This window comes from Copadichromis virginalis, linkage group LG4, assembly GCF_057382275.1.
Source record: "Copadichromis virginalis isolate Kocher_CV1m ecotype Utaka linkage group LG4, C_Virginalis_male_GT1.1, whole genome shotgun sequence".
Lineage (NCBI taxonomy): Eukaryota > Metazoa > Chordata > Actinopteri > Cichliformes > Cichlidae > Copadichromis > Copadichromis virginalis.
Genome location: NC_140621.1, coordinates 12439041 through 12580517, shown reverse-complemented (window position 1 = coordinate 12580517; position 141477 = coordinate 12439041). Strand labels below are relative to the sequence as shown.

General features: G+C 40.7%; 9 protein-coding genes, 1 long non-coding RNA gene and 2 other non-coding genes across 22 annotated transcripts; 7 read left to right on the top strand and 5 right to left on the bottom strand.

Annotated features, from left to right (window-relative positions):
* The first annotated feature begins 7772 nt into the window (after positions 1 to 7772).
* LOC146710958 (uncharacterized) lies at positions 7773 to 10280 on the top strand. Its single transcript, XR_014920271.1, has 4 exons — positions 7773 to 7984; positions 9453 to 9572; positions 9729 to 9992; positions 10102 to 10280. It is a non-coding gene; the product is annotated as an uncharacterized LOC146710958 (long non-coding RNA).
* Positions 10281 to 30148: 19868 nt separating this feature from the next.
* On the bottom strand, positions 30149 to 30231 carry trnal-cag (transfer RNA leucine (anticodon CAG)). Its single transcript has one exon. It is a non-coding gene; the product is annotated as a tRNA-Leu (tRNA).
* Positions 30232 to 35846: 5615 nt separating this feature from the next.
* znhit1 (zinc finger, HIT-type containing 1) lies at positions 35847 to 42996 on the bottom strand. Its single transcript, XM_085453644.1, has 7 exons — positions 42931 to 42996; positions 42527 to 42589; positions 39568 to 39665; positions 38960 to 39035; positions 38349 to 38428; positions 38093 to 38262; positions 35847 to 36263 (listed from the first exon to the last, which is right to left on the bottom strand). Exons 2-7 carry the CDS (start codon positions 42549 to 42551, stop codon positions 36242 to 36244), a joined length of 471 nt encoding a protein of 156 aa, XP_085309770.1. The 5' UTR covers positions 42552 to 42589; positions 42931 to 42996; the 3' UTR covers positions 35847 to 36241.
* Positions 42997 to 48199: 5203 nt separating this feature from the next.
* Positions 48200 to 53271, top strand: tob2 (transducer of ERBB2, 2). Its single transcript, XM_085453643.1, has 2 exons — positions 48200 to 48444; positions 50774 to 53271. Exon 2 carries the CDS (start codon positions 50976 to 50978, stop codon positions 52185 to 52187), a length of 1212 nt encoding a protein of 403 aa, XP_085309769.1. The 5' UTR covers positions 48200 to 48444; positions 50774 to 50975; the 3' UTR covers positions 52188 to 53271.
* A 3374-nt stretch (positions 53272 to 56645) lies between these two features.
* Positions 56646 to 67853, bottom strand: LOC146710954 (thyrotroph embryonic factor-like). Of its 2 annotated transcripts, none has more exons than XM_085453640.1 (4): positions 67639 to 67853; positions 62414 to 62983; positions 61332 to 61534; positions 56646 to 60982 (listed from the first exon to the last, which is right to left on the bottom strand). In XM_085453640.1, exons 1-4 carry the CDS (start codon positions 67820 to 67822, stop codon positions 60767 to 60769), a joined length of 1173 nt encoding a protein of 390 aa, XP_085309766.1. In that variant the 5' UTR covers positions 67823 to 67853; the 3' UTR covers positions 56646 to 60766. The 2 variants fall into 2 exon arrangements, with proteins under 2 accessions (XP_085309766.1, XP_085309767.1); XM_085453641.1 differs by lacking the exon at positions 67639 to 67853 and adding an exon at positions 63984 to 64458.
* Positions 67854 to 70158: 2305 nt separating this feature from the next.
* Positions 70159 to 95212, bottom strand: LOC146710953 (zinc finger CCCH domain-containing protein 7B-like). Of its 5 annotated transcripts, none has more exons than XM_085453633.1 (22): positions 95014 to 95099; positions 90087 to 90154; positions 89930 to 89966; positions 87139 to 87336; positions 85578 to 85736; positions 83272 to 83352; positions 83101 to 83143; positions 82826 to 82998; positions 80884 to 81487; positions 80295 to 80356; positions 80110 to 80203; positions 79772 to 79933; positions 78537 to 78751; positions 77764 to 77864; positions 77440 to 77621; positions 76903 to 76988; positions 76406 to 76566; positions 75380 to 75485; positions 73908 to 74016; positions 73619 to 73755; positions 73328 to 73497; positions 70159 to 72588 (listed from the first exon to the last, which is right to left on the bottom strand). In XM_085453633.1, the coding sequence occupies exons 1-22, from the start codon at positions 95035 to 95037 to the stop codon at positions 72408 to 72410; spliced, it is 3153 nt and encodes a 1050-aa protein (XP_085309759.1). In that variant the 5' UTR covers positions 95038 to 95099; the 3' UTR covers positions 70159 to 72407. The 5 variants fall into 5 exon arrangements, with proteins under 5 accessions (XP_085309759.1, XP_085309760.1, XP_085309757.1 ...); XM_085453634.1 differs by lacking the exon at positions 95014 to 95099 and adding an exon at positions 90412 to 90477; XM_085453631.1 differs by lacking the exon at positions 89930 to 89966 and having other exon boundaries at positions 95014 to 95212.
* Positions 95069 to 106041, top strand: LOC146710952 (ran GTPase-activating protein 1-like). 4 transcript variants are annotated; one of them, XM_085453636.1, is made up of 16 exons: positions 95069 to 95132; positions 95932 to 96051; positions 96150 to 96277; positions 98216 to 98275; positions 98365 to 98544; positions 98677 to 98811; positions 99027 to 99185; positions 99574 to 99687; positions 100135 to 100234; positions 100364 to 100448; positions 101405 to 101552; positions 103505 to 103621; positions 103721 to 103826; positions 104751 to 104839; positions 104927 to 105048; positions 105407 to 106041. In XM_085453636.1, exons 2-16 carry the CDS (start codon positions 95940 to 95942, stop codon positions 105486 to 105488), a joined length of 1737 nt encoding a protein of 578 aa, XP_085309762.1. In that variant the 5' UTR covers positions 95069 to 95132; positions 95932 to 95939; the 3' UTR covers positions 105489 to 106041. The 4 variants fall into 4 exon arrangements, with proteins under 4 accessions (XP_085309762.1, XP_085309765.1, XP_085309764.1 ...); XM_085453639.1 differs by having other exon boundaries at positions 104927 to 105091; positions 105407 to 105469; XM_085453638.1 differs by lacking the exon at positions 95069 to 95132 and adding an exon at positions 95377 to 95436.
* Positions 106042 to 107433: 1392 nt separating this feature from the next.
* Positions 107434 to 113790, top strand: chadla (chondroadherin-like a). Its single transcript, XM_085453628.1, has 11 exons — positions 107434 to 107521; positions 109216 to 109374; positions 109937 to 110131; positions 110209 to 110364; positions 110464 to 110609; positions 110837 to 111075; positions 111283 to 111545; positions 112191 to 112527; positions 112622 to 112974; positions 113195 to 113361; positions 113444 to 113790. The coding sequence occupies exons 2-11, from the start codon at positions 109216 to 109218 to the stop codon at positions 113733 to 113735; spliced, it is 2307 nt and encodes a 768-aa protein (XP_085309754.1). The 5' UTR covers positions 107434 to 107521; the 3' UTR covers positions 113736 to 113790.
* A 1099-nt stretch (positions 113791 to 114889) lies between these two features.
* Positions 114890 to 114961, top strand: trnaq-cug (transfer RNA glutamine (anticodon CUG)). Its single transcript has one exon. It is a non-coding gene; the product is annotated as a tRNA-Gln (tRNA).
* A 174-nt stretch (positions 114962 to 115135) lies between these two features.
* On the top strand, positions 115136 to 117923 carry rbx1 (ring-box 1, E3 ubiquitin protein ligase). Its single transcript, XM_085453629.1, has 5 exons — positions 115136 to 115248; positions 116076 to 116154; positions 116290 to 116360; positions 117499 to 117584; positions 117762 to 117923. Exons 1-5 carry the CDS (start codon positions 115174 to 115176, stop codon positions 117772 to 117774), a joined length of 324 nt encoding a protein of 107 aa, XP_085309755.1. The 5' UTR covers positions 115136 to 115173; the 3' UTR covers positions 117775 to 117923.
* Positions 117924 to 118275: 352 nt separating this feature from the next.
* st13 (ST13 Hsp70 interacting protein) lies at positions 118276 to 128544 on the bottom strand. Of its 3 annotated transcripts, none has more exons than XM_085453625.1 (13): positions 128383 to 128544; positions 127846 to 127985; positions 125273 to 125321; positions 125083 to 125179; positions 123685 to 123758; positions 123473 to 123539; positions 123265 to 123349; positions 123048 to 123158; positions 121878 to 121980; positions 121594 to 121710; positions 121457 to 121496; positions 121131 to 121237; positions 118276 to 119089 (listed from the first exon to the last, which is right to left on the bottom strand). In XM_085453625.1, exons 2-13 carry the CDS (start codon positions 127953 to 127955, stop codon positions 118955 to 118957), a joined length of 1095 nt encoding a protein of 364 aa, XP_085309751.1. In that variant the 5' UTR covers positions 127956 to 127985; positions 128383 to 128544; the 3' UTR covers positions 118276 to 118954. The 3 variants fall into 3 exon arrangements, with proteins under 3 accessions (XP_085309751.1, XP_085309752.1, XP_085309753.1); XM_085453626.1 differs by lacking the exon at positions 128383 to 128544 and adding an exon at positions 128193 to 128301; XM_085453627.1 differs by lacking the exon at positions 128383 to 128544 and adding an exon at positions 128103 to 128181.
* Positions 128545 to 129728: 1184 nt separating this feature from the next.
* xpnpep3 (X-prolyl aminopeptidase 3, mitochondrial) lies at positions 129729 to 138966 on the top strand. Its single transcript, XM_085453624.1, has 12 exons — positions 129729 to 129871; positions 129955 to 130068; positions 133300 to 133422; positions 133508 to 133695; positions 133836 to 134055; positions 135464 to 135648; positions 135748 to 135810; positions 136153 to 136266; positions 136386 to 136471; positions 137162 to 137345; positions 137910 to 138030; positions 138111 to 138966. Exons 2-12 carry the CDS (start codon positions 130002 to 130004, stop codon positions 138275 to 138277), a joined length of 1518 nt encoding a protein of 505 aa, XP_085309750.1. The 5' UTR covers positions 129729 to 129871; positions 129955 to 130001; the 3' UTR covers positions 138278 to 138966.
* Positions 138967 to 141477: the final 2511 nt, after the last annotated feature.

Here is a 141477-nt window from a genome sequence, read left to right as displayed (position 1 = left end):
GCTGATGTAAGAACTCACAGTCTACTCTTCCACGTGGGCTGCCGTCTTGGAAGAATGGCGTGCAGGGCTCTGGCTGCTCGCTCCATAACAGGCCACATTTTTTACTGTAACTGCTCCTGAAGGTTTTTCATGTTCGAAGTAGAATAAAGGGCCATGCTCCAGCTGATGTTCAGTCAGTATTTTAATCTTCTTTTCACCAGCAAACACTGTGAAAAACTATGGTGAAATGATCAATGAAAAACACGGATATTACATCAGCAGAACAAAAATTACAACTCAAATAAAACATACACACAAAGTAAATGCACCAACATACAGTGTGCGCCTTTCTACTGAACATTCATGAGCAATTGTAGTCCATATCTTCTATATTTCCACCTTTTACACAAGCCAGCATTCTCTTTCTGGCTCGAGCCTTCAGTCTCTGGTGTAATGTGCGCTTAATTGAGCATCACCCCAAAGCATGCGCACCACAAAGCGCCACACTCAGGCCCACCAGTAGGTGGCGACAACACAACATGAATCCAGATTAAACACCAAATTTTGAACATTGCAATCACAAAATAACTACATTTCAATGCGACGGCTACAGTGGAATTGACATTTAAAAGAAAATGTTCATTATTTCAGTCTCACATCAATTTCTATCTCCTTTACAGCCACCGTATGAAGACATACCTGGAGAAAAGTGGCCTTGAAGGTCAGTCAGTGACTTCTTTTACAGAGACTGCCTCTCTGGCTGATCAGTTCAAAGATGACTTGGTCCCAGATACAGGCTCAAATATTGAGAACAACCTGAGCAAGGTGAGCTCAAACACTTCATGAAGTAGCATGACAAGAAGATTAGGAATCAGAAGACTACTCAGTTTTGTTTGTATGTATCGTAAAGAAAGAACTGTTAAAATAACTGTATCAAAGATCTCATAGTCAAGCACACTCAGGGTGTGGCTGTTCAACACATTTATAGGTTTGTAGTTGATGATGCACATGTGCAGTTATAATAGATCTATGACGGCAAATAAAAACACTATCTTTAAAAAGCCCTACTTGTGCCTGACCTTCCTTTATTTTGCCTCTGTGATATAAAAGCTGAAGCCCCACATAAACAGACCGTACATACCCAACCTGGCCCATCCTGTGTCTGAGATCGGAGCCATAGCTACTGTACAAAATTCTTTACACAATAACACATCACCAAGATCATTCATGTGATATTCCCCAAACACCTGTGGAAAAAAGATTCTCCATACAGGGAGTGCAGAATTATTAGGCAAATGAGTATTTTGTCCACATCATCCTCTTCATGCATGTTGTCTTACTCCAAGCTGTATAGGCTCGAAAGCCTACTACCAATTAAGCATATTAGGTGATGTGCATCTCTGTAATGAGAAGGGGTGTGGTCTAATGACATCAACACCCTATATCAGGTGTGCATAATTATTAGGCAACGTCCTTTCCTTTGGCAAAATGGGTCAAAAGAAGGACATGACAGGCTCAGAAAAGTCAAAAATAGTGAGATATCTTGCAGAGGGATGCAGCAGTCTCAAAATTACAAAGCTTTGAAGTGTGATCATCGAACAATCAAGCGTTTCATTCAAAATAGTCAACAGGGTCGCAAGAAGCGTGTGGAAAAACCAAGCCGCAAAATAACTGCCCATGAACTGAGAAAAGTCAAGCGTGCAGCTGCCAAGATGCCACTTGACACCAGTTTGGCCATATTTCAGAGCTGCAACATCACTGGAGTGCCCAAAAGCACAAGGTGTGCAATACTCAGAGACATGGCCAAGGTAAGAAAGGCTGAAAGTCGACCACCACTGAACAAGACACACAAGCTGAAACGTCAAGACTGGGCCAAGAAATATCTTGAGACTGATTTTTCTAAGGTTTTATGGACTGATGAAATGAGAGTGAGTCTTGATGGGCCAGATGGATGGGCCCGTGGCTGGATTGGTAAAGGGCAGAGAGCTCCAGTCCGACTCAGACGCCAGCAAGGTGGAGGTGGAGTACTGGTTTGGGCTGGTATCATCAAAGATGAGCTTGTGGGGCCTTTTCAGGTTGAGGATGGAGTCAAGCTCAACTCCCAGTCCTACTGCCAGTTTCTGGAAGACACCTTCTTCAAGCAGTGGTACAGGAAGAAGTCTGCATCCTTCAAGAAAAACATGATTTTCATGCAGGACAATGCTCCATCACACGCGTCCAAGTACTCCACAGCGTGGCTGACAAGAAAGGGTATAAAAGAAGAAAAACTAATGACATGGCCTCCTTGTTCACCTGATCTGAACCCATTGAGAACCTGTGGTCCATCATCAAATGCGAGATTTACAAGGAGGGAAAACAGTACACCTCTCTGAACAGTGTCTGGGAGGCTGTGGTTGCTGCTGCACGCAATGTTGATGGTGAACAGATCAAAACACTGACAGAATCCATGGATGGCAGGCTTTTGAGTGTCCTTGCAAAGAAAGGTGGCTATACTGGTCGCTGATTTGTTTTTGTATGTCAGAAATGTATATAAGGTCTTTACAAGCTAACAGATAACATAAGCTAACGGATAACAGACGTCTCTGAAAACATCGGAGCACTTTTGCAAATATGTGATAACTTGATAAAGCTTATGTTGCGGCTACTCCAACCAATGGCCGCGGCAGGCTAAACATGAGGACCCTGATGACGCGCAACAATAAACGCATACCATACACTTCTGTATCATTTGCTTCTTTATTTCCACATGCAACCGTCCAATATCGGCACATAGGATTAACTACTAAACAAACGCACAGATTGCACAAACAAATAACTGCAACTTATCAATAACTGCACTAACTATTATGTCAAATTACAACCTGGTCTATGGCATCAATTAGTACTCAAATATACAAACACCATTAGGGCTGCCACGATTAGTCGACTAGTCACGATTATGTCGACTATTAAAATCGTCGACGACTAATTTAATAGTCGACGCATCGTTTGAAGCTTTGTAAGATCACAAAGGACGCAGGAATGAGTAGTAGGATTTAAGGGTGTAATAACGGACTGAAACAGAAGATGGCAGCACTGCATGTACAAGGATGCCAGCTGCCGTTAAACCCCGAAGAAGAAGAAGCTGTGTCCCAGAATTCATAGCGCAGCCCAGCGCAGTTGTCAACAATGGCGGCAGCTAGTTAGTTTTAACTTTACTCTTATTATTCTTTCTGGGTCACAAAATAAACGTTTAACATATTTTCAGGCGAGAATGTAGCTGTGTAAACCTCAAATATCTGCTCAGTTTATCAAGACACCACATATTTTCAAAAGCTCTCCAACGTTTTCGGAGACGTCTGTTACCCACTAGCTCGTTAGCTAGGCGGGGGCAAGGCTAACTAGAGCCGTGAGAACACCGGACTCCCGGCAAATCGTTTTCAAACCCACCACTGTCTTTCGCTACTCAGGTTAAACATGATATATAAGTCACTTAGATAACTTAAAATGTTATTGTTTGGCTTTCTTTAGTATTTTATTTGTTCCTGAGTAAATCGGTTTGGCTAAGATTAAAGTTATAGTTTTTGCACAGCTAAATAAACTTCAAGCAGACAGCTGATCATCAGAAGTTTGAGACGCTGGATAATATACTCCGGTGTCCTGTTATATTTTAGAAAGCAAGGAGTTTATTAAACTTCACCGAAACAATCTGCAAATTTCATTAAAAATTAATAAACTACCATCTTGTCTTTATTTTTAGTTAGCACAAACACTTCAAGCTGTAAGCTAATGATAGTTATATAAGACCAGATGCTGCTGGTGCAATAAGCTGTATGCTGTACGTCCAATGGATGATGATCTGATTAGTCGACTAATCGCAAAAATAATCGGTGACTAGTCGACTATCAAAATAATCGTTTGTGGCAGCCCTAAACACCATCAAGTTACAGTCAAATATATCAAATCATTCAAGTTGCGCTCAAGTTGCGATCACGTTGTGTTCAATTTGCATTTATATTGCGATAATATTACAAACATGTTGCGGTCAACAGAAAGTTTTGCCTCGTGCTCACCCTACCTTCTGCTCATCACATCAGGTGCTGTGAACTAGTGAGTGCAACCACATTTATCTTATACCACACCCATGAGACACGCCCCACACCCATGCACCAATACAGTGAGTCCATTTAAACCAACCCACTTAGTCAGACGGAAACAACTCATATGGCTCCTACATACCGGCCCCTAATTATTTTAGAGCAATAATTACATCATACTTACCATGGTAGGAGACATATTGATAAACATGATCTATCCTTTATCAAAACATTCAAAGATACAAATTCAAAATAAACAAATACACATTAATACAAATAGACATTTGGAAAAAGTCAATCTTCATGACTCTTCTGCTTCCTGTAGAAGACACACTTTAGTGATCGGCCTGTCCAAATAACCAGTCTTTGTTTTAACACGAACCCGACGTACAAGTCCTTTACTGTCAGAAATTGCTTCCACAATCCTTCCAGTCACCCAAGAGTTACGAGGCGCAGAATCATCGACAACAATAACCACATCCCCAGGAATGAAGTTCCGTCCGATTCTCTGCCACTTCTGACGCTCTTGAAACTGGGGCAGGTACTCCTTAACCCAGCGCTTCCAGAAGAGGTCAGACATGTACTGAACTTGCCTCCATCGACGTCGTCCATACACGTCCCCCTTCTGAAAAACTCCTGGTGGTATCAATGGCTTGGTCTTAAGCAGCAACAGATGGTTAGGAGTCAAGGCCTCCAAATCATTAGGATCAGTAGAGGCTTTAGTTATTGGTCTACTGTTCACAATAGCCTCTGCCTCACAAAGAACTGTACAAAGGCCTTCTTCGTCCAAATCCTGCACTTTCAAGATGGAATTTAACACCTTCCTGACAGACCTTATGAGACGTTCCCAAACACCGCCATGATGGGAACCAGCAGGAGGATTAAAAATCCACTTTATGCCCTTTTGCAGCAGCATCTCATGAATCTGTGCCTGATTCCATCCTTCCACTGCCTCTCTCAACTCGCGTTCACCACCCACAAAGTTTGTACCATTATCCGATCGTATCTCCAATACCTGACCTCACCTTGATATAAATCGACGAAGCGCATTGATAAAAGAGTCTGTGCTCAAAGATGACAACACCTCTAAATGCACAGCTCTCACTGCCAGGCATGTAAAGATAATTCCATATCTCTTTACTTCACACCTTCCACGCTTAACTTGAAAGGGTCCGAAACAATCCACTCCAACCCGAGAAAATGGAGGTTCATCGGGTGAGATGCGATCTTGTGGAAGGTCTGCCATCATCTGACATCCTGATGCCGCATGAAGTCTGCGACACACTATGCATTTAGCCAAAATCCTCCTTATGGCAATGCTTGCACCTGGAACCCAATACCTTTGCCGCAATTCGGACAGCATGTGGTTACGTCCACCATGCCCTATTTTCTGATGTACATGTTGAAGTATTAGGTCAGAAATATGCAGATCCCTGGCTATAATTGCGGGATGCCTTGCATCTTCAGGCATAGCTGCTCTACTAAGCCTACCTCCCACTCTCAACACACCATTCTCAAGCTTAGGATTAAGCCGATAGAGCTCACTACTCACTACATATCAAACTGTAGCACGTCCTAGTGTTACAGTACTTGATGACGCTGCTATAATAATGCAGTAATAACAGAATGTGGCTAAACATTTACACTTCCTTTCAAAGATTTAAGTTCATTCTAGTTAATTCTCTGAATCGAGCACATCCTAATACAGTAGACAGCTCCAAAACAAAAGGGAGTACATTTTTGAGTCAGTCAGCCAGTTTTGAAAGAACAGTAAATCGAAATTGTAACTATGTAACAAGAAGTAGACAAATAGCCTTCTAACTAGTGGTGGTTTCTGCACATTTTTTGTATGCAACTCAATTAAAACTAAATAAATTATAAATATTGAATTATTCCGTTAATTTTAGCAGTAATAAGACTTACAGTAAAAGTAAACACCAATATATGTGATTTAAGTATAATAAAACTATTATAAGGTCACAAAAAAATAAATGAATAAATAAAATGATGTATAAATGGGTCAAATCTGTCACTGGATCACTGTACAGTGATATGCAAAGTTCTGGCAACATCAAATATCCTGTTTACCTATGTTCTATATTTATTTATTTATTTATTTATTTATTTATTTATTTATTAGGAGGTTTTTTTGTTTTTCTGGAGTTTTTTTTGTTTGTTTTTTTTGTTTGTTTTGTTTTGTTTTAAAGATATCATGGCTCCTTAGATCTGTCTGGTCAATGTCTAATACCTGCTGCTAATTTTAAGTAAACAGGTCACCATCTTTATACTACACATTTCACTAATTTCTAAAAGTTAAACAATCTTTTAAATTTTTCTAATGCAAGGGTTTCATTAAGTTACCCCTGTTTGATGTTATGATGACCAGTGTTGGTCAAGTTACTTGAAAAAAAATAATTAGTAACTAATTACTGATTACTTCTCCAAAAAAACATAATCCCGTTACTTTACTGACTGCTTATCTTCAAAAGTAGTTAGTTACTCAGTTACTTTTTTAAAACATGATACACAACCTGAATAGGCAATAAAGCAATAGACCTTTCAGCCCAATTCTACTTTTTCTGCATAATCCATCATACAAAATGTAATCAAATAAAAAAGTCAAAACTATGTCACAAATGTCAGCAGTGCAATGATTTGATTTGTGGCCTCTCAGCAACTAAAATAAAATAATATTTAAAAAATCCCTGTTTCAGACCCCCTGATGAGCTGGGGTTTGTGTTCTCATTTTCTTTCCTCCCACAATCTGAAATAAACTCAGATGTATAAACCAAAAAAATAAACCAAAAAAAAGTTCTTTTAGTGATGCAACAACAAAGCAGATACTGTATGCCATAAACAGTATAGAGTGAGAATGCATGTCAATGTTATTTAAAAAACACTATAAAAGGGTATGAATGTGTGTGTGAATGGGTGAATGAGGCATGTTTCATAAAGTGCTCTGAGTGTGCAAGTGGAGCAGAAAAGTGCTGTATAAAAAACAGACAATTTACATTTATGTATTATTATGTATTATATAATTGTCCCTTTTTGTTTTATTTAAAATCTTCTTTCAGATGTAACTGTTTTCTGTTTTGAAGACCGCAACAAAACGAATGTCAAAAACTGACCACAGGGCGATATATCAAACTAAAACATCTTAAATCCATTTCTGAGGCTGGGACAGACTCATGAGCATGAGCCAACAAAAATGTCACCACAGACTAAGGCACTGCAAACTAATAGAGCATAACAGAGATTTTTATACAGACACCTTTTGGAAAGAAGTTATTACTGCAACAGATCTCTCTAGCGATTGACTTTGGAGCTGTACATAGCTGGTTCCACGGTAAAAGGATGACACCTATTGGTGAAAGTGGGTAGTGCAGCGGGTTCAGTACAGTGAGTAGAAAGAGAGAATTTGCTACTCTCCGGGCCATTTATAAAATAAGCACAATTTATGAAATCCAGTAGTTTTCAAATACAATGAGCTGCTGTGATATGCTGTGGCAAATAAAACCACTTTTGCTCTGTTTTGACGTATTTTCGTATGATCATTACGCACCACTTTGATGGAGTAATTATGTGGATGCCTAAATATTAAAAAAGCCGCCATAAGTGAGGTTGAACTGAGGGAAAAACTCACTAAAAACAATTGTTACAGTGATTTTTAACAGTAGGTACAAAAATGCGTGATTTAACATGACAGGTTGCGTGGTTGCTATGCGTCTCCAGGTTCTATTTGCATTGCATCTTTTGGTATAGTTCAGACAGATTTCACTCGGCGTGTTGTGCAAAGCTACAAGGGATTTCTGCAAATTTCTGCAAAAGTAAGACAACTTTCTGCTCAAGACTTCTTGCAGCCTTACAAGTGTCCAACTCCCATGTCACGGAGGAAAGCGACCCAGCAACCATCATCCATCATGGAAAATGTGAGATTTTATGACCATTTTCAATAAGTTTTGAATATTTACTCGACGGCCAGAAAGAGTTCACTTTGCAACAGGGCAACATGAAAATATAGACGACATAAATGTGGATAAAAAGCATTAAAACTTAGGCCTGTGCATGTGGGAGTTATACTTGCATGTTAGACTGTTGCACTGTAGCTGTAAACGGGTAAACTGTGCATAAAGTCATTTAAACTAGTATGTTACCTATAATAACGTTTTCTTTTGCGTGTATTAAATGATCTTGTGGCAGACATGTCACCAAAGTTTGCAGCTGGGATAAAAATTTTCAGTTTTTGCTAATAAGTAGAGTATCTTACATCTCGAATTAACTCAAGTGCATAATGATCACCAGGCCTGTTTCTAGCTTTTTTTGGGGGGGTGGGCTGTGCATGTTCCTGATTGGGGGCCTTTATTTTGTATTTAAAACTAAAATCAGGGAATAAAACAAGTAAACACTGAGACTTTATTCACTGTAGAAAAGCTAATCCCCAAAATGTTTATTTACAAATATGCAAGCCATGTTCTGCAGCATCATCTGAATTCTCAAATGTACACACTGTCACATGTTTACAGGAGCCACATGTAACTGTGATCATCTTTAAAATCCTCAAAGCTTCTGCTTTTGGGCTTTTTAAACTAAAGTTTTAATCTCCTTCTTCATTGTGGCTTATGCTACAATTATTCACCTGACAAGACAGTCACCTCTGGGTAGAGGTCCCTCATTACACCACAGCCTAATGATGATCTTGAACTCATTACCCCCCACACACAAGGCAGGGCTCTCCTATTATTGCAGCTTGCTTTTCTTACATGTCATTTTAAACCATATAAGTGCCACACGTGACCAAGCTTGGCCAGTTACAAAGGTATTTTGTGCATCTGCATTGTTCAAAAACGGCAATAAGCAGCAATGATTATAACAGAAATTAGAGTTTAATACAACATGGACTTTGGTGTTTGTTTAGCTTATGCAAATTATTATTTGACATGTCATTTGGGGGTATGCAGCAGTGAAGCTCTAACACGACGAGCCCATAAGTTGACACGTCTTTTATTACACTGACCTTGATGCATTGTCCTGGTTTTAGTTCTTATTTGGATTTATCTGAATTAGTTAGTATTGTTTCAATTCTTCTATTCTATTGTTTCTATTGTTATTATTGTATTACACTGTAGTTTTTAATTTTATTGTTATTGTTAAGCACTTTGTGCAGCATCGGCTGTTGGAAATGTGCTATATAAATAAATCTGACCTTGACCTTGACCTTATGATTTTATGTGAACATGTTGGATATTTTTTGTCGTTACAATCACTGTGGACAAGTTATTCAACCATGCAAGTGGTTTAAGTAGTTTATGGACATATGAAAGGGTTTGTTATTTTTTAAATGTTTCATGAGCTACTAACTGATGTCTGCATTACTGTCATTTTTGTGTATACCTGCAGCTTACTGTGCCCGATCACCTCAAAGACCATAATTATTGTAAGAGAAACATTGCATGCCAGGCCCGTGATGCAAAGAAACCCAGAGCCAGCAGGAAACAACCGTGCTGCAGCAAGGACCAGGTTGGATGTGTAAAATTTCAGGAACAGAATCATTTGAGGGTTTTGGAGTTTGGACTTCATTGTGGTTCATCAAATTTAGATTTTTGTCTTGTTTGAAAAAAATGAGGTCGCTATTAACTACTGACATTCCCTTGTGTGCTTCTGACCTTTCCCCAGGTTGTTAATTCAACCCAGAGGCCCCGGCACCGTGACAGAACAGTCAGTCAGCCCCGGAAAAGGAAGCGAAGCCCAGCATCCAGTGCCTCCCTCTGCAATCTCACATGATGACCTGCCAGTGGCAAAAAAATTGCCCCCCAGACCCGAGCCATGCAGTACCGACCACCAGCCAACCAGCTCCAGTGACAGCCCTTTAAAAATCCACAACCTCTCAGTGGAAGATTATCAGCGAGTCTACCATGAGGTGGTAGATAGCATGCTGACGTACGTTTGTCTCCAAATGTCCTGTCACTTTTTTAAATCGCCAGCTCTAAAATGGTTACAGTATGGTTTTTGACCACATGCATCATTTTGATTGAATTTCTTCTTGCAGGTCCAAGAATGGCCGCAAACATACCTACAGTTTAGAGCTGGGGAGAAGCACTAAAAAAAAGCTGTGGGAGAGACTGAATCGTCCTATGGTGGAGACATCAACCAACGAAGACGGACTTGAAAAAATTGACATTGCGTATGGGCAAAAAGTCAAAATCCCACAATATGATTTTCTGTAAATAGTTCACATGTGACTTTGATGATTAAAATGTAATTTCTGCACAAGTTTGTGTTTCTGTGTATTATAGATATATTCCACTGTGTGTTTGGACAACTGTTTAAGGTCACTGAGAAAATTCATAAAACCTTCATAGGACTTTTATTTTGAAAAATCACTACTTATATTATTATTTATCTGACTCAAAAGGGCTCATTTGAAGTCCTTCTTGACCATGATATATATTCAGGCTTTAATTCACTCGCGCCTTTGTCTTTTTAAAAGACAACACATTACTTAACTTCCTTGAATAAAGTGCAGAATGCTAGAGATTTATGTCATTCTGTTTGCATACTAAATATTCAATAATCATTCATGTTCTCTAATGACCGGTGCCCAGTGTTGTGCCAAAAAGTGATCGTTTGCCAAAGTGATTTCTGGTATTTGCCAAAAAATAATTGACGGTAACAGATGTAAATGACTTGCTGTCATATAATCTGTCAAACGTTTCTCTCATGAATGAGATCAATTCATTTTGATCCAAAAAGAAACTTCCTTTCATCAGATGTGACTTTTATTCAGCTTTCATTTATTCAGGTAAAAAGTGTCGCGGACATTAAAAATGTCGTTTGAGTTTTGAAATTTACATTTATGTATGTGGAATTTCCCTAATAAGATGGAGCGGCCGAAGAGTGAACTGTCAAAAGTACTGAATATGACGTCACTTATTTATGTGCGAATGTGTAATAATTAAAGTCAGTCATATATCCACAAACACAACAAGCTGAAAGTCAGTGATATATATATATATATATATATATATATATATATATATATATATATATATATATATATATATATATATATATATATCATAATAATCTGACAATACTATAATATTGGCCATATTATATTTACATTGCCACAGTGAGATGACTTTAGTCTCATGAACAACATTAACTAATTGTTATTTACCAACTAATCTTAAATGACTGTTCAGCACAGGAATGAAGCCCAACAATCATGTTTTACAGTCCCGTGGTCTCAGCCTCAGATACTCAACTAAAGTGATGTCATGACAAAAATGAATGACCAACAAAACATTTTTCTCCTTCATTTCTGTCAAACAAAGCTGTATGTAACGTGTCTCGCGGTTAGTATCATGGTTGCTAGGCAACCTGAACAGCGCGACGAAGCGTATACCGTCCCATTTCACAAGCCTCTCACTTCCGCACTTCTCGTACTTATAGTACGCACCGTACGTAGTACGCGTAGTGCGCGTACTTCAAGCGTGCAGTCTCTTAATTGGGACACAGCCACTGACTAGAGAAAAATCAACCGAGCGTGACTGAAGGTTACCGAAGAGAAAACAGATGATGGTTCCAATGCCGGAGAGATTGTCGAACGGAAAAGCCATAGAAGTTCCGTAGTGTGAAGGTATTTCGGCTATTTCAAGTCTGACAGAAACAGAGTAGCGCGCACTGTAAATTGTGCCGAAAGCAAGTCTGGAAATACAATAAAGCGGTGCATGCTCAATCTCTGACTGGAAGCCCTAATTCGTCATTCGCCTTTTGTCAGACTAAAGTAACTGTTAAAACTGTTTGAAAAGCTCAGCTATACAACAAGGAGAGATTGAGAATTTCCTTTTAGTTCTCAGTTTATTTGATATTGACAAAAGTTAGTCAATTTTGTCTGATCTTCTGTAAAACAAACTAAGATTTATTTTTAGAATTAATATTTTGTTTCTAAGTGGAATTGACAATTTAGTAGTCTGTTTCGTTTGTTCTATTTTGAAACTTAAACGCTTTAGCGGCTGCTTTTGTGTAGTTTGCAATATTTGCCTTTATTTATCTGAAAAAGTCTCATGTTCCTTAAGTACATCTACCCTGTTGAACTTATTATGGGAAATAAATATTTAAATCAAAACAAGCTGATTATTTCACATTTTACTTGTGAGCAACGGCACATTTAAATCTTACAAATATAGTTATTTGGCTTATATCGTGATAGATATCGTTATCGCCTGAAATGAAAAAAAAACATATCGTGATATGAAAAAATCTTATATCGCCCAGCTCTATGATAAATATAAATATATTATATAAAGACGGTGATGTTGATATCTTGGGGGAAAAAAAAAAAAGGTTAACCGTTTAAAAGGCAAAAGTCAAAAAGAAAAAGAAACATATGCCAGCCAGTTCAACCAAAGACTCCATTCAATGATTGATGAAGTTGAAAAGCTTAAAACAGAACTTGAATACTACAACAAAAACAACATACAATCAATAAGAAACGGATCACGCTTCTATGGACCAACGATGCAGCCAAATTGTTGACTTACTATTGAAACGCCACAAAGAGGAGAAAAATCAGATGCAGCAGTTTTATGATGAAAATACAAAAAAAACTCGAAAACAAAGCTTATGCTGCAGAAACAAAGTTAAAAACAGTCATAGGAATTTATGATAATTATATAGAAAAGCTAGAGAATGAAATAAAAATTGGTAAAAGTGTTACCATGAATGCAGTTAAAAAACGCGAGGAGGAACATTAATCCTCGCAGCATTAGATTGAGGGCCTATTGACATATAATATATAGCTAAAGGACCAAAATAAATTTAAGGATAAAACTGTGAAAGAGTTAACAGATGAGAAATATCAAATGTGCAAAGTAATAGAAGATCAAAAGGCCCAGTATATGTGTTGTGTGACGGCTGTGTGCGGACAGGGATAGGACCCAAGATGCAGACTCCAGAGACAAACTTAAACCAAAACAGCTTTAATGCTGAACGCAAACATAACATAACTGGGAAAAACTCAAAATAAACTAACACCGGTGGACTGGCAAAACACACAGCAAAATAAACGGTAGATCGCAACATGGACACAGAGAAACACAGGGCTTAAATACAGAGGGAGCAATCAGGGAATGAGTAAGAGGAGGGAAAAACAGCTGGGGCAAATCAGGCCTAACGAGACCAGGGGAAGCAAAACCAGACACATTAACATCAGACATGGACTTCCAAAGTAAAACAGGAAACATAACACAGACTCACAGGCAAGCACTAAAACAAAGGGAACAGAGACGTGGGACCAGGGCAGACACCGACACTGACTGGACGTGGAAATACAGCAGACAGGGAAGACAGCAACAAAGGAACAGACAGAAAACCAAAACACTAAAACTCTAACCAAACCCCACCCAGAGGACCTTAACTTAAGAAAAACCCGTAAAGCAAAGCTAGAATATAAAGAGATAACAAAATCAAATAACCAAAAACACAAAACACTGGGTCACCGACCCAGGAACCCTAACAATATGGAGATCAAACGCAAATGTCAGAGAAACATTAGGGCTCTGGCATTTGAAAGGAAAATAAAGGCTATGGTCGAAGATTAACTTGTTTCTTTGAAAAAGAAAAATGCAATAATAATAATAATAATAATGGATTGGATTTATATAGCGCTTTTCAAGGCACCCAAAGCGCTTTACAATGCCACTATTCATTCACTCTCACATTCACACACTGGTGGAGGCAGCTACGGTTGTAGCCACAGCTGCCCTGGGACAGACTGACAGAAGCGAGGCTGCCATATCGCGCAATGACCTAATAAAGGCCCTATGCACAGAAAAGGAAAAACACAGAAAGACAGCAGTGGACAGGCATAAGGTAAAAACGGCACACAATCAGGCACTGGCTGAAAAGGTGGGTCTCGAAGAGAAACTGTGCTCCACAATAAAGCAAAGAGAAAAATTTATACACAACGCTAATTGGCTGGAGAAGAAAGAGCACTACTTCCAAGAAGAACTGTACAGTGCATTTTGTCCTTTGGAAAGGCATTTCCAAATGCAGTTCACTTCCGGGAAAAGAAAAGGTGAAATTTACAGATATGTTCCTCAACTTGAAAAAGAAATGCGTAGACGGTGTGGAAGGCATCCCCTTTGTTGGAATAACAAAGGAGTTTCTTGAAAAACAGCTGAACTGTCTATGTACCAGATGCAAATATCTAGAGACAGCTTTACTAGATAAAAAAACAGGAGCTTGAATAGTTTCAAAAGAAGTACAATGGTATGGTAGGGTAAAGTCTTTCACTTTATTCAAACAAAGACAGGAGCTCATTGGACCAGTGAACCAAATTATTGAAAAGGCTGGCAATGAAGTATAAGAGATAGGTCATCTAAAATCTAGAGTGAAAGACATTCAACTCAAGCTTAAATTAGAAAAACAGAAAAGACATAATTTCCTTTACATTGCTTCACCCATCAAACGGTCACGGGAGCGAATATATCGCCTATTATCCTTTTTTGGACTGACGAATGTCGGCTGGAAATTTTTTACATATTGCCAAACATAAATATGGATAGAAAAAAAGTCCCTACCCCTAAGGGCTGCACCTTCCGAAAAAGTTTTGTCCTCTAATACAGCGGTCCCCAACCTTTTTTGCGCCACGGACCGGTTATGCCCGACAATATTTTCACGGACCGGCCTTTAAGGTGTCGCAGATAAATACAACAAAATAAAACTAGTACCGGTACCGAAAAAAAGAAGATTTATTCATAACACATGTGAAAAGACCAAGGAAAGCCGAGTAAACGATAAAAACGATAACAAAATAACACTGAAAACCGATAAAAACCCTGAAAACTATACATTTCACACCTGAGCCTAAACTCTCGCGGCCCGGTACCAAACGACTCACGGACCGCTACCGGTCCGAGGCCCGGGGGTTGGGGACCGCTGCTCTAATAGCTGCTCACTTTTCAATTTCAAACAATCAACAGAAAATGTCACTGAGCAATTTTTAAATGAATTTTAAAGTTGTGGGGTTAATTTTCTAAGTAACATGAGCTGAGAAGCAGCAGCAATGCTAGGCTAATGCTAGGCTAACAAGCTGGCTAGCTAGCAAGTTCAAAACCTGGTTTTAAACTGAAAGAAGGTACAAAAACAGTTTACTTCCAAGCCAGAGTATCACGCAAAAAATCACAGAAATTATCTCTTGAGCTCAAGCTGCTCCATCTGAACCCAGTAGTGATGGGTCGTTCGCGAACGAAATGGCTCTTAGAGCCGACTCTTTGACATTAAGACGCGAGCCGGTTAGCCGGTTCCTTATCGCGAGCCGTCACGTGGTTTTTTTTCTTTCTTTCTTTCTCTCAGCCTCTCGCACTTTTTTTTCCCGCTTCACTCTGCACGCGAGCCTTGTGCTTTACGCTGGGTAGAGGGGGGAGGGGCGGTAGTTACACTCAGTAGCACAGGAACAGAGCCAGAGGGAGAGAGAGAGAAAGAGAGCCAGGGACAACAACGTCACATTAGAAAGGTATCCGATTGTTCAGTCTGACGTCACTAGCCGTGTCTGGGTCTAAACTCCGCTGCAGGTCCATATATCAAACGAACACTATGGCATTACTGAGAGTTGAAAAACTCTTTCGTCTTTAATAAAATGATCAGCGTTCTGCTCTACCAGGTGTAACAATTGAGTTTAACATCCAGGCATCCATGAAAACGGAATTTATGACATTTAACAGAGTTAGAAGTTAGCAGGGAGTTAGCTCGCTAGCTTCTATCTAAATACAATATAGCATGTCCTGACTGCGGGGTTTTGGAAACAAATTAAAACGTACAGCTCTGCTATCACTTCCAGCATAAATGAAGACAGAAAACTAAACAGCAGTGACGTTTGTAGGGTTACTGAACTTGGGCTAGCTGGTATATAATGATGTGCTACGTGACCGCTACCGACACAGCTATGTTAGCATAATATAAACAAGCTAACTTTTTTTCCACTCGATAAAAGTTAACGTGAGTGTTCTCGGTGGTCAGGAACAAATATAATCGCATGGCAGGATGCTGTAAAAGGACCAAACTTCAGCCAGGAGAACAACTGAGATAATCCATCCACAATACGAGGTTAGTCATTCATATACTGCTGCATGGGCTGGGCTGTAGTTACATCCTAAGGTTTTAAAAACTGAGCTTAAATAAATGATTAGTGGTAATAAAAGCCAAGGGAGGTCAACAGGGATCACTGACTGTTTTAGGAGCTTTTTGAGATCAAATAGAAGAAAATACATAACATTAAACATGTTAACAACACAAAAGCCATATTAAACACAGACTACTTTAGACCCGGAAGTAGGATTCGTCGCGTCATCACTGAACAACCGGATAGTAATCATCCATAACGATTTTCGGTAGGATTCAGAAAGTTTATTCATGCGGGCCCATATGACAGAGAATATGCATGTTCTTTTTGTTTTCATATTATAATTTATATTTAATTGTGTTGTGGTTTGTGTTTGTGGTTTTTGTGTTGGTTTCACTTTAAATTTGTAAACGAAAAAAGCTTAAAATTTATAGTTAAAAGTTGAAATGTGAATAGTTGATTTTTGTATTATATGATTTATTTATTACATTTTATGTGGCGTGAATAAATAAAAGTATATTTACCGTGGCCCCTAGAGACAAAGCACATACAAATTTCAAATCACGTACGAACTCTGAAGCATGTACAAACTCCAAAACACGTACAAACTCCAAAACACGTACAAACTCCGAAGCACGTAAAAACTCAGAAGCACGTAAAAACTCAACACGTACAAAAGACAACAGAAGTGCTCCAGGATGCTGGGCGCAGTGTTGAGCTTTTGTTATCTTGTGGCTATACAAGCCAGCAAGTACCAACGACCGGATTTGGTGTGTGGTAGTAACAGGTAAATGAACTTTTTTTTTAATTATTTGAATATATATGAGTGCCTGTGTATAAATACACAAACAATACACACATGTATGGAGTGCCAGGACTGCCATAATGAATTAATTAAATACACCATTAAATAATTAATTAAATGTGGCAATAATTAATTAAAATTGGAATTAATTAATTAAATAAATAGTTATGACACATGTAATTAATTAATTATTGACACATTTAATTAATTATTTATGTATTTCACATTTTAATTAATTATTGACACATTTAATTAATTAATTATTGACACATTTAATTAATTATTTATGTATTTCACATTTTAATTTATTATTGACACATTTAATTAATTATTTAATGATATATTTATTTATTTCATTTTGGCAGTCCTGGCGCCTGGCTCTCATCATGAAATAATTTTATCTGTCAGCCTCACCCATCAAACTCAGGGGGCGGGGTTAACGCTGATCGAGTCAAAACCATTACTTTGGCCTGGTGGCCATTGTTTCTAGCACACAACAACCGGCATGTGGAAGCTAACAGAACTGAACTTTGAAAAACCCTGTTTGTGTGTCACCAAATACCGTTTTAATATTTTTTTAGCCAAGAATGTAGTGGTTTAATCTTCATGTGTCTGGTCGGTTTGTCAAGATACAGCCTCTTTGCAAAAGTGCTTCGATGATTTCGGAGATGTCTGCGCAGTCTCACGGCAAAGCGTGGGATAGACCCGCTCGCCTCGTAAGCAATCCCACCGACAAAGCGCAGGCCCCGGTACACAGCTGTAGTAACCCCCGCTGACTTCTTTTACTGAGGTTATATTTATCGGTGTTTTATTTCCTGATGTTCTTATGTGTCCTACGTGTTTCAGTCGCCAATTCTGAATTATAACTAACATTAAAAACATGTTTAAGGAGGAGAGAGAGCAAATAAATCTGTTTAACATCTGATCTTTGGGTTTTTGATCAGTAATCAGTAGAGGTGGGGGAAAAAATCGATACTGCGTAGTATCACGATATTTTGTTTGCTAATAATGTATCGATACAGGGACAGCAGATATCGATATTTTGTTCCAAAAACTTCCAGTCCACCAGATGGTGCGGTTGAGCTTTTTCTCTAGTGAGGTCAGCAGAGGTTAGGTCAGCACATGGGAAAATAGATCAAACAAAGATGGAGGAAGAAAAAGAGATCAGGAAAGCGCCATCTGCGTTTAAATCAAATGTCTGGACGTACTTTGGATTTTTTAACAAGGATGGAACAAATGAGATGGATATGACACACGGGATTTGCAAGGTGTGTCGTATGAAAATAAAGTACTCTGGGAATACTACGAACATGAGGGCCCATCTTACACGGCACCATCCAAAAATAGCATTAACCGCGGACGGGAAAGCTAGCTCTGAATCAGCTCCAATGAAAAATCAACCAACGCTGGACACTCTTAGCTTAGCAAAGCTATCTCCCAATTCAGAGCGAGCTAAGAAAATAACACAATCTATCACGTACTTCATCTGCAAAGACCTGCGTCCTTACAACATTGTGGAAAACGAGGGCTTTTCTTACATGATCAAGATGCTGGAACCCAGGTATGTGATACCATCACGACGTTTTTTTCGCGGACACAGCTGTACCCAATCTCTACATAGATGTGAAGCATGAAGGTTGAGGAAAGTTTGAGCACAGCAGAAAGGGTTGCATTAACTTGCGACGCATGGACCTCGCAGGCTGTGGATTCATATGTGACTATAACAGCTCATTATCTCACAGCGGACTGGCAACTGCTGTCTTACGTTCTCCAAACTCGAACATTACATGAAAGTCACACCGGAGCGAACATTGCAAATCTCCTGCAAAATGCAGCACAGGAATGGGGGATTGCCGACAAAAATCTGGTGGTTGTCACCGACAGTGCTTCTAATATGACAATTGCCACTCAGCTAGCGGGATACCTGCATGTGAAGTGTTTCGCCCATACGCTCAATCTGGCATCACAACGAGCCTTAAACCTGCCTGCAGTAGCCAGGGTCTTGGGAAGAGTGCGGCACATAACTGGGTTTTTCAATAGAAGCACAGTGGCAAACCACGCTCTGGAGCAAAAACAGAAAATGTTACAGCTCCCGACTCACAAGCTCAAGACCGATGTCTGCACGAGATGGAACAGTGCTTATGACATGCTCCAGCGTTTCCTTGAACAACAACCTGCGATTTGTGCAGCGCTGCTGTCTCCCGAAGTCAGAAAGAGTAGCACAGATATCTTTACTCTAAACGAGACGGATATTGGGAACACTGAAGAAATTGTCCGGGCCTTGAAGTCAATGCAAGTCGCGACTACTGTGATGTCTGAGGAAAAGAATCCTACTCTGTCTCTCGTAGCACCGCTGCTAGCACAGCTGTTGCACGACACCCAAGACAACATTGGTGACACAGCGCTGGTCAGAAACATCAAGCAAAGTATCAGTCAAGATCTTAAGAAGAGATATGCCAGCACAGTCGAGAGGAACACCCTCTACACAGCATCAGCTATAAACGCATAAAAGAGATAACGTTGGTGTTTCTGTCATGTAGTAACTGCTGGCTTTAACTGTACAAAGGTTGTTCAACACTATGAAACACATACAGACTTCATGATGTTCGGCTAATATTTTTATTGTGAATATTAATCATGCTGACCTCGCTCTGTACACCACGCAGCGAGGTCAGCATATCCACGATATCCACGATATCCTCAGCTCCATGAGTTAACACAAAGTTTCCCAGCTGACTATCTAACTTCCAACTATTCCAGAGACGTGAAAATATACAGCATAAAGAAAAGTGTAAGAGACTCAGCAGCAGTTTAGAATAACAGTTATACATTTAATAAATCACCAAATGAATCCAAGAAACGAGCAAACCTGTTCCGACAATTTGAGTTTGTATTCCCTCAGCTGCAGACTCGCTGCTGTTTAAATGTTTGAAAAGGAAGATTAGATATAAACAAACGTCAAACATAGACTCAGTCTGCCTTCACATTTGATATGAGGCCAGCACGTATAGTGGCTGTGTCCTGTTTTAAGATCATACATGTAAAATTGAAGTCTGCATGATGTGTTTCATAGTTTGTAACAAGCCTTTGACAGGTAAACATAACATGACCGAAAAAGCAAAAAAAAAAAAAAAAAGAGAGAGAGAGAGTGTTGACATAAGAAGAGAAAATGCTCTCAATTATGGAGACAGGCAAATGGTTCATTTATGTTTGATGTGTGTTTATTCCTCCCTAAATATCGTCGGTGAAGTTCGCCATGCACGTCAGAATTTCCTGCGCATTTTTATACCTCTGCCAACAGAGAGAGAAAAAAAAATCACATTCTAACAGACAGCTGGTGCTTAGAATACAGTTGAATAACTATTAAAAAACAGATGATATTTAGATGATAGTTCAGTCTAACACATGTGCCAGTGAACCGTTAAACGTCTGTGAAACTATGCAGTTATGAAACGTAACTTTAACCTCAGCCAAACCGATTTGCTCAGTTGTAAATAAAACAGCGAAGTAAACGTGACCCGACAGACAGAACCTGAGTGAATGAAGTCCAGCGTTTAACCACTGAGAGCTAAAACTCAGCTGAGGTTTCAAAGCTGTGTGCCGGTGATTGGACATCAGTCGCTGATGAAGCTGGTTCGCCTATAAAGTGCTCTGTAAGGAAACAAGCTCCAGCAGCTCTGCGCTCGGGGAAAACACTATATTTACTTATCTTGTGCAGAAAAATGCGCTGACATTGCTTTATATCGAGCACCGGCTGCCCAGTTAAACTGTGACTATCACCAGGTAACGTAGGCGTGTTTCTTGAATTAGCAGCAGGTGTTAAACAGCTGACAGATGAGGAGGAGGATGCATGCAGGTAAACTGAGGATCTGTTGAGCTGATCGCTGGTTTCGTGAGAAAAATGTCAGCTCGTTCTTTATGTTACAGAAGCACAGAGACACAAAACCAGGCGGAAAGAGACGATCGTTCGGTGAAAATGAGAATCTGCGAATGCAACATGTGGAACACGGAGAGTGGAATATGTAAACAAACCGGTTAACGTAACCCCCTGGGTGCACTCTGCATGCTAATTGTTAGCAGAGCTAGTGAAATCTCTGAAAACATCTGAGCACTTTTGCAAATATGTTCTATGTTGACAACCTGACCAGACATACGTCGCGACATTCGCGGCTAAAACACTGTTAAAAGTGTAGTTGGTGACAGAAAAACAGGGTATTTTAAAACTACACCACCACCATTGCTGCCTGTGATTTGATCTGCATTCTGGGATACCTGGCTGCCCCAAGTCTACACAAGCAATCGATTATCTAGGATCGACCTGTTTTGACTTACTTTGCACGGCAACCAATCAAATGTTAGAGAAGCTGCATGGGCAGCGTTAACCCCGCCCCCTGAGTTTGATGGGTGAGGCTGACAGATAAAATTATTTCATGATGAGAGCCAGGCGCCAGGACTGCCAAAATGAAATAAATAAATATATCATTAAATAATCAATTAAATGTGTCAATAATTAATTAAAATGTGAAATACATAAATAATTAATTAAATGTGTCAATAATTAATTAATTACATGTGTCATAACTATTTATTTAATTAATTAATTCCAATTTTAATTAATTATTGACACATTTAATTAATTATTTAATGGTGTATTTAATTAATTCATTATGGCAGTCCTGGCACTCCATACACATGCTTTCAATTGTGTAATTTAAGTGATCTAGTAGCTCTGCTTTGGAAGTTCAGTTCATGCTAGAAATGTGTGTTGGAGTTTGTACGTGTTTTGTCTCTAGGGGCCACCGCATATATTTATATATAAACATATATAAATAAAACTTTTTTTAACATTAGTAATTCCTTTTGTGCATAATTTTATATTATTGTTAATAATTAATTAATTAAAGCAACAAAACAACCTGAAGAGCCGGTTCGGAGCCGAACCGAAAGAGCCGGATCTCTAAAAAGAGCCGGAAATCCCATCACTAGAACCCAGGTTTGCTCAAACTAATCCAATAAAAAAATGTGGGTGCCATGAACATGCAGACTAATCTGTGCAAAGCGAGGAGGATAGCAGTGACATGGCATTTTCAAACCATATCTTTTAAAAGCCTGCACTGAGAAGCAAAATTTCTAGCTTACTTAGTTTTTCCAATTCAAGACAACTCAAATAAACTGGGTTGATCAGCTTTTTGAATAAAAACTACTGGTAACTTATTTAAACAAACTGAAAAAAATTGAGTTTAGTATATCCTTACATTTTTTAATTAAACACAATGTTAGATTTTACAGTGTACATGATAATGGAGTGCTGGTGGAATAAAAGAAGAAAATCTTTATGTTTCTTGGGGATTAAATTCCAAAATGTGAACAAATGCCTAAAAACGTTCCAGAAGCTCATCGTCCAAACTGCAGTGTAATTATAAAACAGAAAACCTCTATTAATTAACAGAAAATGCCCTATTTAATTATTTTGTGTGGACATATTCTCAACAAAAACATTTTTATATTTCATAACACTTTACAGATATTTTTTTAAACTTTATTAATCCAGAAGGAAACTTGTGTGGTCAGCATTTACTTTATAAAACTAAATACTAAATACAAAATGTATTGATAAATAATCATTACATTGAAATTTTCTTCAGGAAATGCATTGTCTAGTTCTATAAAATCGTGGGTTTTTTTTAGGTTTAAGGCTGGCAGTTTGCTAGCACACACAACACTGAATAATAATTAAATACGTGTTTTTAAATAACACAAAATTCAAGTCCTTCTTCATGTTTCAGAAAAAATAATAATAATTTATTTAGATTAAATAAAATTATTTTTTTTTTCTAGCTTCTTTTCTCCACTATAACTGTGTTTACAAGATGTTCCAGTGTTTATGTGGCTTAAACAACAAATACAAAAGTAAATAGGCCTTGGCTTGGTCAGAAGAATGCAGCCAAAAGGACACAGCTAGGGCATATAGTCAGCATCACACAATGACACGCAGCACACAAAAGAGCTGGAAGATATACAGAAGACACCACTAGACTTATTTATACACCTACAATTTCTGCAGTTTGTCCCTTTGCAACAAAATACAAAAGTAAACAAAAAGCTATTTATTTATTTTCACTTGCTAGATATGGGACTGACTTGAATGAGGAAAAGAAAAGGGAGAAAGGAAGAGGGGGGTGAAACAGTGGAGAAGAGGGACGGGGATAAAGGGCAAAAAAAACCTCCTCGCGTTCTTTCACTGCATTGGCGGTCACACCTGTACTAATTTTTACTCTTCTCTCAAGCTTTTCTATTTGGTTATCATACATTTCTATGACCTTTTCTAACTTTGTTTTTTCAGCATTAGCTTTGTCTTCGAGTTTTTTAGTATTTTCGTCGTAAAATTGCTGCATCTTATTTTTTTTCCCTCTTTGTGGCGTTTCAATAACAATTCAACAACTTGGCTGTTGTGAAATTCCTGACGTGCAACCTTTTCTTTTTCTGTTTCCAGCGGTCCTTGCAGGACTTCGACTTCTTCCTCATGTTTTTCTTTAAGTTCAGCCAGAGTTTTCTCCGTCTCTTTTAGCTTTGAATGTTTTAACTTAAATGCATTAACAACTTGTGTAATAATTCTAACAAAAGGTTTCTACTTTTATCTGTTTGTAACCCTGGGCTACACAACATCCATAAACAACATGTATCCATTCAATATCAATCCAACCAACAAACCTGCATTAACCCAACCATCCATAAAGCCAGCAACCATCCCGCCAACATGCATCAACCCAAAACTCCAACCAGACAGCATGCATCATAGTAAGACTAGGTGGACTGCTGTGGATTCATTTGGATCTTACTCTGCACAGCTGCAGAACACTGTTGATGTAGCTCTCGTCCTTTTCCACCTTATTCCTGAAAAGGCTTGTTTGTTCCTTGTCAGCAGGGTCGATGTCAGCCGGCGATTTAGATCATGACAATTTCCGTTTGATCTCCATATTCTGGGCCTTTTGGTCGTCTATTACTTTGCCCATTTGATCTTTCTCATCTGTTAATTCTTTCACAGTTTTATCCTTAAATTTATTTTGATCCTTTAGCTATGTATTATATGTCAATAGGCCCTCAATCCAATACTGCAAGGATTGATGTTGTTCCTCGCGTTGATTTTTTATTTTTTTTTTGCCTGTCCCGTTTGGTTCTTTTGCCGTCAGAATTATTGTCTAAAGGCGAGAAAAGATGCCCAACAGATTTACTTTACCAAATTGACCATCCCAGCCTTGCCGTAATGGTCTATTTGATTCATATTTTATTGTTTATTTTATTTATTTATTTTTTATTTTCACTTGCTAGATACGGGACGGACTTAAATGAGGAAAAGAAAAGGGAGAAAGGAAGAGGGGGGTGAAAGACGGGGGTGAAACATGATGCACAACTAATCAACGTCATTGACAGGCTATGACAGCGTCCTTATGTGCCAACACCGGTATTTTAGCTAGCAAAGCGGCATAGCTCACTAACTATTCACTTTAGCTAAAGTTATTAAGTTAGCTAAAGAGTTGGGATGCTGTGTAAGACATAAATAAAACTAAAATGGTTTGGGCACCGTTTTGCATGTTTCCCTACTGTAGGGGTCTCTGCAAGCATACAGAGGGGGTACTCTGAGAGGGTACAAGATGACAACTTTGGAATTCTACTAGAAACAGTCGATCATATTTGTTTGTCAAAGCTGAATTCAGGGCAAACTACGCTAAATTAGCGTTTTTAGCTAACAGCTACAATAAGCATAAAAGTTACTGTACGGCTATCATTTGTTAACATGACGCTTGTTCTTATACATGTAATACATTTATTACCAACCTGAGAGTTTATCCGCTGGTCATTCGACATGACGAATGACTTCTGAAGTCTTAATTCAGCTCAAGACGCTGTAGATTCCCGTCGGTAACACTTTCGGTCCGCTAGTAAAACGTAGTTCTATTAATCTGCGCTTGAACCGGAACCGGATGTAAGTTCCAAAAAACTGAATTTTGGAACTGAAATTGAATTGTAGAACTGAAACTGAATGGTGAGAAATGAAACTGAAATTATTCGAGAGCTGAATTTTTAAAGGATAAAATGCAGTTTCAAAGCAAATCAATTCATTTTCAAAATATAAAATTCAATTTCAATTTAGTGATGATCATTTTCAAACCATAAATTCAATTTCAAATTAGACTAATTCAAATTCAGTTTTCAAAAGCATTTATTCAAGTTACAATTCAGATTCAATCTGAGCAATTCAAATTCAAATTGAACTTATTCAAATTCAGTTTCTGATGGCACAGATTTCTGCCCATAAATGTCGACTAATCAAAAAATGATATGGCAACATGGCATTTAGTTGTTTAGGAAGTTAGTTAATGAGTCAGTTAAAAAGAGGGGAAAAAACAAAACAAATTTTCGGTCTTTTTATGTTCTCATTTGTGCATTTTCTCTGCTTTACTGCATATAGCTCCATACAAACAATAAAAATGTGTGATAGTCTCAATAAATTGTCCTCCGTCCTGCATTTTTTATTTTTTTTTTAAACGCTTATTATTTCCACTTTGATCTTAAACGTAACAAATATGTGATTTAACCCTCCTCTGTTAGTGAACGGGACTTGAAAATGGCAGGGCTTGTGGTGTCTTACATAAACTCAAGCTTTCTGGCTTTAGATGATAAATTGGTACTCCATGCTCTTGTCTAATTATGATCACTTCTTGATCCAAAAAAATCAACATGGTGGTGTCCATCACCAATGGCATGTCCAGCGGGGTGGCCTGTGCCCCCCCAGGCCACCCCAAAGGTAAAACAATAAAATGCAATCAAATATCAAATGTACGATTTTCACGGTGAAGCTCAGATATCTGAGTGTAAGTGAATGCAGCATCGGCTTCTGCACTATGTGCATGACGTTAGCAAAGGTAGGAGAGCCAAGCACGAAAGATGGCACCGCATGAGGCAATTTTTCGGTGAAAGAAAATGAGGACAGAATAAATGTCCCGGTAAGTAATATTAAGTTTGTTGAGTTTAGTAAACTTCGGTGAAATTAGAATACCAAGGAAAAAATAACACTTAAAGAATTATTGCAGCCTTTGAATATTTCAGACAGTATGCTACTGAGGGCAGCTAACATAAGAGTTATGAGTTATAAGATATAATCTAAGTCGTAACATTGCTGTATGGAGCTGCAGATTTGGTTGCAGGTTAACATACCTGAACTGGCCATCGGGCATACCGGGCATATGCCCGGTGACTTATTTTTTATTTTTTTTTTGTAAGGGCATGAACAATGAGAGGTGGTGGATTGGCCAGATGCAGGTCGATGTGTAAAAATAACTCAGTTGTTTGGTGGTGGCTATGGCGGGGCTTCCACAGAGGCCAGCAGGTGGATGAGGGAAGGGGAGGCAGGAGAGCCCCGAGGCAGGAGAGCCCCGAGGCAGCCGCCGGTCCGAGTGTCAGGTGAACTGAACTTCAGGTAAGAAGTTATGACCTGCAGTCTATCTGGGTCAGATATAAACCAAATTTAGGTGCAGTTTATTTTCGTTGTGCTGACTTTTTACAGTCAGTTACAATAACTCGTACTGCTACTAGCTAGCATGACGGAGTTTATATACAGTTGGGTGGGTGCTATGATGTTACTGATAGTGAACTTTATTTTATTCATAAGGTTAGTTAGTATAGTTGCCAACGGCTCCTTAAAAAAATGGAATGGTCCTTCATTGATAGAAAATATTACACGTTTTGTATTGAGCTGAGAAGAGACGCAGTTTCTCCCGTACTTTCGCTATAATGAAAAAAAGACACAAAGCTGGAGTTATTCTGTTATTACGCTGCACAGCTGCCTCCTCTCATTCTCCCCCCTCCCTCTCCTGTTGCTACTTCAATCATGAAACTGATCAATGATCAGCTGATCAGCTTTTCTCTCTTGTTTGTTTATCGCCCACTTTGTGCCAGAAACAGGAAACCAGCAGATGTCGCGCTAAACAACAGCAGCACGTTTAAGCTTGATCAGCTGTTGTTAGAATTTATTGAATATTAATTTCTAGTATCAGCTGATGTTTGCTGGAGCCACAGCTGTAAAAGCTGCTGGTCATGATATCAGTTTGGATATGTGGTGAGAGGGAAACATGAAGATGAAACCAGGAGATGTCCTTACTGAATCATCAGAGTTGAACAGGTGATGGAGAAACAGGTTTACCTTTTAGGTGACATGAATGAGTTGAAGGGAAGTTATGAACTGTTTCTGAGAGACAAATAACACCAGGATCCTTTTCTAAGCAGCTGACAGCTGGTAACTGTGCAGGAACGGGTCTAGGAAAGTGTTGCCAGGGGGCCAGGTAGGGCATTAACAGGGAAAGGGGGGCAGAAAGAAATACTTTTCTTTCTTATTCTCATTTAAAATATCTAGCTTTTATTAAATAATTATCTAAATCTTACAATCAAAGTTTTTATCTGACGTAAAATGTATAGAAATCATACATATACCAAAAAGACTGTACATCACTGTCACAACAGCGTTTGTTTTCATTCAAAGTCTTTATGGCTTTAATACCTGGTGGGCCGGTCTCTAGTCAAAATGCCAGATTTTCTGTCCCGGTCCAGCCCTGCAGGTTAATACTTGCAGTGTCACCATGCCAGCTGACTGTATTTCATCATCAGCCAGTGTTGTTCTTTATCAATATTACCAAAGTTTACCATAAGGCAGCATAGAAAGTATTTACTTGCTTTCAGGTTTTATTCAAATGTTAGTCTTTTCAGTTGTTTCCCCACTTTTTTCCTGTTTCAAAATCAAACACCAGTTTGTGAGAAGATTATCTTCTTTTTTTAACAGGCACATAAAGTTTTGCATTGGAACTGGCTAATTTGTCAATTGTTTGTTACAAATGTTCATATTTTAATATTCAAAAAATTTTTGCCCAAAACATATGTGCACTATATGTCAGTAAAAATACTATGCAAATATTGCTGTCCTTGAATGCTGAGTAAACACTGACAAAGCACTGATTGTATCTCTTGTACTTTATCAACGCAGTATCTAAAAACTTTGCACCGTAGTGGTTAAAATCTCATTCTAATAAGAGTTAAAAGCACGTTCGGTTATTAGGTTTACAGGGTTATTGAAATATGGTTAACGGTTGGTAGAATTTTTTTTAAACATTATCTGCCAATTACATCTGCCACCCTTCTCCAAATCTGTGCCCCTACCTGGCCCCCCCAACAAAAATTTCCTAGACACGCCACTGTCCATCACACTACACACAACACAGAGTGCAATAACCAGGGGGTGAGGTCACGGTGGCTGTGTCCAATTTGATATCACATGTCAGCGTGTTTGCTTCAGTTCATCAAGCTCCTGAAGCCAAAGCCGGCCAGCCTGAGGCGAAAGAAGAAACAACACCCCCAGCCGATGCACCAGTCAAGGAAGAGCCACCCGCTGCCACTGCGGCTGCTGTCTCGGCACCCTTGGAGCCTGAGCCCACGCCATCCTCATTTCCTGATGACACTTAGCTGAAGAACCACAAGCCTCATCTGGGACCCAAGCCTCGCACCCACAACAGGGTCCTCAACCCTCCCGGAGGAAAGTCTAGTGTGGTATTCTACTGGTCAGCTGAGCATGCCACCTCTCCCAGTTTGTGTCCATAAAGCTCCCCTACACTGCTCTTTTGATGGTCATGTGATCTGTACACCTAAATGCAGCCCAGTTATTGTTGTTGTTCACACCTGACGCCTGGGCTCATAAGTTGTCCTCAACATCTTGCATTTCCATCCCCCGTTTCTGACTCCCTGCCGTCTGTCTTCTCCTTGAAATTCTTCTATAATGAAACCTGCAATCACCAATGAGTCAGCTGAATGGTTGGCTATAGAATAGAAGAATAGAATAATCCTTTAATTGTCCCACAAGGGGAAATTTGGTTGTAACAGCAGCCAGAAAGACACATATACAACAAACAGGACACAGAACAGAAACACACAATTTTTCTTACATATTTACATCAAGGACAATGGTTACTATAAACAGAGTACTAGAGTACTGTACAGTTATTAAATTAACTACAGATAAGAGGTAAACCAGGTTGTAGTGCGAATCGGTTGATTAAATTATTGCAGTTACAGCGTAGATGTAAACATCTATGATTGTTGGGAGCAGATTGTACAGTCTGACAGCTGCAGGGAGGAAGGACCTGCGGAAACGCTCCTTCATGCATGTAGGATGCAGCAGTCAGTCACTGAAGGAGCTCTTTAACTGTAACACTGTTCAGTCTCAACTTTGCAGTTACTGTTTTCATCATTTATGTTACAAGCATTTGTTTGGAGGCACAGTCGTCTGCTTTTTGTGTGTGTGAGAACATTTCTGCATCTCAAGAACGGTTTAGTTTGGACTACTTGCACAATTTTCCGCTTTAAACTGACCTGCAATTTGGTTTGAGTAAAAACTTCACAGCCAACATTTGCTCAAATTTCTGGGAGCTTTCTCGGGTGAACACAGCCTCTCGTCAGTTTAATATATGAAGTGTCAGATCTTTTTGCATGTCCACTTAATTTCAGAATTTAAGAAACAATCCATGTGACTGAGGCCTGGTATCAGCTTGGCATCCTTTCATCTCTCTAGCCTTTTAGTTAATTATGCCTTACTAAAAACGTGTACAACAGAGAGCACAATCTGTGATTAGGTATTGAAACAGCTGTTTACTCCCCAGATGTTTGTGTCCTCAAAGAAATTCCATTTTGATTTATGTGAATGTATTGTGCAGGTACTTTCTCTGCTTCGCCCTCATTGCTTGCTTTGTCTGAGAACATAATCTGCCTTCTTTTAGCTTGGGGTAGGCCTCAGTTGATGTTTTAAATTAAAACGCTTGAAGACAAAGTGAACTCTGGACAAGCGTGCGGCCTACCTGAAGCCCAGGTGGGCTTGTTGATAATCACATTTTCACACTCATCTCGGGGCACATCCCTGGTGTTCTGGTGCCAGCCTGTCTCCTGGGTTTTTCGGTGTGTGTTGTTTTCCCCACATACAAAAATGGAGCGCTTCTGCCTGGAGGGAGTTTTTTATTTTTGCTTTGCACCACACAGAATCTTAGATTAGATAGAACTTCTGCTCTGTAGCACAGCTCTGCAGAGGAACTTGGGTGGGTTCCTCCGGGAAAATCGGTAAAGGCATGATGTCAGAAGTGGGATTCTAACCTACGCCTCCAGGGGTGACTGCGACCTGAACGCAGCGCCTTAGACCGCTCGGCCATCTTGACAACTGTATCATGTGACATCCATGTAGAAGTTTTAAACATTTCTATTTTAGGCAACGGTACAGACAACAGCACATAAAACACTGTGTCTGTGTGTGTGTGTGTGTGTGTGTGTGTGTGTGTGTGTGTGTGTAAAAACTGAGATGTTCAGAGGTCTTGCTTTATGGTATTGAGCAGCCCACACAAAACAGGGTTTTTATGTTTTAATGTAGGTGCTGATGTAAACCACAATGTTCAGCAAACATCTATCAGGTTATTGGACTTGTTAAAAAAACATGAGGAGCAAAAACTCCATGACTGCTCTTCTTCTCCTATGTGGGATATATTAAAAATGGACAAGCCGTTTGACCATATGATCACTTAATTAAGCTGCTGGATTTGCTAAAAGTTTAAATATTTATACTGCTTTGGTTAATGGGTTTTGCACATTACTCTTAACTTATTGAGTGACTATTAGTGAGGGTCATGATAATCAATTCAATTGAGTAATGGGCTAACTAAGTATTTCCAGACTAAGAGAAAAAGTTCGCGAACATATCCGTAGGTTTAGGTTTAGGTGTAGGCATTTCTGAGAAAACTGAAGAGCAGAAGTGACATTCTTACTTCAATTTGTCAAAGTTCATGTGAGTTTCAGTCTGTTCAGCCTGTTTTTGTGTAGCACCAAGCAGTAGACCTAAACCTGGATGTGCTTCTGAGTTCTGCCTCTAATGAAAACGGATGAGCGTAAAATGCAGCCATTGTTTGTAGTTTGCTGCCACCTACTGAGTGAAAAAAGAACTGAAGTTGTAAAAAGCAAACAGACGTTAATGCAAATGCTCTAGATTGACTTATCATCAGCTAGTGTTGAACATGTCTATAAAAACAGAAGGTTTTGCAGGTCTAAAGCTTTAAGATGTTTGTTAACACAACTCAAAGAAGAAAAACATCAGCCATTGTTCACCCCATGGTTGGTAGCTACACAAGCCAACTGTCAATCAGGGTGGTGGAGGAGTGATGATTTGGGTTTGTTTTACATCCACAGGACCTCTGCTCCTTTCAGTCATTGGGTTCACCATGAATTTCTCTTTATACCAAAGTGTTCTAGAGTCAATGCAATGACCCAGACAAAGTTCAGACTTCAACCTGATGGAAAGCCTTTAGTGCAGCCTTAAGAGAGCTGTGCATAAACAAATACTCCCAAACTTCAATAAACTGAGGCAACATTGTAAAGAAGAGTCGGTCGAAATTCCTCCTCCACAGTGATGCGAGACAGCAATAAAATCAAACAGAAAACCATTGCTTCAAGTTATTGCTGCTAAAGGTGCTGAAAGTTTCTCTGTGCTGCTGTTTTTCAGGAGTCACTTGGGAAACATCTTCAGGACCAAACATCTTGACTTTCAGCCCTTATTGGCCATGCTATCTATGACAGAGATGCAAAATCTATAATTTCCCTTTTAACAGGAAGAAACCTGTGGCAGAAGCAGGATAAGGGAGAGGTAGCTTAAAAATAAACAACAACAACAACAGAAAGTTCTGTGAAATTATCAACAGAAAGGATGTTTGAACAAAAAAGTTCCAAACTGCTTTTAAAATAATTCACAGACTCCACTAAATGTTAGTGGTGTGTCGTACTGCAAATTTTGATATCCATCCAACACCAAGTATATACATTTACTACTGGTACTACCAATACTGATACATTCACATTACAAATGCAGTAAAAATCAATGTGTCATGATTTAGGAGATGCATCATTATCAGTCTGCAAAACTCTGAACATATTTTAATGACGGCTGATGTTTACTCTCCACTTGAGTTAACGCAGCAAAACACACTTTTCACCTTTTTGTGTATTTTTAAACTAAGTTGGATTTTTTGTTTCTTTTTTGACACATGGAATGTAAATGTGCATTTCTTTAATGCATGAAGCCTCAGGGTTTGTGTTTGTGTGAACAGTGCGATTTATAGTCGCCGGCACCAACATCGTGCCAAATGCATTTGCCTTCTGCCTGTTAGATTTTAACTCACAAAAATGTACTTGTGGGAAACTGGCACAAGTACAGGGGAGAAATTAGAGCACTGTGTGTGCTGCCCACATTGAGGGGAAGAACCACAAGCAACATAACTTGCCAGTTTTGGAAATATTGTTTTTAATTTATTGCACCGATGTCAGGCAGCACGGTGGTTAGCACTGTTGCCGCACAGAAAGAAGGTCCTGAGTTCAATTCCACCATCAGGCCAGGCTCTTTCTGTGTGGAGCTTGCATGGGGGGATAGGTTATTGAAAAATTTAAATTGCCCATGATTGTGAGTGCATGGTTGTCAGTCTCTATGTGTCAGACTGGCAACCTGTCTAGGGTGTACCCCGCCTCTCGCCCTATCCTGTTTTGAGAATATGAGGCATAGTTTCAAGAAATGTGTTTAAGCAATCGCGAAAAACTGTAAAACACTAAAATCTCATTTGTGTTATGATGAAAGTCTCTAATCAAACAGAATTCAAATATCAGAAACATTTCATATGTGGAGTTAAAAATTAATCATTGTTTCAACAATATATTTGTTTTCATAAACAGACAAGAAGACAACAACAATCTGCTCCTCCCATTCAACACATGTCAGTCCATATCCCAGCAAACTAAATCATCTCCATTTACACACATCAAATAGAAACATGAACCACTTGTAATGATTAGAAACTTGATGAATTTCAAATCTGGTTTGGGGAGTCATTCAGTGAGAAACAGTGAAATGATTTTCAATGTGAAAAGGTGGAGAGCAGGAACAGTGAGAACTAAAAAAGAAACAAAGGGCTTTGGAACCAAGAGGCAGCAGGAGGACAGCTGCAGTTTAACAGCTTCAACTCACTGACAGGAAACAACATGAGAAATATAATCATCCTCAACTCATCTGCTCCACTGACACCTTCAACGGCAACACCTTCACATCATCCCCAGTTTGAATAAATGGAAACATCCTGTGAGCGAAAGTGAGTGAAGGTGTGTATGTGTGTGTTAGTATTGGGCCCAGAGAACGACAGCTTTCCTCTGTTCCAGTCCAGATTCACTCTGATCCTCTGGAGCTTCTTCTGAACCGAGAGAGCAGTGAATCCAGCTGATGGTGAGCGTGTTGAGTATTTACCTAAACAGACCACTACTCCCCAAAATCCAGACTCTGTTTCCCTTCCTCTTGATAGACTCTTCTACCACACCAAGCATCCAGCTTGTACTGTCTCCAACCTCGACATCCCAGCTGTGAGTCCCTGAGTTAAAGCCCTCAGAGCTCATGACAGAATAGAACCAATCAAACCTCTCTGGATTATCAGGAAGCCGCTGCCTCGCTCCTTCTCTCACTGTTCAGATCTTCAGACAGGATAAGGTCTGGATGAGCAGTGTTTGGGTCCAGAATGAGAGGAGTGTAGGAGACCATGTCCTTCATGTTGTTCCAGATGTTGAAGGTCAGGTTGCCCAGGTGTTTGGCTCAGTCTATCAGAGCTCCTGAGGGCAGCTGTGGATCATCCAGCAGGGGGCAGCGCTGGACTTTTTCCACTGCAGCCTTGTAGTTGTGCAGGAATGAGCCACCTTCAGCTCTCAGCTCCTCTTCTGTGGCTCTGTGTCTGAACGAGCTGCTATCGCTCTGCCCAGAACCTCCATCATCTCCTTCATCATCCCACTCTTCTGCTCCTCTTCCTCCCTCAGTGCGGCCAGCCTGCTAGAAACTGGTGAAGCTTCTTAAACTGCTCCTTAATCTGCTTCTCTGTGTGCCGGGCCTGGACCTTAATGTGTTCTGCTGTTTGATCAAACTTCACTTGAACTTCTACACAAACCTTTAACTTCTTCTTTAAGGCCTCCAGAGTTTCCTTAAATTCCTTCTTGTGTTGTTGTGCAGCTTCATCGATGGGTCTGAATCTGTGCTTGGTGTGTTTTTCTGAGTCTCTGCAGACGAGACACGCTGGCTGCTGATGGTCGAGACAGAACAGTTTGAGTTTCTCAGACTGCAGACAGCAGAGAGCCTCTGAAGCTCTCTGATCTTTCTCCTGTAAGAACAACTCACACAGGTTTTCTTAAAGCCAGGTTTAAAGGTGGTTCATACACTGATATTTCCTTACAAACTGGACAGTCGTGTTGTTCTCTCTCTCCACCATCTCTTTAGACAGTCTTTACAGAAGCTGTGGCTACATGACAGAAGAACAGGATCTCTGAAGACCTCCTGACAGGCCGGACAGCAGAGATCCTCCTCTGATCTGGAAGCCATTGAGTCTGTAGTGAAGCTGAAAACAGCAGACAGGAAGTACAGTCAGTCCTGGCTCCCCTCCCTCCTCTGCTACCTTCACTGAGTCGTGTTTTTGCTCAAACTCACATTCAGTGTGTGGAGCCTCAGCAGCTTGAAGCAGCAGTGTTGGAGTTTTCCACTTTTCTCTCCTGTAGCTGACTCACAGGAAGAAGCTAGTTTGTTCTGAACTCAGTCTGATCGTCTGTGCGTCTGTCTTTAATAAAGAAGTGGAACAGCCTCATTCCTCGTTCTTCTCAGAAGTGTGACATGAGGGGGTGGAGCTTCATTCAACTTCCACTTATTTCACTCAGGTGCGCCCACATCCTCATTTTAGTTTTGACAGTATTTTTGTGATTTGGGGAAAGCCTCGGAGAGGACTGGCGGCGGCTCCTGGGCCTGGCAGATCCCCATTTATTTATTTATTTCCGAGAGGTGAAGAAGTGAAAAGACTGAAGGGGGGACAGGAAAACCACAACGAACAGCTTGTAGAGCTGAGGGATCATATACATAGATAAGAACTGAAAAGGGCATGTTTGGAGGCGTGCGCCTGCTCCTGAAATTAAGATATTTTATCCCAAAAATGTGTGAGTGTGACAGCAGAGTGCAGGTGTTTATTGCAGGTCAAAAGACCTTTTTTGAAGCTCAGAAAATAAAGTGTTGCAGGTGTTTGGCAGCTTTTGTTTCAGACTTATATAAAAGTGAAATGGATTGTAAACGTGTGTTTTTTGGCTCCTCTCACTGAACAACCAGCAGTTACTGCAGGGGTGGGCAACTCCAGGCCTCAAGGACCGGTGTCCTGCAGGTTCTAGACATCACCCTGGGTAAACACACCTGAATCATATGACTAGTTCACTACCAGGCCTCTGGAGAACTTCAGGACATGTTGAAGAGGTAATTTAGCCATTTGAATCAGCTGTGTTGGATCAAGGATCTAAAACCTGCAGGACACCGGTCCTTGAGGCCTCGAGTTGCCCACCCCTGAGTTACTGTAACTCTTCCATCAGGCCAACGCCAGCATCAAATTCTGTCTGACACAAACAACAGCTTAGAATCTAAGCTTTGACTTAAAGTCAAAGATTAAATTATATCTAAGCCTTAGATGGAATTTAATCTTTGACTTTAAGTCTGCCTCTTTATTCTCTGAAGCAAAGTTTAATCAATTTGAGTTTGTAAGAAATGTTGTTTAAAATTTTCTGCTGGAATTTTTTTCAGGCAGATGTTTGATGGTCAGGTGGGAGGCGTTTAATGAAATAATGTGGAATGACCTGTACTTAGAAAAATCTCTAGTGATGTGAGCGGCTCATAGAGACAGAAACATGACTGCAGATGGATGCTGTAGATCGAGTAGGAGTCCTGGATTAGGAGACTGTGTGAAATCAGATCTGATTTATTGAAATATGAAGAAAACATTAAAGTTACACAGATATTTACAATTAATCTGATTCTGCCCACTCAGATGATGATGATGATGTTGCAACAAACGCGTGCATGTATCTTCATTTGCACCAGAGCTAAGTTATGACAGGTAAACAAAGAACTGACAGAGTAAAGAAAAATATACAGAAATACTGAAGCAGCCAAATCTCCCGAGTGAATCTGCAATGCTGCGACATCACAAGAAGCCTCCTGTCCACCTGCACATGTCAGTCTCTGTCCAGCTGCTCTCACAGCAGCCAGCAGAGGCACAAAGGGTTCAGACTCTCTTTATGATGCAGTTTCATGCATCCCATATGCAACCCTCACCTCCATCACCAGGGCAGTGGCAGTTAGAGCGTCCACTTTAAACACCTGCAGAGACACACAGGAGAAAAAAGATGTTGTTAAGCATGAACTCTGGTCAGGAGATTTTCCAGTTTCTTCAGATGGTGACATCACAGCGCGTCAAAGAGTGTTTAAAGTCTGTTTCAATGAGCCTGATCCTGCAGATAATCTCCGTATCTTAGAGATGGGTGTCCTCATTCTGCTTTTAGTGGTTCCAGTTCTTACAGCAACCCTCCAAAACTGAACCAAGACCATCAAAATCAAATCCATCCAGTCACAAGAGGCGGCCCTTTTTTGGAGAAGTAACTCGCTGACATGAGGTAAACTTCTGACCTGGTACATCGTCATGGTAACTGATGCTGAGCATCTATCTAACCTGAGCAACCAGGGCCCTGTGCTTCGTACGTCGCTTACTACATCCAAGATCAAATGAAACATCCAAGACCAAACCATCGCGCTAACCGTGAGCTCGCTAATCCGGTTCCCCGAACACACCTGTTGTTGACGATTAGTACAGCTGGACGCAGTAATGTGACATCACTGGGTGTCGTAAAAGGGGCTACGCATCGATAGTAGAAACATTGATCGGCAACCCGCTGATTGGTCGGCGAAAATGTCGAAGGTATTTTCCGGCAGCAGAGCAAGAACTCTTGATTGAGGGATTTCAGGAGTTTCAGAGTTTAATTAAAACGCAAGGGAACACTGCAAAGGCTGCAAAAGCAAGGAGAGAGGGGCTGGCAGAAAGTTGCTGACAAATCAAACTCGTAAGTAATTCAATAATAACAATAATAATGGAGTGGGTTTATATAGCGCTTTTCAAGGCACCCAAAGCGCATGACAATACCACTATTCAGTCACTTTGTTATTTATTTATAGATTTATTATATTACACTATATTATCCAATATTATATTACATTATATTATATTGTTATATTATATCCCCTTTCACATTAGAGCCACAACAGGACCCACTAGAACATGGGAACAAGTAAAAGTGGAATATAAGAATATTCTACAGAATGGTAATATTTATCACTTATATTGCTTTTCGTCTCTTGGAAAGAGACCCTGAAATACTCTGTTTGTTTGTTCATAACAGCAACCAAGAAAAGGGCAGAGCAAAAAAAAAGACAGGTGGTGGTCCTGCACCCCCTCGTCAACAAGTTGGTTAAGTGAATAATACCCTCACGGGAATATCGATATCTCTCAATGAGCACACTGTCGCGCTGAGCTAAAGGATCCTGTCTGTCCCGCAATATACGCTGAATTCTGAGGACTCTCCTTATCAATCTTGCACCTTCCTCAATGGGTGGCTCGCGTAAACGGACAGGACATGGCTGTGACAGACTTCCCAAATCCACCTTCGCTTTTATAGCCGTGGTCTCTCATCTTGATTACACGAAGTGATTTGCAATTACTACTCTGAAATATGAATTACATCTGTAATAATCACATACATGTAATAGAATGTTAATAGTACATTTCCCTTTTTTAGGAAATGACCTGTATGTATCTGTGTGAAATCAATGAAAGGATCAAATGCTGCATTATCTTTAGTTACATTGATAATATTTATTTATGGTGAAACAGGTGTGGAATATCGCTGTTGCTTTCGTATAAATGAAGCGGACATACCTGCGTGGCCGCGATCTAATCCTGTTTACATAAAGTAAACCTGCTCCCGAGCAGGTTTACGCTTACGGCTCTGTTGCTATGACAGCAAGTCCCGGATGAGCTTCGGGGAACCGAACGATCCAAGATCACGCGAAATCGTCAACAATCTAATCCAGCTAACTTACTTAGCGAGGTACGAAGAACAGGCCCCAGATCTCCAAAAAACATGTGGTGTGTTTACCTCGTCTCTCTGTGTGTGCACAGACACTTGGTGCTGCAGTAGCGCCCCCCGCAGGTGGTGCAGGTGTAGTGCGACGGGAACCCACAGACGCAGCAGAAGTGGCGTGCAGGTAGCGAGGAGGGCGGGGCCGCCGCTGACAGGTAGTTAGGCTCTGGCTTCTCTGAGAGATTCTATCAATCAAAGGAGAGGAGACAGTGGGTCAGCTAACGACCACCTTTCAGCCAATCAGAGAGAGGAGAGAGGGCGTCTGACTCACCTCCTCCTCCAGCAGCGTGGTGAAGTTCTTCCTGAAACGCTGCTTGAAGTGGTCGCCCCTCGTCTTTCTCTTCTTCTTCTCTGGACGCACAGACAGAGAAGAAGGAGGACAGAGAATGTTTAGAGGATTTTTTGGAAGATTTTTTAATCACAAACACGTTTCCTAATATGGACTTTTCAGTTTTTAAATTGGTCGGTGTGGTGACAATGGAAAAATATTTGCAGGTTTTTAAACAGGATTTGATCTGGTTGTAATTTTCCACTTCTAATCACTACTGTTGGGCCAGCTGTGGCTCAGGAGGGAGAGTGGCTCATCAGAAGGTTAGTGGTTTAGACCTCAGCTTCTCCAGTTTGGATACCAAAGTATCATCAGGAAGGATGATGAACCTCGAATTGTCCAATATGCCTTAATTTGTGAATACAAGAAATCTCAGAGCTGTGTGAACCATGTGAAAAGTGCTTTGAATACTTAATTAGAGTAGAAAAGTATTTTATAAGTACCAGCCTATATACAGCTACTCAAGTTTCAAGGAATAAAGATTTCAGCTGCTACCGTGTAAAAAGTGTCAAAAGTGTAGGGTTCATGTGCACATTGGACGGTGAAAAACTCACCTGGTTCTTCAGACTCACTGAATGCAGGTAGGCGGGCAGTAGGACCTGGGGGAGGAAGGGAGGACAGAGGGTCGTCCTGGAAACACAAAACAAGATGTCATTACTAAGCAATAATACAGACTGTTTATTAACAGCCCGTCAGACATACATGAGCCAATCAGCATCACTAACAGGTGGACATGTTTAAAATCATTGTATTTCATTATAGCAACACCATGTTTACCTATGTTCATTCACCACTTCTAGTTTCTCTAAGGCCACATCGAGCAGCTGGAGATGGTGAAAGAGGGTTAGAGGGTTGTGACCTCTGACCCTGACAGAAGCAGAACATCAGTGATCAAGCAGCTCATGCGCCTTACAGGTTACTATAATGTGTGACATACACAGAGAGAGCTCTGAGCTTTCTTCTGATTAGTCCCCCGAACTGCACAATTCAATGTTAGAGGATTTCTAAAGAAGTCCTGCTTAAAATCTCCACCTGTGCTTGTTTCTATGTGAATGCGAGGTGGATGAAGTGATCCCCGTGTACAGAGTGGAGCTCTGTGTGGATGTTAGAGGGAAGTGAGAGCAGAAAAGCTGTCAGTCAACTTTAAATTACAGACACGGACCTGGAAGTTGTCTTTTTCCAGAGCCTCCAGCTGACGGGTCAGCCTCCTCTGTCTGGTGGCTTCATCCAAAACTCTGCGCTGACCAGCCTCCACCCGAGCTGTTGGATCCAAACACACAGTTTCCATCAGTTGGTATCAGTGATAAAAGACCCATCGACTCAGCTCATTTCTATAAAGTTCTGTGTAGTTTTTCCAGCATGTAAACCAAAGGGAAATCATCAGGACTGCTAATTGTGATACAGCACACAGTCACCTCACAGAGGTTCATTCTGAGCAGGAAAAAACAGCTGAAAGCTCAAAGGCTCAGCAGTTTAAGGGATTTCAAACCTGCCACAGTAGCAGCTTAAGGGTCTGCAAACGTTTTAAACACAGAGTGTGACCATGCTGAAAAGCTCCAGTGATGGTGATGTTTTCCCTGTCGGCTTCACCTTCTCTTCACGTTCAGTGGGACTCCTGGGAGGAAGCTTTGATGCACTTACAGCAACATAATGTTCAGAATCTCTCTCCAGGGCTCTCAAAATTTCAAAATCCCTGGTAGCCCTTCAGGCAGGGACTCTTCAGTTTTTGGTAGCCCAAAATAAATGTAAGTAGTTCGAATAAAAAAGAGAGCAATTTTTTGATTGATGTTTTGTTTCCTTTATAATATTATACATTAAAGTATAATATTGTAAAGGAAACAAAACATTAATCAAAAAATTGTTGAAAAACAAATTACAACATTGTATAAAAATTACAATCATCAACTCAAATACTTGGTTCTAATTGAACAGAAATTTCTATGAACTTGTAAGAACTGTGTAGGACATGAATCCGTCTGTGTCAGATCCTGAATTTAAAATTTCCACTGATGTCACGGGTAAGAGACAAGTGGAACCAAGATCTAGGCCATTTGCTTTTTGAAGTTTGCAAAGACTGCTAAATTTTGCCAGTGGTAGTTCACTCTTTGCAACATAGTACGCTGTTCTAAACAGATTTTTCAGGTTTATTTTTAGTATGTTATTTGCAATTGGTGTTTGTTCTGGGAAAGATATTGCAGACTGAGCAATAATGCATTTCTTGCATTTCTCATGGGTTCTAATGGGGGCCTTTCTTAAAATGACTGGTCCCAGTAACAAAGGCGCTTATCGACTCAGAAATCGAGAGAAAACCAACAACACACCCGGCAGAACATTATGTTATTTACACGGGTGCACATAAATGGTCCGCATGTGCGCATTCGCTGTCAAAATAAAAGACGCGCACCAGATAAGAAGTTGCAACGCGCGTTTGCGTCCATATAAAAAGCACTGTTTTTGTCCGCTAGAGTGGGATTTTCACGGCACATTCTGCACCACATCTCTGTGCGTTCATCATTTGTTTGAAGCCAGCTCACCTCCTGCAACCACTTTTCCGAGAATACGCGCTTCTTTTGTGGTTCGGACTCCTTCTGACATTTGTTTGGAGGTGGAGGAACACCAAAGTAATTGCTTAAAGGAGCTTCTTCGACATCTTTAAGAGTTTTAAACAAATGTCTGTCCTCCAGAAAATCTTATGTATGCAAACACGCGTTGCAACTTCATATCTTGTGTTTGTTTTTTTTTTGTTTTTTTTTGACAGCGAATGCGCACCTGCGGACCACTTATGTGCAGCCCCGGTTATATAGCTCGTCATATTGCAGCCACAGAAATTCTTTTGTCCATGAAACCATATAGCTGCACTTTCTTTTTGCCTTATAGTCTGATTTGTACGGTGGCTGGTGGTAAGCTTTTCTTTGGCTGTCACTTCTTCACCCTGACCCTGTCTTATTTGGCTCAGCAGAACTAAAATATATATCCTGCTGCTTTTACACACACACACACACACACACACACACAGGTCAGCGATTCTCTGCGATCAACCTCTCACATGTTTAAGCTTGCTGCGGGAGACTTCACTTGTCATGTTTGCATAGTAAGCTAACGATTAATAAGACGATGTCAGAGGAATTGGTGCACAGATTATCATCACTCACCAATCAGTGCTGTCGCTCTCTATACACAGTTCGCGCGATTGCAAAGTGAAAGCAAAAAAACAAGCGCAAACTCAAACGCGATTTCAATATGTCACATATTGACAGTGGCTCACCGATGCCAATGACATAATTACCCAGCTACATTTCCGAAAGAATGCAAAAGCATTGACATATATTTTCCCTTCCTACAATAGCCCGACGGGCAGGGCAGAGATAGATTTTGGTAGCCCGACTGGAAAAATCGCTAGCCCCGGGACGTCGGGCTAGCGATTTTGCAAGCCCTGCTCTCTGCTCCACTCCGTGTGTGAGGAGATGCACTCACAGTGAGACTGAGAGCAGGGAAAGGAGAAACTATCAGCAGAAAAGCCTGCTATCAATTTAGGACTGGAAAAAGCTGGCTGGTGTGTCCCTGAATTACCCTTTACTAGTAGTTTTAGTGTTTCCTTCCAATCAAACCATACCGCACTGTGAAAACGTTAAATTTATCTCATTCTGTTCTCGTATTATTGTCTGGAAGCTCATCAAACAAAATCTGAACCAGTTAAGTACTTAACTTAAATTCGGCTCACAGCTGGAGCCCAAAAAACATCTTTTACTTCAGTGAAACACCCAAAATCCTTCAGGTGGTCCTGGTTAAATAAACCGTAAAGTAACATCACCTACGGTCGATCCTCTCCTATAAGTTGGGGTTGTTTTTTTTTTTAAATAACTGGACTATTCCTTTTTAACATGTATATGTTAGAATAAAACCCTGAAGCTCTATAAAAACAGTAATAATAACATTAACAGTAAACAACACGAACCGCTCAGCAAACCGGAGTTGAGTTTAAAACCAACGTTTCCCCTGTGAGCTCCAAGTTAAAGAAGATAGAACAACAGAGGGGCTCTCTGTTAAAGTGTTTTTACACCGTCTGACTGCATGACAGTGTTTTATATTCAAAAAAAGAGTTCAAACAGACCAACACTCACCGGAACCTTTCTTCTCCAGCACCATCTTTGTTCACGTCCTCTGTACGGCGGCCGTGTAAGTCCCTGTCAGAGCAAACGAAGCGCGTTTGTCATCTTGACCGCTGATAGGACAATTAAAGGGTGACAACTTTTGATGATTTTGATGGCTGATCTTCATTCTACTTCATTCTAATTCTACTTTTTTCTGAAGTGAGTGTTTTATGTTTGTTATTTTAAATAAAGTTTGAGCGTTTTCTTCAGTCTGTTGTACCAAAATATGCTAAGAATTGCGCTGGGAGACACTCAACAGAAGTGGAGGATCTACCGTTTTTGTGAGGAAAGAAAAGACGAGAGGTAAGTGTGTAAGCCTAACTATTAGCCTAAAAATCTGTCATCAGTTTTATATGAATCATGATAAAACACACCTAGCATGTTTTGGGTTCCTGCAACTGGTCCGTCAGGTTATTGTCTCCCCAGAAACACTTCCCTTGTGCCTTTGGAAATCTGTTTTTTCCTATTTCTGTTTTGTTTTTTCCTATTTCCGTTGTGTTTTGTGTTCTTTTGCAGTGTTTTTCTTATTGCGGATGTTTTCTTAAGTTGCAGTCTGTTTGGCCTCTCAGGGCCACCATAGTAGAATTGCCACCTGGAGATGATATATTGTACTCAGTTATAGTGGTTTCATTGGACAATGATGTGGTGAATGATGGAGCTGCCAGGCTGGAGGGAAAGAGAAGAGTCAGATGTAATGAAAGAGGTCATGCTGAAGTCACTGCGCAGCCATTATGTAAAGTTCTGTGAATTAGTAAAACTCACATTTAATTTCATAAAAACATCACAAACCTTGAATTGCCTGATTGTACATCATCATCACTGTGGAAGCTTCAAGAGGTTTCACAATAATTTAAGTGAGAAAAACAGAGTCCAGAAAAGTATGTGCAGCAAACAAAAACAGTCTCTGATAAGTTTAAATGTATTTTAGCTTATTGTTATAACTTATTTATCTTGTGTTTTATATTTGGGAGGGGCATCTAAAGTAAAGGTAAGATATTTTACCTGGGAAACCTGTTTTGATCTTTTAAATGTAACTTATTCGCTTCTAATGAGGACCGAGCCCTGGAGGAAAAGACACAGACACTGTTTTCTTAATGCTGAGAGTCCAGCTAAGCTTTGCTCTGTAAATGATGCAGCAGTTAAGAGATATCAGTAGTTTTACCTGAGACTTACATCACTTATGTCTGCATGCATTGAAAACCTGATCTGATTCATATAGAAACTAAAGAGAAGTAAGCCTCGTCCCTCCGTTGCACAGGCACTCCCGACGTTCTCGGGCCTGGAGCATAATTTCCTGTGACAACCTCCCCAACATGTGCAGCTTTGCTCTCAGGTCTGGAACGTAAAAGACGATTTTTTTCTGGTCATTAAACGTCACTTTATACGTCACACGGCTCAAAACGGTTTATCCTTTCTCCCTCGTACTGAGGGGACTGAGGAGACTCGTCCAGCCTGACTGCCCTGACATCCAGGTGTCTTCCCTGCTTGCCCTGATATGAAGAAACCCGAGAAGCCTTGCAGGTCAAATCTTATTAATCATATCTATTATGGCCACTCCTCTCTAAATCGTGGTAGTTGTTGATCTGAGATGGTTAGAGCTAAAGGCTAGAGCAACCTATTAGAGCTGTTTGGGCTAATATAGATTTATACCCAGCTTTATATGTTTATTGTTTTACAAGGGTTTAAAAGGGAATGTCCACAGTTTGGATTTGATTACAACTGCTTGGCAGGAGCCAAGCAAAATAAAATAAATAAAAAGAATAATAAAGAATAATCAAATCACCTCAATTCAACTTATTTAATTAACCCACTGAGGTAATTCTGACTTTGTTCTTGTCTTTGGGGGGGAGAGGCTGGTGGTGAGAAGATGTGTTCCACCTCAGTGCTCTGTGTTCATGGAATTAATCAGGAAAGCAGGATTCCTTGATTGATCCCACTTCTCTCAAAGCTATAATCAGCTGAGAAAACCTTGGAAGTCTTGAGAATCTTCTTGAGAATAATGGAAGTCGAAATCCTTCTCAGAATTATAATCCAACACAGTAATTATGATGATAATGATGATGATGGTGAACAGAAATAAAACCAAATCAAAGTCCAATCTGTAATTCCAATCTCTCCTTCATGCCTATGGTGGAATTTCCAAAGGCGAGAAGTAAAAAATTCAGAGATCAGTGTCTAGTGTCCTGTGTGTGCTCTCATTAACACACACACACACACACACACACACACACACACACACACACACACACACCCCTGATCAAAAACATAACCTAACTGTAACCCTGACACTAAAACCACATTTTGAGTCTCAAACATGTCTTCAAACTCACGGGGACCAGAATTTTGTCCCCATAAAAAACTGTTGGTCCACATCAGTATAGTAACATTCCCACTTTTGGTTCCCAGAAAGATATCTAAACATGGTACACGCACACTCACACACTCATGAAAGTCAGACTCTGTACAGGCTCTCAGTGACTCCTGTTATTAGAATCACTGTTATTCTACTTTGTGAGACAGTTAAATAAAGGTGTTTATTTTTCTGTGATAGATTCATGTTTAATTTAGTTCATTTATTTGTTGGAAAGAGTTAAAATGTATTAGACAAGATAATAAAAAGGGCAGCACTGATTGAAAACCTGTCTAAAATATGTGATTACAAAATAAGTGTTTGTTAAAAGTTATAAGGTGCAAAGTGCTGTGAAGTTTGGTTGAGGTAGAATTTGTGATGGTCACATGACCAGAGCTTAGCTAAGAGCACAACCATTGCATTGTGGGTCAGCACTAGCATGGATACAGAGGTGCAGATGTATTGCATTTTTTTTCTGCAGGGGCGATCGTGGCTCAAAAGTTGGCTGTTCGTCTTGTCATCAGAAGGTTGCCGATTCGAGCCCCGGACAGTCTCGGTCGTTGTGTCTTTGGGCAAGACACTTCACCTGTTGCCTACTGGTGGTGGTCAGAGGGCCCGGTGGCGCCAGTGTCCGGCAGCCTCTGTCAGTGCGCCCCAGGGCAGCTGTGGCTATAATGTAGCTTGCCATCACGTGTGTGTGAATGAATGTAGTGTAAAGCTCTTTGGGGTCCTTGGGGACTAAGTAAAGCGCTATACAAATACAGGCCATTTACCATTTTATCATTCCTGTTCTGCTAGTTCAAGACTGTTTATGGACCCTAATATGAGATTTTCACTGCTATGCAATTGATACCCACTTTTATTGGTTAAACTGCAGGGATGTCTTAGATACACAATGAACTCTAAATCTATTTATCTCTGTTGTGAACTTCACATGAAGTTTGTGTTAACAGAATCAAACTGATGCAGATCTCCTTTGAAAATACACACTCACTAGACAAAATAAAAACAGACTGCTCAAAGTAAAAGCAGAGCTCCCCCCCATGTGCTCTTTTAACAGCTGGTAGTACAAAACACAGTGACAACGATACCCTCACTACAAAAGCACAAGATATAAAAAATGGGGAAAAATTGCATTCTGGGGGTTGTTACAGTGAAATAAAAACAAAAAACAAAACACAGACATCTGAAAATGTTGAATTTTAGTAAAAACACTGCTTTGTAGCTTGATACTGTCATTACAGACAAAGTGAATATTCAAAGCCTTTGGGCGTTCATTTGAAATGCAGTAAGTGTCCTTATCAGCTGGAAGTATTAAAGCCATAAGATGACTTTTGAGAGCAGCTAAAAAACATTAAACAACAGCAATGTTGAGCCTGTTCCAAAATTTAAATGTACATGCGTTGAAGGTGGGAGATTTGTTGAATTATTAAACACATTTTTCTTCAATCAGAGGCTTAAATATCAGCCTAGGGTGGCTCTATTTACCATTGTTGAGTCAGTTATCTTTTTGTGCTACTTTTTTTGAAGGATTGTGAAAGTGGGGATACATGCTCCTGGCTGAGCATTTCTGCTTACATCTTAGAATCTCAGTTTTAAATGAAAGAGTGAATGTGAAGTTCTAAATGAAAGAGTGTGTGAGGGTGTTAGTTGTGTTGTCCGAAAACAAGCTTATCTACAATGTGTCAGTAAAGAGTGACTTGCACTTCTGGTCCGTTGAGCAATGGTTTAAAAAATTTTACTGCAAACTATAAAAGGAACCTGGATTTAAATAGAACATAGTAGTGTCGGATGTAAGTGAAGGCAATACAAGTATAAGGTGTCTATGGAATACATCTTCAAGGTTCACACTGACCAAGTGGAGAGCTACAGGCATTTCTCTCAGTCAGCTGATTGTGTTTAGGGAAAAAAAGTAGCTAAGTACACTGTTATTGCTCCACGTTGTTAGTGAGGTAACTCTGGATGTTGGTGGGTTTTGTTAAGGTTGGTGTAAACAAAAGCAGAAAAACAGTAAAAGATGCAGACAGTAAAAATCTGGTTTATTTCATGATTACAATGAAACATTTTCACAGTTGTTTCATTGTAATCATTTTTAAGTAGCATACACGATAAATGGATACTACAACATAACACACGGCAGTGAGAAGAAAAACTCACCATCTTACCAGTTTTTATATTCTTATAAACTTAAAATAAACTAGTGATATTAGAGTTTAGTGTTTTAAGTCATCTGTTAAAAAACATGAGTTGACAGTTTTTTCTACCAGCATCATTACTCAAGTTAAACGTACTGCTGATGCTTATACCATTGCGAAATTTGCTAAATAAATATGCTTAAGAGTCTTGTGTTGTTTGACATCCAGCTAAAAGTTTTAAAATAAATAAATAAATGAATGAATAAAATATATATATATATATATATATACACACACACACACACACACACACACACACACACACACACACACACAGTGGGGAACTAAAATGCTCAATAGCATTATTTTACATTTAAATTCAATACATTTAAATGTAAAATAATTTTAAAGAAATGTTTGAACTAATAATATTGATTTGTTTATTTGTTTTTTGTTTGTTTGTTCATTTTTAATTTTTGCTCTTTTCAGCTTTGTTTTCGGTTTATGGGTTTTTTTTGTCATTTATATGAAAAAATATTACATATACATAACTGTATAATTGTTTAAATGAAATTTAAAAGAAAAAGAGAAAAACAACAAACGCGCAATATTTTTACTGCTATCTTAACCACGTAATTCTGCAACATGAACACCATTTCCCACAAGCCCTTGATGAAAGTCTGGTCGCTTTAGCGGCTGTAGTCCAATAAGGTGAGGGTCCTCCCCTATCTCCGCCAATTAGGACTCTGTTGCTGTCACTGCTTATATTTTTAGTAAATTGTTCAGCACCATATGAAACTACAAATATCCCTCCACCATAGAAACTAGATCGCGCTGGGTCATTTATAATGTTCTAATAGCTGGAAAAGCGCACTCCCCGACTATACAGTGGGGTGTTTGGCTTTTTGGCTATTCGAGAAAACTGATTAATCAACACCATGCTATTTGAGCAGAAATTAAGGAGTCACTTTTATTTTTATCAGCTTAAATTTGGATAAACTAAACCTATGAAATACAGATAATAATATAGTGGCGACAGGAGCACATTATGCTTCGACAGGAGCGTCAGAACCGCTATGTTGAAAAGATAATAATGGGAAGAAAGTAGTCCCTGTCGTCACGGGGGTGTGGGCGAGTCACACTGTATAAATACGCTGGGTTGTCAAACAGCAAAGTTTACTGGACCCTCCATGCAAACTGTCAGCTGAAGACAAAGTGGGGAAACCTTGGAGAGGCTTTCAATTATTTGGGCAGCTGTGGGGGAGAAAAAAAAAATATATTTATGATGGTGAAAAAAATGTAAACTATTTCGCATCTGAACCAGTGAGTCGACACATGAAATCGGAGTCCTCGTAAGGGAATTTAAAAAAAACAAAGACAAGCTAGTACATCAGTGAAGCTAGGTGAGTAATTAACCGTCAGCCGGTGCGCGGGATTGGTTGCTTTTATGTTCAATAAAAAAGGACTGGATGTTACAGTCCCTGATAATGCAAGGACTGTAAAAAATGTAAACAAATATATAAAATTTGTTGACAGCGGGATGTTGCTGTTATTGTTCTTCTAGAAGCTTTAGCTGTCCGTTAGAGAAGGTGCACAGGGTTGAGCCCCTGGAAAGACACAGCTTTTGTTTTGCCCGAGCCCGTTATAGATTAGCTAAAGCGAGCCTCCCGGAGTGTGTTCAGCTCACGTTTATTTTCCTTCTGCTGTGCTTGCGGGGGTGTTTATGCCGAGAGAGAGAGAGGGGGGGCTGCCGCCTTCGTTCCTCAGATACTTGGTCGATAGGCTGCTCATCACTTAATTAGCTTTATAATTTAATTTACAGCGACAATTTGCCAGGGAAGGCTTCTCCACTTGCACATCAGCTAAACCAATGTCTTCTCTGGTCCACTGCCTTTTGACTCGCAAATGTCACTAAGCTTTCTCCAGGTAGACCTTAATGCGTTCTTGCAAACATTGAAGACATTTGTCCATGTTTGTCTCTTTTTTAAGGAGGCACATGTGCACAAAATTCCAAACGTAAGGAAAATTAAAGTAGCAGACAGTTTAATTTCTGTTGGTAAGTGAGGGACACGAGTACAAATTCCTGCAACATTCATATCCTTATTCTAGGCAATCATGCAGGCCTCCCTCTGCTGCCCTTATACACGGTTTTTTGTTTTTGTTATTTTCATAGCAAATTGTGTAGCTGTGCCGCTTGTCTGGTATATAGTGGATGTTTAGCAGTACTGTGTCAGCGCTGTACTAATGCCTGCATGTAAACAAAAAATACCACCCCAGATTCTGCTGATGACCTGATGAGAAGGAAAACAAGACTAGAATCAAGTCTGCCAGTGAAAATGCAAATGTTTCAGTTATGCAAGGTGGTGGGGCTTGTGTCTGTGGAAAGATTGGAGTCTTGTTTGTATTCCTCAGATTTCACTCTGAAAGCCACACATCTGTGGACAACAGCTGAGCTGTTTCTCTAATGTCATTGTTTGACATTGGATCTTGTGTATCTTGCTGCTTGCTTCCCTTTTTTTTTTTTTTTTTTTTTAAATGAGAGGTGGGAAATGCAGTAGGTGGCTTAGAGGTTTGTGCACTCAAGGTTTTTGGAGACACTGATGATGGCTGTTTCAGGTAAAAGACCGGTGCAGTCCTTTCTTTGTCAGTGTAACTCGTTATTAAGGTGAGGAATTTGCACCTCAGATGATGCAAAAACAGGGCCCCTACTTATAGCCTCATCCTAACAGCCCCCATCTTATCCTTCAATGTCACCCTTTTTTATGCAAGGGGAAAAATGCAAGACCTGTGGTTTTGTGTCACCCCTGCAGCCCTGCGTGCAGGCTGTGCAGCTTTATCTGTAGCAACATTAGAATTACCTTTAATCTGAGGCATTTTTCTAATCTTAGCTTCCGAATCCCCATCTGGCAGGGAAGTGAATGTGAGTGAATTGTTTGTGTGCATGTAGGAAGGAGGAGGGGAGGAGAGGTGAAGGGAGGGAGATGGGGTGGTGTTGAACACATTCAGTGCATTCTGGGAAACTGTGTTCTGTGGAGTCGGCTAACTGTCCTTCCATTTTACACATCTTCTCCGGTACATCCTTTTGTATTATGATATGCATATAATGTTGCTCTCAGTGGGAATGTGCATGGTGACGAGTGGACTCTTGTACGATTGTGTATTAAAGCAAGAAGCACTTCATGCAATTGCATTCAGATTATGCAGGATTTACGAAGTGCACAGCATCTGTTACATCCACCCTGAGGCTGATAAACAGGAAATATAAAAGGGTAAATTTTAGGATTGCAGGATGCAGGAGTTATACTTCATATCACTACTGTAATTAAAAAAAATAAAAAATACCAGTAGGCATTTGAATAGATATCCCGATGCTTGCACTGGTTGGCAGGTGCATGTATTATGCATTTTTCAGTGTTGTTGGAAGCTTATGACTCCATTAGGATTTTGGCTTTTTTTTTTTTCTTTTTTTTGTATCGAAAGTAGTGGCAGGAATTTCTTCTCTTGTGATGCATTATGTGTGGGTAATTGTCTTGTATGTAAGACTTGAGTTTTTTTTTTTTTTTTTTTTAAAGCTCACTATAAAATAATACTCTGATTACAATCCCCCTGTAGCCCCGTCTTTCTGTATTCCAAAAATACCACATTAACTGTCTGTTGTGAGAGATCAGCTGAAAAAACAAATTCCTCATTTTCACACAAAGTTATATTGCTCTTCTCTTCTTGTCTTCATAGTTGAGGACCTGCCAACACAAAACAGCCTGTAACCTGCAGCCTCTGCCTTCAAGGTGCCTTTACCATGGTGACACTAAAAGAATCAAACACTGCACAATAAGCCAGAGGGGGACAAAAAGATTTGTTGCCACTGCATTGCCTCACTTTCATCTCATCCCCTTTGAACACTTTGTTCCCACACTGGCACTAACCCGGTGCAGACATGCATCTGGAAGTGAAGGTCGCGCTCAACTTCATCGTGTCCTACCTGTACAACAAGCTGCCTCGTCGACGAGCCGACCTGTTTGGCGAGGAGCTGGAGAAGATACTAGTTTCTCGTTTTGAGGGTCACTGGTACCCCGAGGCCCCACTGAGGGGCTCTGCTTTCCGCTGCATTCACCTGGGTGCACCGAGGGACCCTGTGGTGGAGTTGGCTGCCAAAAGAAGTGGGCTGGACACGGAGGAGGTGCGGGCAAATGTTCCTGCAGAGTTGAGCGTGTGGATTGACCCTTATGAGGTGTCCTACCAGATTGGAGAGAAGGGTGCGGTGAAAGTGCTCTATCTGGAGTCCCCCCCTGGCCTCGGTTGTGACAGCGAGCCGGCCGAAGGGGTCATCAGAGAGGCTAAATTAGATGCAGAGATGGAGGATGCCAAGAGCTTGGGCTTTAATCCAGATGCTCAAGTGTTTGTACCAGTTGGAAGTCAGGCATCTCCTTCCTTAATGCCATCCCTCTCCAGTTCTCCCACACCCCTATCTGCCCAGTCCTGCCCTGGAATCTTCAGCTACCCCAGCTCCAGCACACCCACCGATCCCAGCATCCATTCCTCCAACACATCTACTCCTTCTCCTCCGAGCGGCGGTCTGCCCTACCTCTCCACTCAGCAGCCACCTGCTGCTCTTCCTGCTGCCCGTCCACAGCCAATCACCTTCACCACTGCCAGCTTCGCCGCCACCAAATTCGGCTCCACCAAAATGAAGAAGTGCAGTGGGGCCGGGTCAGGGTCTGCAGGCTCTGGTGTCATCGTACCACCATCTCAGAGGATACTCTCCCGCTCTCCTACCACCATCTCAGCACCAGAGCTGCTTAAGCACAAGCCCCTCTCTCTCTCCTTGCACTCCCTCGGGGGTCCCATCCACAGCCAGCTCTCCCCCAACGCCAAAGAGTTTGTCTACCCTGGATCTCCAGGCCCTCTTTACTTTGATGCAGACACCCAGCCCATGCAGCCTCTTACCAGCCCTTTCCAGCCCTCGCACACTATCAACACCCACCCACCATTTGATCCGTTCTCCAGCCCTCCTGCCCAGAGCGTGGGCATCATTGGCAGCAGTGGAGGGATCTCTTACATGGAGAAGCCACCATTTGTTGAGGGTTTAGGAAGCTACAACCTGCAATATCCCAGCCAGTCTTTCCAGCCTGTCGTGCTGGCCAACTAAGCCTTCATTTGTAATAAGAATTGTTGCAGGAGCAGTTGGGTGTACGGCAAAGACCCTCCTGATATTTTCAGTTTTTCTAACAAATTGTTCTAATACTAATGTGTGTTAAGAATTAGTTTTACTACAAAGATTTACAATGTCCACTAAATATTTAGTGTGATTTGTTTGGTATCTCTATAACCCGCCCCAAACCCCACCCTGCTCCTACTTCCTGTGTCCATTGCTGTTACCCGTTATTTGTATTTGTGTTGGCTTGGAATGGGTGCTTCTGTTTTTTTTTGGTTTTTTTTGTTGTTGTTTTTTTTTTTTTGTTGTTTTTTTTGTCCACCTTTTTGCCGTCTCCAATTTCATGTTTATGATTTTGCAATGAATGCTAACGTGAGTGTTTTTTTTTCCTTTTTTCTTCTTGTTTTTTGGGACTTGTAGTCTAGTGGACTCTAGTATAGCTCCATTTTGCACTGCACTGTCATGCTGTGAAAAAGGACTTTGCCAAGTCCTGCAGGGAACGACGGCTGTGGAAAACTCAGCACTTTGCTCTGCAATCTGCTCTGCCCTACTTGCCACAAATACGGGGTGGGGTTGGTGGAGGGGCTCTGCTCTCTGTGCATGTAGTTCGCTTCTGTTTGGTCGTGGTTCAGAGTGATTGAGAGACTCGTTGCTTGCACAGTGAAGCCCTGTTACCTTTGAAACAACCTGACGCACGGGCATATTTCAAGTCTTGTTGGTGGACGCATGTTGAAAGCAGGTTATCATCAGCTGGAATGGGCACGTGACCGGGGTTTCAATGAAGCAAGGGCAGCTAAGGGGAGAATCGAGGCGCTAAGAGTAATGTAGTTGAATGTATTGTACCTGTCAAGGGAAATTGCAGCTGTGAAGGTCAGCAAAATGGATTTGGGGGTGGGGGGGGTACCTTTTTTTATGAATGTGAAAACAAATGAATCTTTTGAATTTTAAGGCGATAACCATCTGCTGATTAGGCCAGTTGTGCACATAAAGATGCAAATTATGGTTTCACACATATTCACACATATTCAAACATACACCAGTCAGCAGCATATGAAGGTGAACAGGCAGGAAGGATGAGAGGTGGGGGTGGGGGGGTGGGAATGCAGCAGTAGCTCAGCATTAGGGATTGTGATAAATGGCTTAGCATGACTTTGACTATGAAGGAGAGGCTTTCCTCTGCATGGACAGGAGGGAGGGAGGGAGACGGTAAGAGAGAGAAGCAGCTAGAGGGTTCTGTTGCCCCCTGTGCCATTCAGGGTGTACTGGCTTAGAAAGCAACGCTTTAACACCCAGAGCACGTTTCTGATGGGCTTAAATGGTATTGAAGCCAAAGGCTCACTATTCTCTCAGTCCTCTTAAAATTCTCCAGCGATCTCTGCTCCTCCGGCTGTTGCAAAGGAAAAACCAGAATTGTACAGTTCAGGTTGCTCTCTTTATTTTCTTTTTCTTTCTTTTTTTTTTTTTTTTTTTTAAATTTATTTCCCAGCTGCAGTGATGCGAACAGAGATGCAATGAGGAGTGTTCTTCTGTGGCATCTGTCGTGTCACTGGATAGCTTGTCAGAGATCTGATGTTTGTATTGGTGCAGTTTAACAGCGGGGCCTGATGTCATTGTTGGTTCGTCCCTGAAAGAGAAGGGTAACCTCCACATGTCCACGTCCAGCGGTCCAGCACTTTATTACCAGGCTCCCGATGCCGAACTGTTCCTTTGCCCTCCGTTTGGCTGTTGCACATTTTATTCAGATGTCATGAAATGCTTTGGAAACTCCAATGAGCTACATTTGCATCACAAACGGGAAAGAGATGCAGTCAGTCTCACTCTTGGTTGGCTGGTTGTTTAGTTTAGTTTTTTGTTATTTTGTTAATGTTTTTCAGACTATAGATATTTTTGTACTAGAAGGACCCTTGTCTTGTCCTCATGTTGGTTTTGCAATGTGGCATTACTGTCATATGCAGCAAGCTTTAGTTGTTTTTGTTTCAGAGGGAATGAGTGGGTGAAGTGTACACCTCTGTAAATGTTACAGTTGTGAGGGAAAAGGCTTTTTTTTTCTTTCTTTTTCTTTTTGATCTTGAATCTATTTCCACCATTTTTTTTTTTTATATTAGTTTTTGAAAATGATCACTAAAACATTTGTATAAGACATGCAGAGTCCAGGAATATGTGTATAAAAAGTTCTTATGTTGAGATTCTTTGTTTAGTTTCTTACATGCTGAAGTTATTTTTTCAGAAAAATAACATGAATATATGCAAATTGAGACGTAAATAAAGATGTACAGAATAAAGTATTGAATGTTTATTGTACCTTGTACACCATATGTCTAATAAGACGGGTAAATGTAATCATTCTTCAGTTTGCAGTTGGAGTTAGAAATGTTTACAGTGGGTTTGTGTAGGAAAAGATGGCTGATCACCACTTTCTGTGCTCCGAGGGCAGTCTGACAGCACTCCTCCCCATAGGCATTACATTTAAACCAAAACAATGTATTTTCTTTTTTTTTTCTTTTTTTCTTTAAAAAAATTAATTAGTCCTATTTTCACGTAGCACACACTCTGTATATTATAAACTCCCCAACACTTTTAATTTATCTGCATTTCAATTCCCAGATCTGCTAATATTAAAAAGAACAAAATGTTCCTTCTATCTTTATCGTTTCTTTTTTTCTTTCTTTTTTTTTGTCTTGACTGAGCCACCCTTGCTCCATCAGCCGGATCCTTATGGTACTGATACTATAGCCATAATCCCTGACTGTCTTTACTTACACACCCTTCTCCAATTCAATGAAATGCCATAAGTTTTTAAACAACCCTGAAGGATTCAAGGGGTTTCTACCTCTCTCCAATATCTCTCTTCAATAAGAAGGCAACCGGTTTGGGAAAAGACGAGGGAAATGAATGTTGCTCTGAACTGTTGTCAACCCTGGTTTAGATTGTGTTAGGTTTATTTAATGGTGAAAACATTTGGAGGGATTCTTTGAGTCATGCATGACCAGAAACATTTCTCTGTACCCCTCACATCCTGATTAAAACCAAAATTGAAACAAAAAATAAGCATAGAGGCGATGGTGGTATTACATTTCCTAATAACACAAGCTGGAGAGTCAGCTCTTAGATATTTGAAAGAAGTAAATAAAGGGGGGAAGCACCATAAACCTGAATGCGGGCTGTTCTAAAATCAGGGTTGAGCAGGAATGACGATGGAGACAAGAATTTTGTATTCTGATGTCGTTTTGCTTATATTGATGTTTGCGTTTTACTTTGCACTTTGGGATATTTCATTGGCATAAAATAAATTTATTTTCTATGTAAAAAAAGAAAAAAGTGAATAAACATTAACCTTTAAGAGTAAAATGGATCTAATAAAATGTTCAGATGATGTATAAATAGTGTTTTCTTTCCTGCCTGTATTTTATTATTATTCTTCCTATTTTGTATCTGATCTGTACACCCTGTAGATGTATAATGAATATTTCACTACTGAGATGCAATGACCTGTTTTCTGTGCTGCCCCCTCGGGAATGGGGAGTTACTACTGCAGTTTCTTATTGTATGAGATCCTTTTTTAAGTTTGTAATAAAAACAGATTGGCAAAAAATTATAAGCATGGAAAAATTAAGCTGATTGTGTCGTCCTCATTTGTGCGTGACAGTGCGGGGGTGAGTCCTCCTCCTTTGTGGTCTCTGTGCGGGTTCAGACCCCTGGTTCGTGCGTGAGAGTCCTGGAGCAGCTCATTGCTCTGATTGCGGTAAACAGATTCGAGTGATGTTTGATCAATAATTCAAAGCAAGGATGGAATTCTCAAATGGTGAGCAGCCAGCTTGCTCACCAGCCCACCTCAGCTGGATCCATCCCAGCAGATATTACTTTGCATTTCATCACCTAGCACTCCGTCTGCCTGTCCTGCCCCGTGCTGGTGTCTGTGTACAGCCAGCTGGAAGGTTGGCTTGCTCATGTCGCGGTGTGACAACATGCATAGCTCTGCATCCTCAGCACCGCATCCCTCATTCTCTTTTCATCATCTAGCTATCTTCCCTCCCCCACTCTCCATCTTTACCACTACCTGATCCTTTCCACTGCTTGTCCCCACCTCCTGCTTCCTCGCCGTCTTTGCTCCATCTTCCACACACACACCCATCCCTCTGGTCTTTAGAGGTTGCTTATGTGTTACGCAATTCTGCTCCCCTGTCTGTCGATGTGATCATTACGCAACATCTCCTACTCTGCTGGAATACTGATGAGCAGCAGGAGAGAGGTAATGGAGGGACAATAAAAAGGGGGGGGGGGGGGAAGATGTGCACTCAGGGGGCTTGTGTTTCTGTGTGCGCGCGTGCAAGTGCATCAAGGATGAGGACAATGCCTTCATTTATCCACCAGCTCCTTGTGTTACCCGACATTTGTCACACAGCCGCCGCAGCTGGTCAGCAAATCAGGCAAGGTCAAAAAGACAAGGTCACGTGTCGGTAAAACTCCAAATTTATTTCATATGCATAATACAAGATACAATTAGGACACGATACTGCAGTTGCATGTATCCAATACATGATAGGGACAATACAAAAACGAGAAAAAAACCCACATTTATATAAAAATCAGAACAGAAAGCCAAAAACACCACAAGGCTTTAAAAATGTTTCCAGAAAGAGATTTAAAATGGTTTTCCGGGAGCTACTTCAAATAAGTAAACAAGGACACGGTGTTGTCAATGCGAAGCATCTCAAACCAGTGTCAAGAGTTTCAAGCAATAACCTTAAAACTGAGGTTTAGATTGGAGATCTAGTCGTGCTGCTCTGAGCAGCACGACACACACTTGTGCCAGATGTTCTCTGTCAATTATTTGTGCATTTCCAGGATTCTAGTTTTCCTTAAATATTACCCAAAAGTAGCACAAAGGGTTTCACAAGTGCAGGAGCCATCTTTTGTCAGTAGGTGGCAGAAGACGCACCTACATCCAAAAGTCATAACTGCTGGTCTGCATGCAGAGAATTGGGGAAAAACTCCAACCTCTTTAAAAGGAAAAATGATTTCATAAGGAGCTTCACATCAAACAGAAACTGCTACATACTTTATGCATCACTATACAAAATATGATCTTTATTTTATTGGCTTCTAAAAACCTCTCGTGGCCAGTACCAGTTTTTTCTTTTTAAATGTCCAAGTTTGCATTCATCAGCTAGACTGATGTCTAAAGCTCAGTGCAGTCGATGTGACAGAAAAAAACCCCCAAGAACCAGCTGTTACAATACACTATCAGGAAACTCAAATGATCATATTAGCAATCAAGAAGACAAGAAAAAAAAAAACACACACACACACACACACACACACACACAAAAAACAAACAAACAAAAAAAGCACCAGCTGATTCCTGTGTATCCAGATACAGATCAATCTATAGCAAATTTAAAAAAAAAAAAAAAAAAAGATAATAATCCACAGTGATTAAAAGATGCTGCTTTCAGCTGTTTTCACCACAAGGTCAAGCGCTGGCTGCACAAGGAAAGGCGGTGCTGTCATAAACAAAAGGACATCGCAGCAAAGATGCTCTGCTTTTTTGTTTTTTTTCCACTGTTCTGCACAATACACCATCAGCCCACGTCATCCCCCCAAAAACCAAAGAGCTCTCGTTTTCAGTAATGGTTCACAGACATAAGTACACTTGGTATAAAACTTGTTTTTTTTAAAAAAACAAACAAGGAACAGAGAGAGAGAGAGACAGACAGGTTCACTGGGTTTCATGCATTAAGATCTCGGACTACAGAGAATTAAGAACTGGAAGCACGAATGATTTTGGGGCATTTCTATTTAGTACATCATAGTAAGTATACATACAACATCACTACTGAAATCAAACTAGCATTACATAACAGAGTATTATTGCCACATTTATTTTCTTTCCAGGATTATGAGCACAAGCTGGCTGATAAAAATCAAAAAGAAAATTATAAGTTTGAGATACAGAGTCCCATAACAGTCTGCAACATATTTACTAATTAAGATTCACACTCAGAAGCTTTGGCGGAAAGAACTCAGTTTATAAAGTCGGATTTAAGGTTTTGCCAAATGGAACTAAGCTGCTTTGTACGTGTTCTTTGCTTCAACCAACACTTTGTAGCCATGCTCCATGTTTTACCTTTCACAGTAGCAAGTGTTGGACGAGGTAAAGGAAAGTGCACCCTGTCCTTTGTGTGTTCACAACACAATACCCCCACCCCACAAAAAATAAAGCCCACATTACTATATAAACCTGTTTTTAAAACAAACATCCAAAAGCACAGTTCACCCTTTGAATTCCCTGCTTTGTCATTGGTTTCATTATATAGGTATTATTATTATTATCCTAAGGAGAAATAAAATTATCTGACACATTGTTTGTACATCACAATCAACAAATGCATCATTACCCAAGAATAAATACAGCACTCATTCAACTATTTGGCAAATATAAGGAATATTGTAGGGTTAATAAAGACACAGAGTCCCCGTCTTAGCAAAATAAAGACCAGGAGACATATTTACAAGGTTCAGAAACAGCCGACTTTGAGCCTGCTTAAGATAAAAAAAACAAAAAGCAACCAATCAATCCAGTCCTCTCGACACCATTAGGCAGGCAGTGACTCTAGCACACTAACTGCAGTGTGCAGTAAATAAACATCCCAACAGCACTGTGAAAAACCCTTAAACCCACCCCTCATTTCTTTATATTTTGCTTTCAAGGAGCCACATTTTGTTATTGTTTAAAGTAGTCTTGAGCAATAGTTCTCCAGGATTTCTAAAAAGCTCTTTCAAAGTTGATTTTATTTTTTGTTTGTATTTTTGTTACTAGCAGTTGTCACAAAACACATACTTGTTTTAATTTTTTGTTGAATCTACGCAAAAGATCAAAAGTAACAGTTTGATGGGCATTAAACAGTTTTCAGATCTTGTTACTATTGATGAAATTATGAAGGCAGAAAAGTACTGTTAGATTTTGAGCCATCATACAATACTATGTGGAAAGTGTCGTAATTGGAAACAGCTTTATTTTTCAGAATGGCAATCATCTCAAACAACACAGTGAAAGCATACCTGAATAGAAAAACATCAGTCATGGATTGGCCTCCCCAGAGCTCAGACCTCAGCATTATTGAAGCAGTGTAGGATCATGTTGACAGAGAACATAACAGAAAGGCAGAAACATCCAAAGAAGAGCTTTAAATGTCCTGGAGAACTATTCCTGAAGACGACTTAAAGAAATGAGAAGAAAGCTGCCTAAGAGAGATCAGGCTGTGTTGAAGAATAAGGTGATCCTTCCAAATATCAACTTTCAAGCTGGTTAGAATAATACAAACTCTGTGTTTGTCTTAGACACTGTATTTCCATGTATGTCAATAAAATCCTGCATCTATATCCCACTTTATCAGCAAAATTTTAGGGAATGAAGGGTGGCACAAGACATGTGCGTAGTACTGTACATGTGAACATACCCCTCTACAATCAAAGGCCTTGGAGATCAAATGCACAGCATGCCTTTAACAGTAACCCACAGATAGAAACTACTACTCTTTCCCCATATATAAAACAATCTGCTCCTTCACTGAATCTTTGAGTCTCTGGAAGCTGATCTTAGTAGAAAAAAAGATGTTAAAAATCACAGAAGCTTTAAACTTTAGACCTACTTTGCATTTTCATTAGTATGCTACCATTAAAACAGCTCCCACTGTGATCATCGTTAATAAGGTTGACAGCTGCTACCAGCTTAATCTCCGCACACCGTGTGTGTGTTTTCTTTTCTGTTTTTTAATGAAAAAGTGCAAAATGGATTATACACTATAAAAATGGTGCAGAGAGATGATTATATATACATAACAGTTGTTTTTAAACAGTGTGCAGAGGCGTGCTTGTGTGACGGAAGAACTCTGACTGGACCACACCTTTCCTGAGGTCTCCCTCCTCTTACCCTCTCCAGACTGGGAGTACCACCTTGAACCTGACTCCGGCTCATTTTTCATCTGTTCCTCTCCTACACTGCGCAACTTCACTAAATATTCTTCTTCTTCTGAGCCTCCTAATTAAGTGCAACACAAGGAAAACAGGAGGAGTGCACCTTTCTAAATATGCAGCTTCTGACTGACGCTACTCGTGCTTTGGTCCATTAAGGTGTGCTGTGCTCTGACGGAAACTGCTGTATCGAATTTGAAAGCGTGCGATTCTTTCTAACCGACCCGCTCTTTTCATGTCGCTTGACTCTCTTTGAACTTTTCTCGAGACGACCATATTTTCCATGTGTGTTTGACCATGGGAGAATCCAGAACGGTCCACTTCCTCTCCGAGTGTAGAAGCCAGGCGCTCTCCACAGGCCTTCCTGTGACCACCGCTCCCATCATGCCTCACTGCCTGCCAGTGTGCATCCAAAACTCCAGCGTTGTGTTAGAAACTGGAGCCGAACACAGTGACTGGAGGTCAGCAAAGACAACAGTGCAAATTTAGATTCCCTAGGTGTTTATATCTGTGTTGAAATTTGCGGGGAAGGGAGTTCTGCTTTTGTCTCGTCATGGGTTTTATTGTGAGTTTTCTTTTTTCTGTTATTTATTTATTTTTTACAGTGGGCCGTACTTGGCTTCGTATCGAGCCAGGACGTTCTTACAGCGACCGCAGTCTTTCCGCATCTCAGCCACTTGCTTCCTCAGAGCAGCATTTTCACGCTCCAGGAAGGATGCACGCACGGTGATCTGGTTCTCCTTAAGGCGGCGTGCATCGCGGGAACGCTTCGCTGCCAGATTGTTCTTCTTTCTTCTCGACCAGTACTTCTCATCCTAGAGGAATGAAAAGGGACAGAAAGAAGAGTTAAACCTGCCCACATAAAAGAAGGGATTGGATTGAGGAGATCATCAGCTCAATTCTAATGTTTTATTGGGCTAACGTAATCACATAGAAATACAAACTAACTGATGGAGTTGGAGCTTAAACATTCTGCAAACCCAATTTTGATAAATGCATTTTTCTGACAACTGAACAAGATGAAAAGAGTGGAAATTTTCTAAATATATGTCAGACTTAAACTGTATGACATATATTAACTAGTTTTTACAACAGTGTTTTTTCAGACTGGAGTGAACTGATCTCAACTGCAGTTTGGGAAGAAGAAAATTTGATTCCACTGACCTTCTGCTCATCGGGAACAAAAACCTTCTTGGCCTTCTTGATCATCGGCTGCGGCTTCAGCTCCTCCTGGGAGAACCTGTGCTTGCGTGGGTTGAACAGCTCACCCCCGGGCACGCTGGACAGGACCAGGTCTGTGGGATCTGGCTGGAAATTAATGTCCACCTCAATGGCGTCTGGGTCGATTGGGGAGGGCGTGTTACGTTCTGCAGAGTCCAGCAGGGGAAAAAGTAAGCTTGGACACAAGACAGGTAAACGGCAATGAACCAGGTGGCCAGACTTCACACCACTACTGTGAAACCTGTTAGGGAGCTATGTAGGCTTCATTGCTCTCAGCCGCTTATCCCACAAAGATATTTTATCATTGCAAACACTCATTTAAAAAAAACAAACAAACTGAGGGTTATACAAAAGAAGCACAAGTCTTTGTGGGAATAATAACCATACCTACATAAAAACAATTATAAAACGTAGTAAAACAAATAAGTTCACTACATGCCACACTGGAAAAAAAGGCTTTAAAAGTTTCTGTGCAGCTCAAATGAAAGGTGTCTAAGCTGGACACCTCCCAAAAATACATTTACGTAAAAAATATTTCCATCACTGCTTCTGTGTCAGTTTGTTAACATGTGACTAAACTGCCTGCAGTGAAATTATTTGACTATATTAGCATTGAAGACCTAGATGAAAATTATATGCAAAAATCTGCCTTTCACGACATCACTTTAGCAGAGTAATAATGCACAGAAATAGCTGGGCAAGCACCAAAATCTGTATAAGGTATGTCCTACTGCCAAATGCTCTGGCATACCGCATTTTATAAAGTTGACGATATTCCTTATTTAATCCAGCCTATCCCAGTTGTCATGAGGTGAGAGGCAGGCTACACCTGGGACTGGTCACCAGTCTGTCACAGAGCTTGTTTGGCCAGATTTGGTAACATTTATTAATCGTTATGACTCAGGTAGCCATGCCAGCATTGATATTCTTAGACCAAACTAAATAAAACTAGAGCTGCATAACTGAGAGGAAATAACAGTTTTCATCAGGTGTTAATGTTTAACACATGCAGTAAATCTGCTCACCCGCTTTCTTTACTTCTGCTTTTGGCGTTGCCTCCTCAGGCAAAGATTCCTCTTTTTGCTCTTCCTCTTTTTCTCCTCCTTCTTCTTCTTCTTCTTGTTCTTCTTCTAGCTTAGCCGGTTGTAACGTGGTGACTGTCACAGGCTCCTCTGGATCTGGGGTAGCCATGGAGGCAGAGGGGGGAGATGATGAGTCTGCAGCAACAGGAGTAGCGGGAGTAGTTGTTTCAGTAGTAGTAGTAGTAGGAGTGGTGGTGGTAGCTCCTGCAATAGCCTTGGGAATGGCTTTGCCTTTGTCTTCAACTGTCAGCGTCTTCTGCAGCTCCTCCTCCTCCAGGGTCACAGGGATACCGTTCTCCAGGAGGAACTCATCCAAGTCCATGTATTCCAAGTGGAATGTCTCCCCATCATACGGAATGGTCTTCTCCCAAATGGCTGGGGTCAGGGAGGCTGATACCCCTCCACTGCCCCCACTTCCACCACCACCTCCTCTGGAGCCTCCACCAGCATTGTTTGCCACAGCCCCTCCTCCATCCACATCTTCAGATGAGCACAACTTCTCCTTCTCTATTTCTACATTAAAGACATAAAGCATAAAAGGAAAAAGTGAAATTAATGGCTGCTTGCTGAAAATGAACAGTTCCCTTGTCCAAATAGTATTCAGTAGTAGAGGTGGGTGTATCAATCTGAAGGACAACAGTATCAACAAGACAGAGGATCGAAACAAAGTATCAATCCTAAGTTCAGTATATAACCCACTGACTTTATTATTTTTTGGAAACAAAAAAAATTAAGCAAAATATATATGTAACATTCAAGGTCTAAAAAACAGTTTTAACAAACATGAAAAGTTGAAAGGCATGTATTAATTACAAAAAAATCCCAGTCATTACAATGTGTTGCAAATTGGTGATGACCTCATAAGTAATGACACACTACTCTCTGCTACACAAGTTGCCTTTGTAAGTATCGCTATTGGCGATACTGGCCCTGTATTTACTTGGGTGTTGAATGGATACCAAAAATTGCAGCATGGTACAACATTATTCAGGAGACACGGTAAGAAAGTGAAATTATGAATGAGAAGAGGCTGGGTGGAAAGGGGTGGTGGTGATGTGACACCTGACAAACAAGTGGGTAAACAAAGGCGGGCTACATCCAAGAAGCCCTACAAGCGGTCTGACAGACTGAGGCAGAGAGAGGGAGTAGATGTTAAAATGAAAGAAGATAGTCAGAAAACACCATCACCATCAGCCAGCAACCAAAGAAAAGTAGCTCGGGCTGTTTAATGAAACCGCAGGGAGTCCGCTCTGTCCTGACTGTTTCCAGCCTGGTTTAGCTCCTTGATTGTCAGCGCAGAAGAGCAGGAACTTTTTGTTCTTCATCGTTTGCTCCACGCAACAGAGGGCATGTGAGCCAAAACCACGACCACACGTTTTAGGCGAAACACCAGACGCTGATTACTACCCAGCTTTAAAACCTATATACTCGTGGTTCATTTACAAGCTGAAAAACTGGGCAGCATTTTAATTTAAATTTATTATTATTATTTATAATAATTAATAATGCTTACCGTCTTCTCCTTCCTCCAGGATGTTCGGAGGAGGTATGTCCATAATTTTCTTTAAAACAAAAGGAAAAGACTTCTGGGGTGACGCTGTAGCGGTATTACCGCTGGGCTCGAGCTCCGTTGCCATCGCGGCTTCGCCAGGCATTGTTCCGTGCCGAGCTCCGAGTACACCGAGGCGACGCTGCTTTTTTTTTTTTTTTTTTTTACCGAGAGCTGCGTCCGAAAAACAGGAACACAAGAACCGCGTTTAGCCGCTGGACTCGACACTATCGCTGATTTTGAGCCTTTTAAGCCGAAAATGCAGATTTCTAGAGTCAAAAACAACACCACACCGAGCCTCTTCTTCTCCTTACCCACGGAGCACGCTCGTTGGATATTCAGAAGTTCCGTGCCACGCCTCTTTCACGCAATAGTAGCAGCTGATTGGCTGTCAGTACTTCATATATGAATATATTACTGCAGCTTCATTTTGACTCTAATCTGTGGTAGCTCTACGTTTGGTCATTGGCCACAAACACACAAGGAAATCATGGCTTTACATAGAAGGAAAAAAAAAACAGACCCTATAAGCGCAACGTGAATGCAACACTCGGCCTCGTGCAGTCATCATATTAACATCTTTATTAGAAGGCGTTAGAGGCACGAGGTACTCACACTTTCACGGCAAGAACTGCGTGTAACGCGCGCACGCATAGCGCAAATACCCACACCCACATAAACACGTTGTGAGCTCGTGCAGTCGCTTGTTTTCTGAGCGTGATACTCGTGGCCAAACACGTGCGCCCCGCCCGCACCCGACTCACGTGAAAGCACACTCTGTCGATGGGCGTGGTTTAAAGATTCTCTGCACGTGCAAGCCAATGCGAGCTGGTTGAAGCGGGCACGCGCACGACAGTGTTTTTATTTTATATTGATTTAATAGTGCACGCGAGGTATAATCTATAACGTCTATCACATATTTCCCTAGATACGCTTTAACTCTACGCGCACCAGCTTCCAGGTCCTCTCTGCACCGAATAATAATAATTAATCTAAAAAAAAAATAAACCCTCACTGCCACAAAAAAAAGAGACGTGCGTGCTTCCGCGCGACGGAGCGCGCACGACCTTGTCTCGAATATTGTTTTGTTTCAGGAACACGATGTTCAGCCGCAGTGAAATTCATTTTTTTCCTTTTTTCCCCCCTCCAAGTTCAGCACAAGTGCCATGAGCTTCTACAGACTGAACACTGAAACCGCACACCAAAAGACTGGTGTCCTAATACTCTGTCCACGTACAAGGTTAGACAGGGACACATGAGACCAGGGTTTTTATTAAGGTTTCTGTGGCCACGAATACTAGTGAGCGCATGTGCAACATTTTGTATCGCATTACAAGGATGATAAAGGTCAAACTGAAACAACAATGAGAAGAAGAAGAAGACGAAGGGGGAGTAGGAAGCATGTTTCAATATTGGAAATGAACTGTTAAATCATTTGTTATGCTTTCGGTTCACACAATACAAAGTTTTCATTCTAGGTCCTGCAGCTCACTGGAAAAAATACAAAACAAGAACCGGTCTTGGCTGGAGTCTGCTGTGTCTACAGAGCAAACCAGAGCACAATAAACACTTATCAGTGCCCTCTGCTGTCTATTTAAACTGATTAAATTTACACTCTTGAAACAGCTGAGACAGGAGTCTGCTGTTGTTCAACACATGTGAACAGAGGGAACTTTGTATGCACACTGAGATGAGGAAGAAATAACTGAATTAAAACTTGATGGTGATGCTTTCTGCATGCTTTACAGGGGAAATTACAGAACTATTAAGGCCTCAACCACAGTAAACACAATAACAATAACACAATAATCTGCCACTGAAGTGTCCTGCGAAGACACTGCATATCACAGGGCCAGCATATTATGTACTAGTGAGTCAGCATTGGTTGTCAACAAGATAATAAAATGCAATATTTATATTTGAGTTTCTAACACTATAATTACTTTGCATGTCTGTGGGATTTTTTCTGGTGTCACAAACATGTGTAAACATGAAACCTACTTACAAACTACTAAACATACTACAAACTTTACTGGCACATGATTTGCTTCTACTAGCCGACTCATTTTGCTTTATTTGAGTTTTATTGCTTTTACTGCAGAGTTCCTTTCAGTTGTAACCACATTTACTTAAGGTGCCCCCCGAAGGTCAACTCTAGGGCATCATAGATTTTACATGCTGCCAATGTATATCATACACTTATGACACACAGCTAAATATTCGCTGTAAATCTGCTAATACAGCACATGTCTGATTTCAGGGGCTGAATGACACAGACTGGTCTTTATGAAGGAAATCAAACTCCAGGGTGGTTTTATTTCCTATGCATCATTAGCCACAGCTTTACTGCAAGTTGTTTGACCCAAATCTGACACTGTGCCTTTGAGCTAGCTGTCTGGTTGTCTATAGAGATGAACAAACTCTCTGATTAGTCATGAGAAGATGGGGACTGCATACTAAGATTTATTTATCTATTTATTTTTTTTAACAGGTCAAGGTATATTCGAAACCTCACTGTGACCAACTTTGGTGATACTGGAGCAATTAGGTGTTCGTACCCACATAAGTGCCATCAAACGCTTAAGGAGACATCAGAGCACAGGTGAAGTAACACAACCCCAACACATTTAGTTCAGTTTCAGCTGGCAGTCTTTCTTGCATGCCCTGCATGTCACTCCCTCTCACATTTCCTATGTCATTGCACTAGCAACTTCTAATGAAAAATAAACCAAAGAATTTATTTATTTTTAACAGAAAGTAAGCTAAAAAGTGTGCATAACATAAGCAGAGTGCATAAAGAAGCTAATGAAATGATGAAACTCTGAGTGAGGACTGTTTCAGTGTTGTTGCATCAGTTTCAGGCTACACGGAGAAACAGCATAGACAGTCTGCTGACACAATACACCTCACAGCCTTTCATCACCTGTGCACACTTCAAGAGATTAGAGTGATATTCTGATTACCACATACTACTGCACTCAGTAAAATAATGAACTGAACAGGAGACATTTAATTATGTTTACGGGTGGTTTTACTTCTACAGTTTCCCATACAGAAGGGTTTAAAGTGTCTGCTAGTAAAATCACTTTACACTAGAGCTGGATTAAGTACTTAGTTCAATGCTGAGATGTAATGAAAGCACTAGGTCAGTTTTAATAGGCAAAATAACAGAAGTCACTTCATTAGCTTTATGTATAAAACCACTTCATGTGTATCACTGAAAGCAAGATAAATAAGATGAAGATACCATGAAGAATTGCAGGGCTGCTGCATTACTTGTATCTCAGACTCTAATAAAATGGCAACATAGCAATTGTCACAGGACAATATTAAATCATAAACCTTAAAAATAATGTAACTAATTAATTATAGTCATTTTACAACCAGTGCCATAGTTTAATCCTTAATATTCATAGGCCTCTATGTCAAATTTTTATGTGGGAAAGTCACATAAAGTAATGAAATATAGTAAAAACGTACTTAGCGTTTCCATGAATGTAACTACACACCACCATATGCTACTTAAATAAGTCTGCCAACTACAGACTGCACGCTAGCAAAAGCAGCTCTCATAAAAAGATGCAAAAACAGTTATAACGTTATTTTAAAACATGCTTACCACTGTCATCAAAGGCCGGGAAGGGACAGTCGGCCAAGTACCTGAGCAGGTCCGGCACGTCGCTCCTGTCCTCGAAAAACATTTGGTTAGCCGCCGTCATGTTGGACAACTTGTGAAACTGCCCGCTCTGCTCGAAAACACAACTCTTATTTACTCCGACGAAACGACTACGTGCGCTTTGCATCAACTTTTCAACGTCACGGGGACGGATGCATGTGTCCGAACACAATCAGAGTTATAATTACCAATGCGAGCCACGCCCCCTCAGCATGTTGACGCGGTGACAATTGAGCGCGCGCACGCCAATCATACCGCAGCGCCTATCAAAAAGCAGGGGGCGGGCTCTGGAGAATCACAACCAAAACAACAACCTTTAACGGCGCGGCTCCGGCTTTCCCCCCCACGCACGGCAGCACGTGCAGTGACACTGTGGGATCTGGAGCGCCACGTGCCACCTAGTGGCTTGATTAAAAATTGCACTACACAGTGACCACCATTCAAGCCAAGGTGTGTCAAACTATTATGCTGAAACTTGTTAACCACACTCAATGCCATTATAGTGTTATAATACTATTATAAAGTAATGCTTTATAGTATTAGAGCCTATATCTGTGAAGGTTCTCAGTCATCCAGGTCATTGTAGTCCAAGGATCTGGGCAAAAAAGTGTTTGGATTACTTTGAGTTTGAGTTTTAAGAAACTCATCAGTCCAGACGCTTTTTCCAATTAGAGTATATACTTCCACACATACAAATACACTACTTTCACCCTTTAATTCAAGGGCTTTAGCAAAAGTTTTGGATTAACTGTTTAGGAATTACAGGAATTTACACATGTTAGTCCTCCCCTCAATTTTCAGAGGCTCCAGAATTATCGAGCTTCTACAGGGAGTGCAGAATTATTAGGCAAATGAGTATTTTGTCCACATCATCCTCTTCATGCATGTTGTCTTACTCCAAGCTGTATAGGCTCGAAAGCCTACTACCAATGAAGCATATTAGGTGATGTGCATCTCTGTAATGAGAAGGGGTGTGGTCTAATGACATCAACACCCTATATCAGGTGTGCATAATTATTAGGCAACGTCCTTTCCTTTGGCAAAATGGGTCAAAAGAAGGACTTGACAGGCTCAGAAAAGTCAAAAATAGTGAGATATCTTGCAGAGGGATGCAGCAGTCTCAAAATTGCAAAGCTTCTGAAGCGTGATCATCGAACAATCAAGCGTTTCATTCAAAATAGTCAACAGGGTCGCAAGAAGCGTGTGGAAAAACCAAGGCGCAAAATAACTGCCCATGAACTGAGAAAAGTCAAGCGTGCAGCTGCCAAGATGCCACTTGCCACCAGTTTGGCCATATTTCAGAGCTGCAACATCACTGGAGTGCCCAAAAGCACAAGGTGTGCAATACTCAGAGACATGGCCAAGGTAAGAAAGGCTGAAAGACGACCACCACTGAACAGGACACACAAGCTGAAACGTCAAGACTGGGCCAAGAAATATCTCAAGACTGGTTTTTCTAAGGTTTTATGGACTGATGAAATGAGAGTGAGTCTTGATGGGCCAGATGGATGGGCCCGTGGCTGGATTGGTAAAGGGCCGAGAGCTCCAGTCCGACTCAGACGCCAGCAAGGTGGAGGTGGAGTACTGGTTTCGGCTGGTATCATCAAAGATGAGCTTGTGGGGCCTTTTCGGGTTGAGGATGGAGTCAAGCTCAACTCCCAGTCCTACTGCCAGTTTCTGGAAGACACCTTCTTCAAGCAGTGGTACAGGAAGAAGTCTGCATCCTTCAAGAAAAACATGATTTTCATGCAGGACAATGCTCCATCACACGCGTCCAAGTACTCCACAGCGTGGCTGGCAAGAAAGGGTATAAAAGAAGAAAAACTAATGACATGGCCTCCTTGTTCACCTGATCTGAACCCCATTGAGAACCTGTGGTCCATCATCAAATGTGAGATTTACAAGGAGGGGAAACAGTACACCTCTCTGAACAGTGTCTGGGAGGCTGTGGTTGCTGCTGCACGCAATGTTGATGGTGAACAGATCAAAACACTGACAGAATCCATGGATGGCAGGCTTTTGAGTGTCCTTGCAAAGAAAGGTGGCTATATTGGTCGCCGATTTGTTTTTGTTTTTGAATGTCAGAAATGTATATTTGTGAATGTGGAGATGTTATATTGGTTTCACTGGTAAAAATAAATAATTGAAATGGGTATATATTTGTTTTTTGTTAAGTTGCCTAATAATTATGCACAGTAATAGTCACCTGCACACACAGATATCCCCCTAAAATAGCTAAAACTAAAAACAAACTAAAAACTACTTCCAAAAACATTCAGCTTTGATATTAATGAGTTTTTTGGGTTCATTGAGAACATGGTTGTTGTTCAATAATAAAATTATTCCTCAAAAATACAACTTGCCTAATAATTCTGCACTCCCTGTATATTAAGGCTGTCAATCAGTTTCATGGCGGCTGAGGACTTTTACTTTTTACTTCACAACAAATGAAGCGTATAGATAAAGAGATGAATTTCCATTTATAGGTAACTAAATACGAGACCGAAATAAAGGGCAGTTCAACTGAAAGAGGTTTTCATTTGGCTGAAAAATCAAAATAAAGCTATCACATACACAGCAGAAACATCAGTAGTAGCCCCAAATCAATAATCTGTTGCACTGTTAAAAAGAACAAATACACTGACCAGCTAAGTAAAAATGTCTGAAAGACCACAGAAGATGTTAAAGTAGCTAAAGTTCATGAGGGCAGAATTATTTCGATGGTTAACAAAAACAACTTCACAACATCTAACCAAGTCAGCACACTTATGAGGAGGCAGACATATTGTTCAAATTTACAATCAAAAGAGGCTTTCAGGAATGAAAAACACAGAAAGTTTATCATGAGGTGAAAACTACTTGTTACAGATTAGACTTTGGCAGAAAACATCTAAAAGAGCCTTCACAGTTCTGGAAAATTCTATGAACAGATGAAAACAAGATGAACTTGTACAAGAATGATACAGAATACCACATTACCTTCAAACATGATCGGGATGTTATGGCATGTGCATATACCTTTGCACCTTTGCAGCTATAACAGCTTCAGCTCTTCTGGGAAGACTTTCCACAGGTTTAGTAGTGTTTATGGGAAATTTTGACCATTTTTCCAGAAGTACATCCATGAGGTCTGCCTCTCAGTCTCTGCTATAATTCATCCCAAAGGTGTTTGATTGTGTTGAGGTCAGAAGAGTCAACTTCTTCCACACCAAACTCGCTCTATAATCTCCCCTCTACCAAACTTTAGACTTGGCACAATGCAACCAGACAAGTACCGTTCTCCTGACATCCACCAAATCCAGAATCATTCATCAGATTGCCATATGGATAAGCATGAATCGTCTATGCTCTAGAGTCCAGTGTGTGCTTTATACTACTGAATCTGACGGTTTGTTGTGTTTGGTGATGTAAAGCTTGGACGCAGCTGCCTGGTCATGAAAACCCATTGTATCAAGGTCTGGCTGCACTGTTCTTGACATAATCTAAAGGTCAAATGAAGTTTGGAGGACTATAGCGGTTGATTCTTCAGAAAATTGGCAACGTCTGTGCTCTATAAGCCTCAGCATCCACGGAACACACTCTGTGATTTTACATGTCCTACCACTTCATAGTAGAGTTGCTGTCATTTCCAGTCGTTTCCACTTTGTTATAACACCACTAACAGCTGACTGTGGAATATTTAGCAGCAAGGACATTTCACGACTGGACTTGTTGCACAGATAGCATCCTATGACAGGACCACCCTGGAACTCACTGAGCCCCTGAGGATGACCCATTCTTTCATAAATGCAGTCTGCATGAATAGGTGGCGAAATTTATAAACCTGTGGCCATACAATTGATTTAAACACCTGAATTCAATGATTTGGATGGGTGACTGAATGCTTTTGGCAGTATATTTTATACAGATAGCACTATAACTGGTTTACTAGCGTTCACTGATACTATGACTGCTTATAGAAGCTGCAGGATGAATGGTGACGTGTACAGAGTTACACTCTCTGCCCAGATTCAGACAAATGCTACAAAAGTGATCAGAGAGCTCTCCACAGTGCAAATGCACAATGATCCAAAGCACACTACAAAAACAACCCAAGAATCTCAAGGCAAAGGAATGATATTCTTTCGTGGTTGAGATAGTCATTGGGGTCAAGTACTCCCTTACCACTCAATTAGTTCAAATGTATTAAACAGAACACAAAATTGGACCTCTGCTGTCTTTGCACGAGTACAAATCAGAAGTACAAGCCAGCTTGCCATATAGGGGACATTTTATTGCACAATGAAAGTTTTGAAAACCTCCTTTCTTAATGAACTGCACAATGAAGGCACACTTCAGTAACATTCCCTGATTGAGCAAAACACAAACAGAAGGTAAAACAACAAAGGCACGAGGAAGGCTGCAGGTATGGCATATGAAACCTTTATAAATCTTCACTGATGATCATTTTTTCTTTCTTTCTTAGTGTGGCACCACATAGCCTTACGCTCACAGCACAGTGCAGTTAATGTTTTGGCTGGAGAGACACGAGCTGTGAATGTAGCGCCGTGAAGTCACAAGAAAATTAAAATATGCGCTTTTTTAAATTCAGGTTTGTTAAATATATATGTGCCTTCGAGTGAACTGCTGCTGTTGGTTTTAATTTGAAAACTCTTGACAAACTGAAATGCTGTTTGGCAGTTACAAAATTGGCTCACAAAGTCAAATTCTTGTTAGTCCTGAAGCAGGAAGTTGTATTTTCCAAAGTCGACCTCATCAGGCATGACGAGCATATCTTCCCTAGCTTTGGCCAGCTTTTGTCGTAAGAACTCTCGTCTCTCTATCCACTCCTGGAGCTCCTCCGGGCTATGGGCGTAGTCACAGCATGCACCATCAGGACAGCTGCCATCCAACCTGTCAGTTATTAAATAAAACACTATGCTGTGAGCTTTACTTTAACTAAACACTACCATACGATTTAGTCCACTCACTCAGCAGACTTTATAACTTAATCTTTGCTGGATGATAAAGTGTGAGAGTCCTTCTGTATGTTAGGACCTGGATACTTCCTGCACACAAGTGACCTACAGCTCTGTACTGTCCCCAAACGCCTCATATCCTGTGCTGCACAGTTTGTTACAACAGCTCAGGTTTTGCAAACTGGTCATGTGATTTACACCTCACACAGTGGATCTATTATTCTCACTTATGTTCACTCTTAAACTGTACTGAGGTAGTTTTGCATGATTTGCAGTTCACAGTGGACTTAGTGCAGCCCGTCAGTTTCTTCTGTCTGAAACAAGCAGTTTTAGCTCCTTTCATCCTCAACTTAAGCCAGCTTTTTCTCTGATTGGCTGTCCATCATAAACAGTGGGTGGGGCCTCTGTGGTCACAGTCACATACGTGTCCCTGAGATGACCATACTCGGGATTTCCCCTCTCTATGACCTCATCAGAGCAAAGAGTAGGAAAGAAAATGGACTAAAACAGACACTGAAGCCTGAAGTGGCTCAAGTTGATTACTTGTACATATGCTGACTTAATTTCTGCATTTATTAAATTTAAAAAAAAAAAAAAAAAAAAAAAAAAAAAGCATAATAGCTCACTTTTATTCATTGTCTGCATGTACAAACTGATCCAGGAAAATTTCTTACTTGGAGCACAGTTCAAAGCGTGTACCCGGGAAGCGGTAGCTCCACGTCAGAGCTTCATCTTCTCCCTCGCAGCTGAACACTCTGTCCTTGTGCTTCTCGGTGGAAATGTGCTGCTGCCACTGCCGCTCGCTGTTACTGTGTTTGCCACACAGGCGGCAGTGAAAGCCACTCTAAAATAAAGACGGGAAGAAATACTCTCATCTTTTCTTACTAACTGAAAGAACAATATGGGAGTTTTAAGATTTTCAGACTTTTGCTTTGTTGAAACAAAGAGAGAAAAGTGAAACCCACCATTGGCTCAGCATAATCAGTGGGCATAGTGATGTATTTTTCCTCAGGGCTGGGCTGGTTGACCGTGGATCCATCTGCTTGACGATTATAACCGCTTAATTCCAGCCACATGTCATACATCTGCTGCATGTCTTTCACTACAGGCACACAAACATCAGATCACTGAGAGGACATTCAGTGAGTGGACCTCTTCTCGTACAAACTGCACTTCCCTCCTCATGCAGATAAGAAGTGCTTCCTTTATTTTTCCAATCAAACCAAATAGCGTTGGCTGCTTTTAGTAACTTACAGTCATTATTTTTCATATACATCCACATGTCCTTCTCCTCTGGGCTGTGAGCAAAGGTGCAGACCCCAGAGTAGCTACATTTCCTCTTCTCCAAAATCTGTGCACACATCTGTCAGGAGAAAGCATCACGCTGTTAAACACCGATCGCAGACGACGCCCTTCCCCATCATTTGAAATATCAACACTAGAGCCTGCCCGGACAATAATAGCTATTCGCTGATATATCGGTATCAGAATTTATAATGACTGACAAGCAGTGTTGGGAAGGTTACTTTTAAAATGTATTCCATTACAGAATACAGAATACATGCCCCAAAATGTATTCTGTAACGTATTCCGTTACGTTACTCAATGACAGTAACGTATTCTGAATACTTTGGATTACTTAATATATTATCATGCTTTTTACAACAACGTGAATGTACTATTGCCGTGTGATTTATTACTATTACTGAAGGTCCACGACTCCGCACTGTAGTAAAGGGACCTCTGACTAATACGGCGGGGTCCCTGTCGGCTCATAGCCGTAAAAATAGCTTTACTTTGTTGTGTGGGTCAACTTTTCTTGCGAGAGACAGAGAGAGACGTTGAAAGACTGCTCCAACGGAACTTATTGTTTTCGGAGGAAAACACGAACACGGTGTACAGTCGAGTCTTAATAGCTTACTTACAACTGGGCTTGTCAGGCACTCTTCTTGGCTGAAGTGGTTATTATTATATTTACATGCTTCCAGCTCCCGTTTTTCCTCGATGACAACTCCAACCTTTCCACTCCCCTTTTTCTCCCTCCTCGCGCTCACAGACCCATAACGTGTATGGCAGTGCATTCTCCCTGCAGCACGGACTACACTGCCCATGATGCTACATTCTTTAGAGCTATGCTTGTAGCATTCTGCCTGTTAGCTTAGCACAACAACAACAACAACGACGAAAAGGCGCTCTCTCACCCAGGAAACACACAGTCGCAGAGAGAGAGAGCGTCACCCTGTAACCATGGCAACCGTAGCGCTGCCGCCTGGAACAACAGCACGTAGCTGTCAAACAAAACCCAAACAGTCCTGACCCGCGACAATATGAAACAGGAAAGTACCGCAGTGTAATCCATTTATTTCAACAAAGTAACTGTATTCTGAATACCACCTTTTTAAACGGTAACTGTAACGGAATACAGTTACTCATATTTTGTATTCTAAGTACGTAACGGCGGTACATGTATTCCGTTACTCCCCAACACTGCTGACAAGTGAAATTTTAAGAAATTAAGCAGTGATGGGGGAACACATTACTGTTCAACCAACAACGCACAGTGCCATTTGTGAGACAAAGTATCCAACTTCTCTACTGGAACGCTACAAATGCCACCAAATAATGTAACAAAGATGAGGGAAGTCCTCATTTGTATCAGTGCAGGGATGATGTCTATGATGCAAGTCCTTGGTTTAAATGCCTTCTGCTTTAAAGTGCAGACTTACATAATACTGTGCAGGGAGATCCTTGGCGTGTGGCAGTGGTCGCACCTGAACCCATTTACTTCTCTCTTGGGACTTGACCAGCAGCACTCGCCTGTCTTTAGTCCACCTGAAGGTGACGACAAAAACGTTGTAAATATGCTCCGTGCTTTGGCGGATTTATCTGGTGAGGAAGAGAAAAGCTGTAAAGGGTCCATTTAGGTGCCTTTGTAAGAGCAGTGCATCTGCAGTTAAACAGCACTTTCTGTTTGATTGCAGTGACAGACATTGAGGGATTATCATTCGATTGGTTGGTGAAACAATTCTTCAACACAAAATGCCCAGCGGGGTGTTTTGACTGCTCGGCATTTTAAAATTCATGTAACTCTGTTAGATTAAAAGTCCAACATCTCTTATTTATGACTTTTTTAATAGTTTTTTTTCTTCATATGGTGAATTTTGCCGCGTGTGGGACAAAAAGAAAAGAAAACATGGACTGTGTGATAAACTTTCACTGTTGTACTTTAAAATAATGTATTTATTAAAATGTGTGCTGCTTATTAGCAAACTCTATATATTTTACCTTTATGATCTAAAATGAAATATTAAAAATCACTGCAAAATGAATAAAAATCCTAAAACTTAACCTTAAATGTTTTTTAAAAAATTAAATATTTCTTATATGAGAAAAATGAGCTGAATGACTTCCTTGTTATTGATGCTGTTGTTGCAAGACGTGGTCAAAGCGACCCCCCCTGGTGGTTCTACTGTTAAAATTGAAATACAAGAGAAGTCGCTGCAGTGCAAAAAGTGTTTCTCTTTCAGTGATTCATTCATTCATTCATTCATTGCCAGACACACCCTGGAGGGAAAAATCACATAAGGTCAGGAGGTCTGAATACAGTTTAATTGGCTGTGTTGAGGTGCACTGGACAATGATTAAGTTTTAATCACTGAAGTGATCGCCTAATATGACATAATATTATAAAATATTAAAAATAAAACTCTAGACTCGTACAGGAACTGAGCACCTGTATTCACTTTACTCACGCATGTCTAGCTTTAGCACCGCAGTGCTTGAGGCCTTTGTCTGGCTCACTGATCAGGCCGTCCAACCAGCACTGACAGCAGGCAAACTTCATCCGCATGTTAAGACTCTTCCCAGCACCTCCTCCCCCTCCTGGTTTGCTCCCACCTCCTTCAAAAGGCACCTGTTTAAATTTAAATGACAAAAAAGGGACGTTCGTCCACAGATGAAATGTTAAATAAAGTCACAGGCTGCTGGATTGAAGTCTGCATTTAGTATCAGCAGTAACGCAAACGCACACACATTGTCGGGCCACTACAAGCATACTGATGATAAGTATGACCGTCCTCATATCAAAATCTACTGAATGGTTGACAAGATGAAACATTCACCTTACAGAGCATCATCTCTCCAACACATATTTACAGTAATAACAGTAACATTAAAGAAGAGCCAGACTGGAACGGGTTAGTAAGAAAAATACTATTTCTATAAAAGTGATCATCACAATGCTTCTTACTCTGTTTCCTTTCTGTTTGCTTGAGTTTTGCTCCTGCTTGTCATGATACTTTGCGGATATTCTCACAATCTCATCAGGGCTGACACCTGAAAATAAAAATGCATAAAGAAGGAGAACGATTACAGGACAACAGTGCACTTTGATGGACTTTTTGAATGAATATTGTGGCAGTGAATGTTTTCCACAGTGGAAATACTGGCAGATCGCGATGGATTTTCTGTCATCGATGAATGAAATTAACTGTTTATTATTTCTATTTATAGTATAGATCATTTTCATTGAGTACAATTCTTCAGTGCAACTTAATTTTCACACTGCTACTACATCACTGCTGTAAATGGCATACTAAGGAGGAGTGATGCTATATAAATGATGAATTAAACACTTACTACTAAAACATAATAGTGTGACATTATTATAAAGCACAGGTTTGGTTCAGATCATTTCAGCACACAAGCTCTCAATCTGTTGTTCTAAGTTTGATCTCAGTAATTAACAGTACTATGACAACAGTAAAGCAAAGTATTTGTCAGGCACCTGTTTCTCTCTGCACCTTCCAGGTTTTGAGCTCGATAACAGAGTGGGCGTAGTGGCAGTTGTCCTCTCTGACACAGCCGTACCGGATGGCTTGGTTGCACAGATCCATGTGACACAGGATGCTCAACGGGCGAACCTTCTTGTAAATCACATTGTGGGTCCTCACCACGAAAGCCAAGCACCTGATGGGCACAGAGGGAAAAAGAAAGCGTGATGGAGACAGATGAGAAGGCATACGGAGCAAAGAGTTGGTGCAGGATTAGAAGTGAGAGTGGGTGAGAGAACAAGGACTTGTAATGACCCGTATGTTGTAAGCACACTCACTTATTAGCATCAAAGTTGTGGCGAACATCCAAGTTAGAGCAGATGGTCTGATCGTCTTGGAAGCGCTTACTGATTATTCTCGGTTTACTGTCATAGCACGCCTGGAGAGACACGGCAGGAAGACGAAGATTTTGAAAGGAAAGGAAGAGAGACCGGTGACGGAAACAAAGGGAGAAAGATGGAGAAGATCATCTTAGAAATGAAATGAACATTTGTCGTGATGGAAGCGTGCTACATCCAGACACAAATATTACAAACATAGTGTGCATTGGCTAACATACAGTCAGCAGTTTACATCCACTTATCGTTGGATTTAACTGCATTGTCTTTGAACTCCCCTTTTTTCAAATTCACACAGGTTTAACATTATACAAATTATAAGTGGTTATATAAATTATTACCACTGATATCTGTGTTTAAATGTCCCTTAGTAAGATGCACCTCAGCCAACACTTTTGATAGCAATCAACAAACTTCTGGCATAATTCTGGTTGAATATTTGAACACTCTTGGAAGAATGGGTACCATAGTTCATTTAAATTGGTTAGTAGCCACACATTTTCAACTCTCATAGTTCAAAAGAACAAATGGAAAGTGGTACTTTTGAAGTTTCCAGATTAAACATTTAAACACAAAACAAATGGAGAAACTCCAGCGTGCATCATGTAAATCTTTAACATTAATCCGATCAGGTTAAAGAGCTTTTATACCCCTGCTCCATTATCAAAGAGAAAAACAGAGATTTCAAATAAACACAGCTCACGTGCACTAACCTGACAGAGGAACATGAACGTGCCTTTGTTTTCCTGTAGGAGGCATATGATGCTGCTCACGGGGTCCAGTTTAAAAGCTTTTGTGCCAAACAGTCGGGTTCTGTCCAGCCTCCCTTTCTTCTCCTCTGTCCAAACATCGATCTCCATCTGGTTGTAGGCAAACGTGCATTTCTCTCCATACTTACACACACCCAGCTCTCCAGACTTCAGCAACTCTGGAAATATAAGAAAACACACATTTCATTCACATAAGCGCACTAAGTATGCGAGTTTTACTGCCTTCCTTCTTTCACTGCACAGAAATTTGAAGTGTAGTAACAGGCACACACACAGTATTCGTGTGCAATCCACAGCTGGCTCATTCTCAACTCTCTGCAGCAAATTAACAGAAAATCTGAACAATTTTCCCCAAATTTATCACATTTTTCAATGTTTTCAAAACATGCTCACCTGGTTAGGGAATATGGAAACAAGAAACACTGAGTCCTTAAAATATCTCTGGAAGAACCAACTGTGCTCTGGGGTGACTTTGAAAACTAAAACGACTGTAAGCTCTAATCTATTCCCGTATATTTGGAAAGACATGGTGATGAGTCAGCTGCTCTTGAACTTCAGGAACTGGTCTGACTGAAGGAATTTAGATGACTTGGATGTAGTTACTGAAAATGTTCTGCCTGAATATTACCACCCTTGTTTGTTTCTGGCACAGGAAAAATAATTTTATTGATGTTTCAGGCTTTACTCACAATGAAGTTTATAAATTTTTGATGTTTTTAGACATTTTTCAAATCAACTGTATGTTATGTGGCTTGTGTGGGGTTTTTCTGTGTGTATTTGTATGTGTGTTACTAGTTTATACAAGTCTTGGCCAGAACAGGACAGGTCAGAAATTTTGAAAGTCAACAGTCATATTTTCCTGGTTAAATAAAGATAAATAAATACATAAAATGTGTATTAAAATATTCTTCTCTCTTCCAATAGACTGGTCAGACAATTAAGGGAATTGGTATAATAAAATTTTATTAATTGTATTTTTTAATCATAAAAGAAATTAAACTTGATGAATGAAAAAGTGGGAAACTAGTCCCTTATTGTTGATTATCTGGCAACAACTTATAAATGTATGATTGTCACCATTTTCAGACTTTACCATTAAAGACATATTTATCTGCAATAATAAGTAAATAACTATGAAAAATAGAAGAGACTCGTGACCTTGATCTTGAGCTCCTTACCTTTGCAAAGTAGAAATCGCCCACCAAAGGCCTTCAGTATGGGCAGCGGTCGCACTCTGGTCCAGTCTAAAGGGGGGTCGGCTTTTAGTCTGCATAGCAGAATGTCTCTCTTACAGTTGTGGACCAGGTCTGGCTTGTGAACGTAAGTATATATCCCTACACCTGTGAAGGAATTAGTGCACAAATACACAATACATATTGATCAAACATTAAAGAGGAAAACAAGTTCTTTTAAAGTTCCACTGAGAACAGCAGGGCATCAAACTTCCCACACTGTAAAACCATCACCAGCTGATAAGCAGCAGGACCATTTTGATGTCACTCAAATCCTACCATACCTTCTCGAGGGTAGCAAGCAGAGCAGGCCTGCAGGAACTCATGGGTGGAGGACAGAGGGTTATACACTGCACCCGGCCTTTGGTTTTCCTTCGCCTTTGTTTCCAAGGTAAGAATAAGACATCAGTTAATGCTAAGGAAGATACAAGGAAAGCAAACGTAACACAAGCCTGATCATCAGTCTTACTTTGTAATGATTTTTTGGAGATCGCATTACTGGAGCCGCAATACTATGAGAGCCTGAGATACCTGAGGAGCAAGGAGAGAACATAAATTATGAACTGCATGAGGTAAAAGGGCTGAAGCACCAACCTCAGACGCTAAAGGGGAGCTGGCCACTTCATTAGGTACAACTGTTCAGCTGCTCACTAATGTCAATATTTATCATATAATCACACGGCAGAAACCTGATGCATTTAGGCTCACAGACATGGCTGAAGTTCAAACTCAGCTTTAGGATTTAAATGTGGCAGGTTTGAATGTTTCAGAATCAGCCGATCTGCTGGGATTTTTCTATGCAACCATCTGTAAGGTTTACAGAGAGTGGTATGAGAAAGAGATAACATCCGGCGAGCAACAGTTCTTTGGGAGAAAATGCTTCGTTAATCCCTGGGGAGAATGGTCAGACTGCTTCAGTTATTACTAAATAATAACTGTTCTTCAGCCTTTCTGAATATCTTTAAATGGGCATGTGAATCATACAAATCGGTGTATATCGGTGGATGTTTGAGCAAAAAAGCATCCCTTATAATAAGCCAGATATAAATCATAGTCACCTGCTGAGTTGAAATCGGAGAGCGAGTCCAGGCCAGACCCCCCGACTAAGACTGCTGACGAAACTACTCTAACACCCTCTATCGAGGAAAATGAGTCCAAGGAATCAAGGGAGTCAAGCCGGTCCATGGATCTATTCCTAATTTTAGAGACATGATCGCCCTGGCTGCTTGGATTAGAGAGTGTCTCTAAGGGATCTAGTTCATCTAGCAGCTCATCAAGAGACTTTTCTCCTACATCCAGCTCTGTTTTGGCCTCGATAACTTCTTCAGCAGCAGCAGCCCTCGGCATCTTATCCAAGGCGTCATCGAGAGAATCGAGGGAATCGAGGGAATCAAGACCGTCCAGACCGTCCAGCTTCGTAGGGGTCAGTAGTAAGTTTGAAGCATCTGCAACACCACCTTTTTCAGAGGTCGAGAGGTCGTCTAGGATATCCAGTGTAGCAGCTGAGGTGCCGAGCCCAGAACCAGAAAAGGAGTCCAAGGAGTTGAGTTGGTTAACGGCTGAGCTGAAAAAGGCCGGGGGTAGTTGGGGTGTCGGTGCGGGCAGGACAGATGGGCCTCTTTGTGTGCAAGTGGATGTCCCGCTGGGCACTGAGAATACGTCCTGTCAAGAAAGGAGGCAGGATGTAAAAAAAAAACATAAGCAAAACATGACAATGCCTCAACTGGATAATTAAACATGAAAGTTGGAATGGATGCTGGCCGACACAGCTGGTAAATAACCCATATACAATACTGCATTAATCAATATTTTGGCCTAAGTAATGGATCAATAAAACCACTATGCACAAAGGGGAATCACCTGACTCTATAAAGTCCTTGATGCCTATTAGCTTGTTAGTTTTACTTCATCATTTCTGTCCCCAAGTTATGTTAGCAACTACTACTGTTTTGACAGCTTGTTTCTAATCTTCCAAGCAGGGGTGTGTTTAAAAGGAGGCATAAAGTGGCCCTGCTTGCCCCTGAAATATAATTTCTTCCCCATCTAGATACTGGAGGTTAGAGAAGGGGGTTGCTTTGATTGACAGGTATCCTGGCACAGAGATTGTAGCAGATTGGTGTCTTCTAATGCATTTTGGAGCATTTTAAATTGAATTATTTGTTGAAAAATATATCCTACTGCGTGATACAAACTATCCAAGATGTTTAGCTGAGTGAAATTATACTATTTTAGTAACCTGTTACTTAGAGCCAGTTAGGAGATGTGTGACTGGGAGTTGCACCCATGCAGTTTATTGATGAGGCTTGCAAGCATTAGCAGATATCTTACAGCCCAACAGATATATTCACAAAAACATATATTATATATTGGACAAAATGAGCTTTTTGCTGGTATATCAGCATCAGCACCTACAAACCCTCCAACAAGATTCTGAGAAACGCCTTTCGAACATGTTATAATTGCCAATGTTGTCCACCAGAGGGCACTCTGCAACTTTCCAAATGTATTGGCAATAAGTTTGGAATGGCACATCCTCAACAACCTGCCAATCCAAGCAGAGCATAAACTAATAATCCATGTTTTGTTGTGACAATAAAACAAGATTATTTTTAAACAGTACTGACATAAATAACTACAAATAACAAAAGTTAGGGAGATCTGTTGATATTTTGTGTGTCTGTAAGAAAACCACTGACACTGAATCTTCCAAAACAAAAAAATATGCCTGTGTTCAGTAGACTCTTCTTTAATTTCTAAGTATTGTTGCATTTCACTCAGACCTCATCAAGGACTCACCATACTTTGCCTTGAAAGAGGTAAAAGGTAAACAGAATTCCCTGTGTTGGGTGAGCTGCTCAAAACAAGAAGTAAACCGTGTCTGATTTTCACTCAACTGAAACATTTGAGCACTTATATCACTCAAACATCATCTTCCATCATCAGCAACAAAAGTTAGTCCGCTGTTCTGAAAGGAAAAAAAACACAGCACTTGGAGTTTACCTCAGCTGTTTCCGGCTCAGTAGAAACACAGTCCAGCAGACTGTCTATGTCATCTCCCATCAGCTCGGAGTCCTCGATAGTGCCCGACCTTTCAGGTACTGCAGAGTTAGTAGGTGTGCTGCAGCTGGTAGGTGTGGAAGGAAATGAGGACTGAGGCACGCTGGGGAAGTTGACTAAAAAGGAACAGAAGTGCATTTACTTGGACCATTCTTGTGTTTGTGTACAAAATGATCAAGAACAGAGAGTAACAGAGCCACAAATGTCAAAATTCCCACCTGGTGCAACGCCATTACCATTTTCTACATTACCGCCTGACATCTGGAGAGAAGAACATAAATCGCTGTCAGATTTTTGATAAAATGACTGTGTCCTGTCTGACTATGACTAAGCTGAAGGCTGATAAAGTCCTACAACCCACAATGAACCAGATTTAAACATTTACACACCTTTGCGCTGACGTAAGGTTTTCGAATCTTCAGTCCTAGATGGTTTGCCAGTTCCTGTGCGAGCTCATTCACCTGTTGGTCCTGCCAACAGGTAAACGAATGGATTTACTGATATGCTCCAAGCTACAATTAACATATATGCGATGAACAACACCGAGACTGAGACACAGATAAGTTTACCTCATCTTGTTAAAAAGTATTCATCGTTTCAGTTATGGAAAAAAATGCATTCCTTCGATTGGATGCCTTCATTTTTTTTTAAATAAAAATTAAATGAATAGAAATGCAGACAACTGATTAAATTTTACTAAACATGAATGAAAAAAGGAATGTGATGAAATCTCTCTCCTGACCTCCTCCATACACATTAACAGGGATTTAAAGATGCAGCAATTTTCTTCCACTTACATCCTGGACACCAGTATGTCACAGGGCTAAGACTTGGGGACATCTCTCAGGTCCTGTGTCTTTGCTAGTTGTTAATTAGCAAAATTTGGGAATCACCTTGTTGTTATTTTATTTTCACTAAGAATTGGGGATGTGTTTTTGTGACAGGCTGTAGTTACAAAGTGTCTGAAGATACTATTTAAAATTCATTATTTGCTAAGGTCAAAGGAGCTTGCAAAGAAAAGCGTCTGGACTTCTTTAAGTTACTTGAAGACGTTTCACCTCTCATCCGAGAAGCTTCTTCAGTTCTAAGGTCAAATGGTGGAGAGTCCCAGATATAAACCTAGTGGGAGTATCCCCCCACAGAGGGACAAAAGGACCCCCTGATGATCCTCTAATCGCCTGAGCCAAGGTGTGAAACTGGGCGTGGGTCCCAATCAGCCAGAGTTTCGGGTGAGTTCATTGTGAAACCTGGCCCCACCTTATCATGCGAATTCCTGAGATCAGGAGATCCCAGGCGTCTGGGAAGGGATCTCAAAACTGGATTATAAATGGCAGAGAGTTGGTGTGACTTGGATGACTGAGAACCTTCACAGACATTATTTGCTAAGTTTCTTGTTATATAAAGACACAGCCCTGGTTCATCCTTTGATGAACCTTAAGTGCCTTTCTTATGCTTGACTGATTCATAGATCAGTGTTCAGTGGCGTAACAGTAATAAGGAGTGGCTCAAGATGTTTACACTGTACTGTATCTTGCTTCTACAAATCAGTGCTGCTGCTGATTTAACCAACAGATTTATATACAGTTCTTACTGAAAACTTTTTATAAGACTAGGGCTGGGCCATATTATACCGTTCACGGTAATACCGGTATAATGTTAGGCAACGATAGGAAAATGAAATATCGCGATAGAATATGAATAGAACACGCATGCGCAGTGCTTTTGTTTTCATACGCACATGGCCGATTGTTGAGTGAAACAGATGAACCAGAATTGGTTTGTACAAATGGTGCAACTTCAGTGATGTGGAACTGGTTTGGTGTTTGTCCGTCAGATACACGACAAAGCACATTTTTTTGCAGAACATGCAAGCGGCCGTCGTTATTGTCGGACTAAGATGCTCTTAAATCTGGGAGTAATCTGGGTCCTAAACTCCGTAATCCTCAGTTCAAACGAACACTGCAGCATCACTGAGAGTTAAAAACTGTCTAAATTCTTTCATCTTTAATAAAACGATCAGCATTGCTGCTTTACCAGGTGTAACTATAAAGTTTAACTTCCAGGCATCCATGAAAACAAAATTTATTACATTTAACAGAGTTAGAAGTTAGCAGGAAGCTAGCGGAAGTTAGCTCGCTAGTTTCGCTAGTTACCTAAGCATGATATAGCATGTTCTGACTGAGAGATTTCTGAAAAAAATCAAACGTACAGCTCTGCTATCACTTCCAACATAAATGAAGACAGGAAACTAAACAGCAGTGACGTTTGTAGGGTTACTGAAGTTGGGCTAGCTGGTATATAATGATGTGCTACGTGATCGCTAGCGACACAGCTATGTTAGCATAACATAAACAGTGAAGCTGGAGGACGAACGCTAACACTTTTCCACTTATAAAAGTTAACGTTAAGGTTCCTCATGGTTAGAGACAAATGCAATCGCATGGCAGGATGCTGTAAAAGGACCAATCTTCAGTCAGGAGAACAACTGAGATAATCCATCCACAATACGAGGTTAGTCATTAATATACTGCAACAACATGGGAATAGAGCAGCTGCCAGAGAATTCAACATTAATGAATCAATGGTACAGAAGTGGAGGAAGCAAAAAGAATGAGTTTAATAAAGTTTGATTTATCTGACTGCTTCCAATATAAGACTATCAGCATAAACTCTCCCATTTCTGTCCATCCTTCACCTGAGGGTTAATGAGCAGATAGCTGGCGCTGCAATCGTAGGCCTCCTTATACTTTCCAAGCCCCTTCAAACAAAGGGCCTTCTTGTACAGCGCTCTGCGGCTGTCTTTGCACACCTCCAGAGCACTGTTGCAGTCCAGCACACCTTGTTCATACTCCCCCTGTGGAAAACATGAGAGAAACACACAAAAGAAATCAAAGTAATATACCATCAATTCTTTACTTCCTTTTCCCATCTAGCTTTAAGTAAGACTCTACAAGGTGAAGAAATCACAGTCTCTTGGTTTAAACTGTGTGTAGCTGCTATGGAGCACTTCACTGGTATGCAGGTCAAAGGCTCTGCGGCCTTGAATGCAGACAAACACATCTGAATGATTTAGTGATGTTTACATATTAGAGGCAGTAAATCAGAACAGATCTGTTTTTATAAGTGGTTTCATAAATCAAGTGTGAGGGGTGGGAGGTTCAGGATAGCCTCAGTTATATAGAATGGTAAATCCAAGTTATGCGCTACAGGAAGAATAGCCACTACAATGGATTTCTACCTTTTCTTCTTAATACCGCTGTAGGCTTTGTTAAAGATTAAATTAGATGTTCCATGCTCCAGTGTTGCTCAAGCATTTGATTTTTGCATTTTTTTCTTCCAAAAACAGGGATAATTTCCACAAAAGTAGACATCAACTAAATCATCTATTATTAGCCTTTGTAATCACACATGCATAGATTTGGCAATATCTGTGCTGACTAATGGTAAACACTGCTGGGCTTGGCTGGATATTCGTGGACACGTGCATGTCACAGACCTCTGGGCCGCTACAGTAGCATATTCAAGCAGGACAGCCTGAAACCGCCTGGGCATGAATTTTATTGTGTGTTTGGACCATTTGGAGACCTCTGTTGTCCCCTTAATGATGAATTTTGATACCTCAAAAAATATCAACAAAATGCGGTTTGATGATCCCAACCTGGTTAACACATTCACCTAATGTGTGAAAGACTTCCAGTTAAAGACCAGAAGGAGGCATAAACCCAACAAAAAAAGCTGTGTCGAGAAGGACGTCCAGCATGAAATCTAATCCATCTTCTGTGGTGACACCTTGTGAATAGGGGAGCTACTCAAGACAATCCAGCCACCAGCAGAGAACGTGAGTCTGGAGCACAGTGGAGGAAGAGCCATGGAGTTCATGTTTAAGAATGTTTACAATTGGTTTTTGTTAAAGTAGAAAATATAGATGTTATCAACTAACCACTCAATAGATATTAAAAGCTCAGGTTCAATCAACAATCATTTCAGGTTGATCCACTTTTATGTGGCTCATGCACATTTAGGTGTGGAGGAGAATTCCTCACAAGCGTTTGTTTCAAAATGTCTCAGCTATGGAAAAGAAAAAGAAAAAAAACCCTCACTCCCTTACATAGTGAGGTAGATAAGCCTTATATGTATTACACATGCTGCTATACTAGAACTTCATCGTGAGATCTCACAGCATGAGACGTTAACCTGCCCCACTTCATTCCTATACCCAGAACGCTGCACAGACACAAGATCAAACGTTATCTCACCAAACTGTGGTAGGCAGCCGCCCGGTTGACATACAGGCTCTCGAGCAAAGCTTCGGGGATCTTGATCTCCTCTGTTTCAGCGTAGCATGACACATTCAAGCCTTCGCTGAATTCTTTGACAGCCTGCTCGCACTGGCCATCCCTGAAGAAGGCGTTGCCCTCATCGAGCAGGTTGCACACTAACTGGGTCAGGAAGTCCTGTGAGGAGCAAAAGAAAAGAAAGGAATAACAAGCTTTTTTTTTTAACCTATGCGGACCTGCGCTAACGTCTTGTAAGTTACATTATGTTTTTAAGGTCCACCTTAATATTGACATGCACGTATTTACATTAAGGGGGTTAGTATAGTATTTTAATACTATTCTAAGCAGGAGTTTAAACTGCATTAGAAAATGTTGAATGTGTTTACAATTCATTTGGTTTATGTTAAATCATATATAACTTATTATCACTCTTTCTCATATGTAGAGACATTTCTCCAAAATACATTTCACTTTTCATAGAGTTATGGAGTCACTGTGCAAAAATGGCCCATTGGGAATCAATCTGGGTGCTGCTAATCAAATGTAGCTGATTAACTGGTTTTCAGCAAGTGTGAGCAAATCTATAAAAGCAGAAGTTTTGTCAGGTTGCTGGTCTGGATCATTGGACTTCAAAATGCTTTTCCAAACATTTTGAAGTCCATCACTTTGCAGTGAGAAAGATCATTCACAAGCAGGAAAGCTTTAAGATAAATAGTAATCTTCTCAGGAGTGGAAGTCCCAACAACTTCAACCCAAGGTCAGATTGTGCAATGCTCAGAGAAAATACAAAAGCCCCAAGAGTTGCAGCGCAGACTCTACAGGCCTCGGTTCGCACCTTAAATGTTAAAGTTCATGACAGTACAATTAGAAAAAGGTTGAACAACTATGGTTCAGAAGGATCAGAATCACCAGACTGAAGCAAAGTTGTAAAGAAAAGTGGGCCAAAATTCCTCCATAACTGATAAAGTCATACAGAAACCCAGAGCTCCAAGTCATCGCTGCTAAAGGTGGTTCTACAATCATGCTGTGCACTTAGGACTGCACATAACTAGGGCTGCTCAATTAATCGAATTTTAATCACGATTACGATCTGGGCTTTCAACGATCATTAAAAATGACTGAGCCGATTATTAGCCCCTCCCTCATTTATCCGCGACACCTTAAAGGCCGGTCCGTGAAAATATTGTCGGGCATAAACCGGTCCGTGGCGCAAAAAAGGTTGGAGACCGCTGATTAAGAGGACCCGAGGGAAGCTCGGAAAGCTAAGCAGAAGTTATTTGGAGAGTGACTGCCGTTGGTTGAAAAGAGTTTAAAAAAAAAAAACTTCAGTGGTGTTGCACACTTTTTTATATAATTTTTTTAAAGTCATTGTTAACCCTTTAAAGCCGGTCAGAGCAGCACGCTCCGTTTTGCGTAACTATTGTTAAATCCCTGTAGAACCTGAACCGTGTAAGCTAGCGCAATAATTTGTTTTGCATATGAAACCGGAGGAGTTGTACTTACATCTGATGCCATCAGCTTGTCCTCGGTCACGGTTTCGTTCCACATATAGCGTTGCAAAAATTGCATAAAAAGCGCTTGCAGGAACAAAAACATAATATTCCAGAAACACGCTTTGCCGTTCCTATCAGCTGTTCGCAACACTTCCCACAGTGAAATGATGCACATGCTGTTTTCTTTGCAAATTTGCATCATAGGATTGTTTTTTGTTTTTCCTGCAGTATATAAAAATTGCTGTATCTCCAAAATAAAACTATGAAGACACTCAAAATAAATTTCTTGTGGTGGGAAACTATTTTTTGCAACTTTATTGTATTTAAAGTTTTGAGGGATAAACCTCTTAAATTTCTCCAAGTAGAAATATATGTAAACAAAACAAAAGCGATTTTCAATTTTTTTTGTAGTTTATTGCACTTTTTTGCAATTTATGTAATTACTATGGACTTAATGCATACATATTATTAAAATATGGGCTATAACAGTTGTATTGATGTATAGCAACTTGAAATGCTCCCACAAATGGCACTACAGCATGTAAAAAAAATATATATATATAAGCGCTGGTGGACTTGGTTCTATAGTAGGTCTTAAAGGGTTAAATAAATATCATCAAATAATCGTGATCTCAATTTCAGTGAAAATAATCGTGATTATCATTTTTGCCATAATCGAGCAGCCCTACACATAACCAAGATTAACTACCAATGGTTCATCGCATACTGCTGCATGTTTTATAGAAAATTACTCTGTTTTCTGAGTGCAGAATTATTATATGAAGAGGACTGGGTTCAACTGAAACCCACAACTATAAACATGATGTTACACAGCAGATGGATCAACACAACCTACAAGACAGCTGCAGAACTCCACAACTTTGCCTTTAGATTTCTGACACTTGCATGAGATGTAACAGAGACAAAGGTGCACTGTTTAATGGTATTCAAGCTGGAACCCCTGAGTCTACAGGTTTCCCTGTGGGGTTTATGCATTGTTCTGGAGGTGTAGAGTGGGGGTGTGGTTTGTTTCTTCAACAGTCAACGGTCAATAAACGTTAATAGCGAGCAAACATGGACTGAACTGAGTAATGGGGGAAGATTATAAAGAGTCAAAAGAAAGCTATCCGGCGCTTGATTTTACATAGAGCCAGGAATAGAAAGAAGGAAGGTAGCAAAAAGGACAGAGTGCTTCACACCAAAGCATGCACAGGGCCAGCTGCCCTTTTTATGCACAGGGCATAAAAAGCAAAAGCACATAACAGCATTAGCACTACCTGATAGCCGTCGGGGTCAGGATAGGCCAGGGAAGACCTAGAGCAGAGGAACTTGTTAAAATCGTAATGACACAGCTAGGCTGTGAGGCGTGAGTAACCCAGGGACAGTTTCACTTTCTGTCTGGGTGCGCTCAGATAAAAATTAAAATGATCTTACTGTATAAAAGCCAGAGCTTTGTTTATCTCCTCCTTGCGTTTCTCTCGGCCAGGGTCCATGCTTGTCCACTGGAGTGGGAGGAGACACACAGACAAACGGAGAGGGATTAGGAGGAAATACCAACTTCAGTGACAGTGGCTGTGACAGTGGGTGTATCAGAGCTACTCTTCGATACACCCGCTTCCTTTGAAAGTAGTCGAAAAGAACTGCAAGCCTCTATAAACACTCCCAAATTCAGCCTCATTCACCGTTTATCACTGGCGCAAACATCCAGCACGCGAGGCCGTTTGTGAGACCAGCCTGGGCCAGCATCGGACACACCTACCAGTAGAAGAAGAGGAAGCCAGGAAGTTCATTGAGCCGAAGCAAAGTTTAAACGTGTGCCATGCTGTTTCCGGACGAAGACGGAGAGACTTTGACAGGAGCAAACCCCGAGGAGGTTTCGTTTGTAACCGCCCGACACTTCCCTCTCCTCGGATAAGTTTCGATTCTCTGCAGCCTGAGTACATCCAGACAGCTGCAGACCTCCTCCCCGTTACAGGCTGCAGTCACGTGACACGACAAGCGCCCATGCGTCACAAGCGCGCGGCCAACCAGCGCTCAGGTCGTCATCGTGACCCTCGGAGACCTGGCGGCGTTTGTTTAGTGCGGCCTGCGAGGAAGACAGCAGTGCCGTGCTGTTTACATTACAAAAATATTAACTCGATTAATTGGTAGATAAATACAGTGCTGTGCAAAAATTTTGAGCCACCCTTGATTTCGTTTGATTTTGCACAAGCAGTCGGACCTTCTCATTTTTTAAGTGCTCTTGAGCACCAGGTATCCGGGCTTTCTGTGGGTCTTTCAAAGGTCTTCTTTGGCTGCTTTTTCTTTCGTTTCAGTTTTGTATGTGACCATGTTTACAGGAGCGTTGTTGTTGATTGTTAACCGACTGAACTCTGATCTTTGAATCATTCAAATATTAAAAAGGCACTTAACTCAAGAGCAGACAAGTTAGAAGAGAACCAATTTTATATTTTTACATTTTAAACAACAACAAAAAACACAATTTGTTCACATTTCTTTAGTTGAATCTACAAAAAAAACCCAAAAAAACAAACAGTTTGACAGATAACCACTGTTCATCTACAATCACGATGAACACCGGTGTACCACAAGGCTGTGTGATGAGCCCTTTCCTCTACTCCCTCTTCACCCACGACTGCAGACCTGCTGATGGTTCCAACACCATCATTAAGTTTGCAGATGACACCATGGTGATTGGCCTCATCAGTGACAACGATGAGGCCGCCTACAGGGAGTAGGTGGATCGTCTGGCTGAGTGGTGCGACAGAAACAACCTGCTGCTTAACACCGAGAAGACCAACGAGCTCATCGTGGACTACAGGAGGAATGCTGACCCACATCCACCCATCCACATTAAGGGGACGGCTGTGGAGCGTGTGAGCAGCTTCAAGTTCCTGGGAGTCCACATCTCCGAGGATCTCACCTGGACGACCAACTGCTCCAAGCTGGTCAAGAAGGCTCACCAGCGCCTCTTCTTCTTGAGGACTCTGAGGAAGAACCACCTGTCCTCAGACATCCTGGTGAACTTCTATCGTTGCACCATCGAGAGCATCCTGACCAACTGTATAACAGTCTGGTACGGGAACTGCTCTGCCTCGGACCGGAAGGCGTTGCAGAGGGTCGTGAAAACTGCCCAGCGCTTCGCCGGAGCACCACTTCCTGCCATAAAACACATCTACAGGAAGCGGTGTCTGAAAAGGGCTGGGAAAATCATCAAAGACCCCAGTCACCCATCACATGGACTCTTCACCCTCCTGCCCTCTGGGAGGCGCCACAGGAGCCTCTGGACTAAGACCACCAGGTACCGGAACAGCTGTCAGACTCCTGAACTCTGCCTCCTGACATCTGACCCACATTAACACATGGACTGAACATACACACACACACAATGGACAACTGTACCCTCAAACACAATAATAACATGGACTGAACCACCACTCACAACCACTAGCACTTTATATAGCCTCTGTAGAAACTATCTACACCCTCACTTATCTTAACTGCACTACTGTATAGCTCTGTGTAAATAATCATTCTGTACATTCGATAATTTTTAACCCTACAACTGTTTACAACTTGCATAGTTCCCATTTCTGTATAGCTGTATATCTCAGATTTCTGTAAAGTTATTTATTTCATATTCTGTATAGTTTTTCATATTTATATCCTGTTCATAGCCTGTACATAGCTTGTACTCACTACAGCCTGTACATACTTATAGTTATAGAATATTCACAACATACTTCATACCGTGTACATTATAACATACCATAATAGACCCATTTCTGTAATATACTCACATATCTATATTATTGCTAATATATATTGTAATATATCTATATCACTAAAGCACTTCTGGATGGATGCAAACTGCATTTCGTTGCCCTGTACCTGTGCATGTGCAATGACAATAAAGTTGAATTCTATTCTATTCTATTCTATATAAAATTGTATTTATCCATTACCAAGGTGATTATCTCAGCATGATGTCCAGTGTGTCCTTAAAACATCTGATAAGACAGGAGAAGTGGAGCACAAAAGAAGAAGCAGCAGGCTTAAATGAAGATAGATAAATAATAGATATTTCATTCTGAAGGTTACGTGCTTAAAAATTAGGCGAAATCTAGCAAAGACCTGATACCTGAACCTTCAGCTGATTCATTTACTGTTCACTGAAGCGTCATCAGAAATGGTTTCAGTGTGAAAAGGCTGTCAAGAAGCCATTCTTAAGGGAGGGAAATAGGAAGAAAAGCCTGAGGTGTGGCACAGTATATGTAAACTGGACTTAAAATGATGGAGTTATCAATTCAAATTTGACATTTTTAGAAATTAGAGAACAGATACAAATGTATAAGCACTGTCACGTCTTTTAAAAAGCTATCTTAAATAAACTGAATTACTGTATTATACAAAACATTCACATTTATTCCCAGTTTACTAGACCCCTCTTTTCCTTTTTTTACTCACATCGCAATCTTTGCTGTATTTCCCCCTACATTTTTTAATTTAGTGTATGAAACACTTCAATAATATTTAGAAATAATGATATGAACTGGCATTAAGCTGATGTATAAATAAAGCTGATATTGTTTGATTTACTCTAACTCACATGGTATTTGCATACAATAAAAAATACAAACCATGATACATAATTTCTTTACAGGCATAACTATACAAAATAAAATTCAGAGGGGTTTTATTTTGGTAATATGATAATATTTTAACAACCAAAAGCAAGGTTGTTGCGCCCCACTTTGCCTGCTGCACTGGAAACCTGTCAAACCTGTTTGTAAAGGAGATGATCAAGTTTGAGCATAAAAAATGGTTCTTAGTTTAATCTGAATGTACTACATTTCACTTTACAAAATCGTTATAAATGGTTTAATTTCTGTTATGCGGTCAAACTACATGGATGCATGAGGTGGTGATGAAAAAAATGTTAGATAGATGAAACAGCACCATTTTGGAGGGGAAGAAATGATTGAATCAGCCAATCAGAAGCTGGTAAAGTGCTGTAGTGTTGGTGAGAAGGCATGCTTCAGACTAAAAACAGCAAGGACAACAAGGATACCTATATAATACTGTGATAAACTGATGATTAACTAACGGTTCATCTTATATTTGTAAGGTATTTTAAACCTTTTAAGCACTAAGACAAAAATTGAACTAAAATCACACAACTATGGGTACCATAATATTTCCTGAGTCCGCACAGTCACAGCACACAGAAGGAAATTTTGCATTTAGCAGAGCAGATCAGCACAGTCAAGAGATGATGAATCACATGATCATATCCTGTAAGTGTGACAAATAGAAGGAGATGACCTCTGATCTCTATTGAAATAAAACTGCCGCCCTTTAGCGCATCACAGGCTCTGGACATATTTAACTTAACGAGCTAGGGCCTACCAGCTCTGACATCCACAAGAATAAAAGCAGTTTGACAAAGCCTGCATAAATATGCCAGCAGGCATAGCGGGTAGGTCTTTGGCATAATGCCAAAGACCTACCCGCTATGCCATTTGTTGACTCGTCTTCACCCCCATACACATCTGGAATATATCAGAAAGAGGCCCACCATCACACTGCTGTATGGCACCTACAAGTGTCTGAAATTACAAAGGCAGCCCTCAGAGGAGAAAACGTGCAGTTTGACCTCATGACTGAGGACACACACAATCACATGCAGGCATAAGTGTTCATAACTCCGAGTTTAAAGTTTCTGGTGATCATAAAGATATGCAAAATCACCATTCAGATGGTAGTGAGACCTGCTATGATGTTTAGTTTGGAGACGGTGGCACTGATAACAAGGGAAGAAGCGATATTGAATATATGGAATAAAGGATGTTAAAGATGGAGCTGCCAGTTAAGAGGATAATAAGAAGACTACAGAGAAGATACATCGATGCAGTGAAAGAGGACATGCAGAGAGTTGATGTGAAGCGGATGGTGAACTCTAAAGGGAACAGCCAAAAGAAGAACAAGAATAAAAGAGGATCTCTGTAATGTTGCAACTAGTTTGTATTTTCCATGAGAAATAAAACATAACAAATTGGCATGGCAGAATATTTTCGAAGATTAATGGGTTATTAACATCTCAGGATTTGTTGCTTTTGTTTCTGATTCACTTCCTGGCTGACCTTCGTATTTTATTTTTGTAGTTTGGCTGAAGTTCTGATGCTGGCTTGTTTTAGACAAGTAATCTAAAACTTCAGTATAAGAACAAAAGCTATTCATTAAAGGCAAAGAAAATAAATAAACAAATTAAAAAACAAACAAACTTCAAGATATAAAGGTTATGAGGCTGCTTTTTAATTTTTGAAGACAGACTAATATTTTTGTTAAGGTCCTTCCTTACCAGTTGGTGGCGGTAATGCACCATTTTCGCTGATAAAACTCACGAAGAAGAAGAAGAAGAGGCGCAATAGCGAGGGAGCGACCCGCCGGACTGTATTCAAGCGGCACAGCAGTGTTGTGGTAATGACAGCATTCATTTATATAAAGAGTAGACTCATGTTTAGCTAAAACGCGATTTAGGGTGTGTAAAATAACTAATTCAACCCGAGGGCTGGGGCTAACCTCGGCGCTGGCCAACTTGAAAGGTTTGCTAACAGATGACTGACCGAGCTGTAACCACGTTGAATGGACCTTTGCTAGCACGTGAATCTTTTCTGTTCATATTCGCATAAGAAAATATGTAATTATGGCATAAAGATGGATTATAAATTCCAGAAACGATCGTAAAGGCTCCACGGACACGAGCCTGTTACAGTTCATGCAGGTATATTAGCATAACGGTAGCAACGTTAGCCCATGCTAGGCGCCGGTTGCTTGTAAGAGGAAATCCACCCCAAAACAACTCTTGTCTCAGTGACCGTTACGTCAAAGCTGTCGGCTGTCTCCGGGTATTAGACGAGCACACAGAGTGCAGACGTTATGTAGGAGACTGTAGAGATTACTGGTTACACAGTGTAGACATGGGAGCTCCGGTGGTTTTCCAGACTTAAAATCAGTGTTTGAGGTGCATTATTCCCTCAGTGGAACAAGCGCTTTCAGCTGTTTTTGTGTCGCAGTAAGGCTAGCAGTAAGGGTAGGTTTTCCAGAAAAAACCCGCGCTCTTTAAACCAGATTGTTCACACCCAGCTGAATAATTTAGAGTTTGAATGACTTCTTTTGGGTGCTTTTGTTTTGGTTCTGTTAGCATCTGGTATTGGGCAGAGGAGTCAGACAGCGGAGTTTATCATGAAGTTTAAAAAGTGATGCATTTGGTCCTCAGGTGCCAGGATGGCGACAGACGACGTTGCGCAGTTGGCTGACTCTCTGGCCAAAACTGGAGTGGAGGATGGAGAGCTCAGTTACAAAGGACAGGGAAGAAAGCTGGATGATGCTCAGTCAGGTGAGTGTCACTTAATCACTAAAATAATCCAAAGGCTTGGCTTTAATGATTTTTCTTATGTGTTATCTGTTTTAATATGATCATTTGAATCTCTGCAGTTGAGGAGATGGTGAAGGAGATCCAGGACTTTGAGGGTTTACAAGCTCTGAGATTGGAGGGAAACACTGTAGGTGTGGAGGCAGCACAGGCCATTGCTAAGGCCCTGGAGACAAAGAGTGCATTGATGGTGAGACGTTTTTCTCTGTTCATCATCTCTAACATTTCAGCAGTTTTATATTTCTCCACAATAAATACGAACTAATAAAAATACAATTAATATTAATATAGAGCAGGGCGATATGGCCAAAAATATTTATCACGATATATATTTGAAAATTTGCGATAACGATATAACTGACGATATAATTGATGCGAGACAAAATACAACTCCACAACATTACTAGCGCAAAAAGACAACCTTCCATTTATTTTCACTTAAACAAGAAGCTGGTTTTTATGTACATTAAAGCTTTATAAAAATGTAACAGTGCAAATGCAAATTCCTTGCTGAAAGTTTAACCAAAAGGCATTTCCAGTGGAAATGGGCTGACATATCCTGAGCATAACCATGTATAATATCCACTGAAGTTAAAAAGAGGTGCTTTGCAACATTAAACTGCAGTGTGCAGTACGCATTTTTCAGACCATAAGGTGCACGGGATTATAAGGCACATTAAGCGAAACAAAGCAGTCAGATAAATCAAACTTTATTAAACTCATTCTTCTTGCTTCCTCCACTTCTGTACCATTGATTCATTAATGTTGAATTCTCTGGCAGCTGCTCTATTCCCATGTTGTTGCAGTATATTAATGACTAACCTCGTATTGTGGATGGATTATCTCAGTTGTTCTCCTGACTGAAGATTGGTCCTTTTACAGCATCCTGCCATGCGATTGCATTTGTCTCTAACCATGAGGAACCTTAACGTTAACTTTTATAAGTGGAAAAGTGTTAGCGTTCGTCCTCCAGCTTCACTGTTTATGTTATGCTAACATAGCTGTGTCGCTAGCGATCACGTAGCACATCATTATATACCAGCTAGCCCAACTTCAGTAACCCTACAAACGTCACTGCTGTTTAGTTTCCTGTCTTCATTTATGTTGGAAGTGATAGCAGAGCTGTACGTTTGATTTTTTTCAGAAATCTCTCCGTCAGAACATGCAATATCATGTTTAGGTAACTAGCGAAACTAGCGAGCTAACTTCCGCTAGCTTCCTGCTAACTTCTAACTCTGTTAAATGTAATAAATTTTGTTTTCATGGATGCCTGGAAGTTAAACTTCATAGTTACACCTGGTAAAGCAGCAATGCTGATCGTTTTATTAAAGATGAAAGAATTTAGACAGTTTTTAACTCTAAGTGATGCTGCAGTGTTGTTTGACCCGAAGTATACGGAGTTTAGGACCCAGATTACTCCCAGATTTAAGAGCATCTTAGTCCGACAAATATGACAATAACAACGACCGCTTGCATGTTCTGCAAAAAAATGTGCTTTGTTGTGTATCTGACGGACAAACACCAAACCAGTTCCACATCACTGAAGTTGCACCATTTGTACAAACCAATTCTGGTTCATCTGTTTCATTCAACAATCGGCCATGTGCGTATGAAAACAAAGGCACTGCGCATGCGCGTTCTATTCATATTCTATCTCGATATTTCATTTTCCTATCGTTGCCTAACATTATACCGGTATTACCGTGAACGGTATAATATGGCCCAGCCCTATATTAATATTCCAAAGGCATATGATGAAAGGTGCTTTATCATAGCAAATGTTTGAAGTATGAAAATCTGGAATGAGAAATCCAAACGTTTATCCAATTCATGGCTTGGGTGAAGGGGGGTTGGCATCCTGCAGCTGCCTTAGGGCGATAGGTTGGGTGCACACTTAAAATAAGAAGTTTCATATGCAGATGAACTGATAACTTAGTCCGACACAATGTTTAAATATGGCTGAAAACAGCCTTCTGCTCTCTGTCACACTGATACCTGCAACAAGCATGGGTGAATCTAATAATAATTTATATGATTAACTGCCCTGTAATGGAATACAATCAGTCAGTCAATCATCTTGTGGCTTCCACTGACACTGCTCTTGTCTCCTTGCTTCCTTCCTCCTCAGCGTTGTTACTGGAGTGACATGTTTACAGGTCGCCTGCGCTCTGAGATCCCACCTTCCCTGGTACTACATGATTATCAATAACACATCAATTTTGACTCCCAAGCGGTTAGTTTTGATTCACTTCCTATTTTCCTATTTTTGTTTTGTAGAATTCACTGGGTGATGCTCTGATGCTGGCGGGTGCCAGGCTCACAGTTTTAGACCTCAGCGACAATGCTTTTGGACCCGATGGAGTAAAGGGCATTGAGAATCTGCTAAAGAGTTCCACCTGCTACACACTGCAGGAGCTACGGCTCAACAACTGTGGCATGGGCATCGGAGGTGGCAAGGTAAGTGTGGAGATGACACGTGTTCTTGGATAAGGTCGTCATTGTCAAGAATAAAGCATCAAAGATGAAAACCAGACAAGTGGACAGATGCATCCTAGATCATTATGACTGTACTTGTTTTGTACTCCTCAGATTTTAGCTGCATCATTGATCTACAACCATAAAAAATCCAGCGCTGCGGGATCGCCCCTCAGCCTGAAGGTGTTTGTTGCTGGAAGAAACCGACTGGAGAATGACGGAGCCACTGCCCTCGCTCAGGCTTTTAAGGTAAGACTGATTTTCATCGACAGGCTTCATTTTGATTCATCAGAACGACTGTTTCTCATACGTCTCTTAATGATTGACACGTTTTATTCTTGGACCACTTCGTATAAATAATTATCAGCCAGTTTATGCTGTCAGACACATTCAAAGTAGATCTTTACAGTTTTATCTTTTATGTGTAAGCAGCGAACGTGTACGATTAAAGTTTGTCTTTCCAGCTTATGGGCAGCATGGAGGAGGTTCACATGCCCCAGAATGGCATCAACCACGCAGGTGTGACCGCCCTGGCCGAAGCCATGCAACACAATCCAGGACTTCGAATCCTCAATCTGAATGACAACACGTTCACTGAGAAGGGGGCTATGGCCATGGCTCAGGTATACATATGTAAGGGATTAGTAGTTGCATATCTAGACAGTGAGTTGTTTTTTTTTTTAAACAGAGTTTGTGCACTCATGAAATACCTGAAAAGTATTTGAAAACGTTCATTTCCCAGGCCTGGAAAAAGAATCTTGGATAGTCTTGAAAAAGGCATGGAAATCTGCTTCACTGACACCTGCACAAAAGAGTGATTGGTTTAAAAGGCACAGAGGAAAGATCTGTATTGTTTATATAACTCTTTAAAGTTATGCCTTCACAAGATACATTTGTACAGTGCCTGCAAAATAGGACAGAATGATTTGAATATAGTGAAAATATGCATCACCATCATTTGTACTGGTTATTTTCAGCCTGATACAGCAGATACTGTCTGTGTCTTCACAGGCCTTGAAACACTTGCGGAGCATCCAGGTGATAAACTTTGGAGACTGTTTGGTACGACCGGAAGGAGCCAAAGCGATTGCAGTGAGCGTGTCAGAGGGGCTGCCGATCCTCAAGGTAAGTGAGGGCAACCCTCTACTGCCAGCTCTTTGTTGCAAGTTGTTGTTAGCAGTAGGCTTGGACAATATTTAATTTTTTTTTCCCCTATCATCCTGACAACAGGGCACAGGGTTAATGATGGTATTAGAGTTGTAACGATTCATCGATTAACTTGATTATAAAAAAATCTTTAATGTAAAAGTTTGCTTCGACGCTTATCGTTTAATTCACGCTCAGTTGTCACCATGAAAGCTTTTCTCTCACATTTGCAACAAAGAATAGACCTGCAGTAGAAACCTATCTAGGAGCTCGCGTGTGAAGGAAAACTTTACTTTACAGCTGCTCCTATCCAACGCCTTTTGTTTTACATAGTGGAAGTCTACAGTGACGTTACAGAAGTTAAAATAAAAGCATATGTATGTACGTGGGACACCTTTCTGAATAAATAGTTTTTATGTTCCACAGGAGCTCAATTTGTCGTACGGTGAGATTACTGAGGATGCTGCTCTGGTCGTAGCACAGGCAGTAAAAGACAAGGACCAACTGGAGAAACTGGACCTAAATGGTACAAAGAATGCAGTCGGTGTCAGTCATGATGCTTCTGTTGTTTGTTTGTATTTGAGACATTATGGAGGAATGTTGTTTTAGCTGCATTTGGCTTCATGGCTTGTGTGAAAGGATCTCTGGTTTTCAGGTAACTGCATCGGAGAGGATGGTTGCAGAGCCTTGAAAGTCGCCATGGAAGCCATGAACATGAGCGAGCTACTTGGATCACTCAGGTAAATCACAGCTTAGTCTGACTCCTGTTTGCTTGAGCTGCATCCACAGTGGTTGTGATTCATAGCAGAAAGTGACATTCAGAGCCTCCCCCCCCCACAACTCTCTTTTTGAGGTTGTTCATATGAACTTACAGCAACTTAAAAAAGTATCTCAAAGACAAAATATTATAGATACATCTTTCATGCCTTGGATTTGTTAAAGTAGTCAAAGAGTTGCCCAATGACATGGAATAAGTCCCACCTCGGTGGCTTCGTTTGCTTCCAGTTCAACAGAATAAGTTTTCGTCAATAACAGCGCAAATCCGATTAACATGTATTGATTATTTGACAATTCTAGGGTTGCTGCTTTCACCCAAAATAATGTCTGGTTTGGGCCCCGAGCAATTTGCTTTAGCAAAACTTCTGACAAGGCCTGAAATGTCTTAGTGCAAAATCCTCGGATGTGTGGACAGGTTCAGGATTTTTGAGCTAGAGAAGCCGGTATTTGTTCGCTTCGATCGCAGGATGAATCGTTTTAGGAAGGAAGCCAGTTTGCGTTTTGATAAATGTAGCCTGTGTAGAACCTTGAATTGTAATAGGCCTTTATCTGGCACATGCTGACGAGGTCCGTAGATGCTCTTGAGCCTTCTGACATCTGCTGTCTATAATCTTTATACTGAGATCCTCCTGCCAGGCTTCTCTTAAATACTCTACTCAAATACTAACCAGCATGACGTGGACAGTACCCGAGATAAACTTTTCTCAAATCCCAGGTGAGTGATTCAAACGGCTGCCAACTCAGGATACCATTGAATGACACGGTAGTAAATACATCACATGTCAGATGTCAAATATCAGTTTATCAAGTGATGTGAAACGCGCAAATCGCATCTACTGTGGACGCAGCTTTAGGTCATGAAGTCTTTTTGCAAAGTCCTCACTACAGAGCTGTGCTTTAAAAAAAAAAACTTCTTCAGTGATGATGAGGGCGAGCCAGAAGATGATGATGACGAGGAGGACGAAGATGACGATGAGGAAGAAGATGATGACGAGGACGATGTGGACGAGGAGGAAGTAGAGGAAGAAGAGGAAGAAGAGGAGGAAGAGGAAAGCACTGGCAATAAGGTAAGACATGTCTGTTCATTGCAATAGTTTTAACACAAGTTGGCTCAAGTTAAATGAGTAAAATGGCATCAAATGTGTCTGTAATTATAATTTTTTAAATTCTAACCATTAAATCTCTACAGTGGGGCAAAAAAGTATTTAGTCAGCTACCGATTGTGCAAGTTCTCCCACCTAAAATGATGACAGAGGTCAGTAATTTGCACCAGAGGTACACTTCAACTGTGAGAGACAGAATGTGAAAATAAAATCCATGAATCCACATGGTAGGATTTGTAAAGAATTTATTCGTAAATCAGGGTGGAAAATAAGTATTTGGTCAATAACAAAAATACAACTCAATACTTTGTAACATAACCTTTGTTGGCAATAACAGAGGTCAAACGTTTACTATAGGTCTTTACCAGGTTTGCACACACAGTAGCTGGTATTTTGGCCCATTCCTCCATGCAGATCTTCTCGAGAGCAGTGATGTTTTGGGGCTGTCGCCGAGCAACACGGACTTTCAACTCCCGCCACAGATTTTCTATGGGGTTGAGGTCTGGAGACTGGCTAGGCCACTCCAGGACTTTCAAATGCTTCTTACGGAGCCACTCCTTTGTTGCCCGGGCGGTGTGTTTTGGATCATTGTCATGTTGGAAGACCCAGCCTCGTTTCATCTTCAAAGTTCTCACTGATGGAAGGAGGTTTTGGCTCAAAATCTCACGATACATGGCCCCATTCATTCTGTCCTTAACACGGATCAGTCGTCCTGTCCCCTTGGCAGAAAAACAGCCCCATAGCATGATGTTTCCATCCCCATGCTTCACAGTAGGTATGGTGTTCTTGGGATGGAACTCAGTATTCTTCTTCCTCCAAACACGACGAGTTGAGTTTATACCAAAAAGTTCTACTTTGGTTTCATCTGACCACATGACATTCTCCCAATCCTCTGCTGTATCATCCATGTGCTCTCTGGCAAACTTCAGACGGGCCTGGACATGCACTGGCTTCAGCAGCGGAACACGTCTGGCACTGCGGGATTTGATTCCCTGCCGTTGTAGTGTGTTACTGATGGTGACCTTTGTTACTTTGGTCCCAGCTCTCTGCAGGTCATTCACCAGGTCCCCCCGTGTGGTTCTGGGATCTTTGCTCACCGTTCTCATGATCATTTTGACCCCACGGGATGAGATCTTGCGTGGAGCCCCAGATCGAGGGAGATTATCAGTGGTCTTGTATGTCTTCCATTTTCTGATGATTGCTCCCACAGTTGGTTTTTCACACCAAGCTGCTTGCCTATTGTAGATTCACTCTTCCCAGTCTGGTGCAGGTCTACAATACTTTTCCTGGTGTCCTTCGAAAGCTCTTTGGTCTTGGCCATGGCGGAGTTTGGAGTCTGACTGTTTGAGGCTGTGGACAGGTGTCTTTTATACAGATGATGAGTTCAAACAGGTGCCATTCATACAGGTAACGAGTGGGGGACAGAAAAGCTTCGTACAGAAGACGTTACAGGTCTGTGAGAGCCAGAGATTTTCCTTGTTTGAGGTGACCAAATACTTATTTTCCACCCTGATTTACGAATAAATAATTTACAAATCCTACCATGTGGATTCATGGATTTTTTTTTTCACATTCTGTCTCTCACAGTTGAAGTGTACCTCTGGTGCAAATTACTGACCTCTGTCATCATTTTAAGTGGGGGAACTTGTACAATCGGTGGCTGACTAAATACTTTTTTGCCCCACTGTATAAGGAAAAAAATATACACTAGTTCTAAGTAGGATATATGTAAGATATGGGCCTTATTGAATCCAAATGATGACTAACATGTTAAAGTATTGAGGGACGTCACTATTATGTCTAACAGAAGCCTCATTCTGTACTGAATAGGTGACAGGAAGTCTAAAATCCACACTAGCTGTGATCATATGCACACATTTGTGTTTTGACTTTTTCCTTTTGCCTTGTTCTTACAGTTTTCCACCCCACAGTCAACACCTCGACCCCCAGAAGTCTCCTCCTTCCTCAGCTTTCCCTCCCCTGACAAACTGCTTAAACTGGGCCCCACGAGAGCATTGCTTATTGAGCAGCAGGTAGCAAAGAAATCTCCAGTGACATTAAAACACACTTGTAATCCTATGCAAAGATCCAGCAGTTCTTTAGTGTGTAAACATTTCTTCTTCCGGGCCCAGGTGGATGTTTCAGACGCTACAAAAACAGCTGAAGCCTTCCTCAAGATTGCATCTGTGTACAAGGAGGACAATACTGAAGTTAGGAATGCAGTGTTGGACAGTATTGGTAAGACACTTTGTGGAGTTGAGTCATCTTGCAAATGCCAGACTTGTGTGACATTTGTGTATTTTAGTTATTTTGTGCTAAGCTGTTTGATTCTTTCTTTCTTTTTTTTTTTTCACATATTACTTTGAGTATTAGTATAGTTTTCTCATTTTCAGCTATTGCTGAAGCTTAAAATGCTCTTAAATTATTTTTATTTAATTTTATTTAAATAATCCTACAATTTACTTCATCTAAGTCATTAGAAAGCTCAGTCTACTCTGGAAAAAGTGGTTTTGGCTCATCACAGTTAGAGCCAGCTGTCACGTTTGGCTGCCACTTGCAAACAAAGGGTTTGTGCGGAAGGTGGGCGGGGCTTCTGTCCTCACCGGTCTCGTCGAGTTCATACGGAGTCAAAAATTTTAAGTGGAGCTTTATAATAATAGATCCACTTAAAGGTTTATTTAGAACAAAAGCCACATGTAAAACTGGCATTTGTTTCTGTTGTTGTATACAGTATGTGCCAGAGTTTTTTTTTGTTTGGTTTTTTTTTTGTTTTTTTTTTTTAAATGTATGTTATTTATTTATTTTCATTGTTTTTACACTAGCATGGTGTGTATGGATTTATGAAGCAGTATAAAATCATTAGCTTCAGATGCTGGTAGTTGTTTCCATCCAAGAGAGCCACGCTAACCTTAAGATATAACGATATATATATGTATACGTTCCCCACACGTTGCACTTTTTTTTCATATTATTGTAATTTTTCCCATCAACAAACAAATTGGTGGATGGAAAGTTGTGCTTTAAAAAAATAAATAATCTTATTTTGCTTTGCATAAATGTGTGTTTTGTAGTGCTTGGAGTTGGAGAAACTAAACTTGTTGTCAGTGATGTGTTATTCCAGTGTTGAAAATTCTGTTTGTAAAGATGGTTTTCCTCTTGCAGATGGGCTCCTGAGGAAAGCTTTCACCTCCTCTTCCTTCCAAGGCTACAGCTTTGTATCATCTTTGTTAGTGCTGCTTGGACTTATTAAGGTATGAAACACTCTGCAAAATGTGTCTTTGGTTTGCTCCCCCCCCCCCCCCCCCCCCCCCCTAATGTTTTTGGTCCTCTACCTTCAGAGCGAGGATAAGGTGAAACCTGTGATTGTGGTCCCCGGCCACCTCCAAGCTTTGGAGCATGTCGTTCGACAGGACTACTTCCCCAAAGAGAGCGTGGCTGTGCTGGAGGCCTTCATGTCCCGGTAAGGACGTGACAGAATGAGCCAATCAAAAGGCAGCTTCCAGGTACAAAACGCCATTATTTCCTATCCTTAGTAACGTAGCACATAAATGCTTCTGCACCAGGTGCGTAAACAGATGGTGATTAATTCGCCCTGGTTTTATCTCACTTTTGTGTTGGAGAGGATTCATTATATTCTTGATTAAACTATTTATATAATGCAATATTTTGGTGCAGTTTACTTATAAAAAAATTAATAATTAAATAATTATTGTTGATTTTGGGGTGTTTCATGGGATCCTAGAAAATCTCCAGATCTTTTAATGAAAAAATTGTAATACAGGATAAATAATTGTACAATCTGCACGTGTCATTCTTAGGAATAACAAGACCTTGGAGTCATGTGGAAATGCTAAAAACAATCTCCAATCAACACTGCAGAGAGTCCGGTCTCAGAGCTGAGGACTGTGGACACGTGCGCATAGACTGATCATTCATGGCCTTTGGAAACCAGCACACACAAACACAAAAGTAAAAAAGAGGAGCACTTGAGAAAACCCCTTTTTTCCCTGGACTTCGGACATAACTTGAATATGTCTTATGAAATAGAAAAAGCTCTGAAGGTGTGAAATTGTTGAAGCCTTTTGTATATGTTCAAATAACTACCAGACAGCACTGACACCTTTAACTTCACCTTCTTTGTATATGGGTGAATGAGAAAAGGCCTCACGCTCCACAGATGACAGCTGTAAACCAGGATCAGTGTGGACTTGGCACTTGCAGCTATTGTGGCTTCTCTATTTAATTTTCACCTTTGCTGTTCTCTTGTTTCACACCAAATATTTGTTATATATTCACAAATATTGTCAAATTGTGATATTAAAATATCTATTGACAAGCAGAAAGAAGACTGTAACATACCACATTAAAATGCATTAAATAAATTGAAATGTATTTTCAGGTTAGACAGTTGTTGATGAAATTGTGTTGCAAAAATAAAGCTCATTTGAGTGTTGTTGTTGTTTTTTTTAAGTGTCTGCAAGCTGACTGTGTAGTTTCTACAACCCCGATTCCAAAAAAGACAAAATGCTGTTTAAAGGAAATAAAACTGGAATGCAGTGATTTGCAAGTCTCATAAACCCATATTTTATTCACAATAAAACATGGAAAATGTTAAATATTTAAACTGATAAGGGAAACTACTGAAACAGCTGAAGGAAAATTCAGGTTAACTGGCAACGGGTCAGTAACGTGATTGGATATATATTAACCAATCTGGCAAAAGACCTTGTCCACAATTTACGGAGCAATTTCAGAATAATCTGCACATTTGAAAGGCACCATTAATGTTGAATGGTATAAGGTCAGCTTTTAGAGCAATATGTGCTCCCATCCAGATAATGTCTTTTTCAGAAAAAGGCCTTGCATATCTCAGCAAGACGATGCTAAACCTAGCGAAGAGGTTCAGTGCTGAAATGGCCTGGCTGCAGTTAAAAGAAGAAGGCTGTTGTGGTGAACGTGGCTCTTTCCCAAATAATTTTTTCCTTCTTCGAATGTTGCAGTCAGAATAAAAATGGGATTTATAAGCATTTCAAATCATTACACTTAGGTTTTTTTATATTTCAGATAGCATCCGAGCTTTTATTGGAATGAGTTTTATTTAAAAATAAAAAGCAAAACTTTAAACTCCAAAGATGTAATGCAGATACAGATTTTACAGTAATGCAAAACGGAGAAAAAAAAGTTGAAATGGTAGTAATAACTAGAAAAAGTTGCATTTCCTGCGAAAATGCTGTGTGAATGCCTTGCAGTGGAATCTGAAAACAGCAGGAGAACTATCTGATGAAAACACTGTGTAGAAGCTGAACTCTTTGCTGAAAACTGCTTTATTTGAAAGGGTACACTGAACAGTGTCACTAAAGCAGAGTGCATGCAAGCAGAGGTGTGCTAACAGCAACAAGTAGGATTCAAACCTGCACCAACAGATCTCACAGCAGCTGCTCATCTCGCTGAGCCAAAGCAGTTCTTGTCCCAACAATAGATATGATGAGAGAAAAAATATGCAGGGGGCCGAAGAAGCTGAATTGTGCTGAAAAGAGGTAAAAAAGCTGAAATTCTTCTGAAAGAGCAGAAGAGGCTGCAATTTTTCAGCTACTCATTGAGCCAAACTGGTTCTCACGTAACTGAAAAAAGCTGACAATTCTGATAAAAACAGCAGAAGAGGCTGAGATTTGTGCTGATAAGAGGTGAAAACGCTGAAATTTCTGCTGAAAAGAGGCAGAACAACCTGGTTCTGCTCAATTTCAGTCCACCAATCAGAGGTACTGCGCCGTTTTTTGGAGTTACAAAACGTTGTGTAACTACTGTAAAACTCGGTGGGATAGAAGCACTTGTCCTGTCACTTGTACTGGGTGAATCGGCAGACTTTGAACCTTCACTGCGGACAGAAAGGACAGATTTCCACCCCTCAAACAAATGTAATTTATGGCTCAACGGTAAGATGACTGTAAAAACTGCTTCGACCGTGAGTGTCAGCAGTGTCTGAAGATGAATTGGCACAAGCCTCATTTGTTAACTTTGCTTTGTTAAGGAGATATGACGATTTGAAAAGGGCTCTCATTAAAGAGTTCCAGCGCTGATTTTGAACAAACTCTCCATTGACTTTCTATGGAGAGTTTTCAGACTTTGTGTTGCTCTGAGGCGATCTGATAAAAATCTGTAACTTCCACAACAATGATAGTGACATTTTCTGAAAGCCAGCAAAAATCCCCACGTTTTGATGTATAATTTGTGGAGGTTGAGTGAAAATTGAGTGAGTAGCAAGAAGTTGTTCAGACATGAAGAGAAAGTTCAGAAAGGACAAGTTGTCACTCTGAGTTAATTGCATAGCAACCATAACAACGCATGTATTTTCTGGAAAATCACAAAGCTGCAACTGAAAACTTAAAGAGGCATTAAATTAAAACAGTAACACATATGAAAAAGCTGAATCACACATAAAAAGCCCAATAATTTGAGAACATTTTAAAGTTTGAATGGAGTTTCTACGTGAAAGTATGAGGAAGTAGTTAAGTTTCAAAAACAAGCAAGTTTTAGCAGAACTGTGGAAGTTTTCCATTCATTTCAATGGGACAAAAGGAAAAAAGTGTAATATTTTAAAAAGTATAATAGTAATAAATACCAAAAGATATAGCCGGAATTAGCAGAAATAACAGAATACTTTGAGGCATCACACAATTATTATTGCCTGATGAAGCAGGCTTTTTTAAGGTTATAATGGAAGCTTATGGATGAAACTCCGGCATTCAGATTTAAAAGCCTTGATTTTTCCAAACCAGCAGTGAGTTATTTCATCTCATGTGTCAGCAAATAGAAGCTGCTCGCTTCTTGTGCCTCAGAAAATGTGAAGCCAGTGTGTTAATTTGCAGAGAGAGGACACAAAGATCAGGGGTCACCACAAAAGAATTTACCAAAGTCTTGTTTGTTAGCCTGTTGGACCACAGGCTGTAAGTACTGAGCACACTCAGAGTGAAGTAAAGCCCTCAGTGAACAACTTAAAGCCCGAACTGGCAGATTAAATCCATCTCTAATTCTTGTTACCAAGGAAACACTGATAGCACAGCCATATGGTTAAAGGTAAGCCAAGCTGCTTGTTTTCAGTGAGTCTGGGTTTTGAACTCGGATTTTCTTTGGAGTTTAGATTTCTCATATGGTAGCATTCAGTGTTAAGCTATATAGTGTAAGATATTGAGTATCGATCAGTTTTGATCATCACCTGCTACATCTATATTTTAAAAATGGCAGATAAATGATGTGTGCCATGTGTTGCTAAAGCCAAACCGTTGAGTTTTGGGAACCAGGAACCAGTTGTGGGAGATCAGGGGAAATCAAACAAAGTAAAAGGCTATGCTGGTTTCAACCGTGGAGAGCTCTTCTGCCTCCTTAAAGATACCTTAGGTAACATGACAATCCTTCAAAAATATTTTATAGACATGAAAGGAAAAGCAGAGTCCTTTATCCAACTAAATGAGGAGGAATCCATGTTTCAAGACCCCCAAATCTGTTGTTTTGCTTCTGTAAGGTGCAGAAGAGCTTTATAACTTGAACTAGTGTGTCTAGTGTCTGTCTCCCAACCCGGGGCCTTTAGCCACTCCTGTAATTCTATTTCTAACATGTGTTACTGGCACAGATGCAGATCTTCTCTGCTGAAGTCGTCCTCCTTGTTTTAACACTGTCTTTACCCGTGGAAGCCAAAAAGTGTCCCAGAGCCTGCAGCTGTGACAGCATCACACTCACAACAGCCTGTGTGGGCAAGAACCTAACAGATGTCCCCCCGACTGTGGAGGAGGTGAGGAATTCAGGGGTTTTGCTGTATCTTAGACATGTAGGCTTTTTAAACTGAGGGTTGATAACAAGCTGGATGGATCCTCTCCTCTTTACTCTGAAGGATGGCGCGTGCATGTGTTTCAATAACAATTTCAAATGCTCTCCTCTTAACCTGACTGAGATGCTCTGGCACGACCTGAAAAGGGTTTTCAATTAAGACATCCCAGAAATATCGATGAACTGAAACAGGTTTATAGGACAAAGATTTCTCCTCAGTGAAACATCAGAAACATCTAAAGGGAGTTTGCTGCTGCTAAAGAAGCTTCTGTAAAATACTGCATGTAATTATTTTCCAGCCTGTGTTGTGAATGATCACTCATTGTCCTCAGTAAAGAAAGAATGAAAGCGTATAATTATGAAGCACGGACCACATTCTGTGAGTAATTAGTGCTGAAATCAAGAGAGAGTGATTTTAGAACCAAAGAGTGATTAGCTAACCAGACTTATTATCTGAATAAACCAGCCTCACTCTGGTTTCCGTCCTGGCATGTAATTGTGTGTCCAATACTCATTGTTTCCTCTAGATTACTGTGAAACTCGACCTGAGAAATAACAACTTGCAGGTGCTGTCCAGGGGGACATTCATGCACACACCCTACCTCACCCATCTCAACCTGCAGCGCTGCAACATCATCGAGATTAAAGAGGGCGCCTTTCGGACTCTTGGCCGAGTGGTCTCTCTAAACCTGGCTCACAACAAAATTGAAATCCTTTACCAAGTAAGATCAGAGGCCCGCAGTTTTTCCTCTCGAGTCTTTATTATGAGAATGATGTTCTCTTCTTTTCACTGCTGCAGGAGTCCTTTGACGGTCTCTCCTCCCTGAAAGAGCTGCGACTTGACAACAATCGCATCGAGGAGATCCAGCCTGGAGCCTTCACACAGCTCGGCTTCCTCAACACACTGGCCATAACCCACAACCAGCTGGTTTACATCCCTAACATGGTCTTCCAGGTACTCCAAATTATGGGTAAATACGTTAATAATCTTTTTGGATGTGTTTGGTAATGCGATTCCACAACGGTCCTCCTTCTCCTCCTCTTCCTCCTCAAGGGGCTGCAGAACATTAAGTTTCTTCGTCTTAGCCACAACTCTCTGAACAACCTGGCACCTGAGGCGTTTGCTGGGCTCTTCACCCTCAGCCGCCTCGACTTGGATCACAATGAGCTGCAGTTCTTCCCCACACAGACAATGACGAGGTGGGACAACCTGGACGACTGTTATGGGACGTATTGATATGTGTGTTTTAATGTGTGTTTAGCATTGAATCCTCAGCTGCAGCAGCACTCAGAAAGAAGTCAATAATATATATATATATATATATATATATATATATATATATATATATATATATATATATATATGTAGTAAAATTTGTGAGCTTTTAAGTGACAATTTTAAATTGCCATGTCCTCCACCTGTTAAGACTCCGTGAGGTCACACGGCTGCACATGAACCACAACCCCATGGTCTACCTCGGGGAAGATTCCGTTTCCATGGCAAAGCTTACACACCTGTACCTCAGCCACATGTCCCTTCAGGACCTCTCAGACAAGGCCTTCTCTCAAGCCCCCCTCCTCTCACACCTTGACCTCAGCCACAACCATCTTCGGTACGTGGAGCCCTTCTCAGGCCCTAGAGACCTCACCAGCCTCAACCTGACAGGTAAAGCCTGTGTTCTGATATTTTTTATTGGACACAGATTTTTACTTTAACATAACAGGCTTTCATTTTTTCCAAACCAGCAGATGTAAGTGATCTGACTTCTCATGTCTCATAGTGAGGCCAAGAAAGAAAGATGTAGGGGGGTGATAGCATACCATGTGTCATTTTTACATGCTGACCAACAGGCATTTCTTACTTTTTCTAAAGGGAACCCCATCTACTGTAACTGCTACATGTCTCCACTGAGGCAGTGGGCGAGAGTTAGTGGTGTGAAGCTGCTGGGGGCCTGCTCTGGACCTCCTCACCTCTCAGATGAGCCTCTGCAGGCGGTGTCTCCTCTGGATCTGCGCTGCAGGAGGGGGGAGTCACCGGTGGAGGAGGAGGAGAGTACGGAAAGAGTCCCACCCATGGTCACAGCCACTGCCAAGCCAAAGCAGAAGGTCAAGTGTCCAGCTAACTGTGAATGTGATGTAAGTTGGAGACAGAAAACACTTCTGGGACACAATGAAAGCAGGAAGAAAAAATAAAAACTCCAGTTTCTCATAGATTTGCTGTTTTACCACACTCTCACTTGGCTCACTTGTACTTACTTACTTCGCTAATCACAGTAGAGCACTTGGCTCTCAGACTGTGGCTTACTTGTGATTCCTAGGATATTTAAAAGTAGAATGGGAGGCACAGCCTTCAGCTTTCAGGGCCCTAATCTGTGGGACCAGCTTCCAGTTTGGATTCAGGAGGCAGACACCCTCTCTAGTTTTAAGCTAGAGAGCTATGCTAAAAGGGTTTTGATAAAGCATATATTTAGGGGTTGGATCAAGTGGCCATGCTATATGAATAAAATTGAGTTGAAAGCTCTAAAACTCCACTGTAGGTAGATGGGTAACATAGTGGTAGATTTTTGGCACACCACAAATAATGCTTCAAAGGCCTTTAAATGAAGGCTAATGCTGCATGCTACAAGGCAGCTGTTTTACTCATATGTTTATCAGTGTCTCAGAGCACTGTGATATGTCGGTATTCTATTAAGTAAACCCTCAGAGTACTGCCTCGATGACTGTTTGTTATTTCCACTGAGACGTTTTGCAGGTTTCACATTCAAAACTGATTTTCTCTAGACTGAGACCCAGCATGCCACATGTGAGGGTCGGGGCCATACTAGAATCCCACGAGGCTTCCCCGCCCAGACGCAGTTGCTGGACCTCCACGATAATCACTTCCACTACCTTCCAGCCAACAGCTTCCCAGGCAGCAGCCAACTTGTTTCTCTTCACTTGCAGTCCTGCAAAATCCATGAAATTGAAGGTGGTGCCCTCCAAGGGATGAAAAACCTTCTGTATTTGTATCTTTCTGATAATGACCTCATGTCCTTGGACCCCAAGGCCTTTGCTGGAGTGCCCAAGCTCACCTACATCCACCTGGAGAGGAACAAGCTGGCGCAGTTCCCTGGATCAGGTCAGTGGAAAAATTACATTAAGTCTGCCTCAGTAGATACTATCTACAAGAAACACTGGAACTAAAACATGGCTGTTCTGTGTCTTTCTTCTAGCTCTGTCACTCTTACCAAGTCTGGTTGTGTTACATCTGGAGCAAAATGCCATCTCTAAACTTGAGACCAGTGGGTTGCTGTCCTCACTGGGCTCTAAACTTACTGAGTTATATCTGGGCAATAACAACTTAACTTACATTGCCAAGGGCGCTCTTGACTCTGACTCTCTATGTACCCTTCACCTGGATTCAAATCAGCTGACTGAGGTGCCCACCCACGCTCTGCTTGAGACCCCTAATCTGCAGGAGCTCAACCTCTCTGGGAACTCAGTTCGTTGGGTGGGACCAAATGCTTTCCAGCCCTTATCCAAAAGTCTGAAGAGACTTTACATGGATCATATGGGAATGGAAAAGGTACGAGAGACCCTTTTAAGCTAATATCACAAGTTCGTTTGCAACGTGTTTATGTTTTCTCAGCATTGTCAGTATTTGAACACCAGCCAGGTTTCCAATATCTAGTCCAAACGTGACTGTACTGTTTATGTGAAAATATGTGCTGATTATTCACTGCACTGAGGGCTTGTTCAAGATAAAGAATTTTCTTTTCAACTCTTTGTATTGCACCACTGTGCAGATCTCCAAGGATGCACTGCTGGGGCTGGCCTCAGAGCTGCGGACTTTGACTGTGAGAGGAAACCAGCTGGAGGAGTTTCCTGATCTGAGCCCACTCACCGGCCTGGAGACTGTGGACCTGCAGGACAACCCACTGCGTTGTGACTGCTCTCTGCTTCCTCTGCGCAGGTCGGTGTAAGATTTACCTGGGACTACAGTTAGAATGAACTGACAGCTTTACTGACTCTGTCTCTTTGTATCTGTGGCTCAGGTGGATGGAGAATGTTAGTTTGGAGCTGACCGCAACTTGTGGTCACCCTCCTGAGCTCAGAGGTCAGAAGGTCCGGGGCATCCACGTCTTCAAGTCCTGCCCAGAGAACATTTCTCCACCAGAAAAGAAGAGTGCTGCATATCCAAAAGTGAAGAAATCCAAAGCAGACTCCTTGAAATCCCGAAAAGTCAAAGCACAGACCACAGCTAAAGTCGCCAAACTGCCCAGGAAGCAGCCTCAAAGAAAACCTGGGCCACCAAAAGTAACAAAGAAAAAGAAGATACTGAAATGAGAACATGTAACTCATTTTCCTTTTCCTCTTTTTTTGCAATAAACCTGAGTGTTAAGGAGCTGGGTTTCTTGAAAGCTACATTTGTTTGGTTCTAAATTAAAATGTTGAGCCATGCAAGTCTTTTGTATCCAAGCGAAAAATCAAAGTCAAAAAGTCAGAGGAAACCTGACAGTCACTCAGCCAATCTCTCACCATTCTTGCAGGGATACTTTAATGCAACACTAAAAAGGTTTGTTGAGAGAGAATAACAACGCATTTTTAGAGGAGCCCAACTGCTATGCATATTACAGAAATGTATATTTAGTGGTGCACATACTAATTTACAGAGGCCAAGCGTCAAGTGTCTATAGGTGAAATCAGCGAGGCCATGTTATCCCACATTGTCCCTATGTGAGACGGCACAGCAATATCCCACATTGGAATTGAGTGTAGTTTATAGAAGAACCACATAGCCAAAAAAAATCTTATCTATGGGTGTATCCATACTGAAAGCTAACAAAAACGGACAAACACAGCTAGTTATGTGCAGTACTGCAAATGTTGGTATTGATCTGATATCAAGCCAGTATTCCCTATACCAATACAAATATTTTTAGCCTATAAGGGCAGCTTATGTAAGGGAGAGCAGTGTTTCATGATTTATGAAATAGTCATCAATATGCAAATTCTGAACACATTTTAATGACCACTAAAATCACTTTGATTTTTTTTTTTAAATTTCCCACAATAATTAGTTAACACGACAACAAAACAAATCTTTCACCTTCTTAATTATTTTAAAACTATTCTTTTTTTTTAGACCTGTCTTTTAAGCACTTTTGGTCAACATCTGTTATCTAAATGTGCTATAGGTTTTAAATATTCTAGACGTGACGGTAAATACAAAATCTTTCAGATATTTTCATACAGCATGTCTGAGCTATAGTTTTTTAATTCCAAAATTCAGTGGGCTACAAACTGAACTTATAGGATAGAAGCAAAGTATTGATCTTATCACCGTAGCATCGATGGGAGATCAATAGTAATTCAAACTACTTGGCAGTGTTAGCAACATTTGTGCTCTAACAATTTACTATATCTAATGGGAAATGACAGAACATTGTGTCTGTGATACCTACCTTTATAGTGAGGTGTAGTTGAGGGTTAGTCGTGGGGGTTCCATGGTGTAATGGTTAGCACTCTGGACTCTGAATCCAGCGATCCGAGTTCAAATCTCGGTGGAACCTAAATGTTTTGGATGGAGAAGCTTTTCGCTTTGTGTTCATGAAAGTTAACATTGTTAGCTTTTGAAATAAATATAAGAAAATAACTATGATCTGTCTTCATTACGCCGTCAAATATCGATATAATACGCTTTAAAATTTCTCAAATTCGACGGCGGAAACTGCCGCTCTTCTTCCGCCTGATTTGGCTCATACGTCATACTCTTCCGTTCAAGATGGCAGCAGCAATGGACGTGGATACACCGAGCGGTACTAATAGCGCAAGCAAGAAACGATTTGAAGTAAAGAAGGTATGGCTGTAAAAAGTCTCTCACCGGGGAGTTACTAAGAAGCTGTCTAATGTGAACAATGGACGCTATCATAGCTCAGTGCCGCTCACTGCCTTTACTAAGCTAACTCTAGCATGCTAACTTTAGCGCTATGTCACTGTGGCATAGGACACTAGGCTTGTAGCTGTTAGTAACGAATACCCACGAATTTGCACTTCCCATTAAGGGGCCGAGAATCAACGCCCTTACAGATATCTCTGAATTAATAACAAAGGTGTAATGGGCAGAAACACATCAGCTGTTCAAACGGTACCCCGGCGGAATTAGCCTAGCTACACATCACACGTAATTTTTGTTTTGTATTTAAAAATAATGTTTACACGTTTGACATGCTTTCGATGGCGACTGTGTGTCTCGTTCTTATGCTATTCTTTTCTCAATAAGCTAGACTCAAATGATATATTTAGTGCCCCATGCCTTAAATCTCTAATGATTTGAGGACTTCTATAGAGTTTACAGTAACATCTCAGGCGTGTTTCTGGGATGGGGAAGTGGATAAGGCCCTCTTACAGACACTCAAGAGATGCTTTTGCTTCTTCTTTTTCAAATCAAAAGACATTTGACACTCATAATGAACCAAAGTTAAAATATATATTTTTAAATAAAACATATGTTTATGTCATGTTTGTTATTAAGCTCAAAAAGTGCCCCTCAAGTCACAGCAGTTTGTGCACTGCTGGCCCTCGTGTGGTTCAAATAAGGGGATATAGACATTTTTTAAATTAAATAATCTCCAGATTATGAATCTTGGATCATATATTTGTGTGATTTTATTTTTCCCCCCTCAGTGGAATGCTGTGGCGCTCTGGGCCTGGGACATTGTGGTGGACAACTGTGCTATCTGTAGGAACCACATCATGGATCTCTGTGAGTTCAGTTTTACATTTTGGTCTTTGATCTCTTTGGTGAACATTTTGACAGTAAATGAGGTTTGCTTATCATTGTAGGTGATATGGTGCTTTTTATGTTGACACATTTCTCTTTTCCCTCCTCACCCATTAGGCATAGAGTGCCAGGCCAACCAAGCTTCTGCAACCTCTGAAGAGTGCACTGTAGCCTGGGGTGTTTGCAATGTAAGCTTCTATATAACATGTACAGTGTGATCAAAATGGTCTCAGCTCCCCTTTAAGACCATTGCTCTTTGTTTGAATTGCACTGTGGAAGAAAAATCCTGATCTGACCACTTGATTTTCTCTGTTTTCTCTCTGTCTTTGCTGTGTGTGATTGGCAACAAAAGCCAATCACACACAGCAAAGAAGATGAAAATGGGTGTCTGAAATTATTTTTTGGGAACAAAGGAGGAAGTCATAGGAAGTGTGTGTGCCCTGCACTCCACAGTTCAGGTTGTTTCTACTGAATGATCTCCCTGGGACAACTCAGGATATCACAGTAGAACTGAGTCTTCACAGTCTGACCCTGGTGTCTGTAGCACTGACAGTTGTTGATGCTCCCTGTTCAAATTTGGCATTCATACTGAAAACATGCAGATTCACAAAGTCAGATTAGGACTTCTAAGGAGTGATCTTAAAAAGACGATGACAGGCACCTCCTGTAACAATCATCTCTGCTGCCAGGAAGGGCAGATATAGGAAGTTCTATGTATCGGGCAGAGGTGATCTTCCAGATGATATATCATTATCAAAAATGATCAGCATGCTGATCCATAAAGGTGAGAGGAATCATGTTAAACACAAATTAATATTAGTATAACTTCTGAAGCGATTTTCCCAACATTGATCATAATGAACTTTAATAGGAATTTCCTGCACAAGGCTGTTGTGCTTATAAGAGCTTGCTCATGCCAGGTTTATATGCAGGAACTATACATGCAATGAACACTATTTAAATGGAAGGTTTTAAAGTTTCCCAAATCCTTAAAAATGGTTTTAAATAATCTGGGATAACTTGATCCTCTGGTCATTTTGTTATTTTAAGCGCACATGATCTATTTCTTTGTTTTCCAGTTGTGCCTCAAAGTTTGATTGTTGTCGTGTGGAAGTACAAAGAATTAGTATTAGCAGTATTGCCAGGTCTCTCTTGGAAATGAGATTTTTGCCTGGATAAATAAAGGACTAATAATAAATAAAATACATGATACTTAAATATTGTAAACCTGAAGTAAAATATAGATTTTCCACTAGAGAAGTTATTTTTGTTAAATAAAATTCTTTTAGGTAGTTTTACCATCCTTCTACTGTTTCTCTTTTCCAGCATGCTTTCCACTTCCACTGTATTTCTCGCTGGCTGAAGACCAGACAGGTGTGTCCTCTGGACAACAGGGAGTGGGAGTTTCAGAAGTGAGTACCATGCATTACATTGTATACAGTTTTACTGTGTGGTCCAATCACAAGGGTTTAAGGGGTTCCTTGGTTAACAGTGCATTTGATCATTTGTTGACCCGCAGAGAAAATTGTTTATTCTTTAAAACTGAAGAGCTGTACTGACAGAACATCCTCTCTGTCATGTTTTCACAGATATGGACACTAGCTCGTTTATCCTTCACCCCTTTGTTGGCTTCTGCAAGCAGCACCCTCACTTTATCCTTGTTCTGACCCGCTTATAAAAGCTGTTTCTCATGTATTTTGTTCTGGTATATTGTAAGTACAGAAATAAACAGGAATCTTGTGAAAAATACAGCTTGTGTGACTTGTGTTGTCGGAATTTTAAAGAGGAAGGGACAAGCAGCACATTTTCAGGGGTTGTGGGCAAAAGACTGAGTTAATGAAGGAGATCCAAAGGACAAATCAGCCGTCTGCTGTGACAGGACAGTGCTCAGTCAGATCTGCTTTGATAAGAGCCCAGCCGGCTGCGTGTTAGAGTGGTAATCCTCTGGCTGAAAGACAGATGTTGTGGATGGATTAAGTAGCTGGTGGCCCACTCTCCCACCAGGCCGGATTTATCAAAGTACCTTTAAAGACCCACATTTGGAACCAGCTGATGTGTTTGTAAACAGATTGAGGCAATGATTATGACAGGTTTAAAGATGAGTCGAGTTTTCTGATCATTCTTTCCAGTTTAATTATCACAGGAAAACTGAAGTCAAAATAAAAATGAGTGAACTCTTTTACACATGACATTTAACGGGAAACAGAACTAGAAATGCAGATCAAACCTGATTTGCAGGAACAGAGCTTTTATTTTTGTGAATTTTTCCAACAGGGTCAAACATGTTCAATACTTTTTATAATAATACGTCTGATAACAAGAAGGGCCCACAGTGGTGTGAGAGTTCAGCTCCGTCCACAGAAAGAAAGAAACCAGTAGCTAAATCATAGTGAGTATTAAACAGCGGTAGAAATGTTTCTAAGCTAGCGTCTTAATGCAGGAGGCTCCCGGTTTGGCTGTTCATGACGCAGGTTAGAAAACGTCAACCTGTGGTTTAAGTGAATTCCCAGCTGAGATGTGCTGGACGGGGTGTATAAGTATCAGACCTGACTCCTAACCACCGGGCTGCTTTGTTGACATGTTGCTAAGTGCTAACAGGTTGATTAAGAACATTAAAAAAAAAAAAGAAATTGCCAATCTTCCTCTACACCATGCCAGATAACCCGTCACCTGCTCCCCTGTTTGAACTACACACAGTGAATAATTGTTGAAAAGCTTTGCTCTCCAGATTGTTTCACCACATATCCACTCGTTCTTCTCTCCCATTTCGGTCCCGTCCTGTCTATGGCTGTGGAGGAGCTCCAAATTTAGAGCTCAGCTTGGTGACGAGGGCCATGATTTTGGGGTTGTTCTGATACTTGGAGATGTTGGCCGGGTTCTGGGCGACATCCTGGAAGGCGGCCATCACCTCAGGGTCCTGGAGTTGGATATTGGACAAAAATGGGGTCAACTTTGCTCACCCAGGGCATTTCCAAATCAGCTTAACAAAAACTGTTGGATGTTTTTTTTGTTTTTTTTTAACCATAGGTCATATGGTGGTCTTACTGATTCAACAATGCATAACAGCCATGTGTGGCTGAATGATTTATGTCAGGAGTAGGCAACTCCAGGCCTCAATTGCCAGTGTCCTGCAGGTTTTAGATCTCACCCTGGGTCAATACACCTAAATCAAATGATTAGTTCATTACCAGGCCTCTGGAGAACTTCAAGACATGTTGAGGAGGTAATTTAGCCATTTGAATCAGCTGTGTTGGATCAAGGACACATCTAAAACCTGCAGGACACTGGCACTTGAGGCCTGGAGTTGCCTACCCCGATTTATGTACTGTTCAGCATAAGAACTTGATTTAAATCAGGGGTGCCCAATCCCGGTCCTCGAGAGCTACCGTCCTGCAGCTTTTAGATGCATCCTTGTTCCCACACACCTGAATCACATGAATGGCTTGTTATCAGGCCTTTGCCAAACATGATGGCATGCTGAAGAGATCAAACCATTTGATTCAGCTGTGTCGGAGTAGGGATGCATCTAAAAGCTGCAGGATAGTAGCTCTCGAGGACCGGGATTGGGCACCCCTGATTTAAATCCAGACACACCAGCCTGTCTGGCACCAAGAACAATGTTGTATTGAAAGCCACTTAAATCACCAGTATGTTGCTCAGTCTGAACTTCAGTTTGTCATCTGGCTCATGTCTACATGCCTAAAGGCTGCTGCCATGTGATCGGCTGACTAGACCAGGGGTCAGCAACCTTTAACACCCAAAGAGCCATTTGAACCCGGTTTCCATGAAAACGAAAACACTGGGAGCAGCAAATACTTTTTGACATCTAAAATGAAGATAACACTGTATATATTGTTTTTTACCTTTATGCTTTGTGTGAACAACTAAGGTGTGTTGCTTATGAAATCCATGAAGTGCTACAGAGAAAATTACATTTTATTTATGTAATTAACACATTTTGAACTCTTAAAGAAATATAACAAAAGGAAAGACACCCAGCTGAACTAAAATGATTCAGCAAACAAACACTGTTGTGAGCCGCCACCCTTATTTGGGCTTTTGGATCCTTGACCTGACTTTTAAAAAAATAACTGGAAAAAAAGTACTATGCTGCTAAAAAAGAAAAATAGATATTTGCAAAATTCTGCCTAAATATGTATTTTACCCAGTTAATGTGTCTGGCGGGGCGTGGTCTGCAGCGCCACTGCAGGGGAGGCGGACACACCTGAGCGGCACACGCAATCACGCCTCGCCACCTTAACGTCTGTGCCATCTATGCTGTTGTGTTGGTGTGTGTCGGGCTGTGAGCTGCAAAGCTACAGCCGGCTGTATGCGTAAAGCAACCGTGAGTGAAAAGTGGTCAATAAAGAGAAGCTGAAAAGCATGTTCATGCAAACATCGTCAGGTCTGCCGTGATATGTTTACAATGGGACTTCTGCTCCTGAACCTCTGCACACAGCATCTGCAAATCGGGGCTGTACGAAGTCACTTTCATCTTTACGCAGGACTGTAAGCTGTCATCTGTGAGGCGTGAGCAGTGTTTGTTTTTAACATAGTTCACGGTGGAGAATAGCTGCTGACATAATGTTAAAGGTGACATCAATGATTTTTAAATGTCAAAACGATGAGAATTTTTCCTAAACCAAGTAGAAATACAGTTTCTAGGTATCTGCCTTTATTGAGGTGCTGGCTACACTGTGCAGACAGCTTTGTCAGTGAGTAAAAATTAGAACAACAACTAAATTCATCTCCATGCTGCCCTAAAGGCTAAAATAATCATTTGTTACTGTGTGGAAAAACAACCAACCCACTCCTGAAGCTCCCTGGTCTAAGTGTGCGCATCAAAATTGTTCTATTAGCCGTCCTGTCTACAAGACTCTCCTCAGCACCGTGTTACGTGTTAAAATAACCAACCCTAACCATGGGACAGCTGTGATGTGGAGGACAGAGTTAGTCACCTTCATGGCATTAAGCAGCTCAGGATCTTTCAGGAGTTCACCTAGACCAGCCATGCCGGGACCAGCTCCGGCTCCACCTGGGAATCCGCCTGGGAATCCACCCGGACCTGCCAAGCAATGATTAGACTTATACTTGCACTTATGTGTCTAATAAATGGATGCATAACAGAACCCTGACATGAACACACAGCTTCACACATTGTTCTCACCCTGGACGTTGCAGACACGGGATGATCAATAAAACAATCAGTGTTTACAGGAGTATAAATTATGGGACTCCATCATAAGGCATTCGGCAGTAAAATGAGTTGCTTTTGCTCTCCTACCTGGGAAGAATCCTCCTCCAGCCTGTCGTGCTTCCTCTTCCTGTTGCAAAACAATGAATGAGACATTCATCAGTGTCATACAGTTTTTGGATTTTTTCACTCCTGGAAAATCTGTGGAATTCCTCCCAGCAACTCACCCTCTGAGCCCGTGCGTGCTCCTCTCTGGCTTTCTTTATCCGGTCTTGCTTCTCTTTGATCTCCTTCTCTTCTCTCTTGCGCTCATATTTGCGTCTGTGCTCTATGATTTTGTTGGCCTGAAAATTACAAAGAGTTCATCTGCATTAAGATCGTGTAAACAGATCAGGACTTTGCTGTTTAACTGCAACCTTCTACATATTGAACTACCTGCATTACTGTTCCCACCAAAAAAATGAAACTGTGGCAAAGCGTTTTTTAATCTTTCTGTTCACTTCACTATTACCTTTGGCTGGACCTCCTTCAGCATTGCACTGGCATCCTCATCATAGTCCAGTTTACAGGCTGTGGCCAGGTCCCTGGCTGCCTCCTCCCAGTGTCCCAGCAGCCTGCAGCAGGACAAACATCAATTTACTGACAATATTTGGTTTCCATTTCCAGTTACCTTCTTCAGAACTTTAATAACTCACATATTTAATCTCTTTAGGACTTATATGGCTGCTTGAGTTAAAGGTATTTCTAAAAGCTCCTAAAAAGCCTTCAGTTGATCCAAAATGCTGCACCTGTAGCACCAACAGAGACTAGACACAGAGATCAAATTTTTCCCACATTAGCTTCTCTTCTCTGACTCACTGCTAAATCCATAATTGAATTTACAATCTTTTTCCTCACATATAAAACCCTGATCAATCAGTCCTCATCAAATCATCCTGTTACTCTCATAGAGCACTTCACTCTCACACTGCAGGCTTACTTGTGGTTTCTAGAAGTAGAATGGCCCCAGTTTGGATTCAAGAGACAGACACCCTCTGAAATATCCTTTAGTTAAGAAGCCACTACTGGGCAACATTACATTTTCTCTACTTTCATTTGTCATCATCTCCCTATGCACTCCTTTTTTTCCTTTTCCTTCACCCCCAACAAGTTTTTTTTTAAATAAATAAAACCGAACTGAACTAATTGAATACAGTGAAGCAGAGCTGACAGAGATCTGCTTAACATCACCTCCCTTAATCTGACTTACTGAAGTGTTTTTGTCTGTTGTTGGTGCTATTTGGAGCATTTTTAAGGCCCCATTCACACAGGCCAAGAGGGAAAATGCACATTCCTCCATCTGTTTGGTGATTGGTGGTTGCTGAGGGCTGCTGGCTGTTGCTAGGTAAAAGAGGGTGCTGTACCAAAAAACCTTGTCACATGTAGTTTGCATGGAAGACATCAACTTGTCTGCAAACTTTAAAATTTTACTCTCCGACTGGTTGTGAAAGCTGAAAAAGTGTGACATGAACCAGAAATGGACAATATTCGCCTTCAAAATAAAAGCATGTCTTATCACTGCAAACATCATGAGCACTGACCAGCCCATTTAGGGGAGTAATTCAGGCCTGAATGATGCTTTTGCGGAAGTTTGGAATGAGAGTTTGGCTATGTTGCCTGTGCAGCAGAAGCTCTCTCGTACCTGTGAGCTTTCCCCCTCCACTTGTAAGGCTGTGCAGAGTCTGGATTGATGCTGATGGCTCTGTCACAGTCTCTTATGGCTGCGTTGGGTTTCTGCATCTGGATGTAGACACTAAAACGAAGAGAATAACCAGTTACACTCAAAGGCATTCAGAACAGACGGTATCTGAGGGAAGAAGAGGCGGTGGTTTCAAATGAAGGACACAGTGGACTCTCACCTTGCTCTCTTGGCATAGAGGATGGCAAGGCAGGGGTTAAGCTTGATGGCTTCAGTGAAAAGATCCAGAGCTTTCTGCAGATCACCTAAAATATATTTAAAATGAGACATTACAGATCATAGAGTCCTTTTAATTTCTTCTTCCATGTACAGGGAGAAGCATTCAGGAATTGCATTCACTGTTCATTGTAAACAGACCATCAACCCACCTTCTCCTAGAGCGTTAATGGCCTCCATCTTCTTCTCATTGGCCTGGTCCATCATTTCCTCTGTGACCTGTGGGAGAGTATGGATATCTATGCCTCAAGTCTCTCTAAAATTTAAAATATAGTAATTTCTCTGTCTCTGAATCTTAGTCAGGGGCTCAGCTTCCAACTAAGATAGGGTTAAATTTTGATTTAATGTATGTGCATAATTTTACCTCAATGTCTTCAAGCTCGCCCATATCCTGCGGGTCATCAATGTCTGGCTCGATCACTCCCTCTCTGTCGATTTCTGAGAAACCAAACACAAAAACATAACATAAATAATTAAGACGGGAGCAGTTTGTTCTATAACTTGGAGGGTAGACAATTACTCGCATCAGCATCCCTGCAGGACTGAACCATTATTGTTGGCGGGGAACGTTTACTCAGCTCCACACTAACTGAAATAAGCTCAATGAAATTATTGGTGTAGCTTAAAAACAGGTTAACAGCTAGCAAAAACTGCACCACATCTCAGCTACCAACAAGGGATATAATGTAAAAACATTCTATGTTGGGATGTTACACCAATTTTTATGTGACCACATCAGAACTGTTACATATCAGTGAGCTATTTTTCTGCACATGCGTCCAGCCACATCTCCACTGTGCTCCATCTGTCGATAGCATTAGCTTTTTCAGCCTGGATGGAAAAAATTCTATCCTGATCTGAAATGGCTCAAGTTGAAGCCAATTGGACTTCTTTTGGGTTTCACGTCTCATCCAGTAAGCCCCTTCAGCTCTAAAAGCTCACGGGATTGTCAGCGTGGAAACACGAATGGTGGTTAAATCAAAACTGGATGTAGACTGCCTCCTGTTCTCTGTCCAAAATGTGAACATTAGAATCCTCAGGAGAGCATCCTTTGTCCTTTAAAGGCAAACATACAGCCCAGTCTCATCCTGTAGAAGAGGTGTTGTGCCATGTGGCTGTGAAATGGTCGCTCTCATGTCTATAACCAAGCACTCCTCTCTGCACTGAGTTGTTTAGCTAGGGTTTTTGTCTGAGTGTGTGGCTGGGTCTGAAGTGCCGTGGATGACAGCGTTATTCTCCCAGTCACTGTGCTCCTCACTGGTTGATGCTTCAGGTTCTTTTCGGTGCATTTTTGGTGACTTGATAAAGGCCCAGTTTGGATATCTTTTAATATGTTTATGTCTGTGTGTTTTCCCCGGCATCCTCCTTGGTGAACTTAATGTTTGTATCCTGATGGTAACTGTTCAAGTAATTTCTCTTTAGTATTCTTACTTGATTCTTGTGTTAACTCCCTCATTGTTATAGTTTAGAAATATTTAGAATAAGGAATTTAGATGATTGCGGGTAAGCTCTGAGTCTGTTTCAGTACTAAATAATGATGTTAAAATGCTTTAATAGGATGTAAATAGAAGTGTTTTCTGTTTATTTATAATTAATTAAAACATTCATTGATAAATAAAGGACTAGCAGTTAAAGTGTACTCTATTAAAAAAAATCTTCTGTAAATTGTGTTCATTATTTCATTTAATCTATTAAATTTACAGCATGTAAATCAAAGCTCCAGGCTGTCATCAAACAAAGTGTTGAGTGGGGCATACAGTACCTATTTCACTCTCCTCGCTCTCAGACGGCACAGCAGGCGCAGGCTCAGGCTCAGGAGGCGAAGCTGTGGTGGGTGGAGGGCCACAGGGACAGCCACCCTACAAGTCAGAAAGCACGCTTTGTTACGATGAGGTGTAATTTCTGACATTAGCATGAAGTAAAAGGCAATTAAATAATATTTTAGGCATCACCTGGCATGAGTCACTTGTCTTGGGTGGTGGAGGGATTGTTGCACCCATGCTGCAAAACAGAACAATAAAATAAACACAAAACATTAAATTTTAAGACATTGTTTTGGAGGAAAAGCCTAAACAGATATTGCAACAGGGTTACTTCACCTGAACATATTGCTTAGTTAATTTCTCAACATTTTAGTGTAATCAAATCATATACACCATCAGATTTAAAGTTACGTCCCTCTCCTTGGTACCACTTCACTGAACCACAGCATCTAAAACTGCAAAAAGTGAGCTTAAATTGAGTAAAACAAGCAGCGCACAAAGTAAGGCCACTTTAATGATCCCTGGGTCGCTGGTTTCTGATGATGATTTTGAGATCACATCCTGTGTTGCGAGACCCAATCTTTGTGGCGTGTTGGCCGGTTCTGCACCTCTTGAGTTTTGTAACTTGGTTCGTTGCCCCGCAGAAGTCGCAGGTTGTTTGAAGACACAAGTGTACGATCGTGTACTGACGCCCGGAGGGAGATATTGCAACTGTTTGAAAACGTGTGTAGAAAGAATCAACCCCCCCCCCTAAAAAAAGACACTCAACAAAGTCTTGGCTTCAAGTTTTGACTCCTTCTCTTTCTTATCGGCACTTGTGATGCGATATTGTCGGAGCCCTAACAACTATCTTTTAGGAAAATACTGCAGCGACTTTTTCATGGCTTAACAACCAGTATAAGCCTGTATCTGTGTGATGACGGTACGGAGTGAGCAAAGCGATCACAGCGGACGATATATTGGCACCTTAAAACATTCATTCCGTGAACTTTGATTTGAGATTTTGGCCCACATGCCTCTATGATAATAATTGTGAGGACAGATGCTGAGAAGGTGTACTCACTAGCCCCTTACCCTACCTAACCCTATTTAACCTGTCCCAAACCTTTAAAGACCGTTCTTTTATCCCCACAGGAAGTTGTGTCAGACCCCCAACAATCATAGTGGGCTCCTGGTGAGCCCAAGAGTGTAGTAAAACAAAACCTGTATTCAAATCCATCAGAAAACTAATGATTTGTAGTTAGGTGTTAGAAAATTAAGTTAGAGCTCAGCAGCACACACATATATCAGATCTGTCCTTTGGTGGGTGTCTGAATACTAGTAGTCTAGTTTTTAATGTTTTGGCTAATTGGTTTTTAATTCAGTTTTTCCAAGCAGTTTATTTCTAAAAATTCTCAGCAGCACAGACAAAAGTCTGCTACTTTAGTTAAAGTTACAGTGCTGAAAATCTCACCACCAGATGTCAGTCTTTTGCAGACTGCAGTCAACTGATTTCAGCTTGTTTTTAAACCCCCCCCCAATTCAAGTGCATAATCCCATCGAACTTCTGCAGGACAAACAACTGACTGCAGTTCATCTGTATTGAGTACAGGCTGTCAGTCAGCTGTTTACCTCAGTTGTCAATGTGTTTCTAGGTCTATTTACACTGGAGGCAGCTGTAAAACTGTGAAAGCTTTGAAAGAGTCTGAAACGAATCGCTTTCTTCAGATAACAGTGTCACTGAGGTTTGTTTATCACATGGAACAGCGATTTTTAGGACACAAGAGACTAAAATTACCTGGCATAATGTTAGCTTATAACCAACTTTTGTTGTTTAGCCTGCTCATTGTCTGCTCAGGAGGGTCGCGTGTCTAATCGGCTGACAATACCCAACTGTGACAATATCAAGAATAAATAAGCACGTTTATGCACGTTTCTGTGTGTTAGACCTCTCTGAGTTCAATTTAGGAGATGAGGCTTGAGGTGAGGAGCAAGAGGATGATGTTTTATTAAGATGCCATCGTGCGTTTTTCACTTCTTTGGTGAAGGGGACCGATAAAACCTAGGTGTAACTTTTCATATCTTGAGTGGGAAGGCGCAGACACAAATTAAATCTCACCTCCACCGTACGCGAACGCTTACGATTTCTCTGCGGCCTCTGACGTATGCTGCTGGTCTCTACCCACATACAGTGATGTACATGTCAGTCACTGTATTCAAGTTTGCAGGGTAACATGGCGGCTTCCATAAAGTGACACCTGCTCCTCTGTATTTTTTTTAAGAGAACTAATTAGTTTATGAGAACCTCAATTTGTTGGAAATGTAATTACACACTAATCGATGCATATTCTTAAGCACAATATCTTTTTATATTAAACAAACTCAAAAAAAAATAAGTGACTGCACCTTAAAAATATATACAAATAATAGTACCACAGTCCGAGCTGTTCAGATGAAAAAACAAAACAGTTTTCTGCATTGCAGAGTTGAGGTATTAACATCAACGGAAGCAAAACAACCTCTGGGGTTTTAATTTAACAATTAGTTGTGTTGTGAGGCTTTGCTTTGTGCACCCTACGGTGGGGGGGCCGTGTTCTTTACCGTTAGGTGGGCGGAACAGGGCATGTGGTCAACTCTACAGTCTGTTTCAGATCTCACCTAAGCACTTGTTTTGGCATTATGAAAAAAAAAAAATCATCTGTGATTCCTTAAACCAGGAAGACCAGCATTAGACAATGGCTTCCCACTGTTTTTAGCAACAGGTAAGTTCCCAGTGTACTGACTTTAGCAGCCACGTCCGGAAGAAGCCCATCTCTGGAAGGTGCAGGATCCCGGGATTAGCCTCGCACAACTGCACGAAGCCTTTCAGCTCGGCCACTTTCCGTGGGTCCATGCTGCAGTTTCACGTCCACCAGACGGAGCTCTAGGTGCAGGGGGAAACCAGAGAGGAAAAACAATCAACAGCTTAGCAAAGTCCGGAGTTGTGTTTAGCTGCACGTAAACAAATGACAGCATCCGTAAGCTAGGTATGCTAACGCACAAGGATTGAATGAGCGTGCGCAGTAACCAGCTCCACAGTTCAATATAAAACCAGCACCAAGCGCTACTGAAGCTTTATAAATGAACCAACCACGCAACGCCTATGAGTATTGACTGTTTCAGGGGTCGTAGGTCAGAAGTTTCTAGAAATGTGAATTCATCTGTGACGCGGCGACCGTTTGACGCATAATAACGTCGTTAGCTTGCTGCACCGCGGGCCATGATTAATGAAAATAGTTCGTAGATGCAAACATTATTTTCAGGAATAAAAGCAAACTCACCCCGCCGAAGATATGCCTAACTGACAGTTAAGGAAAAAACACACAGAAGAAGCCTGCAGTCGATGTTAGTACTATAATACACCTTCACCGACAGTGGCGTCGCTCCTGGGTTTTCATTCAGGCGTGTTATCGGACAGACCAAGGGGGTAAGGGTGGTGTGTGCCCTGAGCATGGCCTGACAGAAACGGTTGCGCTTCACAGCGCGTGCGAATCAACTCAGCTCCTCCAAACTTTGTAAACCCTAGAAGTACGAGATTATTTCATTAGAGGGGTTAATGAACCCAAGTAGTAAAAGTGTTAACATTATTTTCTTCTTATATAAATATCTGTAAATAGAAATATTAAAAAATAATATTTAATATAAATATATATATAAATATTTAATATTCTTTCTACTGACATAGTGAACAGCATTTCCTGTAGTTGTACTGGATCATTTTAATATAACAGTGCATTTAGATTTTTTTTTTACTAGTCATGGCTGTATCAGCATCGTGACAATAATAATAAATAAATTAATAAGCACTTTAACAGGCAAACAGTCACAAAGCGCTGTATACAAGAAGAGGAACATAAATACGAAAAGTTAGTGCAATAATAGACAATAAAAACATACAAACCCATCCCACCTTGAACCTTGTCTCGTTATTCCCTGAAATGTCACGCTCAGGGTTAAAATGCACAGGCAGCATGTTACCTCATCATTGAGTGGGCCAGTTTTCCCGGAGTCTAGCCTCCCAGGCAGCAACGCGCCTGACGGTTTAGGCACTTTCATTTTCTAATCATATACGCTGAATTTCATAGTGTAAATCGCTAATAAATATACACGTATTTGTTGTTTCTACCATGTAGTAGAAATGCTAGAAAGAAGCTCCTGTAATATTCTACTTTTTTTTTTCTTGTTGTAAGTTAAAATCATACTAAATAATAGAGTGACAGTGTTGTGCTGGTTTCTAGTTTAGTAGTTTATTTTTTTTATGAGAGAGCAATGTTTGTGACTTGTTTTTACAAGCTGATGGTGTATTTTATGGAGGACATACAGTGCCTCAATGAATCAAATAAATACATCATTCAGTAAATAATAAAATCTGATAATTAATTAAAATATGAAATAATACATTAAATAAATCTATACATAATTAATTGAAATATCAATAATGCCATTTAAAACATTTAATAATTTATTTGTTAACAATTTTAATTAATTACATTTAATTAATTGTTTAACTAGTTATTTGATTATTTTTGGCACTCGATAGCCTCCATTTTATTGAGTGTACAAATGACTAAAATAAAAGCTGCTTGTAGTCGGTTCAACAAGTAGGAAAGGGAGAGGGTTCCGCTTCTCTACCTGGGAAACCAAACTCAGGGAAGCAATTCTCATGAACTACAAACGAGCGTGGCTAGCAGACGTGAGAATAGCGAGCTAGCTAGGTGTAGCTGTCATTCAGGGTACATATAACTGCTGGAGGAGAGACTGTTAACCTCGGTAAGTGATAATAAGTTACTTCAGAGTGTCTCTGTGAATATGAGTGCTCGGTAGTTCGCTGACTGTCACACTTTGTTCCGCAGGGGAGCGACATGCTGTGACTGATCGGTGTCCTCAAGTTGCAGCAACAATGTTGCTCTCAGCGAGCGCCTTGGTGAGGACCGCTGTCAAGCTGATGCCACGGACCTGGAGTGGAGGTTAGAGACAGTAACTTTACAATCACTACAATGACATTACTGTGCAAAAGTCCTGAACCATGCCTCTCTTATGTACATGTTGGGTGGGAAATGGGGAAAAAAACCCGTCTAGAGACAGTATATAAGGCAATAACAGAGCTTGAATAATTCTAACCAGCTTGAAAGTCAATATTTGGTACGACCGCCTTTATTCTTCAACACAGTCTAATGTCTTTTAGGCAGCTTTCTTTTCATTTCTTTAAGTAATCTTCAGGAATAGTTCTCCAGGATTCTTGAAGGACATTTAAAGCTCTTCTCTGGATGTTGGTTTTGTTCTGTTCTCTTTCAACATGATCCCACACTGCTCCAATAATGTTGAGGTCTGTGCTCTGGGGAGGCCAATGTGTGTTTTTCTAGGTATGCTTTTACTGCATTGGTAGTGTGTTTGGGATCATTATCATCCTGAAAAATCAATCAGACACTTTCCAGATAGTATCCGGTTGTTAAGTGATGACGTATAAACCCTGTTTCCATTAAGGCTGGTGTCTTTTAAAAGTGTTTGTATTGTGTTCAGTTTAATCTGAACAAGCCCTTAAAATAGTCAGTGATCACTGGCTGATCACCTCTCTGGGTTTTTATTACCGCCATTTGTCTGCAGCACGTTGTAAAGCTCAGTTGATTTAAACCAGCTTATTGTTTGGGAGCCGCCAAATATTTTAATGTGTCAGAAAAGTATCACTCTGAGGCTAACGAAGATTTGAATGGGTGCATGAAGCTGTTGTTCATAGCAAGTAATCCAAACTATGCAGCAGGATATCAGTGACTAACCACGTGCTGGGGATGGATCATCACAGGCGTTCTGCTGACTGAAGTTTGGTCCATTTTCAGTGTCTTTTTCCTGTTGTACGATTGCATTTGTCTTTGCCCATTGGGGTCTCTCACATTAACTTTCATTGAGAGCAAAAAAGTTTGCGTTCATCCTCCAACTTCACTGTGCTAATGTGTTTTTATTTTCCATATCAACCATAGCTCTGTCAGCTAGCCCAACTTCAGTAACCTTACAAACATTGCTGCTGTTTAGTTTTCTGTCTTCATGCATGTCCAAAGTGATTGCTGCGCTGTACTTTTCATTTTTCAGGATAACTCAGTCAGAATATGGTGTATCATCTTTGGATAGAAACTAGCGAACTTACTCCCCACTAACCTCTAACTTCATAAATCCTGTTTTTCATGGATGCCTGAATCTTAAACTTGATTGTTGCATCTGGTAGAGCAGCCACACTTTTTACTTCATTACAAACTAAAGAATTTTGGCACTTTTTAGCTCCCAGTGATGCCGCAGTGTTTGTTTGAGTTGAAGAGGAGTTTGGACCCTGAAACGGCGAATGACGTCAGACTTAAAAGGCAGATTGCATGGTAGATCAAAGTCTGATGGTACTTTTCTGCATTCATAATTCCATCAATTTTGACAAGATCCCCAACACCACTGGCTTAAATGCAACTCCAAACCATGATAGAGCCTCCACCCTGTTTTACAGATTGCTGTAGACACTCACTGTTGCACCTCTCTCTTGACTTCCCCTGTACGTACTGATGACAGTTTGAACCAGAAATGTCACATTTGGATTCAACACTCCATCAGACCTGTTGTCACTGATTTTTGGTCAAGTTCTTGTGTAATTTGGCATCCCTCAACCTTCCACTGAGACCATTTCTAATGACCCTTCAGTGAACAGTAGGTGGATCAACAAAAGGTTCTTATGGACACAGCCACCCCTGTGCGTCTTCATTTGGCTCGAAACTTTTGCACAGTACTGGAGCTTAGATCCACTGAACTGAACTGGCATGTAGTTACAATGCCATGATTTTTTTTTTTTCTTCTTCCTGATTTATTTATTGATTGTGTGTCCCATTTATGTGGTTTAGCTAATGAATGTGCAAAGATGACCTGAGAAAATACAAAATGTGGTCCTTAAATGAAGGTTTAATTAAAAAAAAAAAAAAAAGTTAAATTGAAATTGCACTCCGCTTTCCAAAAATGTGGTTAATTAATCACAGTTCATGATTTAGCAAAATACTTTTTCACATTGGGTCAGGTAGGGTTTTTTTTCTCCTTATTAAATAAAATATTCACTTAAAACTGAATTTTGTATTTACTCAGGTTATATTTTTCTAATTAAAAAAACAAATGTGTTTGTTGATGAGCTTGATGATGATGTGTACCGACTATGCAGAAAACGAAGAAATCAGGGAAATGCTTTTTCACAGCACTGTACTGATGGGCTACTCTAACTTCACCATTGCTTCAACCTGTAAAATACAGCATATGTTGATGCTCAGATAATAAATATCTAATAAAGTCATAATAATTTAATGTTGTCCAGCGCCGCTGTGCTTTTTACTTGTTTATATAAAGGTATGTTTTGTAATCGCTCCTTTAAAAAAATGTAACTTCAAACCTTCACCACCAGTGGGCAGCGATTTACCCGTCGGTACACTGAAATACTTTCTGATGCGAGACGCTGCTCTATGCTGATAAAGCTGCTGTGACGCAACTTATTGGTTTGCGAAGCCTGGAGCTGATCGTTGTCACTCCCCCCCACCTCTAGGTGATTGCTAAATGAGCCCCCCCCCCCCCCCCCTTTTTTTTTTTTTTAATGGTTTTGTATGGATAAAGTTTTACATATTGGCTGAAATCAGACACACCGTAACTGAATACATATGTATAATATTACATTTGCGCTAGTTTTACACTTTAAAAAAAATCTGTTAATGTCACAGGGCTTAGATCACTCACCAATTTTAATAGTCAGTTGTCCCATGACGTCCTGTTGTTACCTAGTAACATGAGCAAAAGGTAAGTAGGTGGGAGATAATAGATTGTTAATGCAACTGATTTCTCTCTCTATCTCATTTTGAAGACACCCACTCGTCCCACTGATATGTTGCATGAAACCGTAAAGACAGCCAGACTTCTACCCAGTAAATAATCATCGGGATGCTTTGTAGTGGCCTGAAAATTGCTATAAATGGGGTTGGGTCTTTTATTTTTATTTATTTATTTTTTATTTTTTTAACTTTTACTAACGTTTAGTACCGAACTCTAAAATTGTTTAAAAAGATGCATGAGAAAAAACTACTATATTCAATACTCCAGCATCGCCCAGCGGACAGAACTGATATAACTTTGCTTTAGTCAAACTGAACTGACCAAAGCACCTGTTTACAGTCTGTGTGTGTTTCTGTCTGCAGGATGTATTTGGTGCCTGTGCAGAAACATTTCTGTGAAACCTGGCGGGTTGAAGCCAAAGACGGTTCCACCTCGTTACCTTGGCCAGCCCAGTCCTTTCACTCATCCGCACCTCATCAAACATGGTGAGTATTGTTTACAGTGGACAGCTGATCTTGTAAAATGTCATTTCTTAATTTATTTCTTTAAGGAAAGCATGCTTCTCCTCAGGTGAGGTAACCCCAGGTTTGAGCCAGACGGAATATGAGCTCCGCAGACACCGACTGGCCTCGCTTATCGAGGCTCAGGCCGAAAGACTCGGACCTTCTGCTTCCTCCAGCACCCATGTGGCCATCATTTTGTCTCACCCAACTAGATACATGACCAATGACATCCCTTATCCCTTCCATCAGAACCAGGTGAGCACTTGCTTTCAAGTTGCATTCAGTTCAGAATTCTTCAGAAAGGAGAAAAAATTGGATTTTGCTCTTCTTCCTTTTCCTGGGTGAAATTCCTGGGTAAGTTTTTACTAATTCATCTCAAAACACGTGTTCCTCAGGATTTCCTCTACCTCAGTGGTTTTCTCGAACCTGACAGTGCCTTGGTTCTTCACGGGAAGGGTCAACCAGACCAGGCTATTTTGTTCGTCCCTCGCAGAGACCCGGGGAGAGAACTGTGGGACGGACCGCGGTCTGGGAAGGACGGAGCAGCTGCTTTGACTGGCATAGAGAGAGTTCATAGCATAGAAGAACTGGGTGTTGTACTCAAGAGCCTGAAAGGTGGGTGCATGGGAGTGGCGGGGGGGGGGGGGTTACTCTTTGCAATCCTGCGGAGAGAAAAAAGAAAGTGTTATGGTTCATTCCTACCAGATCACTAACTGCCATATCTTTCTCTGAGAAAGGAAAAGGAGGCCCAATGGTTTTGGGTGGTCAGTCTGAATTACGCATGTTGCTTGAATAAAGAAGCAAAGTGACACTGCTTCAGGGTCTTTCACAAACCTTATTATCGCAGGAATATATATGGATGGATGGATGGAGTGTTCTGGAAGCAAAACTTCTGCCCAGGAGTGGTGGCCCTATCAAATTAACCTCAAGGTCAGAAAATCTGCAAAAGACCCACAAGTTTCTTGCTTGTACAGTTTGGGGGGAATTAGGTTTATAATGATGCAACAAGCCACACGTTTGGCATTATGGCCATAATACACAGCACAGGGGAAAACCAACCACAGCATATCAGCACAAGCACTTCGTATCAACTGTCAGCACGGTGAATGGGCTCATTTTCCAGCCACAGGACTCGGGCACCTTGAAGTCATTGAGTTGACAATGAACTCCTCTTCATACCAAAGTATTCTCCACGCAGACAGGAGGCCCTCTGTGCAGCAGCTGAAGCTTGGCACAAATTAAGCCATGCATTAGGACTATGATCCCTAACAGCAAATGGGTGAAAGAGAAAAATCAAGGTGTCAGTCAGACCTCACCTGACAGGCCTAGACTCGCCTCAAGTCCAGACCTCAGCACAACTAAAATGCTTTGGTGGAAGTTTAAGAGAGCTGTGCATAAATGAATGCCCACAAACCTCAATGAGGTGAAGCAACGTTTCTCCACAATTATGTAAGAAACTGATAATTGAGGTTATTGCTGCTGAGGTGGGTTGCTCTTCATCTTCATAAACGAAGAACAGGTGTACTCAAAACTTCACTAGAAGCAATAAATAAGGATTCTAGAGTTGTGCAATGTGTGACCTGTTGATTATTGTTCTGTGTTCACATTTTTTTGGCTCTGCACCTGCGGATCTGCATGGATTCTTTTGTCCTTCAACTGTAAAATGCTAATGGGGTATTGTCATCAGCCCATTGAACAGCCGGGTGGATGTGATAACTTAAGAGTGAGGCAAAGTAGGATTTACAAATTGATACCATAGTTGCATCTACTCAAAATCTGGGATGAGTATATAATATAATTTTATTGACTGATGTGAAGACGTTCTTTTTGACAGGACGGTAGTAAAGAAAGATGGGACGTGTGTGGTAAATAAAAATGCAGTTGTTGGATAAATGCTTTCCTATTTCAGTGCCAAAACTTTTCATTTAGGTATTAAAATGTTTTTCTTTTTTTTTTTCTATTTAGCTCTTTTATCACTTCAAATTCACTCTTAGCATTTCTGTCTTCTCTGATCCTCTTCCAGGCACTATGCTGTGGTACGACACTTCTCAGCCGGCTCACCCTCAGCTCCACCAGGCTCACGTGTGTCCCGTTCTGGAGGCGGGGCCGACACCACGCACTCTCAGACCTCTCATACACTCTCTCAGGGCCCTCAAAAGCTCAGCCGAAGTGGCTCTCATGCAAGAAGCGGGTCGAATCACGGCACAGGTTGACGTTTAAATTGGTTCTTGTGAAGCTCTTGAAGACTCCAAGTGAATGTTAGATTTATGAAGTGTACTTGCAGCAGCTCATATTGTTATCTTTCAGGCTTTTAGGAGGACAATGGCTCTGTCTCAAGGAGATGTGGATGAAGCTGTCCTGTTTGCTAAGGTGACTTCTGTGATGACCTTTGTCTTCACTGCCTTTACGTGTGCGAGCAGTCATTATCTTTGTGTCTTTCATTGATTAGGCTCATGATGTAATTATTAGAACAGTAAGTGTTAGTTTATTGATTTTTACAGTTGGAGAAGCAGCTTTGAAATTTTCCAAATTTCCCTCCTAATTTCACGAATCTGCTTTAAAAGAGCAGGTATGGAACTCCAGAGAGTTGTACCTTAAACTGAAAATGCTGTTTAAGTCTTACAGTGTCTACTTTATTTGTTACGTACTGTACTGTGCAAAAGTCTTGAGCCTCCCCTCCATTCTTTGTATTTAACATAACCTTTTTTCCAGTTTGATTTTGAGAATCGGATCCATGGTGCTAACTTTCTTGCGTACCCTCCTGTGATTGCTGGAGGAAATCGAGCTAATACTCTGCACTACATAAATAACAACCAAATAATCAAGGTAATTACTCCATGAACACGTCAGAGGACACAGATATTCCTGAGAATAATTACTTTACATGTATTTAAGTAGCATATATGACTCATTACGTTTTGCTCCCTCCTCTTTGTCTCCATCAGGATGGTGAGATGGTGTTGCTGGATGGTGGTTGCGAATACTTTGGTTATGTCAGCGATATCACTCGAACGTGGCCAATAAATGGAAAGTAAGTAAGCTGATTACCCTTAAAATATTTGGTGCCAACTGTTTACAGAAGTGATAGTTTGTTTAATGAGCTCATAAATATGGAGAGTTTATGCCCTCAGGAAGGACACAAAAGCTTTTTCAATATGGGGATCTGAAAAATTACCTACCACAGTGCGTATTGGCTTGCATAGCAACAGATGATCTAGTGTGGCAACCCTTAATAGAACCAGACATTTGTTTAAAAAAATAAAAAAAGGGGTGATCTAGCTTTTGGAAATGAGAGAAACTAAACTACAAAACTACAATCGCTGATTGTAGGTTTCAATCCTTTACGCCTTGAGTTGTGGCAGAAGTTCTTTTCCATCTGTTATCATGACTTCGCTAACGATAGAGTGAAGTTCCCATTTGTGCATCGCAGCCCATGAGTCAGTGTACAGTGTAAATTTGTCAAACTTCATTTTACATCCAGGTTTATTTAGTCATCTATTTGTTCCAAGTATTTGTTTCCAGAGTGCATGTGTTAATAAAGGTGGTTCACATCACCTCCAATCCTGGTTTGGTGATCGTGGTATTCAACTTTAAACTTCATTTTATCTGATTTCTAGAATTTAGGTCCCTGAAATTAAAGAAACTGTAGTCTGTTTTTGAAGGTTGATCAGTTCCAGTCACAGAAATAAACGTTTTGGGGTTTTTTTGTGTTCAATACTAGATTCAGTCCTGCACAGATTGAGCTCTACGAATCCGTCCTGGAGGTCCAGCGTTCCTGTTTATCTCTTTGCTCTCCAGGCGTCAGTCTGGATCACATCTACAGCACCATGCTGGCTCTGCTGGGACGACAGCTTAAGCGGCTTGGCATCCTCGGGGCCAGTACCAGCGATGCTGAGGCGCTAAAGGTAATAATTGGAAAAACGGTGGGTGCCCAGATTGGTTGTGCACTTCATATTTAATGAGGCTCATCTGCACAGTGTCATGGTCCCTAGAGGAGGAGTCCGGACAAATCGTACTTTTCCTCAGAATTTTTACACATGCAGTGGACTTCAAGTGGTCGTCAAAGAAGTATAACAGGAATAACTACTCTGTTGTCGGGTCTTTGGCTGTCCGTATCTGCAACAGAGTATAATTTAGGCTTCATATTCTTATGAAGTCAGATTTCCCTTTCAGTATTACAGGTGATATCTTGTGTCGGTAGTTACTAAAGCTGGAGCTTCAATTCAACATTTCAAAAAGTTTTTTTTTGTTTTTTTTTTTGTTTTGTTTTTTTGTGTGCAGACCAGATGACCTAATCCAGAGGATTCCTCTCAGGTCCATGCTGGACTTCCATTCATCTTTTATTTTGGTGTTTTAAGTGCTTTTTAATGTGGTTGTGCTTTGTTAAGGTTTATGTGAGGTTTGACTTTAGTAGAACCACTCGTCTGACTGCTGCAGCCTTTTTAACTATTTATTTATTTAAATTCCAGGCTGCAAGGCAGTACTGCCCCCACCACGTTGGCCATTACCTGGGCATGGATGTCCACGACACTCCTGAACTATCTCGCTCGCAACCTCTTCAGCCAGGAATGGCCATCACCATAGAGCCAGGTTTGAAATCCACACGGTTGCACCTGCATGTAAATGTTCTGTCCCGTTACCGTTACGGCTCACATTGTGTCTTGCTGCAGGGCTATACATCTGTGAAGACAACGACCAAGCGCCGAAGCACTTTCGAGGTCTGGGTGTCAGGATTGAGGATGACGTGGTTATCAGAGAGAAGGGAGGACCTCTGATTCTGTCCTCTGACGCACCAAAGACCATCGCTGATGTAGAGCGGGCCTGTGCACAGAGATAGAGCAGGGAGAGAAAGAGAACTGACCGAGTGCTACTCACTGCTATCTGTTTATATCCTGAGACTCAGGGCCGTGGTGCATTACAGGTGGGAGCACACAATAAGACTTTAGTTTTTAAGTCACAACAACCTGTTATCCTCACTACTCTGTCTATGAAATACTGGCTGCATTAGAGCAACTCAGCTCCAAGACATAAAACCAAACAGCCAAACATAAAGTTGCAATTCTTTATTTACAAAAAAAGGCAGATTACAGATTTTATCAGTGAGCCAAATCTGACACTAAAGCCTAAATCAACATCTACAAACAACAGCTAACATCCAGCTACCACAAAAGTATTTTACGTGATAAAACCGGTTTGATTCTCACCATGTTTTCTGAACTATGGTTCATTTTCATATCTCACTGAAGAAGTTGCACACAGAAGTGCATAATTGTTTTCCAACTCATACTGCAGTACAAAGGATCCAAAAACCTGAGTACTGAAAAGGCTGCTCGTCATAAATCTGGAGTTACTGTGATGTCTTCATTAATCTGCTGAATGTGAAAAAGGTCACAAGAGTGTCAGTGTGTGTTGGATTTTGTTTTTCTTTTAGCAGAGAGGAGAGTTGTGTTGTTTTCTAAATTATTGTGTATTAAAATATTTCCAATATTTCTTTCATAACTAATAAATTCAATGGGTTTAACTTGGGTTACTTATGGAGGATGTTTTGTTGGTCGATCATAGTGAGAGATGACATTTCCTTCACTATATTATAAGGGTCAGTTGTCCCCTTATGTCTTGGACAAAAAGGACAGTATTGTAGGACCATTCATTCAATTCAGTTTTTATCTACATGGTGTCAAATCACGACAGAATTCGCTTCAATGTGGTTTATATTGTAAAGTAAAGACCCTACAATAGGCAGGAAGAAAGTTTAAGCGATACCAGACTGTGGACAGACCAGCCCTAATTCAATGCTTTATCAAAAATGAAAGTTTTAAGCCTAATCTTAAAAGTAGAGAGGTGGTCGGTCTCCTGAATCCAAACTGGGAGCTGGTTCCAGAGAAGAGGGGCCTGAAAGCTGAAGGCTCTGCCTCCCATTCTACTTTAAATACTCTGGAAACCTTAAATAAGCCTGCAGTGTGAGAGCCAAGTGCTCTTTTGGAATGATAAAAGTCATGAAATGCTTTGGTCCTATTGTCAAATCTCAAGGTTTAAATTTAAAAGATCTCAGTGCATTTCAGGTGACAGCTGGTATATTTATACTTACTATCTAACTAGTATATTTTTAATAAAAATATATTTAATGTCAAAGTCAGGGAAAGTTCAAGAGTTTTTGGTGGTTAATCTGAATATATATGTTGCTTGAATGAAGATTGATAGTATTAGCATTAATGCAGTATTAGTATTAGTTCAGGGTCAATTACAGATCTTATCATCACAGGGCTTTGCGCAGTCCTGTGGAGTACTAAGTTCCTCCTTATTGCTTCCATAGAAACTCAGAGGGTAATCAAAAGCACATCAGTAATTGATCATAACAGGTGTGTTTTGTGTGGGTTCATTTGTGGAATTTCTGGCCTTCTTAATGATGTTGGGACCATCAGTTGTGTTTTTCAGAGGTTGACAGCCCTATTTGACAACTGTTAGAATTCATATTGTGGTAAGAACCAATCAGCTAAGTAAAGAGAAATGACAGTCTATCATTACTTTAAGAACTGAAGGTCAGTCAGTCTGAAAAAATTGCTAAAACTCTGAATGTGTCCCCAAATGCAGTCGCAAAAACTATCAAGCGCTTAACAGCACTTCAGATTAGAGCCCAAATAAATGCCACACAGAGTTCCAGCAGCTGACACATCTTTACATCAACTGTTCAGAGGAGACTGTGTAAATCAGGCATTGGTGGTCAAATAGCTGCTAAGAAACAGCCACTAAGGAAAAGCAACAAGCAGAAGAGATTTGTTTGGGCCAAGAAACACCAGGAATTGACATTAGACCAGTGGAAATCTGTGCTTTTTGAACAGTTGGTCTCTACATGCATGGTTCGCCCTGTGAAGCATGGAGGAGGTGATGTGATGGTGTGGGGGTGCTTTGCTGGTCACACTGTTGGGGAATTATTCAAAATTGAAGACACACTGAACCTGCATGGTTACCACAGCATACTGCAGTGACATGCCAACCCTTCTGGTTTGCGTTTAGTTGGACCATCATTTATTCTTCAACAGGACAATGACCCCAAACACACATCCAGGATGTGTAAGGGCCATTTGGAGAAGAAGGAGAGTGATGGAGTGCTGCACCAGATGGCCTGGCCTCCAGTCACCTGACCTAAACCCAGTCGAGATGGTTTGAGATGAGATGGACTGCAGAATGAAGGCAAAAGGGCCAACAAGCACTCAGCATCTCTGTAACTCATTCAAGACTGTTGGAAGGCCATTTCAGGTGACGACCTCGTGAGGGAATGGAGAAAAGGAGTGTGCAAAGCGGTAATCAAAGCAAAGGGTGGCTATTTTGAATCTAACATATAAAACTTGTTTTGAACTGTTTGTTTACTACATAATTGCATATGTGTTCATTCAGTTTAGTTTTGATCCCTTCAGTGAGAATCTACAATGTAAATAGTCATGAAAATAAATGAGAAGGTGTGTAGTGAACGTCAATCAGGAGAATATTAAACCCTTTTAAACATAATGCAGTCTAGTACATTATCATGAATGATCATATTATTTTGACACTGGGAAAAGGAAACTGGGAGCTTAGTGCATAATATATAGTATATTTTAAATATCATTACTTTGCATTAACATAAAACACCCATGTAAAATGAACATATGACTTAAACTGATTACATTAAAAATCATTGCATTCCATTTAATTTTTTATAAATCCATATAATACCATGTTTTTTTGGGGTTTTTTTTGACACTGTAGTTTTTATTAACAGTTTTGTCACAGTTTTACATTTCAGGGGAAATAACCAAACAAGCACACAGTCAAAACAAACAGAACTAAAGCGAACAAAAGGTGTGGGTGCCAATTCTAATCAACTACCATATGCATACCTGCCTTTACTCCCAGCATACATACTCCAGCTTATATACATACTTTGATACATGCATGCATATATGGATATACAAAGTTATAGACCTTAAATGTTTTGTTCGTTCATTAATTTTCCTTGGTGCCATATAACAACATTTAACCAGTCTTTTGAAGAAGGTG

Coding starts and splice junctions, on each gene's coding strand:
- znhit1 (XM_085453644.1), bottom strand. CDS start 42,551: ATGGTGCTGGAGAAGAAAGGTTCCG. Junction 39,036..39,567: donor TGGAAAAAGACAACTTCCAG/GTCCGTGTCTGT, acceptor TTGTGTTTCCAG/GACGACCCTCTGTCCTCCCT. Junction 38,429..38,959: donor CAGTGAGTCTGAAGAACCAG/GTGAGTTTTTCA, acceptor CTGTGCGTCCAG/AGAAGAAGAAGAGAAAGACG.
- LOC146710952 (XM_085453636.1), top strand. CDS start 95,940: ATGGCGACAGACGACGTTGCGCAGTTGGCTGACTCTCTGGCCAAAACT. Junction 98,276..98,364: donor CTGAGATCCCACCTTCCCTG/GTACTACATGAT, acceptor TTTGTTTTGTAG/AATTCACTGGGTGATGCTCT. Junction 99,186..99,573: donor GGGCTATGGCCATGGCTCAG/GTATACATATGT, acceptor GTGTCTTCACAG/GCCTTGAAACACTTGCGGAG.
- tob2 (XM_085453643.1), top strand. CDS start 50,976: ATGCATCTGGAAGTGAAGGTCGCGCTCAACTTCATCGTGTCCTACCTG.
- chadla (XM_085453628.1), top strand. CDS start 109,216: ATGCAGATCTTCTCTGCTGAAGTCGTCCTCCTTGTTTTAACACTGTCT. Junction 110,610..110,836: donor CCCACACAGACAATGACGAG/GTGGGACAACCT, acceptor CCACCTGTTAAG/ACTCCGTGAGGTCACACGGC. Junction 111,546..112,190: donor CAGCTAACTGTGAATGTGAT/GTAAGTTGGAGA, acceptor GATTTTCTCTAG/ACTGAGACCCAGCATGCCAC.
- rbx1 (XM_085453629.1), top strand. CDS start 115,174: ATGGCAGCAGCAATGGACGTGGATACACCGAGCGGTACTAATAGCGCA. Junction 115,249..116,075: donor AACGATTTGAAGTAAAGAAG/GTATGGCTGTAA, acceptor TTCCCCCCTCAG/TGGAATGCTGTGGCGCTCTG. Junction 116,155..116,289: donor GAACCACATCATGGATCTCT/GTGAGTTCAGTT, acceptor CTCACCCATTAG/GCATAGAGTGCCAGGCCAAC.
- xpnpep3 (XM_085453624.1), top strand. CDS start 130,002: ATGTTGCTCTCAGCGAGCGCCTTGGTGAGGACCGCTGTCAAGCTGATG. Junction 133,423..133,507: donor TCCGCACCTCATCAAACATG/GTGAGTATTGTT, acceptor GCTTCTCCTCAG/GTGAGGTAACCCCAGGTTTG. Junction 133,696..133,835: donor ATCCCTTCCATCAGAACCAG/GTGAGCACTTGC, acceptor CGTGTTCCTCAG/GATTTCCTCTACCTCAGTGG.
- LOC146710954 (XM_085453640.1), bottom strand. CDS start 67,822: ATGCAAAGCGCACGTAGTCGTTTCGTCGGAGTAAATAAGAGTTGTGTT. Junction 61,535..62,413: donor AGCAGAAGTAAAGAAAGCGG/GTGAGCAGATTT, acceptor TGGACTCTGCAG/AACGTAACACGCCCTCCCCA. Junction 60,983..61,331: donor TTGTTCCCGATGAGCAGAAG/GTCAGTGGAATC, acceptor TCATTCCTCTAG/GATGAGAAGTACTGGTCGAG.
- st13 (XM_085453625.1), bottom strand. CDS start 127,955: ATGGACCCACGGAAAGTGGCCGAGCTGAAAGGCTTCGTGCAGTTGTGC. Junction 121,497..121,593: donor AGCACGCACGGGCTCAGAGG/GTGAGTTGCTGG, acceptor GTTTTGCAACAG/GAAGAGGAAGCACGACAGGC. Junction 121,238..121,456: donor TGGAGGAGGATTCTTCCCAG/GTAGGAGAGCAA, acceptor ATTGCTTGGCAG/GTCCGGGTGGATTCCCAGGC.
- LOC146710953 (XM_085453630.1), bottom strand. CDS start 90,595: ATGTACTCAGGCTGCAGAGAATCGAAACTTATCCGAGGAGAGGGAAGT. Junction 90,155..90,411: donor GGCTTCCTCTTCTTCTACTG/GTAGGTGTGTCC, acceptor CTCCCACTCCAG/TGGACAAGCATGGACCCTGG. Junction 80,204..80,294: donor CTCCAAAAAATCATTACAAA/GTAAGACTGATG, acceptor TTGGAAACAAAG/GCGAAGGAAAACCAAAGGCC.